Source organism: Monodelphis domestica, chromosome 6, assembly GCF_027887165.1.
Source record: "Monodelphis domestica isolate mMonDom1 chromosome 6, mMonDom1.pri, whole genome shotgun sequence".
Taxonomy (NCBI): domain Eukaryota; kingdom Metazoa; phylum Chordata; class Mammalia; order Didelphimorphia; family Didelphidae; genus Monodelphis; species Monodelphis domestica.
The window spans coordinates 93,312,754-93,456,932 of record NC_077232.1 but is presented as its reverse complement, the minus strand read 5'-3'; the positions used below and the strand labels follow the sequence as shown (position 1 = coordinate 93,456,932).

Sequence of the window (144,179 nt, the reverse complement as noted above, 5' to 3'; positions counted from 1 at the left end):
GATGCTAGTTCAAATTCTCTTACTATCTAGAATTAATCTTAATTTTGTCACTTCTCCAGCATATCCATTTTCTCAATCAATGAGGGCATAAACACATAGATTATTCAGCAAAGGAAACTAGAGGAGGAAATTTCTAGTCATTGGGGCGGGGGGAAGTGGTACACTAGTCATAGATCAACAGGAAAGGGAGCTGTTACCATGACCAATGCCAAAATACACACCAATTAGTGATCTCTTTAGCCATTTCAGACCAAATGTCACAAGCAGTGTCTAGTATGGGGGATATAGTGGTGACTATGATCCTATAAGGCCCTGAGAAACTACCTTCATACTTGAGGTTGCCAATTCCTACCTTATAGAAAATAAAGAAGCTCAAACCTTCACATTTCCACATCAGTGTTGTTCCTGGTATTAATAATAATAATCATGATAAAGAGGGAGAAGAGAAGAAAAGGGAGAAGGAAGATAATTAGCATTTATATAGCATTTTCAATTTTAAAAACTCTTTAAAATATAGGATTTCCCAAAAGGCTTAGTGCAAGTTTAAGCTATTAAACATCAAGCTATTAAAGCTCAAACTTTGCTAGAACTTTGGGAATACAGTATATTAATTTGTTGGTTAACTAATCAAACTAATCATTATGGACACAAGAACATGGTTATACCCTCATAGAAGAACTAGATGGGCCACTCCAGGTGCACCAACTCTGTAATCAGAAAGTCTCATCTTCCTGACTTCAAATTTGACCTCAAACACTAGCTGTGTGATCCTGGACAAGCTATTTAACTCAGTCTGCCTTAGTTTCCTCATCTGTCAAATGTGCTGGAGAAGGAAGTGGCAAATCACACTAGTATTTCAGTCAAGAAAACCCCAAATGGAGTGAAGAATAGTGGGGCAAGTCTGGAACGACTCAACAATGACAACAAAAAACAGATATTCTCAGAGGCCACTTGTTTAATTTATGGGAAATTATAGTAGAAAGAACAGAGGACCCTGGATACAAAACTCAGCTCTACAACTTAATTCCTGAGGAATGGACTGTAAGTACATCATGGTCCTGACTGTTCAGCTGATGTTGGTAAACAGTGGAGCAGAGGCATGGGTCCCAGCTTTGTTAGGTTTGCACCTATCTGATACTAGTATTAATTTAGACTTACAAAGAAAGGTTATGGAGTATCAACGTGTGTAAAAGCAGATAACTCCCAACCATGTGTCTGCTCATCAAGACTGACTACATTTTGTCCTGATAACCTTGTCCCAGAGTAATTTAAATATTCAGAGGACATTGATAACAGAGTCTTAGATCTTGAACTGGTTGAGTTTATTTCTTCAAGATGAATAAAGTGTGCAAAATTTAAATATTCAAGTATTTCAAGTACTGCTTTCAAATATAGAAGCTTTCAAAATGAAAAAATCAGAATTTGAACCCAGATTTTTGTAAAGAATAGAAGACCCATAGATTCAAAGAGATAAGTGGTATAACATGAGCCCTGATCCTCTCCCTCCTATAAAGAGGAATTCTTTATTCCTTTTTTTTTTTAATTTAACAGGGGAACTGGAGATCCTCTTACCATAGAGATGTGTAAGGATTAACCAGCCCATAGTGACAGGAAGTAGGAACAAGGAGTTCCCTGCTGAACCAGGGGCAAGTTGATCTGGGCTGTCAATTGCTGACAGTTGGGGTGTTGTCAGTTGCTGACAGTTGTGGTCTTTGAGTTGCTGACAGTGAGGGCTGGCAGTTGGTAGGGAAATTGGCTGCTAAGCTGGTTGTTGGTAGGATGTTGGTGACTAATTGGTGGCTGGGAGATATAGCTAGATAGCTGTATGGATGGATAGATAGATAGATAGATAGATAGATAGATAGATAGATAGATAGATAGATAGATAGATGGATGGATGGATGGATGGATGGATAGATAGATAGATAGATAGATAGATAGATAGATAGATAGATAGATGGATGGATGGATGGATGGATGGATGGATGGATGGATGGATAGATAGATAGATAGATAGATAGATAGATAGATAGATAGATAGATAGATGGATAGAAGGATAGATAGATAGATAGATAGATAGATAGATAGATAGATAGATAGATAGATAGATAGATGGATGGATAGATGGATGGATGGATAGATGGATGGATAGATAGATAGATAGATAGATAGATAGATAGATAGATAGATAGATAGATAGATAGATAGATAGACAGATATTAATTCTTCATGGTGAGCTGAGCTGAAGGGTGATCAGCTGGACTTTTTTTAAGGTGGGTCTGAGCTTACTGAGAAGGCTTTTTGCTTTAGCCTTTAAAGGGCTTTTTTGTCTTGGTTTTTTGTCTTTTGGTTTGGGCTGTTAGGGTCTTTTTCCTTCTTTGAACTTTTTGGAAGGTGGCTGGTCTTCATTGACAGACCTAATTGTGGTTAGATTAAACACTGATTGGGTTGGTTTCAACTGAGATATATCAGGTTGGAATTTTATAGGGTAGCCGTTATTATAGATAGATATAGACAGTTTTAGATAGTAGTTATAGGTAGTGATAGGATAACTAGTACAGATATTAGGAAAATTTCTTTCTCTACCTCTTTCCTATATTTCCCTCATTTGCTATATTAATTTTACTATATTCATTTACTATCTCTATTTTAATTAAAACTAAATTGCTAATTGTTAAAATCTGCTAGAAGTTTCTTTTCTCTGGCTTAAAGGGATAAAATTAATTTACAACACTACTATATTATCATTAAAACTTATGTTATTAAAAGCTGCTCTCTTATTTTGTTAAAACCTCTATTTTTACCCTTATACCCCAAAACCATGATCTTTTTCACTGTGTAATGCTGTATCTGATGTCCCTCATGGATCAGAGCCTTAGTCTCTGCATAGGAACTGTGAACATGGTAGACATGTGGTAGGTGAAGGTCAGTGGGGAAAGGAACCCCCAAGCATCTTCATAGCCTGAATGCAAGTGAAATAAGCCTATGATTTTGAGTGGGAATATAAACAATGACACCATCCTTATTTCTCTTCTCTGCATCTTAGCTTTTTCATTATTAAAGTGAGTAGGCTGGACTTGATAAAATAGTTTAGCTGTTTATATTCTTATTTGCTATAGGTATAATCATTTATTCAGTTGGAAAATTCTCTGGACTGGCAGGTAAAAGGACTGAATTCCAGCTGAGACCCTCAGTCACCAAATGGAACCAACAAGTGGCTTCATTTGTCTGAACCTTGTTTGATTTTTTTTTTTTTGTAAAGCAGGGATAAAGAGCCTCCAGCTCTAGTACAAGTAGCAATAATGGGAGTTTGTTGGTACTCAATTTGGTGTTAGGAAGAAAAGCCTTGGTGAAATGGACATATCATTTAATGGTAAAATTGTAATTCTGTTACAATTCTGGATCTTGATTTGAACTCACTAAAGTGTTAGAGGGAAAACTATGTGCTATTGTGTCATCTAGCCAAGTTACAAGTGCAAGCAAGCTTCAACAGGCTCATTCTGGAATTATTATGCACATAGCATATTGCCAGCTTGGGGTAAAGGGTGGGGACTTAGGTGTAGCATGAGATTTGCCTACATTTGCTATATTCTCCATTTGGTTTCAGGTAAGACTAAAGGCTTAGAGGAGAACAGAAGGCCAGACTTCTTTTTTGAGGTTGCTAAATGCTCATCAATCCAATATTTCCACACAAGGAAGAACATAAAGCCTGGGGTACTTCCTTGTCTACCCAGCTTCAAATATAATATTGATGGTAGAAGTCTGGGCCTTAAGGTCATGTCTGTATAATATATAGGTAAATATAAGCTTTGCCAAGTACTTGATTAATCTGGTCAATTTTAATGGCTAAACCAGATAACCTGAAGCCCAAAGAAACCAGTTTAGTGAGCTCATGCAGGCTTGGATTCCTGCCTTTGGCTGGTGGAGTTGTTAGTCATGAATGGCAATTTCCTTTTTTGGAAAAAGAGAAAGTTAGGCAAGATCATCCATAAAATTCCTTCTAGCTCTAAATTTTAAAACATTGAACTAGAAGTCATAAAACCTAGATTTCAAGCCTGCCAATACTCTTAATTAGTTGCATTATCTTGGGAATGTCACTCCAAGTCATCAACCTTAGAGATGAAGTCATAGTATCATGAATTTGTCATAGGGTCATAGATCTGGGATCCCAGAAGTCTTATAAGCCAATTGCATAACTTTAATAGATGAGACAACAGGATCAAGATTTAACGTTGAGTCATCAGATCCCAAACCTACTACAATTTCTACTTCCCTAAACCAAATCTCCTCATTTTACAGAGTAAGGGTAAGATAGAAAACAATCATGAACATATACTTGGTCACACAATCACTTTGCTTCTCTGGCAATCAGTGTCCACCTTGTGTTAATTTTGAATGTATTGATTATGTAAACTCCTTGTGGAAAAGGATTAGATTGAATGTAAACCCCTTTGGACAAGGATTATTTCATTTCTTTCTCTTTATTCACAGTTCCTAAAAAGGTAGCTGGCATATAGTAGATATTCAAAATAACATTTGTTGATTGATTGATCATGTGATATTATAACTTCAATATAGTGCTCTCTCACAAAACAATAAATGAAATCAAACAAAAAGAAAAATTCAATATGTCTGAAGGGGTGTAGCATGTCTAATGGACAGAATTCATAATTAGGAGCTTAGAATTAGAACTTAGAATTATGGGAGTTTGAATCCTGGCTCTGCCACTTACTCTGTATGACCTTGGGCAAGACAAGCTCTCTCATTTGTAAAGTAAAGTAGTTAGTTCTGATGCTTCACTTCTTACTCAGCAAATTGGCAAAGATGAGAAAACATAGGATCAGTTAATGCTGTAAAAGGGAGTGGAAAGGTGAGGACATTTATCTATTGTTGATGCTGTGAATAAATACAGCCATTCTGGGAAACAATTTGAAATTATGCAAATAAAAGTGACTAAAATGCCCATAACAATTCTATCCAGAGATTCCTCTGCTAGGGATGCATCCATCCTAAGATCAATAAAAAAATATTACACACATGTCAAAAATATATAGTAGCATTGTATGTGTGTGTGTGTGTGTGTGTGTTAGCAAAGAACTAGAAACAAAGTACCTGCCTATCCTTTGGGAAATGACTAAACACATTATTGCATTTTATTATTACAAATTACTATCATATAGGAAATGGGAAATAGAGTGAATACAGATAAGTATGGAAAGACTTACATGAACTGATGCAAAGTAAATGGTCAGAAAAACACCACTGCAATGTCCATATCAACAAATTGAAAGAACCACCACCACAAAACTATAGCAAGTGAGATTTATAAAAGTGTAAAGAATAAGATTGATCCTAAAGGAGAGATTCAAGAAGATGCCTTCTCTGATTTGCTAAGATTGTGTTAGTGGGAGATTTGACAGGAGTGGAACATTATATAGACATCCAAGTTTTTTTAATGTACTGATGATACTTGATTGTATTTTTTTGAATTAATGTATTTAGTCAATTTAGAACATTATTCCTTGTTTACAAGAATCACATTATTTCCCTCCCTCCGGTCCCCCCACCCTTCCTGTAGCCAACGCTCAATTTCATTGGGTATTACATGTGTCCTTGATCAGAACCTTTTTTTAATTGTATTTTTACCTCTTTTTCATTTTAAAAAATGTTTGTTTTTTTTTATGAAGAATGGCTTTGTGGAAGAAAGATGGAGAAGTAGATATGCAGAAATCCAAGAAACATAAGAATGAAAGATATTAATATAAAACCATTTTAAAAGAAACAAAAGAGCATCTTTTAAAAAATTAAATGAGGGAAACTAAATTAGAAGACTGCTAAGGTCACTTTTAGCTTCCTATCTAGGCTTCTATATTGAGCAGTATCAATTAATAAAATAACTGAGTGCTAACAAATCTTTTTAAAAACATGGCAATTCACATGAAAATTGCAAACTTAAGAAGGCTTTGTTGATGAGATGAAGTTGCCCCCAGCTCATCAGAAAAAAAAAAGAAAGAAAAACCAAGCTTCTCACTCACATGCTTGTTTGGAAATGTGTGCTTTGATTTATTGGGGCTACGAGGATTCCTAAAGTGAAAGGAAAGCATAGTGTGAAAAGAATTGAAGCAGCACCAGCCTGCTCCTTGTGAAAACAGTTCATTGGATTGCAACCATACCCGCCACCTAGTGTTCATTGACAAAGCTACAAGTCAGTGGACTTGGAAGAAATAAATAATGACCAGGTTGAGAAAGGTTGGGATTGGAGATCATCTGTTAATCAGCCTGAAGGCTTTAAATCTCCAGGTGAATTTCATATCCTAATGAAGTAGAGATTACTTAATTGCTTAGAAACTACTTAACAAACTCAACTAACTCAATACATCCTTTAAAATAATTTAATTTTAAGACCTTGAAAAATGTAATGTACTGTTTTCTTTAAGCTCTCCACCTCTAGAGAGACAGCCATGAGTAATAAAAGAAGAATGAAGTTAGCATGAGAAGATTTGGTTTTGTCAAAGTAAATTATTGAAAGAAAAACAAAAAATAAAAACTGAACCACATACAATTAAAATGATCAAACAACCCTGAGGAAGAAATAGGAGAATATATCTTCCTCTATTCTTAGAAGAGTTAGAGGATGTTTAGTGTGGAACATCACATAAATTGTTTTGACTTGTTACCTTTACCAAATTATTTTCCCCCTATTTAAATCTTTGTTGTGAGGGATAGACAGCCTTCTGTGTGGGAAAGAGTAAAGGGATATATTGAGAAATAAAGGTGATAAAAATGTAAAATAGAGCAATATAATTTTAAATATTTTTATTTTACATTTTTATGATACAAAAATTTAACAATTGTTTTTTGAGTACTGAACTCGCTCTCTCCTCCAACTCCTACATCATCTATTGAGAAGCCAAATAATATGATAGCTATTATGCATGTGAAGTTATGTAAAACATAATTCTATATTAGCCATGTTCAGAAAAAAAAAGAAAAATGAAGAAAGTGAAAAAGAATATGCTTCCATCTACACTCAGAATTCATCAGTTCTTTCTCTGGATATGAATAGCATTTTTCATCATGGATCCTTTAGAATTCTCATGGATCATTATCATCAATAACCATTTTAAAAGATGCATATTTGAGACTCCTCTCCATTAATAATTTGCCATGATAAAATCACTACTTCTCTGGGACACAATTTCCTCACTGGTAAAATGAGAGAGGTGGTATTACATGATTCCTCATGTATCCTTTCTACCCCTACTACTCTGGGAGTTTTGCCATTTTCAGGGGATCATAGCTGTAGAGCTGAAAGGGTCCATATATATATACATATGCATATATATATATATATATATATATACATATATACAATTTAAACTAGATTTTATATAATTTAGTTTAAATATTTCATTTTATAAGTGGGGCCACTGAGGCTCGGAGAGTTTCAGTGACTTGGCCTAGGCTATAGAAGTAAAGTAAAAAACCTGTGATTTAAACCCAGATCCTCTGAATTCCAGTTTAGAACACTTTAACTTGTTTAAAATAGAAGACAGCAACTACAATTGTGTTGGACATATAATATGTCCATAGTATAAGGGTTAACATAAGGGTTTTGACAAAATAAGAGAGCAGCTTTTAATAACTTAAGTTTTAATGAGCATATAGTAGAGTTGTAAATTAATATTATCCCTTTAAACCAGAGAAAATAAAACTTCTAAAAGTTTTTAACAATTAACAATTTGGTTTTAATTAAAATTGAGATAGTAAAAGAATATAAGTAAAATGAATATTGTAAAGGAGGGAAATATAGGAAAGCGGTACAGAAAGACATTTTCTTACTGTCTATACTAGTTATCCTATATCTGCCTATAACAACCTAATAACCACCCCAATAACCACCCCACAAAGTTCCAACCTAATCCTACCCAATCAAAACCAATACAATCACCATTTAATCCAGCCTCAATTTGGTCTGTCAATGAAGACCAGCCATCTTCTAAAAAGTTAAAGGAAGGGGAAAAAAAAACCTAACAGTCCAAACCAAAAGCCAAAAACCCCCCAAAACTCTCTAAAAGCTAAAGTCAAAAGCCCTCTCAGTAAGTTCAGGCCTGCCTTTATATTCCAGCAACTAAATGCCACCCATCAACTAATCACCAACCCACACCACTAGTAACCAATCCCCAAAGAACAATTCATGCCATCAGCCAACTTTCCCCAACTGCCAGCCCTAACTCTCATCAATTCACAGACTGGAACTGTCAGCAACTGACACTCCTACCCCTAACTGTGAGCAACTAACAGGCCAAACCAACCTATGCTTGGCCCCTTTTATAAACTTCTCCTATCTCACTTCCTATATATATGGCTCCTTCTTCCTGTCTCTATGGTTTCTCCTTCCTGTCACTGTGGGCTGGTTAATCCCTACACATCTCTATGGCCTCCAGGTCCCCCATTAAATTAGAGAAAAGGAATAAAGAATTCCTTTTTACAATAGTAAATGCAGAATTGAAATCCTACTGTCTCTGATCCCTGTGTATAGATGGCTTTAAGGTTTCCAAAACATTGTTCATACATTTTGTTATTTGATCCCTGCAACAGTCTATGAGATTGGTTCTGCAAGTGTAATTATCTACATTTTATTGAAGAAGAAACAGGTTCAGAGAAATTAAATCCTTTGCTTATGGTTACATAGCTACTAATTGTTAAAGGAAGAATTCAAACCCAGAGTTTTCCATTTTCCAAGTTCTTCCCTTTTATTTCTACTATATCATGCTTCCTCCTATGTTCAAGGTGTTTCTTATTTGTGTGAGAAAAGAGGCAGAATATTCATAAATTAATTGAGTATTCAGGGAAAGAGAATTGGGATAAAGATGTTGATTTAAATTCTGACTCCACCATTAACTGTATGATCTTGGGTAGGTCACTTATCTTTTCTGGGCCTCAGTTTCCTCATCTGCTAACGGATAGAGTTAGATTAAATGACAGCAAAAGTTCCATACCAGGGCAGCTAGTTGGCACAGTGTACTAAGTCATCTGTCAGGGAAGACCTGAGTTCAAATTTGGTCTCAGAAAACTTCCTAACTATGTGATCATGAGAAAATCCCTTAAAACTATTTGCCTAGCCTTGCCCTTCTGTCTTAGAGGTGTTACTAGAAGGGAAAGTAAAGATTTTAAAAAAAAGGAAAAAGAAAGAAAGTTCCATTGATGGTCCAAGGTCCCTTTCTGTTCTGACACTACAGTTCTTTTCAGTTTTTAACTGTGGTCAATAGAATACCATTTTCTTCCCTTCAGATTCCATAAATGACAAGCCTGCTTTTAAAAAGTAATGATAATTAAATAGAACTAAAGCCTTAGTGATAGTAGTGAAACTTGTAAAATCTAGTATAAACTAGCAGAAAGTAATGTTAAAAAAAAAGAATGGAATGTTAAATGTTCCATGAGAGTTGACTAATTTGTTACATTTTAAAGTTTGATATTGCCTTCCTCTATCTGTATTAAGAATAAAAGTTTATGATTTCTTTCTTAAAAATAAGTGACTCTATGTGATCTCTTTTTATGACTTTTTGGAGATAAGCGTTTATTTTCATAGGGAACAAAAGAAATAAAAGATGTTCGCCTAACCACTATTGCCCAGGGAATATAATTCCCATCTTTATTTGCTTTCCTGATGTCTGACTGGGAAAAACAATATCTATATTGTAGCCTTTTTTGTTTGAAAATGATGTTTCTATTATGCTATGAGGAGATATTTGACTTAGAGAACAACATGTACAAATAAGCATATTTACAAATATACTCATCAAAATAAAATTATCATGTCTGACCAAAATTCTTTTCCTGAACAACCTATGCTATAAGAATGTTTGCATATAGAGGTCAATGGAATGTATTTCGATCAGAAAAAGGCCAAAGGAAAGCTTATTATGTATTGGAAATACATTTTCCACTCTTTACTATATACAGAAACATATTTTTTCTAATAATGAGATTCTTTGCTGGTGGTATCCTCTTTAGCTTGGTATTTAAAGTCCTCCACAGCTTAGTTTTGAACAACAAACATTTATTAAGTCCCCAGTATTTGCCATACACAGTGAAAAGTGCTAGGGATAACAAAAAAGAAAAAAAGAGGAAAAGATAGGCCTTGCCCTCAATGAGTTTATAATCCAAAGGATTTCAAACTTAATATGATTATGGTACTCATTCCAGGATACTTCTCTAATTCTTCCTTCTGGATATACTTCAGATGAATAGATGAAAGCTTAGGAGAAAAGATTTGGAGCTGGATGGAATTGAGAAATCATCTAGTCTCACCCCTTGGTTTTTTGGAAACATGAATACAGAGGAAAGAAAACATGAAACAGTGGAAAGAGAAAACAGAAGAGCTAGCTTTGGATGCATCCTGTTACTTAGCAGGGTATAACCTTGGGCAATTAATTTATCTTCTCTAGTCTAGATAACCTCTAAAGACCTTTTCAGCTGAAAATCTATATGTTAAAGGATTTACCCAAGACTCCCTAGGTAGCAAGTGGCAGGGAAAGAATTCAAACAGAATCTGGAGCTTAGTGACTCCAAACATAATCTTATTTTCATTGTGCCAAAATACTTGTTCTAATCCACACAATTCATGTGACTTTGAACAATTCACTTTTCTTCCTTCTAGGACTCAGCTCCTTCATTTATAAAATGGGAGTTGGAAGGGGGAGAATGAAATGGCATTTAGATGATTTTTTTAAAGTGCATCTCTGCCTTGAAACAAAGAAAAATATTGCAGCTGAGGTCCCTATTAATGAGAATAATAATTCTATGAAGCAATCATGTGGATTTGTATTTGTACTATTCAAAGTTCCAGCCCAATGGAAATATGTACTGCAAATTCAAATAATGCTTCCATTTTATGAGACTTAGTTGTAAAGCTCCCTGAAACCATGAAGTGAAGATTTTGCCTTCTGCTGATTTTTTTAATACTTTTTCCCTCAGTAGATTGTGTCTGTTCCCTACCCCTTTTCATACTTTCCATACCCAAGAATAATAAAAAAACAGCTCACATTTTATGGTTAAAATACTTGCCTCTGAACCACCCTATGAGGTAATTCATTAGGTATTGTTAATCTGATTTTGCAAATGAGGAAATGCAGGCTCAAGTCACACAAATAGTGAACAGTCCAGATTCCAGTCTAGGTCTGGACTTTTAGGTTTCATTCCATCACATCCCCCTACTTATTAAAATTTTTATTCACATTTCAGTAAAAATTGCTAAATTATAGCAGGTTAAAAAGCTACTCCTCTGAGAGGACCAGATGTTTTATTAGGAATAAAACAAAGTCTTAAAATCGAAAACAATGAATCTGTAATTGGATGGGATCTAATCATAGAGTTCTTCCATAGAGTGATTTTTGTATAGCAATGAAAGCTTATAAAATGCTTTAAAATACTTTATCTCATTCAGTATTCCTAACTAAATTATTGCCATTTAAAAGCTGAGGAAACTGAGTCTCAGAGAAGACTAATTGAATTGAACACGGTCACACAGAGAAACTAAATTTCAGAAGCATGATTTTATTCCAGGTGGCCTACAGAGTAGGATATTTTCTATGGCATTTCTAAATCTCTGAATGAAGAATTAGAAGGAACATTAGCAACCATATGGTTGGATTTTCAGATTTGTGTGAAATCATATCATATGTATAGTTCCCTATGTATATATTTTACTGAGGGTGAAGCTAGTCATGCCCTATTCATTGTTTATCCCAGGATATATAAGCCTTTTCTCTAAGGAACTCAAAACATTACCCAAATAGATCCTTTTTCTCTCCCAACCTTGACAAACTTGGGAAGTGGAACTCAATTGTACTACTAGCTATTAGAGTTCCATTTATAAATTCGAATAGGAATATTTAATTTACTTCCAAGGCTGGGACTTTGAGTCAGGAATGAAACTGGTCCAGTAGCTAACAAATCAAGAATATGAATATATTTTAGGGGAGAGTTGAACAAAGAGGGGCAGTGATTAGAGCTGAGGTCAGACATTGTCTTTTAATTCATGAGTAAAATAATGATAATATATGACCTATAAACTTTTTAAGTTCATATAGTACAGTTTAACTTGATAGTTAAATGATAATTGATACTAAGTGTAATAGATTCAAAGATTTAACTAACTAATAAAGCTTACTCTACAAAAATCCAGTGCTGGTGATAAAAAGAGAAAATATGTCCTGATATTGTTCCCAAAAGGTACTTGCAATTAAGACATACATGGATGAGTATTGTTGAAGCCAAGGAGTAATGGGGGAAAAGAGAAACTAGATAAAATTCTCTAGGAATATTTGCAGAAGATGCTCAATGTAATCAACACAGTTTCTCCCTTTACCATTGAAAATCATAAGACTTCTACTATTTAGTAGATCATCTCTAGGAGATGAATGAGTTTGAATCCTACCTCAAGCATTTAGCAGCTGTGTGATTCTGAGCAAGTCACTGGGACTCTCTTAGTCTGAGTTTCTTCATCTGTAAAATTGTGATGATCAATCGAGATAATATAGTGTAAAGTGCTTAGCAGAGCTTAAAGCACCAGATAAATGCTAGCTATTATTAGTGAAGTTCACTGAACTGAATGAGGTGCATCCTTAGACAACAAACCACATAGTCTATATCACTCAGCCTTTACTCAAAAGAATTCCAACTTTGTAGAACCTATCTTTGTTTGTTCTTCTCTATATCTTCAATAGTCCAAGATCATTTCCATGATGCTATAAGCTATCAGAGGAGGACAATGAAGCCACAATTATTATCTTAACTTTGTAGACAAAGAAAGTAAATCTGAGATGATCAACATGGCCAAATACTTTATAATACTTCTCATACTTTAGAAGTAGAAAACTTGAAGTTTAGAACCAAATCTTCCTATTCCAGAATCTAATGTTCTCTCTACAACATCAAAGTTCTCTCCCTTAAAATAAGGCATTTAGAGGCTAAGGGAGTTATCCAAGTGGAAGCAGGGAGTTACTTGTGAAACCACGATTCAAGTTAAGCCAAGCAGCCTGAATTTCCAGTTCAGTGCTCTCTCTGCAGCAGATTATGCAGCCTTTCAAATATGAAAATGAATTCTGTGGGTGAAAAGCAATCATTCACCTAGGGGCCAGGTTCTCAGCCTCCTTTGCACACCTGCCTGGAGCAGATCTGAATGTAAAGCCCTTAGTTACTACAAGGAGCCAAATTAAAGTGGAGTTTGGAACAAGCTCAGCTACCCTCAAACCACTTAGCCCTTGGCTAAATTAGGTCCCCCATAGACTTTGAGAATCCCTCCCTGACTCCTTAAGGTTTCCAGTGATCAGATCCTAAAATCTATTTGTAAGGTTTACCCTGGCTTATGATACTTGTATGTCCCCAAAGAATGAATGTTAGTGATACAAGAGTTCAATTAAAATATGTAAATTATTACCCTCTCACTTGCCCTATATGTTTCATGTTATAGCATATTTATATGAAAGGAGACTACAACTAAGAAAAGTAAGCACTAAAGACATGAGATGAACATTTACAAAGAAAGGCAACAGTGGAATTCAAAAGTATTGGCCCTGGAATCAGAACAACTGGATTTCAATCCCACCTATTAATCAGTTATCAGTCAGTAACAGTGTTCTCTACATGCCTTATTAATCTATTGTGTCCCCAAACCCTTTGTGCAGGTTTAAGCTGTTAAATCTTGAGATTGCAATGAGGCTTTTAGAATACCCTGTATAAGTAAGATCGTTATGGTCAGAGCTGGCTTAACAAGTAAAGAAAATTATTTAGCTATTTACATAGAACAAGTCGAGGAGAGGGTCTACTGAATACCTAGTCCTTGGCAAGGAACAAATGTCTATCAGGAAAGCAGCCAACACATTCTTCACACTAAAGGAAATCAATAGTACCCATGGGAAGATCCCTTAATGGGAAAAAATATTTTGTCCAAGTCATGGTCAGTGTGTAAACCAATTGTAAAACCAAGTCAAGCTAAAGCTCCTTGAAATATAAAATCCTGAAGGAAGATGGGGATAGAATTTGTAGCAGCTATCCCAAAACAGTAGGTCACCACAGAATCTTTGAGGCTAACTGCTCTAAAAAAAGAATAGGAGATACTGGCAAGACAACAAATTCTCCTGTGAGACTTCCTTCACCTGACCAAGGTAAGAAGTACAGTTCAGTAGAAAGGAAATTGAGTTTGAAATCAGAACTGAATTCGAAAAATGACTTTTTTTCTTCTGCTATAACTTGGGCAAGTAAGTCACTTTACTTCTCAAAACCAGTCTCTTCAACTGTAAAATGGGGATGATGTTTGAGTAAATTCAAAGATTTATTTCTGTTCTCATTCTTCTAGGACAGCGTGTTTTTATGATAGGAACACTGTTGCCATAAGCCAATGTTCCAATGGTGCCATCGTCCTGCTTCTTTGTATCAGCATTGCTATGAGAATGAATAATGGCTTTTAGTCGCATATGTTCCTTTCTCTCCCACACACCTCTTCTTGGGGTACCTGAAATTTCACCAATTTAGGGTTTCAGAAGCAGTGAAGATAAGTGCATAATTTTTAATCAAGTTATTTTGTTTTTAATATAATAATAATTGCCCAACATATTCCCATAAAATTAATCCTTTATTGTACCAATGAAAACATTCAACACAATTCAATCAAAAATGTAGTCTCATTTTATAATGCATATAGCATTTGACCTCCATGGTCCTCCACTTCTCTACCAAGAAGTGTGAGAAGAGTTCAAATTTATTCCCCTGAAATGAGGAATGTGAAGTAGACAGGAGACAGGATAGCAATGAAATAATAATTAACAGGGGGTCACTTAAAGAAATATTTTGGTGGCAGTATGAATGTTAGTTCATTTAGAAAGACCTAGCATTGTTCTTTAAGCATATGGTAGAATGCAATAAATTTGCAAGAGAATGAGTCTGTGGATGAATGATAGAAACAAATAATCAAAAAATCATTTTTCAAATGCTTACACTGTGCCAAAGACTGTGCCAAGTTAAGTTCCAGGGATATATATATATATATATATATATATATATATATATATATATATATATATATTAATGTCTGGTTTTTAACCTTGAAAAGCTTATATAGTGCCTGGAATGATGTGCGTAGTTTATAAAGGTTGGCTATCATCATCATCATCATTATCATTATCATCATCATCATCATATTCTAATAGCAAAAGATGAAAAATACAAATAATGAAATAGTGGGTAGAGTGATGTTTAGGTCAGGAATGTTTAAGGGTTGGTGAAAGAATTCCTATAGGTAGTGATTGACACATCCTTTTCCAGAATAGTAATATAGATGAGATTACTATTAAAAAAGCAAAGGAAAGTATGTGGAGGAGGAGAGATTAGACAGGGTGAAAGTTCAAGAATGAGGAAGGATTCCTGATGGGTGTGAGTCGGACTAGAAGTCCAGGACCTAGAGAAGAAGACAGTGTCTTACTGAGGTGGATTCTGGTAGAAGCTTGGAATGAAAATGGCTAGAATTATTGAGGAGTGTGAGTGTGCCTGGGTTGAGGTATCCCACAAGAGTGAACCAAGATAGTAACAGTGCTCCTTAGAATCCTGAAGTCCTTTTCTTCTGGGAAAGTTCTGGTGCTTTGCTGTGATGTCGATTATTTCAAGAAGACATATGAATGTTATCCTAATGCATATTTCTCAGGGTATAGCTGTTGGTTGACAGCTTGTCTATCTTGGGCAATGAAAACAGCATTGTGAGTCAGTCAAGGAAGAAAAGAGTCTGAAGACTTAGATATCTACTACTACTTTGGAGATCCTGAATTTGGAGTTGCAGCATTTGAGGTTAGATTCCCAGATCTGATACTAAAGGATCTTGGTTTGCCCTTTTCTCTAGGGCTTAGTATATACTCTCATTAAATAGGCACGTTACACTTTAGAATTCCTTAATCTATGATGCACGAAGTTACTGTTATCTTAATAGATATTAAAATAATATTTCTGTGTGAAAGAAGTTAAGAATTTTGCAAGTAAATGATTTCTAATGTTCTCTCTGACTATGATAACTGTGATTCAATGACCCTTCTCCTTTCCCCCAGAGTATGTGGCCACTTTAGAGTCCTAATCCAATCTTGGTCAGAGGTGCATTCCACTGGTTTGTGAAGATTATTTCCGCTTTTAAAATTCCCTAATAAAATGAAAATTATAGTAACTTAAATCATATTAGCTTCACACTTTAGAAGTAGAATTGAAGTTGACAATTGATTGGAAGATGCATAAGCACAAGGGAACAAAAGGAGAAAGAAATCTGGAAATGGAAAGTGAGGGGGCACAGGAGATATATTTTACATTTTACAGGAATTTTTAGGGCCCACAGGGATGATTCCAAATCCTCTCTATATGCAACAATATCAATCCTCTATGCCCTGAACACTTATAAAAATATAGAAACATAAGCAAAAGTAGAAAAGTCTTAGAAGCCATGTACACCAACTTCTTCATTTTACAATTGAGGAAACTGAGTTATATGAGAATGATCACAAAACTCCCAACTTGATTATGTCAGATGTGCAGAGATATCATATACAGAGATAATAGAATCACACCATTTTATAGATGAGTAAAAATATTAGTGGCTGATATTTATATAAAGATGTAAATATTGCTATGGTGATATATATGTATACACATACATGTATATGTGTGTGCATGCATATATTTATATATGTATATATATTTGTCTGTATATAGATATTGTCTGTAATAAATATTGTTTGTATATAGATATATACACATGCAAATATGTGCATGTACAGGATATCACAAAAATCTTCATGTGGTTTTAAACTTAACTAGCTTTAAAAAATGAGAATTAAATTGTGCACTGGATAGAGAATTTGCCTAAAGTCAGGAGGAAATCTTATCTTCCTGAGTTCAAATCTGGTCTTAGATACTAGGTGTCATTGGGTAAGTCACTAGACCCTATTTACCTCAGTTTCCTCATCCATAAAATGTTCTAGATAAAGAGATGGTCAACCACTCAAGAATATCTTTGCCAAGAAAACCCCAAATTAGGTCAAAAAGAGCAAGACATGATTGAAATGACAAAAACACTAAAATAAATTTTAAAATCTTGAAATGACAGCTTCAGTTAGGAAAGCAGGACATCTATTAACTCAGTTTTACAAATGAGGATGATGAAGTCCAGAGGTACCTATCAATAATAGCTGCTACCTCTCAGAGCTTTTGTGAGGATCAAATGAGATAATATTAGTATAGCTTGACACATTGTCTGGCACAAAGGAGGTTCTTAATAAATGCTTATTCCTTTCTTCTTTATTGCTGCTATTCTTCCCAAATTCTTAGCATCTTATGTGTGCCCCAGTTTCCCAAAGAAATTAAAAGGTCATTGTGATGTAACAGAAAGATCATATAAAAATCAGATGGGGTAAGTCTGAATCTTGGCTCTTCTTCTTCCTAACTGTATGACCTTGAATATCACATTCTAATTCACTGAACCCCATTTTCTTTAGGAATAAAATGACAGGGGGAGAATAGATGAGATCTAAGGTCCCTTCCAGCTCAAATATATTGTGATGCTATGAAAGATAATATTTGATACACATTTGATATGGGAAAGCCAAGAGACCTTTCTAACTTTAGCAAGTCTGCTGTATATAAAAATAGCATGACTGGAACAAATATAAAGTTAGAGACATCAGCTTATCCCTCGAGCCCAGAGTCTAGTCTGTAAACCATCACAAATGACAAGAAAGCTTCAAATGATTTTGATGCCATCATACATCTTTCTAGGGCTGATAAGCAGTGGCTCATGGTCATTAACCAAAGGGCTGACAACATGTGGAGTCAGCAGGAAAGGGATGATCATTTTAAGTTGATATTTTAAGCTATGGTCAACAAGGTTTTCTTTGAATATGAGGGAGCTGATGAGGATCAGGCAGAGAGATGAAAGAAAATATCTCTGTTGGGAAAAAAAAAAAGATCTAAGAGTTCAACATAACCATTGATACCCATAACTAAAGAAATGCTCATCCTTCTTAGATAGTGTTTTGTATAGTACTGAATCGCAGATGAAGAGTCAAGACCAGAGGTCTAGTTCTAGCTTCATAAATAACTAGCTATGTGACCTTAAACACATTACTTTCTTCCTCTATAAAATGGGAAAGTGAGTTACTTAGCCTAGGCCAGTGGTTCTTAACTTTTTTTTTGTTTGTTTGCTTTTTTTTGTTCATGGAGCCCTTTAACAGTCTGGTGAAACAGAATGGAAGTCTTCTCAAAATATTCAGGTTTTTTTTTAATTCATGATTTAAGGAAACAATAAAACTTAATTAGAGGTTAATGACATTAGATATGTATATTTTTCCATCTAAATTCAAGACTTCCCTGATATCTAGTCTTGGGACCTTTGTCCATGGACCACACAGTAAGAATCCCTAAGTGCAATTATTTTTAGGGTCTTTTCCACCTTTAATAGCCCAAGATTCTATGAAAGACTCTCCCTGGGAAGAACTCAGGGTAGGAAAATCCACGGTGGATCTATGAATTAATACAACCCTAAATGAGCTCTGTGTATGTTTATGAGAAGGAGGCATGCATGTGTTTTCTGAGCTTCATGCAGAAATGTATTTCCACGTGCTGAACTCCATGGATTGAGCCCCTAACTTGTGCCAGATCTCAGCACTATTCTGCTTCTCTCCCCTAGGGCTTGCTTGTCTCTAAGAGAACCTTGGCTATAGAATATGTTTTGTCAGATGGCTGATGGCAGCAAGGCCAGTTTTGCTTATAGGCTGAGAAGGCAACTGCTTGCATAATGTGATTTCTGAGTCTAAGAGGACAGCTTCCTCTAAATGTTGTTTTTTTTTTCCACCTAGTCAATCTAATACCTGAAATTTTCAGATAAGTGACGGCAGCATCTTCTTCAAAACCTTCAGGGACCATTAAGCATATTCCCCCTGCCTCACCCCTAACCCCCTTCCCATTCCCATTCCAAGGAAACCCATTAGCTTTGTAGTCAGCTCTAATTGTAAGGAAATATCTTTCTATGTAACTTTCAACAGCAATGGCCAAGCAAAAGGTTTAATCTCTCTTCTATATAAAAGACTTTCAAATATTTAAAGACAGCTTTTAGGACTTTTCTAAGTCTCCTCTTATAAATGACTCATACTAGAACCTATCCTGGGAACTGGCTTTGGAAGATGAACAAGAATAGAAGTCACTGGGCACTCAGAGTTAGATTCCAAGTCTAGGTGTACAGAGAATTGGGTCAGGAAGGAGTGGAGCTAGGTGTAGAGAAAAGTAAATGAAGCCAAGCTAGCTGTTTTAAGCAGGCCCTGAATGCCAGTGAGTCTGGTTGGTTGGTTTTTACACAAATGGAAACAACAATGAAGCTGATAAAAGGAAAGATCAGAGTTGGAAGGATCTCTACTTTGCATCTTCTCACCTGCCTGGCTTCCACTCCACAGAAACAAGACGTCTTGGTGACCCTCTCATTTCTTGCCTCCTTTTATGTGATGTCTCCCCCTTAAGATTATAAGCTCATTGACAGTATAGATGTTCTTTGGTATTAATGGTATCCTAGCAAAGTACAAGTGCTTAATCAGTGTCTTTTAGATTGGATTATTATTGGATCAAATCTCAAGTAATGAGGCTTTAGTGTAAAGAGAGCCAAACAAGGACTCAAGAGATATATCTAGCCTAAATTCTGTAATTATTCTGGATTGGGCCAATTCAGTTAACTTCTCTAAGTTGTTCTTTTTTTCTCCCCCATTTGTTCAAGAAAGGAAGTTTACTAGACTTTTTCAAGGCATAAAAAGGAATCTTCTGTTGGATGATTCCAAAAGTACCCCAAATTCTGAGTTATGCTGCTCTCAGTCTCAACGGAGTCCCTCAGTGTGACATTCAAGTGCTACTATATTTATATCATCATTGCGGAATTTTGAAATGATTTTTGTTATTACAATAAAGTTGTTTTCCCACTGAGGAGACTGAGGTTTTTTCAAATTGGAATTTGCCAAAAAAGGCAATTCTCAAGGCGTCTATACCCTGTGTAGTTGTTATCTGTATTTTGTATTTAGTAATTTTTAGAAAGTGAATTGATACTAGGGGAAAATGTGTCCTCTCCAAAATAAGAAATAAAATATAGTAAAAATTAAAAGAGGAACAATGGGATCAGTGGCATATTTTAGAATAAGTAACTTTTCCAAACCCAATAACTGTCCTTTTACCCTCTAGTCATAGTAAAGTAAGAAGTGTTTTTTTTTTTGTTGTTGTTATTTTTCCTTTAAAATGACTAGGACTCTTTGCTGTCTTTGGTACTCGAGAGAAAGGAGATATTTATTTGTGTGTATATATATATATATGCATATATATATAATCTATTGTCTCTATATGCTAATATAATTACAAAATCAGCTAAATTATATATTAAATGTATATATACATGTATGTATTTATCTTACTGATATTAAGGAAGATTTACAGTTAGAAGCTATTTTTGTGAGGTGCAACATTAGAGATGATAGGAATCAGAGAAAATAGGGAATATCTAAGACCCTGTATAACCATAAAATTGGAAAATTGTATCTCTTCAATGTAATTTAGTTACCTTAAATAGTTTTCTAGTTTTATCCATTTGATTGATTGTTTCTGAAACAGTGTTTTGATGGGAAGTATAACATAGTCAATAATGTAATGAACCTAGAGATAGGAAGATGTAGGTTCAAATCCTACCTCAGACACAATAGCTGTATAAGCCTATGCAAGTCATTGAAATTCTCTGCAAAATGAAGGTGAAGGCTTTAAGATTCTTTCTAGCTATAAGTCTAAGTTCCACCTAAATAGAGCTAGTTCCCTTCTCTTACTGTTTCTCATCTACTAAATTTCATTTGCTTTCCTTGAATGATTCAAGGTGATTTAATTTGTGTATTTTTCCTTAATTTCCCTAGAAATTATTTATATTAATGTTTTAATTCGGCTTTATGAAATAATTTGCAATTAATAAAAACCTTTGCTATGGAAATTCCTTGAGATGGTTTGATTGCTTTGCTTTGGGGTCATTTGTGGTATATGGGAGAGAACACTTGATCAGGAGTGGGGAGATTGGGTTTAACTCTATCTTGTTGTTGCTGTACAAACTTCAACAATTTGGATAATTGACTTACACCTTCTGGGCCTCAGTTGCTTCATATGTAAAATGATGCTTAGCCAGATGAGCTACAACCTCTAAGTTTTATGATTCTACCCAGAATTCATGCTACTAAAGGAATCTAGGTGGTACAGCAGAGATGCACATGTGGAGTCAGAAAGATTGGAATTAAAATTTGTCCTCAGATCCTTACTAGCTGTGTGTCCCTGGGAAAGTCACTTAACTTCTGTCAGTATCAGTTTTGTCAAGTGCAAAATGGGCATAATGAAGAACTAAAAATGCAAATAAATGACAAATTATCCATTTCTGAAAAGATCAAGCATTCTAATGGAAGACACAATACATTACATACATACAGTTATCATCAAAATAGAAGGATTTACTAGTTAGAAAGAACTAATCTCATTCTGAAAGTTGAGTTTAAGCTAAGTCAAGGGAAAACATTATCAGGGGGATGGTCTTTTAATCAAGAACAACCAGGTTAAATCTGCCTCTTGTAAAAATAGAGATTTGAACCCCAGACTTCAATCCCCAGAAGTCCTTGGTACTTCCCAGAATTCCCTATAATCTCACTGGAGTCTCCACCTGGGTGAGATCACAAATTAGTATTTAATGGGCTCTCTGCCTCCCAAGAGATCTCTTCCTCTCTACTCTGTGATTGCAAGGATGTAGTGAGTAAACTAAGTGCGGAGGTTCTGAATTTGGCTAATCAGTCATGGGCACATGGTTTATTATTTTGTATCCTTGATTTCTAATAATCTTTAATAGACCTCATGAAATATAATACTTTTATTACTAGAAACTAAACTTAATTTTTACACTCTGATATATACTGCTAGGGTGAACTTAGGAAAGTTGCTTAGCCTCTTAATGCTCTGGACAATTGTGTAAGACATAGTGCTCTAGACACTTACTATCTGTATCTTCAGCAGGACCCTTTATTTCTTTGAGAATCAAATAATTTAATTACACACTTTCTAAACTTGTTATAAAAGTGACATTTCTTAAACATTAAAGCATTATGGAAATATGTTAGAATGATGATGGTGGTAGTGACAATTATGCTGCTGCTTCAGAAGATCATTTTTAATAGGAAAGATAACTTGTATAGAAATTAGCACAACCAGAAAATCATTAAACATTTAGTAAATACCCCCATATATGCCAGGCACTGTGCCATGCTCTGCAAATGCATTTACCTGTACTCAAAGAGTTAATGATCTAATGGGGCAGAGAACATGTGAACAAATCTATTCAAAGAGAGCTATGTTCAGGACAAATAGGAAATAATTAATGGGGGAAAGGAACTGGGATTAAGAGGGGATGAGAAAAGCTTCATGTAAAAGGTCAGATTTTAGTTAGGAGTTAAAGGAAGCCAGGGAGGTCAGTAATCAGAGAGGAGGAGGAAAAGTGTTCCATGAATGGAGGACAGCCAGAGAAAGTGCCCAGAGTTAAGAGATGAATTGCTCCACATTAAAAAAAAATAAATCTGCCCAATACTGTCCTTATTTTAAGATCTGTGTACACAAGGGGACTATCTGGGTTTTAAATGTAGATTTTTTTCAGAGTGAGCATACATAAAATATTACAATAAATTATATCTATATTTGATTATGTACATATATAATCTCTAATTTTTTGATAATTCAATCAATCTAATGTGCGTCTCAAAAAAATTAAAAAAAAAAATCTATGGAACAGCCATGAAGCCAGTCACTGGATCCCAAGTATGTACTGAGGAGTAAATTGTCAGAAGACGAGAAAGGAGATTAGGTTTTAGAGGAATTGAATGCCAAATGGAGGATTTTATATTTGATTCTGAAGGCAATAGAAATCAATGGAGTTTATTGAATAGGGGATATATATGACATGTTAGAACCTGTGCTTTAGGAAATGTACTTTAGTTGCTGAATGGAGGATGGTTTGACGTTGGAAGAAAATTGAAACAGGCTGACACACTAGCAAGCTAGTACTAGATGAAGACGTGCTTGACATCCAACTCAATATCTCTGAAAGGCAGAGATTGGAGGTCAGCAGAGAGTTTGAGGATGGATAGGTAAATTTTGGAATCATCAGTATAGAGATGGCAGTTAAATCCATGGGAGCTGATGAAACCATCAAGGGAAGCAATATAGAGGGCCCAGGACTAGATCCTGAGGGACAACTATGATCAAAGGAAGTGTTCTGGAGAGGGGTCCAGCAAAGAAGACAGAGAAGGTGAGGCCAGTTAGGGAGACAAGAATCAGGAGAGAGTGATGTCCTGAAAACCTGGACAGAAGAGATTATTATAGAGGAGAAAGTTATCTACAGTGTCAAAGAGATAATGCCAAAGAGAACATGCCAAGAGGATAAAATTACCTCAAGGATCAAATATAACCTTGTTTGTTTGGTATTTAAAGCTTTTCCAGTATTCTTTTGTCATTACTATCTCTCAATGACAGTGGACAAATTTCTCTTCTTCAGACACAATATTATATGTCCAGCCTCTGGGAATTTGTATGGTCTGTTCATTATGCCTAGGATGTTTTCCCTCATTACCGCCACTTACTTTTTTCTTGTTTTCTTTTGCTACTTCAATGAAACTTGACTTTCAAAATAAGACTGATTCCTTCTAGCCAGTAAGACCTTCCACTCTGATGTTAACTGTAAATATGAATTTTATAGGTACCTATTTATGTGCATGTTGTTTCTTCCAACAGAATGACTAATATTTGAAGAAAAAGGATGAATTGTCATTTATTTGTTCATTTATTTGCTTTTTAAAAAAAATTTCTTCATATCCCCAGTGCTTAGCACACAATAAATGTTTGTTGATTGGTTGATTTAATTTCCCAGTAAGAATAATTCTCCCCTAGAGAGATAAAAAAAGTTTCTTGGAGAAAGAAGCCTTTGTACTGATTATTGAAAAGTAAATAAAACTTCCAGAAAGTAAAATGAGCATGTGTCTGTACACATATATTACAAATCAATTTATTTCTCATTTGTGGCAGGAACTTTTGTTTATTCTATTTATTCCTGCTTAAGAAAAGTGTGCTAAGAGGATCATTGATATATTTTTGATATTTCTTTAGAAATCTCCCTATTCTTATTCCTCCAGAAAGCTTTTTTTTTCTTGAAAAGCAATGAGTCAAGAGATATTGAGTATTCATTTTGCATAGATCTTTACCAAGATGCTTGAGAAAGAATTAGCTGTTGCTCTTGAGGAAAGTATAAGTCGAGACCAATAAAAACACACATCATGGCAACATAGAAGAATCCACAAAAAAATATCTATAATTAATTAATAAATAATTGTGTCAGTATGATGAGTAATTAATTTGGGATGTAAAATTTTCAGTTGGAATCTTGTTTTTGTCTACCTGGGGAATATTATGCTTGATAATTTCCCCCTTCCCTAGGCGAGAGTTTCACTATTAATAAAATAAGACTGGACCCCATAATTTATTTTTTTTAAAACCCTCACCTTCCATCTTGGAATCAATATTGTGTATTGGCTCCAAGGCAGAAAAAGTGGTAAGGGCTAGGCAATGGGGGTTAAGTGACTTGCCCATGGTCACACAGCTGGGAAGTGTCTGAGGCCAGATTTGAACCTAGGATCTCCCATCTCTAGGCCTGGCTCTCAATCCATTGAGCTACCCAGATGCCCCCTGGACCCCATAATTTCTAAGGGTACTTCTAATACAAAATCCCAGGATTATCTAGGATTTACATGAATAAATTTTACTTATACTTTAATTTATCCTAGTTTATTAAATACAACTTCCCCTTTGTTTTCCAAATAAGCATTTTCCCCAAAATAGTTATGAATAACCCAAATGTAACATTAATAAGAAAAATGGTGCAGCTAGATGGCTCAGTAGAGACCCAGCCATAGAGATGGGGATCCTGGGTTCAAATCTTGCCTCAGACACTTCGTAGCTATGTGACCTCAGGAGTAATTCCAATTGCCTAGCCCTTATTGTTCTTCTGCCTTGAAAAAAAATACATGATATTGATTCTAAGACTGAAGGTAAGGGTTAAAAAAATAAAAATAAAATAAATAAGATGAATGAAAAATGGAAGAATCAAAGTTTCACATGATGAGAGTATTAAGAGACTTCAACAATCATCAAATAAAATTCATATGTAAAAGAAAACCCAATTACCATATCTGATAATTGGTAGGTCAGCTTCTGCTTAAAGACCTTCATTCAATTCCAATTCTGAACAACTGTATACTTTAGGAATTTTGATTTCCCTCTCCAAAACCAAGCATACATTGCTTTTCAAAATGTATAGTCACTGCTCCTAGTTTAGACTTCTGGGGCTTGAAAGAATAAGTCTAATTCCTTCTTTATATGATAGCCTTTCAAATACAGCTATCATGTTATTCCTGAGTCCTCTCTTTTCTAGGCTCAACATGGCCAGTTTCTTCAAGTAAATTTAATATAATGTGGATTCTTACCTGACTGTCCTCCTTTGAACACCCTCAGACTTATTAATGTACTCCCTAAAACATGATGATGAGAACTGAATATCATATTATAGACAAGGTTTGATTGCCCCAGGATATAGTGGAATAATCACTTCCTTAATTCTTGTAAGATATATGCAGCCCTTACCTTAATACAGCCCAAGATTCAAGAAGAATTATAAAATTAATTAATACAGATGGCAGTGGAGAACATGAAAACAATGTGGAATAAAGCAATGAATAAATTGTTTGGACAGAAATCACAATCACCTTTGATATTCTATGTAGTTGTTTCATTCTGAGCAACAATGGATCCTACTGTGAATGGGTAAATATTAATAGTAACTAAAATTTATAAGTTTCTTTCGGGTTACAATTACATAGTGTATCTTAGTGGCCACAACAGCTGAGAAATAAGTAGTGTGAGTGTTATTACCCCTCCAATTTGCAGATCAGTTAACTAAAGCTTATAAGTGGTTGTGATTTGTCCAAAGACACAGTTGTGTTAAATGGTTATGCCAGAATAAGGAAGAACTTGTTCAAAACTAAGTTTTGAGCCCTTTCCACTACCATATGCCATCTTCTCTTATGTATAAGAATGATAGCTTTGTCCTTTTCTACAATCAAGGAGCCAAGGATTTTGATTCAAAATGTCATTTATATGTCTATACCACTTGTTCCTTCAAGCCTTTCATGATCATACCAATTGGAGATTAGCACTTTACTTTTCTGAATTCTTATGGCATAGCCCATGCTATTCATTTGCATTTGTGTGCTAACATATCATGAGATTTCTTTTCATATACATGTTTAAACATGGTTCCCATAAGATCATATAATTTTATAATTGGGTATGACTTAGAGCTCAACTACTCTAATTCCCTCATTTTACAGCTGTGGAATCGGAGGACCAAAAGGCAAATATATGATTTATTCAAGATCACATAAGTTGCAGAACTAGCATTGAGTTTAGTGAATGACAGAATCATGAAATGTTAGAACATAACAAAAAAAAAAAAAAAGATCTAGTTCATACCCTTTATTTTAAATATGAAGAAACTAAGCTTCAGAAAGCTTTAAGTAAGTTGCTTATGGTCACATAAGTTCTAAGAGTGAGAGGTAGAATTTGAACCTGGGTCCTTCAAATCCAAATTTAGTGTTCTTTCAAACACTATGCTATTGGTACTTATCTTTTATTTTAAATGTTTTAATATTTAAATGAGGACTTCTGGGGGCAGGGCCAAGATGTAGTGAAATACTCATTCAGCTCTTCCAACATTCCTTTCCAAACAAGTCTAAAATAATACCTAAAATCAAATGTAGGAGTGTTAGAGCCAACGAAAGGTCAGAGTGAGACATGCTTCCAATCAAAGACAATATAGGAGGTCACAAAGAAAGATCTGTCACTCAAAAGAGGAGGTTGGCCTGGAGAGCATGTGTTTGAAATATCAGTGGTGGGTCTAGGTGAAGGTTGCAGAAGCAGCAATGGCTTTAGAAATTCTTAAGAAGTAAAGGAACCAGACAACAGTTCAGGAAGAGTTTACAGGGAACTTGGTACCAACTATGGATGCAGTATCAGATGCTGTTTTGCAATTTCATAGTCTATATCCACTTTTGAGTGGTGGAAATAGGTGTACTTTTGGTTAAGAGAGAGTAGGAGTCCCGAGGAGCAACTGTTCAGCAACAACATTACCTATACCAATTTTTGTGTGTCAAATTTCAAGGGCAGAGAAGGTTACTTTCAATTAAGACAGTATGGAAGCCCTGAGAGACAATATCTCTTCTGGCCCCCCAAAATCAAGAACTCTGAAAGGCAGCAGCATTTCTGGTCCCAAGAGACAAGGGGCCCTGAGTAACAAAACTAATTTTAATCCAAAATGATCAGAGGTCCTTTCTATATAAGAACCAGAGTTCAGTCCAAAGTAGCAGTGACCATACCTCTCCCCATATCATATTACCCCAGAAGCACCTAAAACTTCCCAAACCCCAAAAATACTACTGAAAATAGTGGTTCAAAGAAGTCCAAGCTTAAGATAGACTCCCTATTCTCCCCCATGCCAGAAAAAGAGCCCAAAATTACAAAAAAGTTCCAAATCAGAAAATAGGGTGGAAAAATGAGGAAAGAACAAAAAGAACAACAAAGTAACTTGACATTAAATATTTACTAGTGACAGGAGAGATAAAGACACAAACTCAGAAGGCAATGAATTCAAAATAGCTATAAGCAAAGTCTCCAAGAAACTTTGAATTGAACAGAAGACCAACAATAATACCTAAGAGAGCTGAAAAAGTATTTTCAAAATGTGATAGAGGGAAAATCTCTGAAAGAAATGAAAGTAATTGATGAAAATTATGAAAAGATAATAGCTTAGTTCAAGAGGCACAAAATAATACCAAAGAGAATAACATAATTAAAAAACAGAACTGGCCAAATGAAATAAGAGGTAAAAATGTTCATTAAAGAAAATAATTTCTTAGAAAGCAGAATTAGGGCATGCTGACACCTAAGATAGCAGAGTAAGGGGCACTCAGCCTGCCCCAAACCTTCAAACACAGAAAAGAGAAAATAAAGCATCTCAAAACCAAAGAAAACAGGAGGGACATATCTCAGTCACTGGTGTGAGAGGGGATATTAGTCCAGTGATTTCTGCATTGAGGAGAGGAGGTTGAGCTTGCAGAAGACACACTGGCATAGCCCTTCTCACTGAAAAGTAGCCAGTGCTACCTACATCCATGTGACCTGAGATAATGAAAAGGTAGAGTGGAGAATAGCCATAGGAGCTGCCAAATAGCCAGTGAGTTGGCAGGAGAAGCCCAGTGTCAGTTTTTTGTGCTTATATGTGACCTAAGGCAATGAAAGTACAGAATGGGGAACAAGCGAATACAGGAGACAATAAGTAAATTAAAACAAGAGAAAGAGAATCCAGCTAGAAAAAAACAAGGTTGCAAGCTTCCACACAAGAAGTCAGCCATTTCATCCTCTGGAAGTGCACCCAAAGACAGGCAGATAAATCTCAAACACCAGAGAAAGCTGTACTATGAACTTGGAACAGTACTCCCTCCAACCCAAGAGTAGAACACAACTTCAACAAATAGACAAGATAATATGGTTATAAAAATTAGAAAAATGAGCAAAAGACACAGAAAACTAATCTTAGACACCGACTTCAGCAACAGGGAAGTTTAAATTATAAACTCAGAAGAGGACAACTGGGGTCAAAATGAAGATATGAAGCTTCAAAGAAAAGTACGAAAGGAAATCAGGCACCAAAAGACCTTTTAGAAGAACTTGAAAATAATTTTAAATTTCAAATAATAAAAAAAATGATAGATTCAACAATTTGGAAACTAGAAAGGGTCAAAAGAAAATGGAGGCAAAAGTGAAAAAAAAACCACTAAAGAAAACAGCTTACTAAAGACTAGAAGGAGCCAAGTAGAAAAAGAAAAACAAAACAAAACAAAATCTTCAGGAAGAAAATAACTCCTTAAAAATTAGATTTGAGCAAATGGAATCTAATGACTCCATAAGGCATCAGGAAACAATAAGGTAATATTAAATGAATGAAAAGAATAGAAGAAAATCTTACATACCTCACTGGGAAAACAAGTGACCTGGAAAAGAAATCCATGAGAGACATTGGAAGAATCATCAGAATATCTGGAAGGTGTGATAAAGAAAAGACCCTGGACACCATTATTTCAAGAAATCATTAGGGAAAATTGCCCTGATATGCTCAAGCAAGTGAGGAAGGAAGAAATCAAAAGAATACACCTATCACCTCATAAAAGAGATTCTAATATAAAACATCTCAGGACTACTATAACAAATTTCAAAAACTCCCACACCTAGGAAAAAGTATTGCGAGAAGCAAGAAAACAGTTTAAATATCATGGAGCCATAGTCAGGATCACACAAGACCTGGCACCTTCTATATTAAAGGATCAGAAGACAATATGATATTGTGAAAGGCAAGGATTTGTGAAAGGCAAATGAGATCACAAACCCAGCAAAAATGAACATAAACCCCCAGGGAGGAAAATGACATTTAATGAAATAGAGTACTTCCTGGTATTCCTGACCCAAAACCAACAACAACAATAAAAAAGAACAACCCCCCCCCCCCAACTCAGCCAAATAGAAAACATAATTGCACCAAAAGACTAACATTTCAAACTGTATGCCAATAAGTTAAATATGGATTAAAGAATTAGACATAGTGGTATCATAAATAAACTAGGGGAAAATAGAAGAATGTGCCTGTGATATCTATAGATAAGGGAAAATGTTATAACTAAATAAAAGATAAAAGAGATTATAAGAAGTAAAATAAATTATTTTGATTACATGAATTTTAAAAGCTTTTTTGCACAAACAAATACTAATACAGCCAAAATTAAAAGCAAAACAGGAAATTAAGGAAAAATATTTTACAAGAAATTTCTTATAAAGGCCTCATTTATAAAATATGTGGGAAATTGGGCCAAATTATATATATATATATATATATATATATATATATATATATATATATATGCCATTCTCCAGTTAATAAAATGTCAAGGATATGAACAGACAATTTTCAGAAAAAGATATCAGTTATTAATAGTCACATGGGGAATGGCTCTAAATTACTAAAGATTAGAGAACTGAAAATTAAAACAACTTTGGGATACCATCTCATACCTATCAGAATGGCTAACATGATAGAAAAGAAATGATAACAAATGCTGGAGAGTATGTGGAAAAATGGGACATTAATGTACTCTTTGTTGGGTTGTAAACTACTCTAATTGTTCTGGAGAACAATTTGGAACTATGCCCAAAGTATTATCAAACTGTGCATAGTCTTTGATCCAGCAACACAATTGCTAGGTCAATATTGGAAAGAGATCAAAGGAAAGGGTAAAAGAAACTATTTGTACAAAATAAAAATTATAACTGCTCTTTTTTGTGATGGCATGAACTGGAAAGTGAAGGAATGTTCTTTACTTGGGGGATAGCTGAAAAAGTTGTGGTATCTGACCTTGAAATACTATTGTTCTATAAGAAATGACAAGCAGGATGGCTTCAGAGAAACCTGAGAAGACTTGTATGAACTCAGGTAAAGTGAAAGGAGCAGAATTTAGAGAACTTTATATGCAATAACTAATATTGTATTAATGATCTTTGGTAAGAGATTTAGCTACCCTGATCACGACAATAATCCTGAGAATTCCAAAAAAGAAACTCATGATGAAAAACTATCAACTTCCAGAGAGGGAACTAATGAACTTTGAATGCAAAGTAGAATATATTTTTTAAATTCTTTATTTTTATTATTTTGCTTGTATTTTCCTTTTGTGACATGGTTAAGATAGAAATGTTTTTTCATGATCTCACATTTATAAAATAAATAAAAGTACTTGCTTTCTTAAGTAGTGAGGAAGGACAGGAATGAAGGAGAAAATTAGGAGCTCAAAATAAAAAAAAATGATTGCTAAAGTACATATTTTTGGAAAAATATGTAACAAAATCAATAAAAAATTTAAAAATGGTTACATACTTGATTAGTAATTTGAAAATATGTAGACATGATGATTGGGTTTGTCTTCTTACTTAGCTAATCCTTATATTATTCCGTCCTGACAAATGTAACTTATTTGTTATGTAACACCACATTTTAGAATTTGAGGAAGCTTCTTAACATCTTCCCAATTATGTTATTTTCATCCTTTTATACTCTCAGCTGTCTTCCTCCTCTGTGTCTCTCAAAAAGGAATAATGACAAGAAATGGAGGAGTGATGGGAGAGGAGCCAATTGATCATTCTTAAATGTTTTACCTTGAGTGGCATCTCTGCACATAGCACTAAAATGTCACAATCCAGAAGATGGAATGAAACAACATCTTAATTATTCTGGGATAGGTTGTCCAGTTAGTGAATTATCCAGATAGACACTATTCTACTGGACTTATAGTCTTGTGAATTAAATAAAGAAAAATAAATAAAGAGATTTGGAGTCAGGAAAAATTGGGTTACAGTCTTGCCTCTGACACACATCAGTCTTTCGACCATGGACCACTAAATCTCTTAGTATCACCAAACAATTCTTTAAAGACTATTATTTACAAAAGGGTTGCTGAAGAACATCCTTAAACATTAAGTCCCCTACACTGTTGAAGTTATAGATTTGAAGAATTGCCCTAAAATAAATGAAAAGGTCATTAATGTATGTCAGCACCAACAATGCCATGTAATGAGCATTTGGCTATGGTCAATTATTTCTTTGAATCATTTAAATTCAAGGCAAGGCAACAAGGATGTTTTAAGCATTGATTATGTGATAGGCACTGCAATGAGTTTTGGGGATTCAGGCAAAAAGAAAGATATTCTGTCCTCAAGAAGCTTGCATTTTAAAGGGGGGAAATAACATATTTAAAAAGGAGAGTTTAAGAGTGAAAAGGCTATAGGGACATAAGGATCATTCAAAGATGAGGTGGTAGCTGAGACAATGCTGAACTCAGGAATATCAGAAGTGGAACCAGATTCGTAATTTACTAGTCATTCAGGACATGCTAATATGAAAATAGAGATATGTTTCCTTCTTACTTAAAACAAACAACAAAAAACATTCAGGATATATTTAATTTCCTTCCAGTTCTACTACCACCATCATCACCATCATCACCACCGCTACATTAATAATAGGCATTTACACATCACTTTGAAGTTTGCAAAGTGCTTTGTGTATATTATCTGTGTGATCATTTGCAAAAGGACTCACATTTCATAAATTTTCTTTGTTGAGATGAGTCATGATAAAAATGTATTTTAACTCAGTACATAGTAATTATCATTCTCAGCATACCTTCTGGAAAATCAAAGAGTTGTCATTTAAAGATCTTTGGATTAGGAGTATACCTAAACTGACACTTAGTTCTCTTATGGTCCCAGCTTCCAAAATATGTAAAATGATCAGAGTAATATTTGCATATTTTTACCTCCTCAGGCTAGCTGTTGTGAGGATAAAGTAAGATAATAGATGTAAAAGGCCTTTGCCACCTTAAAAGCACTATGCAAAAATATGCTACTATTATCTTGTTCCTAAATACAAACATGACTTTGATTAGGTGGAGGAAGGGAAGAAGAAGGGTTTATTTTGGCAGTCTCATTGTCTTCCTAATCAAACAATCAATCAATCAGCTATTTATGGAGTTCCTACAAAGTCTCTAACTCAGTACTAAAGACTTTGGGGTATAGCCAAGAGCTATAAGACAGCAATTGCCTAAAATGAGCTATCTTCTGATCTAGTTGGGAAGAGATGATATCTGTGCAGGAGAAAGCCTTGTATTTTTCAAAACTGCTGATTAGGAAATGTAGGTAAATGCCACAGGAATTACTAAAGAAGAGAGCAGGAGTGTTAAAGGAAACTTGCAAAGAATTCAAGGAAAAATTACATCTTGAGAAAGGTCTTGAAGTAGGGCTTTTTAACTATTTTTATGTCAAACACTCTTTTGGAAGTTTGGTGAAGTTTACGAATCTCTTCTCAGAATAATTTTAAATAATTGAAGGAAATACTAAATTTCAGTTGGAGATTACAACAATTTATAGACTCCTTCAGATCTATCTATGGGATTCCTTTTTAAAAAACTCACCTTCCTTCTTAGTCTCAATACTAAGTATTGGTTCCAAGGAAGAAGAGTTGAAAGAGTTAGGCTATGGGAGTTAAGTGACTTGCCCTGGGTCACATAGCTACAAAGTGTCTGAGACTAAATTTGAACCCAGGACCCCCTGCCTCTAGGAGTGGCTCTACATACACTGAGCCACTAAGCTGCCTCTTATGTAATGTATTTTAAGAACCCCTTCCCTAATGAATGGACAGAATTTGGATAAGTAGATAAGCCCCAGAAATTTTACAAAATATTGTCCTTCAAATAATACTATGGGGTAGTTAATGCAACTGCTTATCTTTCTCACTTTTTTCTAGATGAGGAAATTAAGGCTTACACAGGCTAAGTCATTTCCCTAAAATTACCTAAATATTAAAGGCCAGACTACTCTCACTGCCTGCTAAATAGCTGACAATGAATCTTCAGTGATAGTTCTAAAACTAAGATCAGTGTGTAAGGGACAGCTTTCAGTTGCAGCCTTCTTTAACTGCTGATTATACACAGAAAGAAGAGGGAAAAATTCACACTCACACATATACATTCTCTGCTTTTAGGCCAAGCATTTTTTTCTGATTAATTGGCTACACTAATTTCAATTTTAAAACTAATGTTGATGTAATGAAAACTAGATTTATACAACTTATGGACATCAAAACTACTAGAAAGTAAATATGATTTCCAGTAATGTATAGTTAAATTTTCTCTTTTTCAATCAAGTTTAGGGCAGAAAAGGACAGCTAAGTAGCACAGCAGATATAGTATCAGGCCTGAAGTAAAGAGGACCTAGAAAAAATGCAGCTTCAAACCCTTCCTAGCTATGTGATTCTAGGCAAGTCTCTTAAACCCAATTGCCTAGCCTTTGCTGTTCTTCTATCTTAGAATTCAGACTAAAGCAGAAGGTAAGGGCTTCTTACAAAATAAAAATAGATAAGAGTTTGGGAGGAAATGGACTTGTGAGTCATAAATTAGTTCTGAATCTGTTTATACTCTATATTAAATGTATCACCTTGTAAAAGGCATTATATCTCAATTTCTTTATCCTTAGAATGAGGATGGCGTAGCTAGCTGGCGCAGTAAATGGAGTACATAGCCTGGACACAACAAGTCCTGAATTCAGTTATTTTTGAATGTATTATTTATTCCTAACTTTCTTTGAATTTTTAAAAGTTTTGATTCCCATTCCCCTAATCTCTCCCACATCCACTGAGAAGTCAAGTAATATATCAAATATACTTGTGAAATCATGGAAAACCTATTTCTATATTAGTTATATTTCAAAAGATAAGCAAGAAAAATAAAGTATTATATGATTTTGAACAAACCACGTATGCATTCTGAGATCAATATCCTCATTGTAAAATGATAGAGTTAAATGAGATCATCTTTAAGTTTACTTTCAGCACTAAATTCTAATATTTTTGGATGAATTGAGGGAAGGGGAAAGGACAGGGCTTCATGAAAGATGTAATAAAGTTCAGGAAATGTGAGCAATGGATTAATAATGATAAAGATACATTGTTTTCAAATGTATATATGCATGGAGTTGGGAGGATTTATTTTTAGTACAAAAAAGGTTCTCTGCTCTATGGTGTCTGTAACAAGTCAATCACTTCCTCTCTAAAAATAAGGCTAACCTTTGTGGTGGCCAAAAATTGGAAAATGAGGGGATGCCCTTTAATTGGGGAATGGCTGAACAAATTGTGGTATATGTTGGTGACAGAATACTATTGTACTCAAAGGAATAATGAACTGGATAAATTCCATGTGAAATGAAACAACCTCCAGGAATTGATGCAGAGTGAAAGGAGAAACAAGAAAACATTGTACACAGAGACTGATACATTGTGGCACAATAAAATGTAATGGACTTCTCTACCAGCAGCAATGCAATGATCCAGGACAATTCTGAGGGACTCATGAGAAAGATGTTATCCACATCTAGAGAAAGAACTGTGGGAGTAGAAACACAGAAGAAAAAATTTGCTTGATCACATGGGTCAATGGGGATATGATTGGGGATGTAGACTCTAAGAGATCACCCTAATGCAAATATTAATAATATGGAAATAGGTCTTGATCAATGACACATGTAAAACCCAGTGGAATTGTGTGTTGGCTATGGGAGGGGTGTGAGGAGGGGAGGGAAAAAATATGAATCATATAACCATCAAAAATTATTATAAGTTAATTAAATGTTTCAAATTTAAAAAAAAGAATTAGTGATGCCATCAAGAAAAAATAAAAAATAAGGCTATCTAGGCAATTAGAAAATAAAAAGACATGAGTGAATTAAAACAATACTTGACCTTTATCCCCATCAAATCAGTAGATTTGTTTGCAGATCGGCTTATGATTTTTAGGTCACAATTATATCCCCTTTAGTTGGTCATATTAATGGAAAACTTTAAAAAAAGGACACAGAATGATGGGCAAGACACTTCACTTATGTGGGCTTCAATGTCATAGATTCATATATAGATCATAAGATTCAGAACTTGGAAGGACTTCAGTCCAACCCCCTAATAAATAATAATAATAATAATTACATATATGTATGTATGTATGTATAGTGCTTTCAAGTTTTTGAAGTGATTTACTTGTTATCCTACTTGACCATCACAACAATCCTATTGGTAATGGAATGTGTTTTATTATCCCCATTTTACAGATGAAAAAACTGAAGTTGAGATAATACACTTAAACAAGGGTTCAAGGCAGACTTCATATGCAAATCTCCATGACTCAAGGTTTGGCTCTATGCATTTTAACAGATGGCATTCTCATTTTACAATTGAGGGTAACTGAGGCACAGAAATTGACTTATTCAGAATTGTAATAGAGAAAAGGTTTGGAGATGGTAAAGGAAACAGGATATAGGAGAGAGACAGCTGATATTTAGGGTTGGCTAGAATCATACAATGAAAACTTGTTTTTATTCTAAAGTCAGTATTCTGACCATTTTGATTTGCTTCCTCTAGTCTGTCAAATCTAAAGACTGGCCTTGGTGATCCACAAGGTCCATTTGATCTCTAAAATTTTATAGCTTATGTGATTGATTCCAAGTGGAATGGAAAATTGCAGACCCACTGTGATCTGTTTTATAAATGAGTTTCTATAATTAGGCAAGATTAGAATGTGTACAATTACATGGGGTCCATAAAGCCTCACACAAAATGAGGGTATTTTAAAAATACATTTGATGTTTAAGGTGATTCAGCAGCAAGAGCTATTAGTGTGCCATGTAAATCAGGACTAGGAAACTTTATTAGAATTGGATTTTTAACCTGATCACAATTTCCCCTGCTTATAAAGAATCCCATTGGACTCTTTCATATTCACATTATTAACCCGAAGGATTCAAATAGCTATTATGAGAGTGTAGGGTACAGTAGCTTAATATACATGGGACACCTATATCCTCTTATCAGTTTTGGGGATATAAAATACTCTTTTATGTGAGGATAGAGTGCCAGTAAAGTTAATCTGGATACTTTATCAATCTTCTAGACAATTTTATTCATACTTTTCTTTTCCCTTATCTATTCTCTGCCTCAGCCCTCAACAAGAAAAAATGATCAACAAAAGTAATACTATTTGGAAGGTAGATGCTATTATTGTCCCCATTGTACAAATTGAAAGACTAAGACAATGCTTATATGACTTGCTCAGCTAGTTCATGTCTGAGACGAGATTTCAATTCATAGCTTCCTGATTCCACATCTAATATTCTGTGAACTATACCACCTAACTGGCTAATTCTGGTATAGAGATGGAAATAACAGTAGAAAAGAAGCAAGGATATAGTAGTTCACACCTTGTCTCTGCTGCTAACCAACTGTGTGACTGGTTAACTCAAGTTAGTTCTTTCAGCCTTGATTTTGCTCATCTTTTAAGTAAGGGCATTGGACAAGGTATCAATTAAAGTGCATTCTAGGAGTTAGATTCCATGATCCAATGAATCAACAACTTGGTTAGTTACATTGACCAAATAACGGCAAAGATGCTATATTTTCTGCTTTAATTCACCCATTAAAATGGGCAATGCAAAGACTCAAGTCACTTTAATTCCTAAACAACTCACAGGATGCCCTTTGCTTTTTACCTGGTGATTATTATCTTTTTGTATTGTTCTTTCATGGTTCCAAGTGTATTCAACCTTGACCTAATTTGAAATGCCCCCTTTAAGACTAAGTAGCTATGGGAATATCACCAATGAAACTAATATTAATATATATATTCATATATATTAAACACTAAAACTATAAGGATAATTTTAGTGTTTTGACTTAAAATCTAATAAGTGGTCACCATGGGAAATTCTCAAATATGAAAATACCCAAGTCACCTGGGGATTTATGGAGATTTTAATTAATAAAGAAAGAAGGAATTAAGGGAAGGAGGGAGGGAAGGAGAGAGAGAGAGAGAGAGAGAGAGAGAGAGAGAGAGAGAGAGAGAGAGAGAGAGAGAGAGAGAGAGAGAATTAATTTAAACTGCTCTGGCTCAGGCTGAGTCAAGCAGTAGTTAAAGGCTTTGGCCAAAATGCCCTTCCTGAGCCTAAGGGAGAGGGAGTCAGTCTTATCACTCACCACAAGACCATCTCCAAGCAAGCTCCAGTCCACTGAATCTCCTGAACTGAGTTCAGAATCCAACTCAATTCAACTCCAAATTCATTTTTTAACTGATGTTTTACCCTTCCTTTTAAAGAAAATTTCCTCTTACGTCACCTCCCGTAAATTTTCACATCTACCAATCATAGTAGATGCTTTTTTCCAGGACTGCCCATTCTTAGTTCTCATCTTCTTTGGTTCTCACCTTCTCTGATTAGATTATATCTTCTAAGTACTTCACACCTCTTTGTTAAACTTGCCTTTTGTAAGTTACTTGACCTTTTTAGGTACTAATTTAACTTTTACAGGTACTTAACACCTTTTTGTATTAGATCTAAAAATAGACCTATCTTAAGGTTCTAGCTTTATTATAAGATATGAGTTAGAGACTTTCATTGTTCAATCAGGAGTTTACAACTTTATCTTCCCCTAGGGCACTGTCTGAGTAGGGTGGAATAATTTCAAAAGTTCTCAATACATTCCTGATTCTTGTTAGACCAAATATCTCCATTGTTACAATAAGGGAATAGCTAAATCAAATCTTTCTAAGGTACAGTCTGAGTAGTTTTTTAAAGTGCTTCTATATTATGATACAAGAACTATTATGGGATCTTCTGGCCCAAAAATTAAAGTGAAATATTCCTTGCCTTCAAAAAGATTACATTCTATCTAGCAGAATATAACTGATTTCTAAACCTCAGTGCTGCCTTCCTTAAAACAGGATAAGCCTACCTCTTAGAGTGGTTATAGGAGAAAATATGTTGTAAATGTTTAATTATAATGAAAATATGAGCTATGACTAAACTCCCTGCCCAAGCATGTGAAGACTTCTCTTGGTGGGGTTGGGAAGTTGAGAACAATTTGTTAAAATGGCCATGGATGTGACTGAAGTGGACACTGTGGAACACTTAGAGGCTGGTCAGTCATCGAAGACACCAAAGCCATCTACTGCATTCAGGTTGCCAGCATTCCTGACTTTTGTCTTTCATTTCATGTAACTGCCTCATTTAAATCCAATTCACTATTTAATCTGATGTCACTGCTCCTCTTCAAAAAAAAGAAGGGCAAACAACAACAGGTGACAATGTCTCTATGGTCAGGGATTCTCAATTCCAAAGTCTGTAAACTTCTCTTTTGAAAATATTTTATGACTATATTTCAATATAATTGTCATTGTATATTTTATACATTTAAAAATATGATTCTGTTGGAAACTAAAGGGATATCACTCAATTGGAGAATGGCTGAACAAATTGTGGTATATGATGGTGATGGCATATTGTTGTGCTATCAGGAATGATGAACAGGATGATTTCACAAAGATCTGAAAAGACCTACCTGAATAGATGCAGAGTGAAATAAGCAGAACCAGGAGAACATTATACACAATAATTGCAATATTGTGGAACAATCAAATGTGATAGGCTTTGCTACTAACAGTAATACAATGATCCAGAATAATTCTGAGGGACTTACAAAAAGAATGCTATTCATCTCCAGAGAAAGAACTATTGGAGTAGAAATGAAGAAGAAAACATATGATTTATCAATTGTTTATTTGGGGTATATTTTGGGGGTTTTAGTTTTATGGGACTATTCACTTACAGGAATGAATAATATGGAGATAACATTTTTAAAAAATATGATTCTGATGAGTTCATTGATTTTACCAAATACTTTAGGGGGGGCCATCACACACACATTAAGGATACCTGACAGAGTTGTTTCTTGAGAGTTATTGTAGTCTAACATTTCCTCTCTACAGTCAATTAATTAATAAGCCTCTTTAATATCAGCTAGGCCTGTCCTCAGAAGACAAAATAGGCTATCACTAGGCCTGGATTCAAAGTCTTTCAAACCTGGTAATATTTGACTGCCAATGCTTATTTTCCATCTATTACCTTCACAATCTAGGATCATCTGCATACTTTTAAGATATTACTGATAGAGGGGTCAGCTGGGTGGCTTAGTGGATTGAGAGTCAGGACTAGAGATGGGAGGTCTTGGGTTCAAATCTGACCTCAGACACTTCCCAACTGTGTGACCCTGGGCAAGTCACTTGACCCCCATTGCATAGCCCTTCCTGCTCTTCTACCTTGGAGCCAATACACAGTATTGACTCCAAGACTGAAGGTAAGGGTTTAAAAAAAAGATATTAGTGATAGAACTCTAGTGGATAATATACCAAATGCAAAATAGTATTATAACTTTTAAATCAGTTGTAGACTCATTGAGGGTAGGGATCAAGCTTTTTATGACTGCAATACTAATTTATATCCTATAGGAATGGGTATCTAGTAAACTCAAAAATACTTAAAATCCTTGACTAATCTGTAAATTGATTTTTCCGGTTTTGCCCAATTCTCTAATTTTATAGTTGTGGAAACCAAAGCCCAGAGTGGTCAAATAACTTATTCTAGATCACAAGGATAATAATATAGCATCCAAAGGGTTGAACTTAGTTCTGGATTCCTAGATCAGTGCTCAGTGTTGGTTGATTTGGGTAACACACATAAAGTTAATATTATTATTATTATTACTCTTTAAAAAAATGTGTGTAGCTTATTGAATAGAACAACAGAAAATTAGGATTGGGTTTGGGGAGGTGCCTAAAACTGTAGAAATGACTAACTAGCATGATGGTAGGCAAGTCACTTAGCTTTGTTATAACACTGTCTATGAATGGAGAGACAATTTTTCTCTTTCCATATTTTATATATTAGTTGTAAAAGATAAGATCACACACATATATGAAATAACTTTGAGCTTTTTAGGACAGTTCCAAAATGCCTAAAGTATTAATGGACTCAGTTCCTCTTAAATTTGTCAAGGATGCCAGTTCAACCTTGCAGGGTGGTTCTAAGACAGGTACCCAGGGGTCACTACCATAATTTAGCTTTATACAACTTGTCTCCCATGTGCCTGAACTCTGAGCTCTTCATGATGGAAGGAATTTTACTTCTTCTTAAAGCTAAAGGAAAGGAAAAGCCAGAAGTTTTCAAAATGAGACTAAAGCAATTTTTAAATTCACATTTTCTATGAAGAATCATCTGCCAACATTTAGCCTAGAGCAAAGATTTAGCTGTGGTCATGGAAATCCCTAATAGCTTATGATGTCAAAGTCCTGAAGCTTCAGTTATAAAAGTATCACATTCTCAGCCTTATCTAGTAACATGGAAACACCTGCCTTTTGTTGATCTGGGAAGAAAATTATTGTGTAGCTATTTGAACTGGTTAAGATTGTAAATTTCTCACTGAAATTTCTTGGCAAATGGAATATCTTTAATGCCCTTAAAAAGGACAAATTAATTATAACTAATTAAGTTTAGATCATAGGAATTACAGTTGGAAGGGACCATGAATCTGATCCCTATTTTTAAATGAGGAAACTGATATCCAGTGAGGTGAAATTGCTTGCCCAAGATATAAAAATGAAGAGCCCTTACAGTCAACTTGTACAGTATAATGAAACCTAGCCCCAAAGATTTCAAGTGATTCATTCAGTCACATTAATTATAATTAACAAAGGGAGAATTTGAACTGAGGTCCTTGGATCCTAAAGTCTAGTGCTATACCATACTGTCAGTTTTACCAATCTACTGGAAGTCTCCTTATACCTATTTACCTGAATGTCTGATAAATCTATATTTATAAGCTGCACATATGGTCTGAGACATATCTAAACATACATGTATAAATCTATACATAGAAATGTGTTGACACATGCATAAGATATGTGTAGGCGTGTATACATATATTTTGAACTGCTCCACTTGTGGACATTGCCTGATCTTCCTGTGAGTGTACTCAAATAATAATAATAGAGTGGCATTCTTCCCAGGGCTCAAACCCAGCGTTTTACTAAAATTTAAGTTTAACAACTTTAGTGGAAATCTGCAGAATTTGTGCACACAAGCACATGTCCATCCTGGAAAAGGAAGAGTTACATACACACACACACACACACACACCACACACACACAGGACTTAGAAGTCCTTAAAGCTGCGATTTGAATTCCCACAAATAAGAATCCAGGCTTAAATAAATCCAGTTTTATAAAGAACAAGGCGGAAGAGAGTTCTTAAATGGCGACAACCGTACAGCGACCAGGGCAGAAGCAGAGGATTCTGGAAAGCCCCCTGGACTGGTGCTTCTTTGCCCGCCCAAAGCGAGTGTTTGCAGCCTTTACGCTTCCTTCCCTTCCCTTGGGCAGGTTCAGGCTCAGGGCTTTGCTCTGGAGACTTTGGAAGGATCTCTCTCTAACGCGCTGGGCCCCAGTTACCTGGAAGGGTTGGAGGAGGGGAAAGGTGAGGACGACCGAGAAGGAATGGGGGAAGGGGGCAGATGGAATCTTGCCCTGGATCTTTTAGGTGGGTCAGCACCAGCAGGAGGCTCTCAGCGTGCGTGCCCAGGCTCCAGCCCCGGCACAAGCTCCGCGGGTGGAGGAGCGCGATCTCCCAGAAAGCCTGACTTACAGCAGCATCTCTCTTGTGAAGGTCTTCCCCTCCTAAGGGAAGCTGGGGAAGGGGAGGTAGAAACTCTCTTTCCCCTCTTTCCCAAGCCCTTACAGATCACAGCGCACTGAGCCAAGGACAGGAGTTCCAGTTCTGCCTTCTCAGAAGTGGAGACACGGAACACTGGTTTTCTTTTCCTGCTAGTAGGTCCCGGGAAGGGTGACGGGTGGGGGTGCCGAAACCAGAGCGCCGGCTTCGAGTGGGCGGGGCGGGCTCGCCCATTGACGTGCGTTGGGGAGGGAGGGAGAGAGGGAAAGAGAGAAGGAGGGCAGAGGAGAGTAGAGAAGAGAAGGCAGTTTGCGGAGCGAACTCCAGCCAGGCTGTGCGGAGAGAGCTTCTCCAGCGTTGACTGGCCGCACCTGAGCTCGGCAGCAGCGGGCGCTCGCGCTCCTTTTCCCTCCAGGGCTCTCGCCCTCTTCCTCCTCCTCCTCCTCCAGTCTCCTTCTCCTCCTCCTCCTCCTCCTCCCCGTGGGACCAGGAGCTGCCAGCCTCCCGCACTCGGTCTCCTACACCGAAGCAGGAGCACCCGCTGCCGCTCCGAGTCTATCTGCCTGCGTCTCTCCGCCGGAGCTGGCAGAAGCGGCGTACCTGTGGTCTCCCCCCACCTCAGCCCCCGGGCATCCCCTTTCCTTCCTCCTCCGACACCTTCCACCTTCCTTTGGCCCCATCTACCGCAGCACCCCCGCCCTCTATTCCACCAACCCAGTCTTCCAATCCCGGAGGGTTCCGCGAAGATCTAGCCTCTGCCTGCCTCCCTTCTTCCGAACACTTCTCTCTTGAGTTACGCCGTGCCCCATGGCCCTGGCAGAGGGACGTCTGCGGGACGCTGACGGACTGCACAGTGCAAGTCAGGTGAGTGACCCGAGTGTGAAAGCGGGAGAGGAGATTGTTTAGGGACCTACTGTCTCAGATGCAGAGTTTTCCGGAGCATGGCAATGAATGGGTGTCGAGTGCACAAGGTCCCTGAGCAGTTGAGAATCGACTTCTTTCTCCCTCTTAGGAAGTAACAGCCCAGGACGACAGGTGCTTTGGGGCTAGGACTAAAGCCCAAACAGGAGGTGGGTGGGAGAATGAAAGGATTGGGGTTCATCTCCAGCTCTCTCATTGCTTCCCTGGCATCTTTATGTCCCCAGGGGTAAAGTCTCAACATTGATTCGCTTCGAGGGCTCGAAGATTTGGCTGCTTTGATTCTGTTTAAAGACTATTGTTGATTTTTCTTCATCTCTAACACCTGTCCCCATGCCTTCATCCCGGAGGACCTAGCATGTTCGCAAGAGAAGCATCTCTCAGTCATTCAGTGGTGCTGAGGGATATGGAAGTGGGGAATATTTTAGAAAGTCAGTTGGTATGGAGAATGTAGAGCAAAGTCTCTCTTTCTAGAATTTGGATCAAGGAGGAAAAGCAGACAGGGCAGATTTTTATTTTAAAGGAGGCTGCAGCGAGGATGGCATCCTAGTGTCCTAAACGCTAAGCAACTCTATCCTTATACCTCCAAATCTCTGATTCTATTTCTGGAAAATATAAATGGTGAAAGTGTGTTTAGCCTTGCTCAGTATGAGCTTGAGGGTGTTAGTAGCTTTAGCTGAGCTGCCTGGTTTCCTTGCCTGTAAACTCAGTTTAAGATATACCAGCATTACCCACCCCCTCCGAAGGTGCGGTCGGTCCCAATTTGGCTGTGCCAAAGGAAGAGGTAGCTTAGGAAACCTCTACTGCTTCCAGGTGGTGGTTTCTGCCTTTGGTACTTTACACAGTCCCACTGCTGTGTGGATTACTTGCCATATAGTCTGTGAAACCCCAGCTGTCACGGAGGTGGTCAGTTGGGATAGAGATGGAGAGCCCAAAGAGAAGGAAACCACCTTCTCCTCAGAGGTGGTCATATCTTCAACTCCTCTCCTATTAATTCTGTCTTATACTATAAATCCTACATATCCTCCCATCTTTCCTGTATGTGTGCATCCCTTCCTGTGGTGGTCGCTGAGTTGTCCCTTCTGTTAGGGATGAGGCTTATTGATCAGTTCATAGTATTTGGTCTCCGGCTCCCCACACTGGACCAGCGTTAACTGCAGGTTATTTTTATCCGCACCTTGTGTACAGACTCATGGATTTGAGGGGGCTCTGGGGAGATAACTGCAAATCCAGTCAATTCAGCTGGTCCTTCCTCCCAGAGAAGGCTTTTTTTCCAGCTGGAAACATTTGAGATAAGCGATTTAGAGAAAGGAGAGGGGGGTTCAGGCAGCATCACCAAAATCTCTCACACTGAGTTGAAGAAATGACTTAGATCACTGCACAGCCCCCAGATGGGATGCTTGTGAGAAATACATTAGATCATTGTGCAGTTGGTGCTGATAGAAGGAAACCTACCTTAGGGAAAAGGCAACTGCAGCTTAATTACCTTGATAGCTTGAGCAAAGGGAAGGAGACTCTATGCAGATGACTGTGTTGTCCAACTTCACTTCTCATGCCTTAAATTTCCTCCTTTATCTAAATTAAGGCCTTTTGTTGTGAAGTGCAAAAGGGAGCTCTATAACAAAGCCTTATTCTATCCTCTTGAGAAAGAAAACTTTTTTTTTTTTTCATATGGCTGGCTTTGCTAAAGCAGACTTTTGGTATATATAGAATATATTCTCCCTGAATAACCTTCTGGGGGAGAGATGAGCTGCTCAGTTAAATTCTAGGGTACAAACTCCTGTGAGTTGTATAAATTGGAACTAACGACCCCTACCCCTTTAAGGTTGGACACCTCTTCAGTGAAGCACTCCCAGAGTATTTCTTCACCCTCCCCCTATGGGGGGGGGTAGTTCAGGATTACATGAATAACTTAAGGAAATAAACTATTATATAAGAATTCTCTAGCATCAGGAAATGAAAGATTGGTCTATGCATTGTATTTCCTAGTGCTTGCTTAGAGGATCTGACAATTTCAACTGGGTTTGACATGGATCAATAAATTCATGACTAAGCACCTTTAGCTGAAGCAGTTAATTACAGCCAGTATTAAGAAGTGACAGTCCTTTAGGAAGATGTACTAGGGAACATTTGGCAGTGAAACATTTCTGTGAAGAGACTGAAACATAGCATGTGGAATTTTTGTTCATGAGGCAAGGAGGTGATACCTTGAGATGGGGGTCTGCTCCGAGGACAGAGAGATACTAGAAAGGCAGATGGCGTGCTTTTTAAATTCTCTCACGTTAGGCAGTTAACCAAAAAAAAAAAAGTAACTTCACTCACTCTTGATAGAAACTGAAACTTTAAAATAGAAGGAGAAGCCTTTCATCAAAAAAATCCCTGGTATTTTTGAACCTACAATGGGAGAGTAAAAGTGGAAGTTTTACTAATTTTTGATTTAAAAAAAAATGTTAATTGGAGGAATTTGGCCATAAGCAAATCCATACAGTTTAATTCTCTTGTGCCAAATACAGAGGAAAAGTAATACATGCTTTCTCACTGTGTTTTCTCTATTCACATCCTAAAAGCATCACTTCACACTGAACAGTCTTTGTTCTAGTGAGATTGGAGTTTGGAATTTAAGAGATTTTATATTTTATCTAATGGAAATGTGTACCAAGGTAACTTTGTTGGGGCACTTTTGATAGGTTATGTTCAAGTGTGGGAAAGTATCCTAGACTACTGAGCAGTAACTCAAGAAGTCAGATGATCAAGGAGAAGATAACTATAGTGGTGCTCCAGCCCTGAATTGGAGATATAAAGGGAGGGGAAGGAGGAAGAGAAGAGGAAGACATATATGATACATATCATATGTGTATATAATATGTATGTGCATATAGTTCTCAATCCTCTTTTACCTTTTTTACTTACTCATCATTTTCACATGACTTCACATGTGAAATTGTATGTATTATTCCATATGGGGAAGTAGGGTCATTTGAGCATAGATGGAGTGCAAAGTAAACCTAGGGATCAGTTAGCAAATGAGGAAGGTGGCAACCAAAAAAAGTAAGCAGTAAATGTAAAATCAGGATTCCATTCTAGATTTTCTAACTTCAAGTATTCCCACTAATGTCACCTTGCATGATTTGTCATTTGAACATAATTCCCTAAAAGATTACTGACTGAAAAATATCAATATAATAATTCATACTTTCCTTTGTCAGAACTATTGATTTATAATTTTAGAACTGGAATGAACCTTAGTACAAAAAAAAGAGAGAAATAGAAGAGACTTTGCAAAACAGAGTATATGAGTAGGAGACCAATGAATAGCAACCTCATTAAAGTTGAAGAGAATGTTAGAAGTGAAGTCAGAGATCCTTAGTCACTGCCATTTATTACACATGTGACCTTGTACAGGTCACTTAACCTCCCTAGGCTTCAGTTTCCTCTTTGAAAAATGAAGGCATTGAAGTAGATGACCTTTAAGGTCCTTTTCCTTCCCCTCTAAATCTATGATCATATGAACATTCCTCATATAGATGAGGATATCATGGTTCAGTTAATGTGCTGAGCACAAGGTCAAGTAGTTAGTAGCAGGGCTGCAAACTTTATATGTAAAATAAACTGGGAGATCCTATTGGTCTTTTCTTGTCTTGAACACTATTATTTTTTCTCTTCTCTGTTATGTTTCTTTCTTTCATATTTCCTTCCTTCTTACAAAGATTGCTTTTATAATATAAATACATAAGAGAATTAAGGATGAAAATGCTATCCTGATAGTTGGAGTAGAGACACATGTTAAAGCCAGAATAGGTTGTTTATTTTCATGGTCTGACTTTAAACATAGTTAATGATGTGATGCTTTCCCTACATCCTTTCTCCCCACCATATCTCTTCTCATTATTTAATTCTTCAAATACTCATAATTTATGTTCCAATTTATTTATGGGTTTGTTAACTTATTCATATATCACTCACTATATGCCAAGGTACTATACCCAACTTCAGAGACATGTTTTCCCTTAAAGTATCATAACCGATATAAGTCTAGCCATGTTAATGCTCTCTCAATGGATTAAAATATGTACTTAATAATGTAGCCATTTATCTATCTAACATGAAGTGAATAGTTTGGGTTTAATGTGTAGAAAACAGATATTGCATTTTTCTACAAAATACCCCTTCTTTATTCTTAGCTCTCTTGTCAAAGGATGAATGCTGGACTATTGGTCCAAAGGTCTGACCTAGTTTTTTCCTTGCATTATTTGTGAATATTTTAATATGAATTTAAGAATGGATTAAAAGGAAGTAGACTAATTATACTATATTGAAAAGGTCACTAGACTGGTATTCATGAGGATTGAGTTTGAGCCTTGATCTCCAACCCAAATAGATGTGTGACCTTGGGCAAATCTGTTAATCATTTGATATTTTGTGAATATCTAGACTGTACAAGGTACTTTTCTAAGTAAGACAAACTTATCTCCCTCCCCATACCTTGGTTTTTCATTTGCAATCTATAGTTCTGTCACTATAAGTCACATATACGAGAAAATAGTCATTTAAATGAAAGAAATTGCCTCAACACTTATTGTATGAATTGTAATCATACTTTGAGGCAAGCTTTAGAAAAGGGCTTACTTCTGACTTTTCTTACTCTATCACTTCCCAGTTCTAATCACATTGTACAAGTCCTATTGATGGTATTTCCACAATCTCTCTGAAATCTTTTCCCTCTTTTCTGCTCACACCATTAGAAAACTAGTTGAGAATCTAATGACCACCTGCCTTGACAATTGTAATGGTTCCCCAAGTCCTCTAACACTACTTTAGCCCCTTCAGTCTTTAAGGCATACCACTACCAAAATCCTTTAGTGCCTTAGAGTCACCCATAAATCAAGCATATTTAAAGTCCAAAAAGAAATTTAATGGATAATTTGGAAACTGTATGCCACAGTAAAATGAAAAGTAGGGTCACAAGAACTAGACGTAAGTCCTTTATGTGGTATAGTGTACCTCTGACATAGGCTATGTTTATGGACTAGAAAATAAGAATAACCGTTAGAAGATAACAACTTTAAAGGCTTGTAGCAATAAAAACTATTATAACTCAAAGTTTCTAAAGAAAAAAATTAACTATTTTTATTGGAGGCAAATGGAGGAGATAAGACATATTCAGGAAACACATCTAACAATTCAAGGAAGAACAGTTGGAACAGAAAATAAAGAGTATAGGAGTTCAAAGGAAGGTGAAATTTCTGCAATGTTCAGGGAAGACTACAAGGAAGAAATAAAACTTTGAGTGGTGCCTTATAAGCTTGGTAGGATTTTGCTATATTGAGAGAAAGAGAAAGTACATTTTAAAAGAGAACAGCATGATCAAAGTCAGGTATTGAGGAAACTGAACTGTATATTCCAGAGACAATCAAGCACTTAACTTCTCTGAGATTAGTGATCAAGCAATCAATATGCTTTTTATTAAGTGCTTGCTATGTGCCAAGCACTGCAGATACAAAGAAAGGCAAAAGATTGCTCTCAAAGAGATCAGTCTCTAATGGGACAGACGACATAAAAAAATATGTAACTATGTACAAACAGCTATAAACAGGATAAATAGGAAATCGTTAAGAGAGGTAGCATTAGCATTAGCAGAGATCAGAAAAGGCTTCTTGTAGAAGATGATATTTTCACTGAGACTAGAAAGAAGCCAGGGAAAACAGGAGGAGGAGTATTCTAGGCTTGGGGAACTACCCTTGAAAATGTTCCAAATCTGAAGATGTAGGGCTTTATTCAAGAAACAGCAAAGAAACCAGTGTCATTATATTGTGGAGTAGTATATGGTGGGATAGGGAGAATAAGGTATAATATAAATGCAAAGGCAGTAAGAAAAGCTGCTTGTGAAGAACTTTTAATGCCAAGAAGAATTTTATATTTGATCCTAGAGGTGATAGGAAGTCACTGTAGTTGATTGCAAAAGGGATGACATGGTCATTAGGAAGAAGAATTTGACAGGTCAATGAAGATTGAACTGGATTAGAGAAAACTTGAGTCAGACAGAAACACTAGCAGGTTATTCCAATAGTCCAGTTAGGAGGTGATAAGGGCCTGCCCTGGGTTGTGTCCTTATAAGAAAAGAGAAGAGGAGAATGTATATGAGAAATTATACCAAGGTAAAATCACAAGATTTTGCAATACTCCTTATTTTTCTAACAAAGCATTTCCTCTGTCAGATACTATAGCATGTCCTGCTGACTTCACAGGAGCTTCAGAGGGATTCCAGACAGATTATGAATTTGAAAACACTATGAGATATAGAAAATGCTATACAAATGTTAGGTATTTTAATTATGCATAAAATAAATGTTTGTCCTTACCTTATATTTCTCCCCTATTCTGCTTTTGTTTATTTGTATCCCTTGCCCTACCCTGTACTTAGTTAAATACTCAGAAAATATTTCTTTTGAATATTGATTAAATTTAGAAGCAGCCTGGTTTTGTGAATACAATGCTGAGTTTGGTGTCAGGAAGTTCTGGGTTCAAACCCATCCTCTTGTTTTTAGTTGCTAGATGACTGTCATTTAGTCCCTTAAACTCTGATCCTTAGGCAACTGGGTAAGATTCCTCTCCTTAGTCATAGATGTGTTGGGAGCCACCTCCACTGAAGAAACCATAGACTTGCATTTTCTTATATTGATTGAAGTAAAGTGCAGAGGCATCTAAAAGGACTTGGTATTCTTTTTGTTGTAATACGATTCTTAAATGATATTTTTAATTTTATTTGAAATGTGTAAAAAACTACACTGATGATATGAATGGCAGTTCATAAGCAGTCAAGTATAGAGCCAGAGAGATATTTTCCCCTTTTCATTCCTTTTAAGTAAATGGATGTGTTGGTTTTACTCTTTTAGGCTGCTTGAAAACTATAGTTGTTCAGGGTGACACTAAAATCTTTTCTTTTCTCTTTTTCCCTTACCTTCCCTTTTCTTCATTTTTAATGGTACATATATTTATTATTTTTTTTAAATCAAGAATAAGTGAAGTATTCCCTTTGCAACAGCCGATATGGAATTTCTAAGATGCTCAGGGCATTGAATAGTTAAGTCAGCCAAGGCCACACAGTCTGTTTGTTTTAGATCAGAGACATAAACTTGTCTTCTTGAATCTGCGGCCAATCTCTATCCACTAGTCCATGCTGCCTTACACAATGTAGGCTAGTAAATGTTCATTGAATTTGGACTTTGACACCAAGCAAGATATGAAACAGAGAGACATATGCTCCCTTTAGGTGTTTACTCATGTAAAGGAATCAATAGGATTCCCTATGGATAATGGTGTCCCTATTCACAAATGGCATTGATGCATAACAAGCTCTGAAACTCTACAAATCTTCCTTTATGAGCTCCACAGAAAGAGGGAAAATAGTCTAAACATTCTCACAGGTAGGAAAATAGTGGATGAAAAATTTGCATCATCCAGACAAGGACTTATACAAGCCGTCCATCTACTTAGACAATCAGAGTATCTGACTTGGACAAAAGCTGCTGATGGACAAAGGGCTAAGCCTAGAACTAAGAACTAGTAGAAGAAGTTTTAAATATGTTGCATTGGCAAGAATGCACTGTGTTTTCAACACTAAAGCTGCTCTGTGCCACAACAGCTCATCTCTTAAACAATTATTTTCCTGTCGATTATATATGACTTCAACTTTCAGAATTTCCAAACTGCAAAATAATCAAAACTTTAAGTAACTTACAGAGCAATAGAAAGTCATGTGGACATAAATAGCCTACAAGAGATAACTGGCAATGATTCACAAGGAGAATTAGCCTAAAAGACATTATCCAGGATATATGCCGAGATTAGGAAGTGAGACTTTCCTGTAAAAAAGTATGAGAGACAATAGATGAATAGCCACATTGGTATCCTTAAATATTAAGAGAGTCCGAGAAAATCTTCCAGTGTAGTGGGAAAATACTTGCTAAAGGTTCTATGGAAAGACAAATATAAGAAGCCATGGAAAAGCTATAATCTGCTTTAGTAGAGGTAGAACTCATAAGATAAAATCAGGAATCTGACAAAATACTAAAGGACATTTTCAGGTCTGCATCTTTGAGAATGGGAGACATTTGCTTAGAATCCGGTTAGAGCAGGAGTAAATGTTAGAGATTATATAGTCCCACTCCTTTAGTTTACAGATTTGAGGCCCAGAGATACTTCAGGACTTTCCGATAGTCAATATAATTCACCAAGTATTTATTAAATGCCTAAGATGTTTCAGGAACTATTCCAAGCACTAAGGATTCAATGACAAAAGTGGGAGAAAAAAATACCTGCTCTCAAGGCACTTACATTCTTCTCATGGAGAAACATGTATATCTCTAAGTAAAGAAAGAAAACTTAAATAGTAGATACAAAATAATTTCTAAGGATACTGAGAACAGAAAAAAGTATCTTCTGAGCTGAACCATCCACAGAGCTGGGAATTTGAAGAAGTAGCAATAGTGCATTCCAGGCATGGGGGGAGTATAAGGAGGAAGATGGAATGTGGTGTTTGGGGAATAAGAAGTAGGCCGGTTCTGCTGACCTGTGAAGTCATAGAAATAGAAGGAAAGTTATTTGAACTAAGTATGAAACAAAAAGTCATCCAGCTAGTCAGTGGCCGAGCTGCAGCTAGAATTTGGAACTCCAGACTTCTGGCCCTGTGTTCTTTCACTGCATGTTAAAGAGTCCCTGATATCAGGACCTCAGTTCAGCAAGGCTGAGTAGACTGATCTGAGCAGTAATTACTCACCTTGGGTTAGGGAAAGAGGTGGACTAGATCCCTTATGCACCTCCTAACTCACCCTTTCCATGACCATGCTTAATGATAGCATGGCACTTTGCAGACCAACATGAATATCTCCAGACTCAAGCTCATGAAGTCAGGTCCGCTAATATCTTTGAAGATACCTTGCCTCTCTGGTACATTGCTCCCATCCAGAAAATGTGGAAAGCACATTAAATAACTATACTGTGTATTGTCTCAACTTAGCCTCTTGAGTTTACAAAATTCAAAGAGTAAAAGTTGTATTCACAGGATGAAGGAAAAAAATAGAGCTAATTACAGAAGTCTAGGAGAATGATGTTATCCATCAATAAGTAGCTCATCCCCAAAGACCTCTCTGATTTCTTACATACAGCCTTGTGGTAGGTAAGTTAGAGTCTGAAGAGACAGTACTTCATATAGTTTTTCCTTTTTAAAATTTTTGTTTTGAGGGTTTTTTTTTGTATCATTAATTTTACTCCCCACATATGTGGTCAGTAAGTCATCCTTTCTAAAGAAGAGAAAAACAGTTAAACAAAACCAACCAACAAACGTAATGACCATACTTAGCAATCTATGAATCATTATATTCATCTAGTTTTCTACTATTTCTAGGGATAAGTCTCTTCTAGTTTACAAAACACTCAACAAATGGTACTAGAGTTGCTTATTGTTGCTCTTTGTGTAGGTTTGGGTAGCTACCAGGAGGTGGCATCAGTGCCACTCCCTGGCATGGTTCCTGGTCATGATTCACCTAGATTTTCTGTATAGTATATAAATAGCTTCCTTAACCTGTACTGATATTCCTTTACCAGGTTTGGAGAGATGGGGAAAAATTATTTTGAAGGTTCCACAAATTAACAGCAAACTTTAATTAGTAGGGAGACTCAAACCAAATTACATCCTTTCTGAGATCTGCTTTCTCCAGTTGAGGGGTCTGTGGTGATCCACTCATTTAAACTCTGTGAACATCAGTTTTCTCACCTGTAACATGCACACAATCTTCCTTACAGAATTTAGGAAAGTGCCCATGAAATACTTTTGTAAACCTTAAAGTGCTTGGCAAACCTTGAAACATTTTAAAAGTAGCCACGGTCATTACCATCAAAATAATTCAACTATTAGCCTGAAATGAAAATCCTTCACATTCTTTAGGCACCCCGACTATCCAGGCTTCCAAGCACTCAACATTCTAGATCATTCAACTTACTGTCTATTTCCCAGAACAGCATGCCATTTCCCTCGTAGTATATCAATGATGATAAAATTATTATTACTGCATTTCCATAGCACATTAAGGCTTCTCAAAATGTTTTCCATATTATACCTTTGCACAGGCTTACCTTCCCGACCTTTTATCTGCTTTGGCTTTCTTTAAGCCTCAGCTTATGCTGCCACCTCTTGTGGATCACAGGTCATCACAGATTTAGAGAGGAAATGATGTTAGAGGTCGTCAGGTCATCAGACACATCCCCCCATTTTACAATGGGAAGTTCTTCCTAATGAGACTGGTTGTACTTGGTCATCCTTTTCTTAAACTACCATATATAGACTACTCAGTTGACATTTTATATGCCTCCAGTAGAATGTAAGCTTCTTGAGGGCAGGGGCTACTTTGGGGCTTATCTATTTCTCTAAGTTTAACACAATGGCTTTCAAACAGTAGGTGCTTAATATTGGGTTGAGCTATATATCCATTTTTCTAGAAATAATCAGGCATAGCTAGACCACTCTGGCAAGAAAAGAGTGTTGAAAGTGGGGATTCATTTAATGGGGAGCAAGCAATAGCTTTGTTCAAGGCTACAGAACTAAGGACCTAGAATTCTCATAAAGAAATAGTTTAAAATCAAAGTCTCCGCTTTCCCTTTGTCCATAGAGAACTTTCATTTCAGCACTTTTTGCGGCACATTTTTATGTCTTGTTGGGCTTCTCCTCAAATTCCTGCCCATTTAAGAGTATGTATATATGCCCCAGTAGGTTTTCCTATGTAAATGCTTTCTCTCTTTAGTTAAAAAAAGGAGCAAATCAAAGCCCTGTATCAGCAGTTCAAATACAGGAGGAGAAATGCAATTGCAGATGTGAGGGAAATGAAAAGCATTTTAGATAGCTGTGCTTAGAAAAATAAATACATGAGTGAAAAGATACCAAAGCCTTCTGAAAGCCGCCTCCAGAAGGCTCCCTTGTACTTCATTCAGCTTAGTTCAGGAGCCCAGTTCTCCCTGGAGCCTAGGGCATGTTTCAAATCTCTGGATATTTCCTGTAGAGTTCTGTGAACCAGAAACCAAAGGAGCTGTCCTAGTGGACAATTTTCAAGGCTATAGATGGTACAAGCTGGAACACATCATCAGGCCATTTACTCCAGGGATTCTCAACCTGAGGGTCTGTGAACTGTTCTTAAATGTTCTATTAACTGAATTTCAATGTAAATTTAGAGTACCAAGCATTTTATTTTAAGAATTTGAAAATATTGTTTTGAGAAGTTCATTGATTTTGCCAGACCAACAGAAGGTTCATGACACTAAAAAAAAAAGAAAGAAAGAAAAACATTGAGAAGCTCTGTTCCTAGTCTAATTTTTTTCACTTTACAGAGAAAGAAACTGAGACCCACTTTGTGACCACTTCTCCATACCCTTCATTCCTGCAAAGGAATGAAGAGGAAGTGGCCAAAAAGGGAATTAATGACTCAATTATTTAAGAAATTAACTGATCTTAAATTCATTCTAGTAGAGAAGAAAAAAAAATGGAAAGAGGGTGCTTTGTATTCCTATGTTTCTTACTAAATAAGAAGTTTGGTGCCCAGAACTAAATCTATATCTATATCTAACAAGTGAGAAATATAGAGAGCATTTATTAAGCACTTGATATATGTCAGGCAGTGTGCTAAATGCTAGAGATGCAAATGCAAATTAGAGAGACAGTTTGTACATTCTGATAGAAGATAACACATAGGAGGAGATTAAAAAGGGGTGTAAATTGGTAGGTCACCTGCTCCTTAGTACTTGAATTAAGTTCTAGACACTTTTGGAAGTTGTTTCAACTGAGGCCACCAAAGCAGATATGAATTTACTGAAGGAGTACCTCTGCCCATACAAGTGGGGTTAGGAAGTCAGGAGTGTTGGGTGATTATCTGGAAAAAGGCACTGTACTCATCATCAAAGGAGTAACACGAATGCTGAAAAGTTATAGTATGAGTTAATTTAGTAACAAAACAATTTTATGACAATAAAATTGTTCCAAAGACTTTCAGAAATGTTACTATGGAGTGGGTAACTTCATGTTCTAAGTTTAGTGGAAAGAATTCCCCTAAGATTGGTTCAATGCTGTTATAAAAAGCAGGTAAAGTAGTTGAATTTTCTTTATGATAATTTTATGGCTAAGCATTCCACTTAATAAGACTGTTGTTCCAAAAAGGTCTTCTAAATTATAATTTTAGAGTTTTCCTAAATACCAGCATTTTCCTTATGCTGATATTACATTCCTATATCCTTATTCTCTCTCTGTCTCTCTGTCTTCCTCTCCACCCCACATATCCATAGATATATTGGTCCAAATATAGAGCTTCTCTATTTGGTTTTAATTTAACCTGTATGGCATATATAATTGTGCAAAATGAGGGAAAAAAGAGAATGGAAATGAAAATGTTGAAGATGAAGATATGAGATGATGAAAATAAATGAAATGTTATTTGAATGACAGGAAATGTAAAAAAAATCTCTGAAATTATTTTACAGGGTATCTCTACATTTCCCTCTTTTCAATGATATCTCATTTTAGGGATGATTATTTCATTGGGAAAAGCCTAAAAGTCAGACAATACAAATATATAATACTATTTCATTTATCTGATGGCTTCATTTATTCAAAATGTAGATGAATACAAAAGGAAGCAAATACATCTGGTTGTTTTATCTGAGTTGCAAAAATAGATTTTTAAATTTCCAATATTAATAATATTAAGAAGCATAATCAACATTTTTATTGAGGGAGCTATTCAGACATGACTTCAAGATGGACTAAATTATTTTCCTCAAATTCTACTTAAAAATAAACAAACAAACAAGCAAGAGTATTTCGTTTCTTAGTGAATAAGAAGAGGAACTTTGAGAAGCACATAGATGGCAGAAGGAATGAAAGCTGATAATAATGTACTAATAAAAGAGAAAAAACCCATGAGAAGCAGACACAAGAACTCCAAAAGACACAGGAACATGAAGTTAGTTAGGAAATAGATGCAAAGCCCACCAATGAAATGAGCAAACATTTATTAAATAGTTGATTCTGATTATTTAATCTTCTAGGGATTGAAGAGACAAAGACAAAAACAAAATAAACCTTAGAGGCCTTATGTATAGTTCATTGGGAAATAACATGTAAACATATAAGAATATGCAAAATATTCAAAGTAAATGCACAATATGAGGTGGGAAGCATTGGTAGCTCATTGATAGTATGGAAGACCTCATGTATGGAGATGACATTTCAGCTAAGCTTTGAAGGAAGCTGGGGATTCTAAAAATGGTGGGCAGGTGGAGATGGTAAAAGGCATCCAAAGGCTCTGAGACAGCAGAGGGAATATTGTGTATCAGAATTGTTGAGCATGAGGAATAACAAGTAGGCTAGATTGCTTGGATCATAGACTGTATAAAGGAATGAGAGTAGTAGGTGATGCCTAGAAAGGAAAACCAGAGCCAAATTCTGAAGGACTTGAAATATCCCATATCTGTCCTTTCTTTTCTATTTATATTACTACTCTGGGTCCTGAACTATTGTAGCATAAACTGATTTTGCTTGCTTCATCTTGCGCCTCTTCACACCTTCCGTCACACATTGGCTAAAATCATCTTCTGAATATTTTGATTTATTAATATCATTTATCTTATATACATATATATAATATAATAATATTACCTGGTCCCATCTGACCTCTCCCATTCATATTTCACATGCACCCTCTAAACACACTCTGGACAAGCAATTTTACCAGTTGTTTTTTGATCTTGTCTTACTCTACCCTAGGAGTGGATATATATAAATAAGTGTGAGTTCTATGAACTGTGTGGCATGGCAAAGAAGTGAGCACCACTCCAGGTTCCATTAATGGAAATCTGTCATGGCCCCATTGGATGTTTTAGGACATCCCCTGTGTCTGAAGTGTATTTTCTCCTCTCTAATTGTTAAAATAGGCCTATTCTTTCAAAGCCAAGCTCCAGGACTGCCTCCTCTATGAAACTCTTTCCTCTGAATAGAATATAAGTCCTCCCTCAAGTTTCCCTTCAACACTGTCTTTATATCTTCAGTTGGTCCTTAAAATATCCTTGTATGTACCACCTTATTTCATCTTCTCCTTAGCCTTCCTCAAGAAAGTTATCAATTCTCCATGGACAGGATTTCTTCTCCATTTTTGACTTCAGGGCTTTATATATAGTTGATATTTATAAATGAATTCGAGACACTTTAATGAACTGGTGAAGAGTAAACTTACTATGTGGAAAGTTCTTTAAGACAGAATAATTAACATTTCAAATATTTGGAAATATGCCCAAAGTGCACTAAAAGACTGTCTACCCTTTGACTGAGCCATAGCACTGCTGGGTTTGTATTCCAAAGAGATAATAAGGAAAAAGACTTGTACAAGAATATTCATAGCTGTGCTATTTGTGGTAGTAAAAAATTGGAAAATGAGGGGATGCCCTTTGATTGGGGAATGTTGGTGATGGAATACTATTATTCTCAAAGGAATAATAAAGTGGAGGAATTCCATGTGAACTGGAACAACCTCCAGGAATTGATGCAGAGCTAAAGGAGGAGAACCAGGAGAGCATTGTATACAAAGACTGATATATTGTGGTACAATCAAATGTGAGAAAGAACACTATCCACATTCAGAGGAAAAACTGTGGGAGCAGAAACAGAAAAAAATGGCTTGATTACATGGATCGAGGGGGATATGATTGGGGATGTAGACTCCAAATGATCATCCTACTCCAACATGGAAATAGGTTTTGATCTTGTAAAACCCAATAGAATTGCATGTCGGCTACAGAAAAGGGTGAGGGGAGAGAGGGAAAATTTTGATTCTTGTAACCAAGGAAAAATGTTCTAAATTGATGAATTAAATAAAATTTTCAAAAAAATCAAATACTCACATATCCAGCTATTCATATATGTGTACACATATACACAGACACACAGACACACAGACACACACACACATACACACACACACACACACACACACACACACACATATATATATATATATATATATATATATATATATATATGAAAGAGAAACTGAAAGAGAATAAGAACCTTAAGGTGTAAGCTCCACTTACAAATAAATAGATATTCCTCATTCTTCAGTAATTCTCATAATGTGAACCATTATTGGATCTAGGCTTACATGAATTTATGATTATCACATTCATTGGTATGTCATTTGGTGAAGGAAGGACAACTTCTATGAGAGGAGAAAGCTGATAGGAGCAGTCAGAAAGTTTGGGAGTTTTAGGTGTGAGTGTGAGAGATCTATTTCATTTTACTTTGCTCTCTTTTTTTCAAGAAATAAAAATCTGTTGTAGAAAGGAAAATATCTCATGTTTGACTACCCCATTTTAAGGTGTTTCAATTAAGCTTCTTCACATTAAGTGCCTTATTTAAGTCTCTATTTTGTACTAGTATTTTCTCTAAATTTAGTTTCATCATCCCTCCCTAACAAATTCCAATTGACATTTGGGGGAGGCTGTTGGGGTATACAGAGAGTAATAAAGTAAACAGCAGCTTTTTACAACTAGGGAAAAGTCCTCTCAACTGCTTTGGTGATAGGGTCCCATTACCTATATTTAGAAGTTATCTAATATGTTAGCTATTGCTTAAAAAGATGCTTACAAAATGATGTCAAATTGCTCAGATAATGTACCAAATTTAGTAAGATTAAATTTATCCATATATGTGTATATACATACACACATACACACATATGCATATATGTGTGTGTGGATATATATAAATAAGTGTGAGTTCTATGAACTGTGTGGCATGGCAAAGAAGTGAGCACCACTCCAGGTTCCATTAATGGAAATCTGTCATGGCCCCATTGGATGTTGATCTAAACAGATCAGATCTGAAGTTTTATACTCAGTCCTGTTTTATTTTTTTATTTTTATTTTTTTTAGTGGGGGAATAATAATATTTAGTGGGGGGATAATAACGACCTAGAATACATCCAAAGAAGGACCACCACCATGGTTAGAGCACTTGCTATCATACCATATAAAAGGCAATTGAAGAAACTGGAATGATTTGCATGGAGAATAAAATACTTATAGAGAGACATGATACTATTCTTTAAGAACTTGTGGTTGCATAGTATAGGGAAAAGAAGGATAAGAATAAATATTTATAGAAGTTTTACTATGTGTCAGGTACTATGCTTAGCACTTTATAAATATTAGCTCATCTGACCCTCACAGCAATCCTATGAGAAAAGTGCTATTACTAATCTAATTTTACAATCAAAGAAAGTGAGGTAAATAAGATGTTAAATGACTTGTTAATAGGACCTTCTTTATACCCCAATTTTTACTGGCTAATTTGTGCCTGGATCTGTACTTTTAAGCCAAATGGAATAACTCCAATATCACTTATCCATGAATAATGTCTAATTTATATATTTTAATTTTATATAAATTTGAACTTAGATCTTCCTGACTCTCAACCCAGTGCTCCTTATCTATGATATTACTACATACTCCTGAGAACTCAGAAATAGTAAAGAAACCCAACACCCAGATTCCAACCCTGAAGTCTAATGCCTTTGATCTCTTGGGCTAATGACTTAGCTTTAGCCTCAGCTTAGTCTGTCTCACTTTCTTCATCTTTAAAAGTGGGATAATAATTCTTGTATAGTTTGTTTTACAGGATTGCTGTTGGTAAAGTGCTTTTCGAATACTGAAAAACCAGACTTTATTATTCACAGATAAGTGGCATTGGATTTGTTCTGTTTGACTTAAGAGCACAGATCCAGGAACAAATTTGTGGAAGATTCTGAAGCATATAGGGGATCAATGTAAAGAGATACTTCTGAACATGTAGAAAAATCTAGTAGTGGAATGGGTCATCACAGAAAGCCATAGGCTTGCATCGTTAGAGGTCTTCAAATGGCTCTTGAGAGACAGTTTGTTGGGAATATTTTTAAGGCAAGTCATATTTAGCTATAAGGTGGACTATAGACTCTCTAAGTGTATCAAAAAAAATCTTATCTTTTGAACTGAATGGAACCTCTGAAGCTATCTAATCTTACCATCTCATTTGATAATTGAAGAAACTGACCTCAGTACATTCAGGCTAAATTACTTATACAAGGTCACCAAGATAGTAAATTGCTTGGCTACAAAAGCACCGCTATATCTTCTAATTTTAATTCTCTATGCAAATGATCTCTTCCATTAAAGTAAGGAAGAAGATAGTGCATTAAAAACAAACCTAGAAACTCAAAGCCACCTTGGCTTTAAGAAATTTATTTAGAGAATATTTATTTTTTGTCATGCTTCCATTAAATGCACACACATTCCCACACACCTATACTTAGAAATGTTATTGAGATGTGTTGTTGAAATTTAAAACATCATTATTGGACAGGAATTAAATATCCCCAAAATTAGAATAAGATAATTTGGGTTTGAATTCTAATTCTACTGTTTGTTACTTCTGTGATAAGTAATCGAATATCTATGGTTATCAGTTTTCTTTACTGTAAGATGAGAGGTATGGAAAAGTTTGTCAGGGGACCTTTCCAGATCTGAATCCTCTGATTCCATTCTAGTTATCATTCAGTAAATATGTATTGAGTATCTAGAATGTACAGGGTACTCAGCCAGATTCAGAGATGAATAAAACATGGCTACTATCCTTAGGGAAGTTATAGCTTTGCAGACTTAGAACAATGAATTCATCTTATATAGATATGAATGTACTTTAATATTTCAAAAGACCTTGTATTTATTTTTGGTTGGGAGAATCCTTCCTCGGATCATTCACCTAACCTTTATGTAAGCACTTACACTGTACAAGACATTATCCTAAACACTGGAAATATACAAACAAAAATGCAAAAAAAGTCCTTGCCTTCAAGAAACTTATGTACTTTACAAAAAAAAAAAACAACCTATTGGTACATATATAAATAGATTCAAAATATATCCATATTATATACAAAATAATTTTGGATAGAATGCAATAACTAGAGCTTGTAGAAAGGAGAGAATCGGGAAAAGACCCAAATCATCTAGTCCCAAGATGAACCATATGACTGAATATCTTTTGGAAACTGGTCTAGCTAAGTTTAGAGAAATCAATCCTGGAAGTTGGCTATCTGATAAGGATTTTCTTTCTACTACAGCAACTCATAAAACCTATCTACTAAATCAGAATAAGGTTGGTATGGGTAAATTGAGGAGATTCATTCATAATTGTTGTGATTGAATTATGAATCATTGAGGAATTAAAGTAAATTGAAGTATATAGAGAGAATTTTAATTCCCAAAGTCATATCTCTGGAAACAAAATGATACAATCAAGAGTAATTTATAGAAATTAATGATAGAAGACCTAATCAATCCCATTGTCCATTTGCAAGTTTATGGAGTGATTGAGTGTTAGTCCTTATTAAAAATGCAAAGTTGTAAGAAGTAAATGTTTTGGTCATGGTTAGAGTACAGAATAATATTTCAATACCTCAAAAGGACATGACTAAGTTATAATTAATAAAGGGGTTTCTTTGGTTGTGTTTGTTCTATTTTGTTCTTCCATCACATCAACACTTTTGGTATGTAGAATTGTCCAAATGTGGAATTTACTATTTCAGGAAGATGTCATTTGAGGTCTAAAGTAGATATTGAACTTGTCAGAGATATTGTAGATGGGATCATGATTCATACATGGGTTGGAATAGATGCCCTTTGCAGTATTTTCCAAGTATAAAATTCTTATATTATAATTCAGAAGAGAGAGAAAACCTTATAGATTAAAGTAGCCTGAAATGTTAAATGAAGAAAGTGGGGATTCTGTTTTAACTTAATTTTCCTGTAAGCAGAAAGAAATGGGGAGGAAAGCTCCCCATTCCAGGGAGGATGTCCTAAGGGAGTGAAGGAATTGACCATAAATTCTGCAGGGACAACAGGTAGTGTAGTCAACCACTGGTTTTACATTGTAACAGTCTAAAAGGACTGAAATTCAAAGAGTACTATATCTTAGAGGACCTTCCATGTCATGTTAAGAACATAGTATTTTACCTTTAAGGCAGAGGAAAGTCATATAAGACTGTTTTTTTTTTTTTGCTTTATTTTGCAAGGAAATGACTTGATCAAAGTGATATTTGGGCTTGATACGATTTTGGTTTGGTAAGATTATATTGACAGTTATGTGAGGGATTGATTAGAAATCCAAAAGGAGAGAAAAGAGCACACTAATTCAGAGGATAGTGCAATAGTCCAGGTGAGACATGGGGACATGAATAGGGAAATGAGAGCAAAGGTAAATTGCTAGTGATATTGCAAAGGAAGAACTGCCAGGACATTGTGTCTGATTAGATGGAAGTACTAAAGAAATCAAGAAATCAGGATTTTTTGAGGCTTCTGTCCTTGTCATCACTGAGAGTAGTGTTACTATTAACACAAATTAGAACTAAGCATTGAGAACAGAGAATGCATTCAGATATACTAGGGATTTAAAACAAAACCAAACAAAACAAAAAGAAGTCATCTGATATTCAGGTCATGAGTTTCAGTCCTGACCCCTCCTTTCTTTTTTGTGTGAACCTAAGGACATCACTTAGCTTTTCTGTGCCTCAGTTTTCCAATCTGTAGATTGAGTTCATTGGACAAGATAATTTATATGGTTTCTTTCTGCTCTGACTTTGTGAAAGACTTGATTATTAATGGAATAGATTTGATTCTGGGGTTTGGAATCTAAGAATTTTTTCTAAGATAAAATAATCTGATTTTTAGGTTGTGTAGATTCTTCCACAATATTACCCACTGCAATGTTCTATTTTCATAGAAATATCCTTTATTCTCCCCACTCTTTTCTCAGATTGCAAATGCTCTTATTATCAGAAATGAAATGTTTTCTCTTTTAAAATTAAAGTGCAAAATGATGTTTGTTCTTCCCCAGTCTTGAAGCACTTTTCTTTCTCTTTATATCTTCCAAAATAATAATAATAATGATAATAATAATAGTTAATGACTTTGTGATAGCATCAGGCAATTCATTAGGAAACCTCTGATGCATGTCACCAGCCTTCCCTGATTTAAACAAATCCATGTTTGAAAAATAATCAGCAACCTCTTCTTTTCTTATTTTAATTGCACTTTAGAGTCTCCCATTAAAGTCAGTGCACAAGCTAATTGTCTCATAATAGTTGTCCTTAAAAAAATAAAGATTGAGTGTTAAAACACACACACACACATACACACAGAGGCATTCAATGGCTCAGTCATTGTTAAGCCTCTTTTCTGTCTTTTCCTATTTAAGATGAGGGGAATATATTTAAGGTTCTTCTCTTGCATGAGATATAACAAAAGAACATTTTCCTCTTTAGTTAAGGAACATTTATTAAGCAAATTCAATGTGCCAGGCAATGTGTGTTAAGTGCTAGGAATACAAAGAAGACATAAACATGGTCCTTTCAAAAAGTTCACGGGTTAGTGAGGAAGACACCAAGCAAAGAGCTACATATATATAAGATATGGAGAGTGAAAAAATGGAGCTAATCTCACAGGAAAGGCATTAATTAGCAGCCAGGAGACTGGAAAAGGCCTGCTTCAGTAGGTGAGAATCCAGCTGAGCCTTGAAGGCATTTTGTTTGTTTGTTTTAAAAGATATACCTTTATTTTTGTCCTGTAAGTCAAAATATAAAATAAATAACAAAAAAACTATAAAATCAGGAACACAATGAACAGGATGAAACTATTTAATTATTTTTTTTTCTATTTCATGACATCACCAAAGTCTTTGCTGATAAGGTGTACATGCTCTTAGCTAGAAATGCAGATAAAGTTAATATACCTTCTTTTGCTTAGTGTAAGCATAGAAACTTGGTCAACTTCTAAATTCAGTTGGTTTATTTAGAAAATGACAATTACATGATTCAGTTTGATCAAAATGCTCTTTAATTAATTAAATTTATTAGAAAGATTTTTTCTCCTTCCTATGTAGTTGTAGAAAAATCATGGGGAAAAATCTAATATTCTTTAAATATCCATTTAACTCATACTTCTCTCTGGAATCAGCCTCTTCATTTATTTTGTGGAGTCTGATGAGAAGGACATCGCTTCCCCAGAATACACTGGTCCTTCTCTGGAACTGGACTCAAGGATCGCGGGCTCATAGGGGAAATGAAGGTGATTTTTAAAGAAGTGAAGCAATTTGGAAGATTGGCTATTATGAGCCTACTTTTACCAAAGCTGCTGCAGTACGTTTTCTTCTTTTGACACCTCTGAGAACTTATTCTCAGGGAAGCCTCATTCTAACTGACAAATTGCAATACCTCATGGTTTGTTTTAGCTTCATTATTTCATTAATGGCCTTGAGAAGGTATAAGAGTAGTAAGTGGCAATGAAAACTTAGCCCATTCTCAGAGTTATAACCCTGAATGTATATGTATTTTTATGTAGCATCTGCCTTTCATGTGTAGCTTATATGTTACATTATGAGCCTGAAAACTACCGTACATTCTACTGTCAAATTTTGGAGGCTTGACACAAGAAATAGTAGGTTAAAAATCCTTTCATGTCAAGGACATTCAATTGCCCCTCATTTGCTTCCAAAATAAAATTCTACCCTTTATTTTTTAACTAAAAATAAGAGAAGAATATAATAATGAGAAAAACATAAATATCTAGATACTCTAATTTTTGAAAATCAATAAAACTTCTTTGGAATGATCAGGAAAAACTCATGCTTTGACAGGTGATGAGCCTTTGTTTACCCCCCTCCTTATAACTCTCTCTTTCAGGAGGTACTGTTGTTTGTTGAATCAAATATATGTACCAATCAGTTTTTTTATAACTCCATATTAGCTGATAATTAGTAACAATAATAAAATAATTTGGAAAGCTGGGTGGTGCAAAAGAGCCTAAGACCTGGAGTCAGGAAGACCTGAATTCAAATTTAGCCTCACACACTTACTGGGTGACCCCATGGCAAGTCCCTTAATCCTGTTTGCCTGATCTGTAACATGAACCAGAGAAGGAAATAGCAAACCACTCCAGCTCTTTGCCAGAAACACACTAATGGGGTCACAAAGTGTTGAACGTAATTGAACAACAAATAGCAACACAGGCACAATATTTAGTGAGTGCTCAGTAAATATTTACTGAATTAGATATCACCAATTTTCTTCAACTACTTTCTGATTGGTTCCTATAATTAATCAGTGGCTACAGAATTCATTAAAAATGTTTTAAAAGTCATTTTGTGTCATTAATAATCAGAAGTAACAAATGAAAGTGAGGATGATCATTAAATCAGCTTTGAGTTCCTGTCAGATGTGATGAGAAATTATTAGAATTCCAATTAAAATGAAAAAGAAGGAGGTAACCCAATTGAAGATAGGAGCAAATGTAAGGACTAAGTCTTGCTCTTCATTCTAGCAGGTTCAGCATTATATGTCATCTTTAGAATTTTAAGCCTGAACAGAATTCAATGTAGTATAATTGTTTTAAATAAATAAATTTATTCAATTTTAAGCTTAATTGATAAACTGAAGCATTATTCATTTTATAGATATAGAAACCTTAAATTTAAGGCAAATAAGATTGCTTCATGATTTATTTGCTGCCATCAGCTAGAAGTAATTGTTATTATAACCTAGCTCTATTGATGATGATGATGATAATGAAGATGATTTTTGAAAAAAAAAACTCTTCCCACTGACTTCTTCTGATGTTGCTATTCATATCTGTTGCATTATCAGTCTCCTATGTCCAAAACCTTAGGGAACCTACTCTACTTCCCAAGGCAATCTATTATACTTTTGGATAATTCTGGTCCTTAAGAAGCATTTTTTAAAAATCCCCTCTCACTTCTATACCTCTACACTGAGCCTACTTATTTTTGCAAAATTCTTCTTACTCCTTTTTCTTCCCTCTGGGAAAGTAAAAAGACTCAACTCATTCTTCTACTGAATAGCTCTCCAGATACTTAAAGATAGTTAACATAATCTCAGTCTTCTATTTTGTTAGTTAAACATTTAGTTCATTAAACTGATCCTTCTATCTTAAGATGCTTCACCATCCCACTTGCCTTCCTCTGGAAACTGTCATTCTTACCCATGTCATTCTTAAAATGTGTTTCTTGCATATGAATATAGTATTCTAGTTGTAGTCTGACTAGGTCAGAAGTCTAGAGTGCTACTACATCCTTATTCCTAGGCACTATACCTCTCAGTACAGTCTACAATATCATTAACTTTCACGGCTAAATTTCACATTGAGTTTGCAGTCCATTAAGACCACCATATCTTTTCCAGACAAATTTGGAAATTACTTACTGCCTTCTACTTGTGAAGTTAAGTTTTGAGCCTAAGTGTGAACTTTTGCTTTTCTCCTTTTATGCGTTTCATGTCTTCTCTTTACCCCAATGTCTTAGATTGTTACATTTAGTTTGGATTCTGATTCTATTATCTTGAATGCTACCTTTCTTTTTCTCTTTTGTTTCATTTGCAATTGAGTGAATACATTGTCTGAATATTGAAATAATTGTTCTCATCTCATTTGTTATATTCCATCATGTACAAAATTCTGTTGTGTCTGCCTCTGTACTTTCTTATGTATGTCTAATTCCTTTCTATTTTTAATGTCATAATTACCAACTAATAGAACATTTCAGCAACTTCCCATTAGTTATCCCATCACTTCTCTTATAAACCTCCCTCTAGGGATTTTTTTCCCCTTCTCCAATCCATGATTCTCAAACTTACATGCCTTTTGTGAAGACCTGGTCATATTAGATCCCTGCTCAAAACCTTTTTAATGGATCTCTGTTGCATCCCAAATAAAATCCAAGCATTAAATCCCAAACAGGAAACCAGGAAATCCCAATCAGGAAAATTTCTTGATAAGATAAGATTGTGTGATTCTTTTTCAGTATGTGTTTACTCACATGTAAACTTGGAGATCACTGGGTTTTATAAATCATCTACTCTAATATTTTTTAATAGATGAAGAAACTGAAGCTAAAAATGTGAAGTGACTCATCCAGAAGTAGTAGAGTGTTGATTCAAAGTCAACTGAGACTATGAATGTAGCATTTTTTTTCCTCCATGCTGTCCTGCCTTATGTGTGTATGTACATATGTTAGTAAAGAGTGATCACATGGAATAGCAGATAGAGAGTTAGCCTTAAACCTAAAAAGACCTGGGTTCAAATTCTCCTTCTGACACCTGTTGACTATGGTACTCTAGGCAAGTCACTTAACCTCTCAGTGCCCTAGCAACTCTTTAGGACTATAAAAGTTGTAGAGATGGGGCCAACTGGCATAGGCAGAGATGGGTTATATGCCAAAATAAATTATGTGAAATTGCATACACATAATTATAACTTTTATTATTATTTCTATCCATGTGCCTAAACTTAAAATCAATATGATGTTTCTATTGTTATTCAGTTATTTTGGTCATGTCCAACCCTTTGTAACTCCATTTGGGGATTTCTTGGCAAAGATACTACAATGGCTTGCCATTTCCTTCTCCAGCTCATTTAACAGTTGAGGAAACTGAGACAAATGGGGCTAAATGACTTGCTTAGGGTCACCAAGCTAGTACTTACTAGAAGAAATCAGATTTGAACTCAGTTCTTCTTGACCCCAGGTCTAGTGTGCTATTTAATGTACCACCTGTTGTCCAAAAACTCAAGAAGACAGATTCAAATTCATCTCTAACCTTACCTAGCTGTCTATTTTGGGACAAATCATTTAAATTTTTTTCAACCCTTCAACCACTCCATCTTAAAAATACTGTGTATTGGTTCCAAGACAGAAGAGTTGTAAGGGCTAGGAAATGGGGGTTAAGTGACTTGCCCAGAGTCACACAGCTGGGAAGTGTCTGAGGCCAAATTTGAACCCAGGACCTCCAGTCTCTGGGCCTGGTTCTCAATCCACTGAGTCATGTAGGTGTCCCCCAAAGAATTTAATTTTGGCTCAAGTACCTCCTTAGAATTTCTCTTCTAAGGCTGATAGGAGGAGGGAATATCTACACAGAGTTCTGCACACTGAAGTAGTCGTACATCTTTTTCAAACTGACTCACATGTGGATCAGTTTACTTTTCAAGGGATTTAAGGGTTCCAGCTTAGATCTAAGGTACCTATCCCTAGATTTAGACTGAAGTAACTAGATAAAAAAGAGAGCAAGAGGCAAAAAGTGTTGTAGGATCCTCAAGAGAGAGGCATCTCCCGACAGCCCCTGTCCATTTTTGCTTTGACTATTTACCACTAAGACACAGGTGTAAAATTCATTGACCTTGCTTCATTTGCAATTAGATATGTTGAAAATGCTCTTATTTATGCAGAAGCCAAACACGATCATTTCAGAAGACTTTCATCTCTGGCAGTTTCCAAATTCAGCCAAGCCTCAAGCATGTTCAGTAGCAGCATAGGCAGAAATCAGTCCTGTCTGGCAGCTGAAGCCTGCCCGCCCACCAGCACATCCCCATTCTGCTAAGCAGTACGAGGTAATGAGAGCCCCAGCCCACCCTATTCTCAGGTAACTGTGTCAGGCCTTGACAATGTCAGCATGTTGGTTTCTCTGATGTAGGATTTATTTAGGTCATCACAACCCAGGTTGCAAAATACCTGAGAATGAAATGGATAATTCGGAGCTTCTCTTTCTGCATTCCTGTGACCTCCCCACAGCAGAGCACCTTTGGTTAAAGCCCCCTAGGAACACATTTTAGAATGGTTCCTGACCTGTCATTAGCTTTAATTCCTTTAGGACCTGGACCGTTGTGGACTGGGAATATTCAATCACTCATTCAGGATTAGAAAGATTATGGCTAAAAGGCTGTTCATATATAAAAAATACCTCAGGGTTCTTATATATATATGTTAATGATTTCATTTTTTTCCTACATCACTTACATTTCCCCAAAGTATCCCCCCTCTCTCCTTCCTAAAGGGCTAACAATTATCATATGGAACATTTTTTAAAGTGCACCAAAACTGAAAAACACATGAATAAATCTGACGTTGTCTGAAATGTTTCTCATTCATTGTCCCCTACTTTTTGCAAAGTGGGTCAGGCTTGCTTATTTTACTTTTGCAGAGTTTTATTTCAAGTACTCTATTCTTTTCATTTCTATTGGCAAAGCCATTATAAATTCTGTTCCCTGGTTCTACTTCTCCTATTCATCACTAATATGAATTCCAAGGTTCACTCTATGAATTATATTCATTTGTTTCCTAGAACAAAGTTATGTTCTGATATATTCAGGTGCTATAGGGATTCTTAACCTGATGTTTATCAATTTGTTAAAAATGGATTAGTTTATTTCAACTTAATTGGTTTCCTATATAATCCCACGTATTTTATGTTATGCATTTAAAAACATAATTCTGAAAATTACATAGGCTTGGCCAGACAAGCAAAGGGGTCCATGGCAAGTGCTTGTTTGCATACACACAAACTCACACATATATATACACAAAAAATAGTTAAGAACCTCTAATATACTTTCTGAAGTTTGTTAGCTTTTTTAATTATGCCCCGATCAATGGGCATCTACTTTGGTTCTTCAACTTGGCTACCAGAAAAAGAAAATAATACCACTATAAATATTTTAGTGTATATGGATCTTTTTTTTAAAAATATTGACTTTTTGGGGAGTATATGCCTAGTAGCAAGAATGGAGAATATGGAGAAAGGGCATAGGCATTTTAAGCCACTTTCTATTCTTAATTTTAAGTAGCCAATGAACAAGTTTCTGTTAAGCATGCACAATATGGGTCCTGTGCTAAATGCTATAAAAAAGGCAAAATGTTCTCTCTGCCTTCAAGGAACTTATATATTAAGAGAGGAGACAACATACATAGTTTAACACATGTGTATATGTGAAGTGTTCTTGAAAAGCATTCTACAGCAAAAATAAAAAATAGCAGCAGGAGGTTTCAGGCAAAAGTTTTTAGAGAAAGTAACTCCAAGCTGATGCATGATGGAAGCTATGAAATCCAAGAGGAAGAGGTGAGAAGGGAGAGAATTCCAGGATGTATAGTCAATGGAAAAGTTCAGTTGGAGATGGAGTATTATGTGTGGAAGGAATAACAAATAAGCCAGGGTAGTTGGATTGTAGAGTAATAATTGTAAATCTTTATATAATACAAATAACTTTACATATATTATCTCACTGTTTCTTTATAACAACCATGGGAAGTCTCATTCCCCTATTTTACAAATGAGGAAACAGGGAGTGTTTAATTGATTTGCCAAGGGCAACATAAAAAGTTAAGGCCTGAGGTAGGATTCAGACTGTCTTGCAGAGTCCAAATCTAACAGTCTATACTATATATATGTCAGCCAGTTGAATTTATTAATAACTAGCACTTATATAATACTTTAAAGTTTTCAAAGCCCTTTACATATCTTAGTTGGTTCTTAGTATTTCCCTGAGATAGAAACTACTATTACCCCATTTTACAGATTAGAAAACTAAGGCTAAATGACTTGGCCATGTTCATACAATAGTGGATGTCTGCGGTGAGATTTAACCTAAGGTCTTTCTAACTCTAAATTTAGTTATTTTTATCCATCAGACCACCTAATTGCTTCTAATATATGTAGAGGAATAAACTTTAAGTAGACTGAGAGAATAGGAAGGGGTCAATTTCTGAAGGGCTTTTTATGTTGTGTTGCAGTTTATATTTTATCTTGGAAAATATTGGAGTTTATTGAAGTTTATTATTGGAGTTTATTGAAATGGTCAGAACTATACTTTAGGAAAATAACTTTGATATCTGAGTGGAGGATGGATTGGAATTGAGAAAGATGAGGCAAGAAGGCTAACTAGAAGGTTATTGTACCCATCCAGGCATGAGGTTATAAAATCCTATAATATGGCGGTGGCTTTGGTAATGTTGACTTCACAGAAGGTAGGTATGAAGAAATAAAAATAGCTTGGATATGTGGGGAGGGACAGCAAGTGAAAGTAAAGACATCTCCTTTTGGGGCAGGTTCTTACCATAGGAAATTTGAGGAGATGGGAACAGAGGTGTGTTTTTTAAGAAACATAATGAATTATTTTTCACATTAAACTTGAAGTGACTATGAGATTTTCAAATTGAGATGTCAAAAGTAACTTGTGATGAGAGATTAGGGTTCCATAGAAATATAGATATGAAAATCATCTGAATAGTAATGATAATCAAAGCAATGAAAGCTAATATAGTCATAAAGCAAGATATTATGGAGGGAGAAAAGAAGACTTAATACAGAGCCTTGGAAAAACCAGCAGTTAGTGATCATGACTTGGATGAATATTCAACAAAATATTTAAACTCAGAAAGGTAGGTGGAAAACCAACAAGGAGCACTTTGTTAAAATCATAGGGACAGGAGAATATTTAGGAGAAGAGGCTCATTAGGAGTTTCAAAAGCAGAGATATCAAGACAAATCAGGAATGAGAAAAGGCCCATCAATTAAGGGACTGAATTTCAGAGAGGACAATTTCAGTTGAATGACATTATCAGAAGCCAGATTTTAGAGAGTTTAGAAGTAAATCAGAAATGGAGGCTTCTAGTATAGATGACTCTCTCAAGGCGATTGGCTGAGAGAGGAAAAAGAAATATAAGATGATAGCTGATGGGGGGATAGCAGGAGGGTTTTTTTTAATGGATAGAATATCCATGGACATGCTTGTAGGCAGCATAGGAGTAGCCTGTGAAAGATAGTGAAAGACTGAAGACTAGAAGGATTATGAATATGATAGAGAAGCCAATTTTCTAAAGATGATAGTAGATGGAAATGTGAAGGAGTTTACCTCTGGAAATATAGGTGCCCCTCCTTGTCTTATTTGGTTGTTGGCCTTTGTGCTTGAAAAGAATCAAAATGACTCAGATGCAGTGGATGACCTTTACTTCCTTTATGTCTAACCAACCTCTAAGCACTCCATATTACCTGCTTTCACCACCTTCTTGGCCACTGGAACAAATTATTTTCATCTGTCCCTTCCACTGGAAGAATTCTTCACATATCTCAGTAGACCACTCTCCCCAATTCATAGGTATCCTCAACCTGGTTGAGCCTGCCTGCACAGCTTTCCTGGGATGTGGTCCCTTATGGATGCTATAGCATCTTATTGCTACAGGTGAGATCTGGGTAGCAAGAAGACCCCAAAGGAGCAAAGTAGCCCTGAAAAGAGCTCAGAAAACCCTTATAGAAGAAATACTACTTTCCCTGGATATCCTATAAGCCCCTTCTATCTCTTCATGTAAGAGCAAAGGAGGACATAGTTAAGGAAGAAGTCTGAGTGATGTCAGATGATGAGAGAAAGTAGTGAGCTTTTGTCTATGTGTCCTTAATTGTTTGTTTTCTGGTGATGTATGAAACAAGATTCTCAGCTACAAAAACAGAGATGGGCATATGATGGGAGGCTTAAGGAGTCTTGTCTAGTCTGTTTCATTGATCTACTGTATATTTTTAAACTAGTGCCAAATTGTTTTGATGAATAGCTTGAGGTCTATATTTTTTTCCCTTTAAATGATGAAGGGTTCTTTCTACAGTGGAATTTAAACATAGTAGGAAACAATACTATGAAATTGTGGTTCTCCCAAATGCAATGAAGTTGACACAGATTGTTTCTAATGATAGAAATGATGATCTCATTGTCCTCAGCCATGGTCAGATTATAGGTAGAGAGTACTGTTTTCAAGTTGGGGCCCACATCTTAGGGACTTGGTAGATGACCAGATAAAGAGGATTGGAACTGTGAGGGGAATATTTCTCATATTGTAAGAGGTTTGGTTGAAACACTAGAAATAGTTACCCTGAAGAAGATAAGATTTAAGGGTGATAACAGTTTTCTTCACTTATTAAAAGAGAAATTTGACATATTCTGTTTAGAGTCAGAAAATAAAAATAGGAATTTTGGTTAGAAGTTTCAAAGAGATGAATTTACGCTTGCTATAAGGACAGACTTCCTACCAATTAGATTTGTTCAAAATCTATATGGACCACTTTAGAATGTAGTCTGTTTCTCTCTCATTATATACATTCAAGCAAAGGATAATGGAAAAGTACTCATCAAGGATATAATAAACAGAATTCATAATTTGGTTGCATGTCAATCTAGTTTCTATTCACTTTAATAAATATTAAGTACCTATTATGTGGTATGATGCAGTGGAAATAATGTTGGATTTGGAATGAGAGAACCAGGATTCAAATCACAGCCCTGACAGGTACTATTTGTATGACCTTAAGAGGTCACAATCTATCAGGCTTTGGTTTATTTTATAGAAAGAGAGTCTTGACTAATATGATTTCTAAAGTCACTTCTACTTCTAAATCCATGATTCTGTGATCCTCTGTTCAAGTCATTGTACCAAGTCCTTGGATTATTAGAAGAACAAATATTCTTAAACTGAAAACACATTCTAAAAATAGCAACAGTGATAGACAAAATCTCAGGACCATGAGCTGATGAGGACTTCAATGAAGAGAAGCAGTGTCTGAGTTTTACTGTTTACCTGCTTCATCCTATAGTCTGCTTACTCATTTGTGCTAGAGTCTACTGCCTTTATTCTAGCTCTTGCTCTCACCACCATCACTTCTTCCTAGGTTGTCTTCAACTCTCAACAGAGTTCCATAGTTGTCCAGGCTCCTGAACCTATAGGCTTTGTCTAGGTACTCATTTAATCATTCCCAGGAGCCACAGTTGATTCCTGTCCTTTATGATTAAACTACCTGGGAGCCTCGTATCTCTTTCCCTCCTATTCACATTCCTTTGGCCTATGATATCATGGAAAGGAGTAGCAGACTCCTTTGGGATCTCCTTGTGTGCAAAAGTAACTACATGATACGTATACTGAAGAATTATGGTAGAACATGGTCAAGGTTATAGGGATTGAAAACAAGGATAGCTTCACAGAGGAGGCTGCATGTCAATTGGGTTTTAAGGGAAGAACAAGAATTCAAGAGAAAAAAGAAAACCTAAGGTCATCTTGAGCATAAGAGCAGCATGAACAAAAGTGCAGAAGCAAGATATCACAGGAGGATGTAGAGATCAGAAATGCCATTTGGGTGGCATGTGGAAGAAGAGAGGAGAGTAGTAGGTAACAACTTTGCAAAGATAGTGGTGCCACTCATTGTGGAGCACTTTAAGCATTTGGACTTCATTTGGAAGTTAATATGGAGCCAAAGAAGGACTGTTGTCTTGCTTGTGTTTAGCATAGGAATGCCAGAAGGAGATCTAGAGACAAGGAAGCTTACTTATGTATAAAGACATAAGAAGAAGACAAAAGTGAGATCCAAATCATGCTAATAAACACTTGGTAAGCACCCAGCCACCCAGTAGGGAATACAAAGAAAAACAAAAATGGCTCCTAGCATCAAGGAGCTCACTGTTCAAAGGAGAAAATGGACTAACAGAGGGAACTTTTATTTAATCCTCTTTGGATTGAAAGGGAAACAACTAAATCTACCTTAGTATTTCGGGTATTGAATATGATGGAAACTGATTAAAACTGTGTGGACTGACTTTTGAGGGTGTATATATCCTGAAGTGAACCTCTTCCTACCCCTAGCAAAATTACCATAAGTAAATCCAAACAAAAAGGAATGTCAACATTTATTGAAGACTGTCATATGTAGGCAATTTTGAGAAAATAAATATTTATGCAGCTCTTGAAATATCAATGTCCTTTCTGAGACTGACAGGCACCAGCTGAGGCTTTTGTTTCCAACTTTCTGGGGTTTTGGAGATGACCTGGCAAATAGATCCATTTGACACCATTACAAGAGTGATCTTAAGCAGTCATGGCAAAGATGGAAAGGGAGATACTTCCACCTCTTCTAAAGATTAATTAGCAGTAGTGTGGATTTGCCCAGAAAGATAACTTTATAGGAAGGCACATTTCTACTTTTACCCTTCCTATACTAGACTTCCAATAAAGAATATGTCCCAGGACTTCAAAAATAATTTTTACTCCTATGTGTTAGAAGACAGGCAAAATTGGAATGATGAAAATAGGAAGAGAAAAATGAGGCTAATCATATCCAAGTGAGGCAGGATGGTAGAAAGGTAAACACACAGAGTGAGTGGTCCATTCATTTTCAAAAGAGGGAGAGGGGAAGGAAGGGGGAGAATGCAAAAAAAAGTCTCCAGTACATTGGGTAAATCTAAAGGCAAACTTATGGGAAGACATGTACATGGACAAGATACAGGATGGGGAGGCATGGGTGGACTGCCATCTTTATGGTTAAAGGGTTCTTCCAAATCAATGACATCACAAATCCATTTGAGTATTTGAATATTAGAGATGATGAACATTTCAAAGATGGCTAGGTACTTGAAGACCTTTTAGTCTAACCCATGCCTTTCTAGGAAAGATGTTATATGTAAGGACTACTGAACCCTGCCAAAATCCTGTTAGGACTGAATAGGGTGGAGATTTATTCCAAGTATCTCCATTGTATCAATTCTAAAATCAATCATGATTCAAAGAAATTCCTGTTCTATGCTTAAGCATAGGTCAAAGTCCTTTCCATTGTTCAGCAAAAGGTTTCTGTCCTAAAGTAATCTGAAGAAGGGTAGAGAAGGAACCTCCCATGCCAATGGGGTTCCCATTCCAATAGACTATCAGTAAGAAATTTTCCAAGTATGAAATATCCCAATGGTGAAATTTCCAACATTTATAAGTCTAAGGAATTTTGAGGTTTACAATGTGACACTAAAATCTACTATAAGCTTATTTTCTCCATATAATGATGTGAGTTCCTTGAGAGCATAGTTCCAGAAACTAGGACAAACCGAGGTTAAGTAACTTGCCCATAGTCACAGAGCAAAATTCTGGGGCCATATTTGAACTTGGTCTTCCAGACTCCATGCCCCGTATTCTATCCACTTTACCACAGGCTGTCTGGTATGGACTCACAATTATATTCTCAGTGCTTAGCATAATTTTTGCATATACTAAAGAATAAATGATCTCTTTTTCTTTCCTTCTCTCCTTTCTGGTCCCAAGCCCTCATTTTGGGATGCCTCATATACTAGAAAAACATAATAATTAATAATTAAAGAATTGTAATAAGTTTAATAATATTTCAGTATTTTTATGGACCCATGATGTCATCAATGTGACTTCACCTTCCAAAATATAGCTTACAATGCTGCTTGTTCTGTATGTCCCTTGCCCATGAGCTCCTGTAGTTCCCCCATAGCTGGTTTACCAAATGCTTTGGAGACTTTTCTCTAAATCTTTATATACCTTCCATCTTAGAATCAATCCTGAGTATTGGTTCCAAAGCAGAAGAGTGGAAAGACTAAGTATTGGGGTTAAATGACTTCCCCTAGAACACATAGCTGGGAAGTATCTGAGATTAGATTTGAACCCAGGACCTCCCTTCTCTAGGCCTGACTTTCAATCCATTAACCCGCCTAGCTGCCCCTTTCTCTATATCTTTTGACATTATATGAGAGAAAACCAGGACAGACTTGACCTTTTCCGAAGACTTTAACATTTGCAAAGCCCTTTCCTCACTACCATCTGTGAGGAAGAAAATTCTCTGAGTTTTCTTATTTCATTGCATTAACAGGGGATCTAAGAGTCAGAAAGGGGAAATGATTTGATCAGTCACCCAACAAGTAAGCTGAAGGATCAGCAACCAAATCTCACTTTCCAGAAATTCGATTTTCTGCTTTTTTCTACTTTATATATAGTATCTTGTAGCTATAATGGAAGATGGGAAAGGTGAAGTCAACTTAAAATTGACCTGAAGATAAGACATGGTGTCCCAAAGGTTAATGCCATTTTAAAATAGTCATACAACTTTTAAAAGCTATATTAATATTTATTTTATGTACTCAAATCTATTTGTTTTGACAATTATAAGCTTAAAGCTGCACTAAGACTCTAGGGACACACTGTATAAGACACTCATTCCATTTCCCCAGCCACCCAGGCCTAAAACAAGTATAATATCTCTTTGGTGACATCCAATAATTTTCTGGTTTTCCTCTTAATAGCACTTCTAGATATTGTTGTTAATCCGGAGACTCCATAGTCTTTGGTTTTATTGGACAAAACCACCTTTCATATTCACATTAAGCACTTTAAAGGAGTTACTGAAATTTAAAAGCAAAAAGGAACCTATATGTCAAGATCGAAAGAGGTTAACTGATTTGTCCAGTGATCCTCAGGGGCAAGTGATTCCAAATTCAGAGCCAGGATCTGAATTCAGGTCTTCAGACTCTAAAGCCATAATTCTGTCGTCCTCATAGGGTAAATCAGGGCCAGGAAGGCTGACAGACAACAACCACAGACACAAAGTACATCAAACTGACCCTTCTTCCCTGTCATACTAGTAAAACATTCATTTTGTTCCAGCACATATTCCAGTGCAAGGCACATAGAAAATTGTAGAAATAATTACATTTGAAACCCAGTTTCAGATTGTGGATTAGATAATAAAAGAGACAGACAAAAAGGTCTCTTTGTTCAGGAGGTTATTTTCTTGCCTTTCTGTAGTAAAATATTCTGCTTTAAAGGAGGTATTTGAAAGTCCTCTTGTTCTTCTTCCCCTTCTTCCCTTTCATATGTATTTGGCACCTAATTAACAGCTTCCCAGGGGTGCTGGACCATGTGATAAATGTAAACCAAGTGCAACTGAAGGCAAGGAATCTTGTCTTTTGAATTATTGAAACCCAACTAGAGGCATCCCTGCAGGTCAAAGAAACTGCCTCCCTCTTTTCTCCCCTGTCCCTGACCTCCAGCTTAAAGGGAGAGACAAAGCCCAATTGTGGAGATTACTCATATTTGAAGCTCTAAACCTAGTTACCAACTTAGATTCACCTTCACTATTAATTATGCCTTTGGTCTTCAAAGAAAATAACAGCAACGATTATAGAGGTGCTAATGATAAACAGGAACTACAGAATCAATGTTATCTAGATCTTCTGTGTTCCCTAAAGTCCATTTCATATAATCTTTATCAAGGGAAACTTGATAAATTCCAGTTTAGAAAGTCTTTGGGTGGAGGGTTGCCTGGGAAGTGGGTAAGTTTTTTGTTTTTCTTTTCCTTTTCCATAGGTGTTGATAGAACCCTCGCTTACATAAGGAGGAGATCTCTTTATTGTGGCTACCTCCTTCAAATTTTAGAGGGTTTGGCAACATGCTCTCCACAACAGCTGTTCCAAAGTACTGTTTTGCTCCTAAAGCCCCCAAATCCTCCTACTTCCCACTCAGTAAATATGAGTAATTATTCTAGAATGATAAGGACAAAAGTCAGATGACCAAACAGTGAAGACTGGTTGCGTGATGAGTAAGTAGAGATAATGAATACAGGTTACTATAAGTTTGACAGTGAGGAGGAAGAGTGAGGCAGGACGATGGATTGAGATTCAACAAACAGAAGGAAGGTTTTTGAGTTTTTCTGGTGATTTAGTGTACTTATTTGCCATTGCTGTTTTTAGTTACAGAAGAACTGGCTATATTTGTAAGCTAAGTGTAAGGAGCCTTCAGAGAAGGAGAATTGCAGACAAATGGAAAGAGGGAATCATCTTTGATGGAACAAGGTTGGGAGGGTATGTAGTGAGTGTGTCCATAAAAAGATTTAGCCTTGCCAAGGAGAACAGCTAACTTAACCTTTGAAACTGGAAGGAAGGATACATGATGAGTTAAAATACTGAACATTTTGAGATTTATGAAAAATCAGGTGGCTTCACTCTTGTGTATAAAGAAAAAAGAAAGAAGGCTAGCAGTTGAGTCAGATGGAAGTGAGAGGAATTGGGGCTTTTAGGACAGCAAAGAAATTTCAGAGAAGATGCTGCCAGAACTTCTAAAATTTCAACATGATAGCCACAATCAACAGATCTCTTCACTATATAATTGAATGACTTAAATGGATTAAATTCATGGAAAGCGCAGGTATTTCCAAGCAGTCTGCATCTGGGGGATGGGAATGGAATGAATCATTAACTCTGAACAAATTGACTTACCAAAATCAGTTCTTCAAGTTTGATTGAAATAAGGATTATATGGAACTGGACTTCTAGGTGATTTGAAAAGACCTGTATAACATTCACATAACAGTTCATCTTGTGATAGTTTGAACCTCTTCCAGCCTTGCTGCCATTTTCATTGAACACCAATGTGTTAGGAAGATTTGAAAGCCAATCCAAGTTGATAGGTTTTTAGGTTCAAATATGAGTGATAATCATAATGGTGTTTTATCTCTTCCCTTGAGTGTAAAGAGGGTAGGAACAGGGAGAAAAGTATTTTCTGTGACTTGTTGAGATATCTGTACTTGGGTTTTGATAATTCAAAAGAAAATCTTACTAGACATTAGTTATTTTGGTTTGCAAAACATTTCTTGAACTTTATCTCACTTGAGTTTTAAAACACCCAAGTGAAGGAGATACTAATACTATCTACCCTTTTACAGAGGAGGAAATAGAGCAGGGAATATGTGTGTGAAACACAAGTCTTTTCATCATCATCAAGTCTGTAACTGAGAAGAAATGCTTCTACAGCAAGCTAAATCTCCTCCCACCTTGATCACAGCTCAGTTGGAGTGGAGATGAGAGAGAGAGGGATGACAAATCATCTTCTTATGCCCTTATGGAAATGAGGGAGGAAGGCAGACAAGTTCCAAAAGAGACAATTCTAACTGGAGTACACTCATGAGGAGACAGGGGAGTGATCTGTAGACCTATTTCCTATCCCTGAAGACATCGTCCTACTGAGGACTATGAGGAATGAATTCTGATTTTTGCGGTCTGGTTTCTTCCTTAAAATGGAAAAGCCATACCCTCTTCACCATCCCCATACTGGGCCTGAGGACAAAACTCTAGTTGGCTTGATTTTCATTTCTTTATCCAGTTTACCAGGTTCTAATCCTTCAGTGCCCAACCTGAGACTTTGCTTTTCATAGACTCATAATACGTGCCAAATTTTAATTAGAACATGATTTAGCCAAATGAGGTACAGAATGGAAACAAAGGAGTTTTAAGTGCCCAAGAAAATTTTGTGACAAGAATTATTATTGTCATCACAATTACAACCGATATTTATAGATCATCTTGATGTGAGCTTTAATAGATTTAATAACAACCATGTGAGTTGTCTATCAAAACTACATAAAGTTAAGCAATTTTCAAATATAGCACAACTAGAATATAAACTCATGCCTCCTAAATAGAGGTCCAGGGCTTTTCATTACTTCATATTAATTTCTAAACAAAAAGATGTTTCCAGCTCTAAAACCTGTGATTTATTCATTCAATGAATATTTGTTAAGCACTGGTTATATGTGATGCACTCTGCTAGGAATTGAGGATCAAAAGAAAAAAAAGCATAGTCCCCACACTCAAGCTGATAGCATTCCATTGGAAAAATGCAACATAAACATGGATGTGATAATGAAGAAAATATACAAAATCTTTTCTGGGGAAGAGGAAATTATCAATTGGGAAAATCAAAGAAAAGAGTCAGAATTTCAGACTAGAGATATCCTTTCCACATTGAAGGGGTAAGAGGTACAAGTACCCCAACAGACTGGAAAATTCACATAAAAAAATTTGGCCCTCCCTTTGTACCAGAGAAGGTCTAAAGTTTTTCTATTAATTTAAATTTAAATTTAATTTAAAGAATTTTTTAAATGAAAGAAATTGTGTATATTTATGGTATCAAAAATAAAACATGTTGCTATTATATAATACTATACACAGATTTTATGCATTTCTGATTTCCAAAACTTTTCTTTGAAATCTGCTGAACTTCATGTGTCATCTGTGACTTCTACAAAACTCCCCCAAAATTCTCATTTAATATCTTATGCTAACCCTTGATATAGCAAAACCGTAGTGGAGAAAGTTGTAATTAGTAAATGATACCTTTGTATCATTGTCAGTAGTCCTATGTCTGATGGAATTATTTCCCTTATTAGCCTGTCTTGTGATCCATAAGCATCATCTCTCATTAATCTTTATTCACCCTTAATGCCTACCATAGTATTTTGCACATAATAGATGCTCAGCAAATATTTGTTGAAGGAGTGATGTAAGTAGTTGATAATAGTTCTCAGGGAATTAGTGGATGATACTGCAAAGGACAAAGTATGTATTTTGTTAAGAGATATTTTTAATTAATTCTTTTTAGTGGACAGCGAGAGTTTAGTCATGCAGACAACATTCAATTATCTTCTCCCTTAGCTAATGGCATCTTCAGAAGTAGGTCTCAATAAAAACATGAAGATGGTTGTACTGATAGGTATTTCGAAGGCCATGCTAGTACAATGCAAAAATAACAGATTCATTTGGCCAATCCAGCTGACCTGAGCTTCATAAAGGAATGGACTTGGACTAAATGGATCAATTGTTTTCCTGTTTGAACTCAGTGGCCAATTCACTTAAAATATTTGCATCCAGAAGGCATGACCTTAGACCTATAGCAACAACATAGACACAGTTTTCTAGAATGACCACCAGCTCAAAAAAAAAAAAGCAGCATGAATTTGCAGATTATGTATTATTTGTCAGACGATAAGACCTTATTCATTTCACCAAATATGGTCATGTTATTTATTCCAAACTTTTATCAACTGTCCTGACATCACCACCATATTATTTTTGTTTTCAATTTTCTAATTAGAGAATTATTCTAGATCATCTCCAAGGTCTCTTCCAGCTCTAAAGGTCTATGATTCTCAAAGGCCAACATTGCTTTAATTACATTACTGCTTAATATACATTCAAAAATCAGCAAACCCAATTTGTATGATAGAATATTAGTCCTGTCGGTTTGATGAGATGGCAGGGTCTCCTAGGTTCCATTTTCCATTTGTGCAGTTTGAAGAATTTTCATCCTAATGAAGAAAACTTCAATCTATCTTGATTAATGATGATAATAACTCATATCTGGGTAGTACTTTACAAAATGATTTCACATATATTATTCCATTGGAATCACACAGGGACTCTGAGTGAGATAGATATAGGAAAAGAAACTAGAATGGGAAATAGACCTATAACTTCATTGATTAAAAGGACTCTGGATGATGAAACCTCTTCTCCCAATGTCTTGCTCAGGGTCACACATACCTTTTGTGTCTGAGGTAGGGTCTGAATCTAGCTCTTCAAGCCAACTCTAATGGCTACCCCTTTGAAGAAGGGGATGAAAATATTAATGAGTGACATTTCTACTTTGGAGTCAGTCTCAGATAAAATGACTTCTTGGTAAGAGACCAGAAATTGAACCCAAGATCTTCTTAATGCAAGGTCAAAATATTTTTTAATACAACACAAACATATATTTTGTTTCTATATCACCTAGATTTACAAATATACTACTCCTTGCTGCCCTACCCAAGGATGTATCTACTGGAACAAATATTGAAAAACAAAGAAGGGAAAAAATTATTCTTTTTTATTACATGCCTACTATGTTTCAGGCAATATGCAAATTTGCAGATATTCTTATCTGGTCCTCACAGCAAGCCTGAGAGGTAGGTTATTATACTGCTGATTTTGTGGTTGAGGAAACTGAGGGGGGAAAATTACATGATTTGCCCAGGGTCACATAGTGTGTCAATATTGGAGACTGGACTTGGATGCCCAATGTTCTATCTAATGTGTGCCTGGCTGCCAATTCAGGAACCCATCATATTGACTCCATTTGACAATATAGTCAGTATTCCACATTCATATGCTCTACTAACACTACCTAACTTCAGTTACTTTTCTGTTGTATTTGACACTTCATGACCCCACTTGGGGTTTTCTTGGCAAAGATATTGGAATGGTTTTTCCATTTTCTTCTCTAGCTCTTTTACAGATGAAGAAACTGAGGCAAACAGGGTTAAGTGACTTTCCAGAATCACATAATTAATGTGTCTGAGTCTAGACTCAAAATCAGGAAGATGAATCTTCCTGCCTCCAGGCCGGATACTCTACTCTATCCACTGGCTGCCCAATTGGGAGGAAGGAAATATATTTTTGGAAAAGATGGTGATATACAACCAAATATATCAATACAATCTAAAAAGTAAAGTTTTTATTGCCTCTATGAAGTTTTCATATGTGTCATTAGTTAAGAAGATATTACATTATGCTATTATATTACTATATCACAATTAACTATTTCCCAATTGATAGGTTTATGCTTTTTTTGAGTTCTTTGCTACCAGAAATATAATGCTTTTTAATTATAAGGAATCCATCCTGCTCATAGTTAAAATTTCTCCCTAGCCTTATCAACAATACATTTGTCCCGCTGTATAAAAAGAATGGTGTCATTCAATATTTATGTTTCTTCCCTAAAAATATTTTATTATTCCTTCATATTATGGAGATGATCCCATTTTCTCAAAGCTATAGCAGTGGAGCACAACTTCTATCAGTATACTATATTGGAAATGTTTCAAATGGGGATCCAATGAGGGATGAACTGTGTGTGTTTTACCTGGGGGATACCCCAGGTAATTTCAGAAAGATGCATCACCTTGGGCTACCAGGTGATTAATTATATTGATCATGGCAACTCATAGAGAATATTAATGTATCAAGGGATCTACAAGGGTAGGAGGCTTATCCATCACATGGATATTTTGTACCCTGAGGAGGGGGTTCAGAGTATTAGCTGGATAAAAATCTCAGATCTTTATTTCATATTAATTTAGCCAGAGTAGGAATATTGCATAAAACTTTCATCCTGGCCTTCACAAAAAGAAGAGAAGGGGGTCACATTGCTTTTTGGTATTTCATATACCACTGAATGTGATCATTGAACTTATAGTAGGAGACTCAAAAATAGGAGTTCCCCTCCTTTTCACTCCTACTCTTAAATAATAATGTTAAATTTAAACAACTATTTGAGGGAGCCACTAATAAAAATGTTTATTAATGAAGACCATTGACAAACAATAAACACATAAGGAATGAATAATAAATAGTGTGTGACATTCATACTTAATTGCATTGAATATTACTGATGGTGTTAGGATTCCCTTGTACAGATGTTGTTGTCAAAAAAGATCTATGTTATGAGTACCAACCCTAAACAGTACAATTACTGATACTATACACAGCTTCTATTAGTTACCAAAGCATGTGTCTGGTGATCTATAAATAAGACTCAACAGATATTGGTGTTCACTCTGGGTCCTCTCAAGAACATTAAAACACTTGGTTTATTAAATATATAACCCATAGAGTGTTCAGGAATGCTGAAGCTGGAAGGACCCAAAGAATATTGAATGTCAGAGCTGGAATACCTTTCAAGATAGATATTTAAGTCCAATTGCTGCATTTTACAGGGGAAAAAATAAACCTGAAGCCAGGAGAAGGGGAAATGACTTATCCTGAAGTTTTAGTTAAGATAAGGCTTTGGCCATATTTCATAGGCTAATCTCTGTCTCTTATTTTCTTTTCCAGTAATATTACTGCTTACCACATATATGTGACGTGAACAAGGAGGAGCTGTGTGAAGGCATTTCTGTACAGCGGTTGCTTCATGACCCCTCATGCAGTCAAGTGAAGCTAGACCAGTGTCCACCATGACAGCACTTGTTCTGGGAGCAGTGCTGCTCATTCTTCAACCGCAGATAGTGCCTTCTCATCCTGTCAGCAGCCCTAAAGTGGAAGTCCCTTCTGAAGCTGGGCAGAAAGAGCTCTTCAGGAAAGGATCTCTCAAGAGTGACTTCCAAGATAGCCCTCCTCTGAATGGATCTAGCCAGCGTCTCCCACAAACCATCATCATTGGTGTGAGGAAAGGTGGAACGCGAGCCCTACTAGAGATGCTTAGCCTGCACCCAGGGATAGCTGCTGCTGAAAGTGAAGTCCATTACTTTGACTGGGAAGATCATTATGGAAATGGTCTTGAGTGGTACCTCAGCCAAATGCCCTTCTCTTTCCCACATCAGCTCACTGTGGAAAAAACCCCTGCATACTTCACATCATCCAAAGTGCCTGAGAGAGTTTATAATATGAACCAGTCCATCAGACTGCTCCTCATCCTGAGAGATCCCAGTGAACGCGTTCTATCTGACTATACTCAAGTATTTTATAACCATGTGCAAAAACACAAACCCTATCCATCCATTGAAGAGTTTCTCATCAAAGATGGTGAACTCAATGTGGAATACAAGGCAATAAACCGGAGCCTTTATTATTTTCACATGCAAAACTGGCTCCGTTATTTTCCACTAAATCATATTCACATTGTGGATGGGGATCAGCTCATTAGAGACCCTTTCCCAGAAATAGAAAAGGTAGAGAGGTTCTTGAAGCTGTCTCCACAAATCAATGCGTCAAACTTCTATTTTAATAAAACAAAAGGTTTTTACTGCCTAAGGGACAGTGGCAGGGACCGATGTTTACATGAGTCAAAAGGAAGAGCACACCCTCAAGTGGATCCCAAATTACTTAATAAACTGCACGAATATTTTCATGAGCCAAATAAGAAATTCTTTGAGCTTGTTGGCAGAACATTTGACTGGCACTAGACTGGCAAGCCAAACTCTGAACCTTTTTACTCTAAGTTCTGGTGTATGTCTAGGAAAGACAAAAATAATAATAGTAATAATAATAATAACAAAGGGCATTGAAGCTATAATTTATTTGTAAAATCCATAAATTACTTATGTACAGTATTAGATTCACAATTGCCATATATACTAGTTATATTTTTCTACTTGTTAAATTGAAAGCATTTTGTATTGTTTTTCATGGTTGTTAACATGGTGTATGATGTCTCTATATGAAGGAACTAAAATATTTCACTGCATAAGATTTGCTAGAGACTGTGTTGTCCTTCTCAGTATAAAATCCATTTGCCCAAACACCTGAGGTAACCAGCAGTTTGAGACTGCAGCGTCCAGACCCCTTTATTACTTTCCAATGGAAAATTGCTTGTGCATTATGTTTTCTCAATCTGCTTTTTTTTTCTGAGTTCTTTTAATTTTTAATGCCTCACTGTGGTCATCAGATTTCTTTGACTTGCCTCATAAAATAATGGATCTTGCCTGACATGCCTTATTATTCGCAGAAGTAGCACTTTTTCCCAGACTGAAGTGAAATTTGGCAAATATCTGGGTGTGGGTCTCTACCCTGAGTAAATGTTGTATGGATTATGGAGCATCTCATAAAAGCCAGATGCTCTAGGTCTGGGCTTCTGAACCTTTTGTGTTTAATGGACCCCTTTGGCAGGCTACTGAAGTCCATGAACTCTTTCTTATGATAATATTTTTAAATATAAAAAATAAAATATATGGGATGTCAAAGGAAGCCAATTATATTGAAATATAGGCTCATACATATGCACATATATGTGTATATATATGTATATACATATATACGTATATGTATATATATATATATATATATATATATATAATTTTAAGTTCATAGACCCTGGGTTAAGAGCCCCTTCTCTAGGTATCTTCTTTCCATTTCTATTATCCCATCTACTTCTACACTTCAAAAACTGGAGAACTCAACAGTGGGAGACAATAAGGGCTCCAGGTTTCAGCATAATTTTTGACTCATGTTGGATGCTCAGTCAGCCCCATTTAAAGGAAGCTTCAGTCAAAGCTTTGGTACACTGGAGAGAACATTGGCTGTGGAGTCAAAGGACATGGGTTTGAATCTCAATTCTGACAATTAATCTCTGATGATGTGCCATAGAAATTAGATACTATTAAGTTAATGAGCCATCACTTCACTTAGATATTTGCTGCAAAGGGCAAAAAAAAAGTGTGATTCTACCTTATGACCACTTCTCTGAGCCTCAGTTTACCTATCTTTAATAAGAGGTGAATTTGAAGTAACTCTCTGAATATAGAATTCTTAGTATCCTATAAGACTCTATCTTTTGACAGCTAGATTATGCTCATCTCAAGCCATTCCTCTTTTCCTAAGATGGAAAAAAGAAACTATATAGAAAAGCAAATTGTGAATTTGGTTTGCTCATAGTAGAATAACCTTCCATCATCTATATTTCAGTGTCATGTGAGGAGTATTACTTTGAGAGACTGGAGAAGAGTGGGATGGTCTAGATTCTACTATTAGAATATCTCTAACCTCAGGCAATCCTCTTCCCACTTTGGCCCTCAGTTTCTTCATCTATACAAAAGAGGATTGGTATTGGGCATCTCTCAGATCCCTTCCCATTTAAAAAATTCCATGATGTGCAACAATTTGGCGAGCTTAACTTTCTGACACCTAATAAACCAAATGTGTTTCCAAGGCCTGAAATCTAGACTATGCCTCTGACTTTCAGGATATAAGCAAGGTATCATGGCCTCTTCTTGTATCTGAAATTAGAGACTTCTGGTAGTAGAGAGATCCTTGACCTGTACCCTGAGTTCATATCAAGTTGGAATCCTAGCAAAGTTAATCAGAATCTTCCAAAGAACTGAGATGGGTGAATCACCATCATGTGCTTTAACAGATCAATTTGGAGGTTGGTCTGACTTCAGTGTGCTCTAAGAGCTGTGCAGGGGTGGAGTGAAAAATTCTCTTTCATAAGGAAACACCCTTCTGATGGCTTGCCCTGGCCCTGGGGTGGTGGAAAGAATTTGTCCTCATATAGCTTTTCAGAGGAAAAAGTAATGGGTTAGGTGTGACAAAGCTCAGTTCTCAGCCCAGATCCTCAACTCTACTACCATTTTACCATTGTGACACTGATAAAACACTCAGTTTCCCTGAGATTCTTTCAGGTTTGTAAATTAAAAGGCTTGGACTAGATAATCTTAAAGGCCTATTAGAGGTCTAATTCCCTTAATTCTCGATATGAAGTTTCTTCCAGCTCTCATATTTTATGTTCTAAGGTTTCTTCTAGTTACTAACATTTAGTTTCTGAAGATGGAGAATCAGAGAAGTTAGAGAAGGCTTATTTCCTCCCTCCCTAAGAACTATCCACCTTATTTGAGACAATAAAGGAGCAGACACTAGCCATAAAATGAATAAGTTGAATGAAATGACCTCTACATTCTTGAAGATTAGTTGTCAATAAATTGCATGGTGGATATTTAATAATTTTTATTGATTTTAATTTAATTATCCCCTAAGATGTGAGAGAGGTGCTAAATTGAGATACTAACCATAAACACAGAAGGAATTCAGAGAAATTAGTGATCAAAGTGGATCAAGGTAGAAGAGGAAGTTTTCCTGAAGGAAGTGGGGAAAAAATTGGAAGGTAAGAATGAATGTAAGGGGAAAGTGTAGAGCATTCAGCTAAAAAGAATAAACTAAGTAGAGGAAAGGAAGTCAGTCTGTATATTGTGTTTGTTGATGGTGGGGGGAGGTAGACTTTAAGGAAACCAATATGACTAGATCCCATTATAGATGTTGGATTGCAATTGATTTCTCTTACAAGATTATTTAGATTCTCAAAAGCTGGGCAAAAGAAGTAGGATTTGACAGTGAATAAAAGCTATTTTTGTTGTCAAAAATAAAAGAAATATATTGCAGATTGGAAATTAAATGGAAATTTTTGAAAGAAAAATTATAAAATGAAAACTATTCAGTTTTCCTTCCTCTTCTCCCCAGCTTTCAAATGTTCTTCTTATGTTCAGAATGCCATTACAAATTTGCCATCAAATATGTGGAAAAAGGTAATTCTTTTAAGGTCTTCTGATTCACCTCCTATGAATTTGATTATTTGGTCCCTCCATGACTCCTCTGCCTCTCTCCTACCCCCATATCTTTTTTTTTTTTCCTAGCAGTGCTTTAAGAAATCATTAAATCATCTCCATTAACACTTTGATTGTTGAGATTCAGCCACATTTCTTGTGTGTTTGCTCACACTGCATTTCATTATAGGCCATCTAACTAGTGTGAGAAAAAAGCTATATTTGAAACAAATTTCCTGGTATGCTTGGATACCCCTGCCTGATATAGATATGTACTTTTATTGCCCTGTCTGTGAGAACTAAACCAAGAGTCAGGAAAATTGAATTCTTGTCCTAGCCCAATTACCCTACTAGATGTAGAACTTTGGGCAAGTCAAATCACCAAGCTCAGCTTTACTTTTGTCATCTGTAAAATTAATGATCTGATTTCTCAGGTCCCTTTCATCCAACAAAGTCTATGATTTTATGACATTAGTATTGATTTAAATAGATGAAAAAAACCCAGAATTAGGTTTGACCCTAAATATAAGAAGACCCTTATAAAATATTATATAGAAAAAGGCAAAGTAAAGTTTTCTGTTTTTCCTTTCTGTAATTCGAAACACAGATTTAGAACTGGAAGAGACTCTAGATGTCATTATTTTTATTTAATTTGAATTTTAAATCTTATATGCATACATATACATATATCTCATATATATTACATAACATTATTTTAAATAAATAGACTGAGACCCAGAGATTAAATGAATTGACCAAAGCCATCCCCATAGTAACTGGAAAAGTGAAAAAAAAAATTTGGTTCCACCTTGCAGCTCTCCATCCCATGTTTGAGAAATTATTTCCATTTTTCACATTATGTAAAATTTCATATAGTTCTATTTTGTTTCATTTCGAACAACCAGTTGACAGAGGATATACATAACTGGTTTCTGCATATCTGCCTCAAGGGAACATTTAAAAAATTGTGTATTACTACATAATTTGAAGAGCCATACTGATAGACTGTTAGTATGTCTGCAAAGGTAAGTTCTGTACTGAGCCTGGAAATATGATGAGAAATGGTCAGTCATAGAAATGTCACATTACCTTTAGCTATTTTCAGAAAATGTATCTCAATTCAGTTGAACATCACCAATGCCCTAAAAATATAATCTTGTATGTACTGATCAAGACAGTTTCTCTATATTGGAAGGTAGACAATGGAGACACTCACCCAGAAAGCTATAATGCCAAAATATTACTTGAAATAGGTAGATATTTAAAGAAAAGGGTATTTTATTAAAAATAATTATTATTTTAATTAATCCACCATTAGGAATTCGAGAACCTGAGAGTTGTAAATGAACTCAAAGGTTAGCCTACTAGGAAGCAATAATTCCCTGTCTAATATCCTCATGTAGCAGTTATTTAATATCACAATAAAAATAACAGTTCATTGTTCATCTGTTTTTTCATAGACTATTTATTTTAGAATTTTGCCTCCCAAACTTCTAAAATATTTTTGAAAGACACAAGACAGCAAAAAAAGGGAGAATTCTGGTTTGGGGCAGCTCAGTATCTCACAAGGTAGTTCTATTCCATTTATTGTAAGATCTAGTTATTCTTCCTAAGGAAAAGTGTTAACATTTTTTTATGCGTGAGGGTTATGGTTGGGGGGAATAGGATTAAGCTTGATCTCCCTTGGATGAAAATGGCCAATTATCCACTCATTTTAGTCAGATAGGTGGGAATAGTTGCTTAGAGTTAGGCAAATGTCTTGGTTCTTATACTGTGTAACCTGGGGCAAGTCCCTTAACCTCTTTGTGTCATAGACAACTCAGGATCTATCTTTGGAATCACAAATCTCTGGAAAGGATTACCAGACCAGGAATTCCCAAAAGGGACAAAAAGGAGGTTGTTCCCGTATTCATTTGTTCGATTATATGGAGGGGAAACTTATTTTTCTTGATTTCACTTCTCCCTTGACTATAGCATTCTCTGCTTTTTTTCCTCCTTGGTGCTTTCCAAAAAATATTATGGAGGTTTGGGAGGCCAAATTCTAAAAGAACATGCTTAGGAAAATCAGATGAATATAACTAAATATTTTAATAAATTGCAGAAAATCTAACTTCCTAAAATGTTCAAACATTGACAGAATGCTCTCCACAATGGGAAAAACAATTCAGGGTAGTAGAAAGAAGGATGCATTTACCACCATAAGACCTGAGTTTGAATCCCAGCTTTTCCATGACCTTACACTTTAACCTTTCTAAGAATCTTTCTCTTAATCTACTGAAAAAAAAAAAAGGTCGACTAGATCGGAAGTTCTTCATTAAAAAAAATATCAATGAATCTCTTTGTCAATCTACTGAAATATATAGATTTCTTTCTCAGAACATTTTTTAACAATCGAAGGAAATAATTTTATTTAGACATCAATGAAAATAAAGATGTTTGTTTTCCTATCTAATATCTTTTACTCCCTGAAATCAACCTATATACCACAGTTTAAGAACCTCTGCACTAAATTAGCTCTCTGAGAGACCTTCCAATGTTAAAACCTTGTTTTAATTGTATTATTTCATGAAATTTTGAGTTTAAGTTGCTAGCTGAGAAGTAACATTTTAATGCACATGATGGTAGTCTTGGAGTGAAGAAATGCTAGGTTTAAATCCTGCCTCAGATTTACCTTTTTATGTGACCCTGGGCAGGTCAATATAATGTGGTGAGCATTATTTTCTTCATTAGTAAAATGGGGGAAATAATTCTAACTCATAAAATTACTGCAAGGAGAAAAGAAATTGATGTAAAGCAATTTGAAATCCTAAATGTTTTATCCAAATGCCACACCTAGTTGTGCCCATGGGTCTTGTCATCTGATGTATTGCTTCTTGCCACCAGGAGCAGTGCACCTCCAGACAAGATACTCCCAGTTCTTTGGAAGAGTTCATCTTTCCCAAGAATTGTGGTCATAGACCTTTGGAATTCCAACTCTAGGTAGGTTCCTGAATTGGACAGTGAGTGCAAAGTCAACCAATCCTACATTTTTAATCAGCTCCAGACAAACTCTGCTTCCCAAACCCTCTAGGTTTGGACACTTGCCATTTGTTCCCTCTCTCTCCCAAAAATAATGTCCCTTTTTCTTTCCACTTCTTGCTCTGGACATAGTAATTGCATCTGTAATATTGTCCTTCTGGAAATGGTATGCCAATTGATTGTCCTATGGAACAATTATGAGCAAACTTTATGATCCCCACACTAAAACTCTTCTTTCTAACTACCACTTCCTTATATAGGCTGTTTTCCCCTATTAAAAAGGAAGTTCTGAGGTCAGGGACTATCTCACTTTTTTTTGTATCCTCAATATATAGGAAGTGTTAGGCACTTAAGTGGTACATAAGTGCCTTTTATCCAATTGTTCCAACTTTATTATTATTAAATTCAATTTGATGCTAACCTGTGTATTCTATGCTGAGGTATAAATTATAAAGATGCTGAGGTAGTTTACTGTTTCCTTCTCTAGGTCATTTTATAGATGAGGAAACTAAGGTAAATGGCATTAAGTGACTTTCCCAGGCTCACATAGCTGGTATGTGTCTGAGGCCAGATTTGAATTGAAGATGATCTTTCTGATTTCTATCCATTGCCATGCCTAGCTCCTTTAAATTCTTACCATCTGGGGGCAGCTGGGTGGCTAAGTGAATTGAGAGTCAGGCCTAGAGAAGGGAGGTCCTGGGTTCAAATCTGGCCTCAGACACTTCCCAGCTGTGTGACCCTGGGCAAGTCACTTGACCCCCATTGCCTAGCCCTTACCACTCTTCTGCCTTGGAACCAATACACAGTATTGACTCCAAGATGGAAGGTAAGGGTTTAAAAAATAAATAAATAAATATATAAATTCTTACCTTCCAATAAGAACTATAACTTTTTAATTGATCTTGCATCAATTACTTGGATGCATTCTCCCAGGATATGAATTTTATTAATGATTGCAACCATTTGTGAAATAATGATGAAGGGAGCCAATGCCCTTCCACAACTACCAAACTTATTCCAGTTCACAAAGGAAAACTAAAGCTCCTGTGGCTTTGGATATAACATTTACTGACGTCAGCATTTCATCATTGTCCTCTGACTGCACACTTCAAGTTGCTTATGGTCCCCGAGTGGTTTCATAATATTTTGCTCAGAAGAATCTCTATGCAACTCCTCATCAAATGCTGAAGCCATAGGTTCTTTCTTCCTTCCCTCAGGGCTTTGCCCATTCACAACAGCCACTTTGGCATCTTTCCACAGTGATTCTCTGGCTAGAAGCCAATTTCTCAGGAAAGGGGAAATTGACCTATATTGCATAAATACTTTAAGTTTTAGGAAATGGAAGCTTTGAATTTTACCAGTCTGATTTCTGGGGGTGAAATATTTATATATTTCCCCTTTCTTTCTGACATTCTCATGAAATAGGAAAGAGAATACTAGACTAGGAGGTAGAAGGACTGGATTGGAGTCTCAGCTGAGACTGCTATTTGAATGTAGAAAAGTCACTCTAGCAATCTGAATGTCAGTTCTTAATCTACAAAATCAAGATAATGGCACTTGTAATATTGTCACTGTTGAAATTTTGGGAGGAACAAATAGCCTAAGATATGAAAACACTTTTGTATTGTCTACATAAAAGGCTACATAATCTGCCAGCATTATCATGATTATATTCTCCCATGGAATAGTGAATGGGAAATCTTTCCTTAGTGTCCATACTTTGGCCTTTGATTTTGTCAAACATAAACCAGACTATGACTTTTTTTATGGCATAAGTAGTGAGGACCAAAAAGTTTTCAGAAAGCCCCTTTCTCATAGTCACATGGGAAGGTGACTGAGCACATGTTTCAACTAAACTCCTTTGTGCAATTTCAAATGCAAGGATTATTCTATTACATCATACTACTTGTCACAGATCAGGCAGCCTCTCACTTTTAGCTCAAACACATGGACCTAAATTAAGCTCCCAAGGTAAAATGGTTGCCACAGGCTTAGGTATTTGTATAAACAGGAAAAAAAAGTACAGAAGACTCTGATGTTTCCTTGGAAATAATGCATTTTTTATGCTGTATATCTAACCGTAGCTAAACTAGAGATAATGTACCATTCTTATTGAAGATGTTTGCATATTCATGCCTTTAAAAAAACTTTCTAGTTGAAATGTTTGAGGGTAGGCTCTACTCCCCAGGAAAAAAACAAAACAAAACAAAAACAAAAAAACAAAAACTTATGCAGCTTTTAAATCTCTGGAGATCTTGGTGTTACCAGAATATGAAGAGTGGGGTATAAAGTAGTGGGGGAGGATGGACTGGCAGAGAAAGGATTTTTAAACTCTGTGAAATTTTCTGTTCTTTGGCAATCTCCTAATTCAAACAACTTCATTTTTTAAAATGTCACACTTGAGATATTCTATACATAGTCATTAATAAACATGAAGGTGTTTCTAAGTTGGGAAAAAATAGTAATGGATAAAGTTATAGATACAGAAAATACCAGAATGAAGAGGCCATTTACTCTCCAAAAATCAACTTGATGACATTTTTAGATTTAAAAACAGCTAAATTTGTGAGGATCCTCCAGGCCAGGGAAGATTTTTTGGCTCCACTGTGAAACTAGGGAAGTTTGTTTTTTGTGCTCTTAGGCATCATGAACGCTAAGATGTTGGAACTAGAAGAGTATTTCAAGATCATCTGGTAATATAATTGTAAAACTGGAGAGTCAGAAGGGATTTCCTTGATCTATTAATCTAATACCTATCCACACAGGAACCCTTTGCACAAGAGTCCCCACAGCAGGTCAACAAGTATTTTTTTAAGAACCTACTAGTATGCTAACCTCATCTAACTTTGGCTCATGATCTCATAAGAGACTTCATTCTACTTTTGACTTAGGGTTTCTTATACTAACTTTGAATATGATTCTCTTTACCTTCTGACTTTAGAACTTAAACCCTCAAGAATTAAGAAGAACATGTCAGCTAGGTAAGCAGATAGAACATTGGCTCTCCACTTAGGAAGACATGAATTCAAATACTACCTCAGATATGTACTCTCCATGTGACACTGAGCAAATCATTTCCTTGCTTTCTACCTCAGTTTCATTTTCTATAAAATAAGGAAAATAATAGCATCTACTTCCCACAGCTGTGAGGTTGAAAATGGATGTAAAATATTTCGCAAACCCAAAAATGCTATATAAATGCTAATGATATTATGCCTCATCTCTCCTCCCTATGATAACTCTTCAGATATTTAAAGAAAGCTCTGAAATGCTCCTGGAACCTTCTCTTCTTCAGGCTAAATGCCTCCAATCCCTTCAACTGATCCTCATGCAGCATGTTCTTAGGAGGTTTCTCCATTCTGTTTGCTTCTCCAACCTTGACAGTATCCTTCAAATGTGATGCCTAGAAGTGAACCCAAAGCTCCAAATGTCCTATGGCCATGCATAAGCCTTCTGTCATCTCAGACAATAAGCTTCGCTCAATGTAGAATTTCTGGCAGTTATATCACATGATTAGCTTATAATGAGGATTTTTTCCACTCAAATTAATTGCTTATTTTCAGACAGATGAATATTTAGACATACTTTTCCCATTCTTGGTCATATGCCACCTGCTCCACATTACAAATTGCATTACCAGAAGCTAGGGGTGTTCTGACATTAGGAGGAGCCAAGACACTTGACTGAGATTTTCCAATCTTTATCATAAATTTTTGTCCTATTGATTGCACTCCATGGGTTCCCTCTTTCTCTTCTCCTTTTCTCCTCTTGCTCTGAGATCTGTAATTAAATCCCCAAGAATGTGACTATACAAAGAGTGTGTTAATGGATTGCCCTATAATTCCATTCACTGTCTTAATGAAATAGCAGAATATAAATCCATTACCATGTCACTACTTCCTATATGTGTTATCTCTCCCCTTAAACTCTAAGCATTTTGAGGGCAGACACTTAATTTTTCTATTTGAATATCCAGTCTTTAGCATAGTGCTCAGAGCTAGTAAGCATTTAATAAATGCTTTAAAATGATTAGTTGATTCATTTATTTACACATTCATTCATTTTATCTTTTGAAAGGTTGTTTTTTTTTAATGGATGTTTGTTGAGAGCTTTTGTTTTTAAATTATTGGCATTTTGTCATTACCTCTGTCCCTTGAAATTCATAATTTCTTTTCAAATCCCAAGTCAAATGCCATCTACAAATCTTTCCTGATACCCTCATTTTTAGCCTAGGGAAATAGTCATTTTGGGTAATCACAAGGACAACTTGAAGTATTCTCTCATGGACCACAAGTGATCTTTTCATCTTTAATTATATAACCAAGGCACGAAATCATTAAAACTCAATTTAACTTCCGTTAAACCATGGGCTTGTGGACCTAAAGTAACTGACATTTGATCCTGGGCCAACAATACAATGTACAGTGAAAAAAATAAAGCTGAAACAATGAGCCCCAAATAATTTGTCAAAGCTAACTGAACCAAATGGCATGATTTGGAAATAACAGTTTTATTTCTAATGTGTAAAAAGACTCCTTTAATCTGGAAAGAAACATAGCATAGACATGAAAAGTGAATATAACAGCAGCCTGAGGTCAAACATAGCCTTTTGACATATATTTTCAACTGAGAACATGATTATTTCAGAAGAATTTGCTTAAACAGAAAAAAATAGTAATTTTTGCAGGCGCTAGAAATTGGCTATCTAAAGCAAGCATCGCATGAAATAAATATAAATATTTTATGAAGATTAAAACAAAAGAAATCATTATGATCAGAATATATAAACATGAACAGAAATATTTTTATGAAGATTCAGAATACTAGTAGACAGAAGAAACACTTTTTCAGTTTAAACAAAATAAATTTAAACCAGTTAAAAGTCCATATTAGTTTTTACAGTGGACAGGAAATTTAGAGGACTCATTATAATATCACTGGTTGATGCTTACATTAATATTTCATATTTACTGATTTCATTACTGTATATGTGGCCAACTAGCACCTGTTGGATGTTTTTTATATCATTTGATAGTCTCCAAAAGAATCTGCCTAATGCACTTGAGGCTTATTGTGCAACACTCAGGCCACCCACCTTTTATCTCTCACTTTCACTATAAGACTTGTCTAAATTCTTTTCTAAATTCACCATCCTTAGCAATGCCTTATTGCACAATCCATCCACAGCTGTATGCAGCAAATTACTTAAACCTATCACTACATATGTTTCCATTGCCTTTGGATCACCTATAATAGAGAGCTTTTTTAGATCATGGTGGTTTCCCTGATTCTCAATCATATAGTATCACTAGGAGAATTATTTTTTTTAATAAATGCACTTTTTAAAAAAATGGAGCAGCTTGGGACCCCTGAAAGTTCCATGTAATTTATTGAATGCAATCCCATTCAATTTCCTGTACATGTTGAATTCTGACTAGAGTTTATTGTCCATCTTCAGTGATTATCTGATATGCATTTAATAATTAACTTAATGAACTTTCCATTAAACTACATATTATAGTTTAAGCAATGTGCTTTCTTCAAATGCTCCTAATTCCATTGGTCTTAAATTTATCCTTCTCCTCACTGTTAACATCATCATCATCACCACCATCATCATCATTCCTGACATCATCTCTGCTACTAACATGATATTGAAGATATTTTCAGTAATCACATAGAAAATATGCTTTTATCTCAAAGTTTTTATTCAATTAAAATAATAATGAACATTTATGTTACAATTTAATTTTGGCAAGTGCTTTATATATTTTTTTTCTGCCACTTATAATAACCCTATAATGTAGACGCTAAAATTCCCACTTTGTAGATGAGAGAATTGAAGTTCAGAAAAGTTGTGACCTGCCCAGAATCAAATAGCAAATATATGTAACATGCAGGATCTAAATCACGGTCTTCTTCCATGTCAAGCACATTCCTATTTCTCATTGCCTTAATTAAGAGACCTTGATTGAATTAGAGGGAACAAATATGTATGTTCTTGTTCTGCTCAGACATGGTGATATAGACTTGCCTGTACACTTGTTTAATTCATGGGAGTGGACTTCATCATCCTTTGCAATAGAGTAATAACCTTCCCTAGCTTTTACACTGGTCACTTGGGAGAGATTTTATAAAGTGATAAAACTAATGGTGTATTAAATTGAGGTGTTGATATTGAACACCAATGAATACATCCTAGAATGAATAAGTAATGAGAGATCTGTGATACTGCTATTACAAAACCAGAGGATAGGAATGGAAAAGAAAAGAATACTATACTATGTCATTCTAGATAACTTTATCTGAACAGAAGCACTCTTCTAATTTCCAGAAGCTGATGTTTCATAGAATGATAGGATCTAATATTATGAAGGGACATTCCTATCCATATTGTCCACTGATAATTTAGGAAACATTTTAGGGTGCACTTATGTTAGAGCAATGTCTTAGATACTAGGGGAGCTACAAAACCTAGATGAGACATAGACTCTGCTCTCAAAGGTTTTATCATCTAATAGGGGAATGTCACAAAAATAACTATGTAGAGAGACAGCTGGTATAGTTCATAGTAATCATTTATACATTAGAGGGGTTCTTTTATGTTCTCCCAACTTGGGAGAGGCTTCTAGTCAGCATACACAGTAGAGCAGCTGGCACTGACATGACTAGATTGCTGAAACCCAGAAAATACAGCAAGAAAGCATGTTAGTGATCATAAGATCAGCAGAGATACACAGCAAAAATGAATAGAGAAGAGCAGAGACCCCAAACTCAGTTCAGGGAAAATACATTCTGTCTACACATCTCCTATAGAGATGATGTTCTCATCAGAGATGATGCACTCTCCAGAGGCAATACATCCAGTGGAGTACAACAGAATATAGTATTTCACCAGAGGATATTATATGACTTAAAGTAGACACATGGTCTCCCCTGTTATTATATATGGACTAGCCAAATTCAGTTATCATATGTATACCCATCATAGTTGTATTCTAGACATAAAACTTCCACATGTGTGCTTCTTACATATATATGTGTCATGTTCACATTCATTCCTGGTGTTTGCTCTTTGAAACATGTGTTTTGGCTACTCATTTCCTACATCTGTGTCCCTGTATGTTCAGTCTTCCACTGTCTGGGGATGAGTATTCATCATATGTGCAGGGGAAGAAGGGAACTTTTAATGTCTCTGTGCTTTGTTTTATATGAATGTGTCTTTGGACCATTGGACAAAGTAAGCACCTTACTGTGAGTTCATGACATAGTTTTAAGTATGCTGATACTCCATCATGCCTCAAATCTGGGATAGTTTTGCTGGAATCTGACGTGCAAGTGGACTCCCCATAGGCTACAAGTAGTAGGGACATCAGAGAAATGCAAGCAAAAAGCTGTTTGAGGTCTATAGTAAGAAAAGGTCAATATTGGACTGAGAGATGAGAGAAGGTTTCCTGGAGATGATATTCAACTTGGTGCTTAAATGATGGATAGGAATTTAGCAGACCATTGAAGGAAAGCTCTCACAGTTAGAGGGATTCTTATTTGCATGGGGTCAGGGCAGTGTGAGTTAGATTTGGAATACAGAGTTGTCGACTTTGGCTGGAATATAGAGTAAAAGGAGCACACTACAACAATATAAGGCTTTACAGTGACTCCTGTGAAGTGCCTCAAGTTGCAAGCAAAGAAGTTTGAACCTTATTAAGCACGCAACCAGGAACTACTGATATTTTCTTTGATATTTTCTTTAGTAGAAGAACTGATAGGAAGAGGTCCACACATAAAAACAGTTATTCTGGAAGTAATGTGAAGGATACTTAGGGAGTTGGGGTGGAGAGGACTTGTGAAAGTGAAGGAAGAAAGGTCTGTAAAGAGGTCATTATCATAGCCAAGCAGATGATTTTCTTAAGTCTTTGCTCTACCATTTACTACTTGGATGGTCTTGGAAAAGTCCTTAAACATTTCTGAAGGCTTGTAACAGACTGGGAACAGTGAAAATACAATGGGAGGAACGTTGCTTAGACCAAATTTACAATATTTGCAACTAATGGCATATATATACAGAAAATAAAAGGGAAGGGTCACAGATAAACCCAAGGTCTATAATATGGGAGACTGGGTTGTTCTCCCCCAACAGTGACATCACTGAAAGAAATAGTCAACTCAGAAAAAGAGTCAGGAAAACTTTGCTAGGTAACAACTTGATTTATTTCACATACACGTACGCTTACCACATTATCCTCATCACAATTTCAGTATATTATGGGTTCACATAAGAAATTAAATGGCGATTTAGGGGGAGTTTTGTGGAAGCTACAGATGACACACAAAGCCCAGGAGAAGAAACAGAAAAAGCACAGAAACTCAGAAATGTATAAAATATATGTACAGTATTATAGTGTACAAACATGCTTCATCTTTTAATACCATAAATATAAACAATTTATTTTTAAAAGTTAAAATATGAATTTAAAGTTTAGGATAAGAACAGGGCTAGAAACTTTAACATTAACCTTTATATAGCCAATGACCAAATACTTAACCCAAATATGACAATAAGATTCTCTAAACAACCAATGAAAGAAAAAAAAAATAAGACTTCTTGTATGAAGAGAGGGTAAAATTATATAGTTTTTACGGATCATGGGGCTGTACCCCTAAATCCCATGATATGAAAGGTATACCTATATTTAGTCAGAAACAGTCCCAATTCTTTGGTTTTCTAAGTTTCTTTTTAAGTTTTTGTTTTGTTTGTTTCTAGATGCAGTCAAAGCCAAAGTTTCCCTAAATTTAATCAGCCTGCATTGTTTTATGCAAATTGGGACTTTCATTGATATATCAAAAACTAGTATCATCTCATATCTTTGTAACCCTCATAGGACCTAGCAAAGTGTCTTGTACAGAGCAGAACCTTTATAAAATGTATTAATAGGTAGAAGGGTATATACAGATAAAATGATGGATAGATAAATAGATATATATTAAACAGAAGAAGATGACAGATAGCAGGAGATAGATAGATAGATAGACAGACACTTAAAACATTATGGGGTAGATAAATAGAAGTTCTAATATATGCTAGACTGACCTTATAATAAAAAATAACAAACTTGAGTTGTACTTTACATTTGAAAAACCATATTCATATATATTATCCAATTTGAACTCACAAGAATCTTGTGAGGTAGGAATTATTACTATTATTTTTATATGAGAAAAGTAAAATTCAAAAAGGTAAAGTGGTTCTTTTGAGATGGCATAACTTGTAAATGGGTCAAGCTTGAACTCACAGTTAGGTCTTTACATTCTATTTCACCATCTTGTTTCACTAATATATCCCACTGCCATTCTATAGCCCTATGTAATAATATACTTAGAAGATGAAAGGCCTTGGATTCGGCCACCTTCCTGCTTGACAATGGATAAATCATTAAATTTCTTTTCTTTCCAATTTTCTTCATTTGAAAAATGGGGATGATAATCTTGTGAGTTCCCATTTCTTTACCTATAGATAAGAGGGTTAGGCTAGGTAAATTCTACAGTCCCTTTCAGCTCAAAGCTATGAATTATGTGCCTTGATACTTGCTGCATCTTACCTACCATCACTGTCTTTCCTTTTACTCTCTTCTAAACATTCTGTAATCTAGTTTCCTCATCATTCAACTGAAATCCAATTCTCTAAGTTACCAACAACCAAATATGATGACTTTTTTCACATTCCAGATCCTTCTGACCTTCTTCAACTTTTGATATCCTTCTGCTGGATATTTTTTCTCCCCTAGTTTTTCATGAAACTGTTCTTTCCTGGTTCTTCCATCTTCCTGCCTATTTCTTTTCTGTCTCCTTCCTGATTTTTAATCTATATTGTATTCATTAACTGTGTGTTCACCACAACTCTATCGAGATCTCTCCTCTTTGCTTTATATTAGCTTACTTGGTTATCCTGTCAAACTTATGGATTTCTATCTATGCGGATAATCCCTAGATCTATATATCTACCCTTTCTTTTCCCCTTAGAAATGAATTACCAAGTGTCTCAAACATACCTCAAACTAGATATCCTACCACCATCTTGCATTCAATATATCTGAGTGTATACTCAATATTCTCCTTTTTCCACACTTCTCTCTTACTGTTGAGGACACCATCATCTTCCTGGTCACCCAGGCCCTAAACCTTTAGGCCATCCTTGAATCCTAAATTTTACTTATTTGACCTATTCAATATATTAACAAATCTTATGATTTTTACCTCTTAAAATCCCCCTTCTCTTCATTCCCATGACTGCAATCTTTATACTTTCCTTTATCACCTCTTGCCTGTATTCTTACCATACATTTCTAATTAGTATCCATGCTTTATTTCTGTCAGTTTTGTAATCTTATTCATCCTCCAATCAGCTGCCACTGTGAACTTGTTAAAACATAAGTCTGAACATGACATTTCTCTGCTCAGTAAACTCCAGATGGCTTCCTCTTAACTTCAGGATCAAATATGAACTCTTCTTTTTTAACACTGAAATCCCTCCATAACCTGGTCCCTTGTTGCCTTTCCTGAATTCTAACATTGTACTTCTTTCCACATCCTCCATGATCCAGAACTTTTGACCTATTTGTAGTTCCTCAAACATGGCTTGTTTCCCATCTCTCTGCCTTTACATTGGCTGTCCTCCATGCTTGAAATGTTCTGATCCCCTCACCTCAATCTTTAGTTCGGTTAATGTAATAGATGATATTAGAAGGTATATTTGATGGATACTAGATAGATAATGGTTCAGGTAGTTATCTTCCTTTGCTTACCCTCCTCCCTCTATATCTCCCCTCCTTCCCTCTTCCAATCTCCCTTCCTCCCCTCTTCTTCCCTTCAGAATTTCCCTTTACCCTTCTTCAGTCTCCTTCTAAGTCACTCAGGGTGAGCTATGATGTTTCAGAGGAAATACTCCTTTCTCTTCTTTATCTCAAGTAAGGGTTTATTGAGGAAAACAGGAAAGATAGAGGATAAGTTAAGAGGGTGGAGGGTTCCCTATTATCTACAGTAAGTCTTAAGTTAGAGGATGTTGAGAGAAATGGTAGCCACTACCATGAAACAGACCTAGTCAGAGAGAGATATATGGACTATTGTCCTTCTTCTTCTGCCTTCAAATCAGCCAGTCCACCTCCAACTTGATTATTCCAAGTCCCAGAGATAAACCCAGCTTCTTCCTTCAAAGTCACCATCAGCCAAAAGCCTTCAAATTCAGTCAGCAGTTGGCTCTTGCCTCCAACTGTTTCCTGGTCACATTCCAAAATGGAATCTTCCTGTGATTGACAGCTGATCAATCTCCAGCTTCTTGTCTTGCTTCTTGTCCTTTTGCATGCCGTATAATTTCCCTCCTCCACATTAGTTACTTTTAAGACTTCACTTAAATCCTTTATTCCATAGTGGACTTATATGTGGTCACCCTCTCTACCTATAAATGCTGAAGTGTTCTCTCAACTTGCCTTCTAATTATTTCTCTATTTATCTTTTGTGCAATTAGTATATCTACATCGTACCTCCCCATTAGAATATATGCTTTTTGGGGGGAATTTTTTATCCTTTCTTGATATCCTCAGTATCTATAACATGGCCTGGTATATAACAAGCTCTCAATAAATCATGGTTGGTTGACTGACACAGGGTCTTTCTGAGGAATAAATATAACTATTTTTAATGTACTAAAAAGTGAGTTATATAGACAATAGGTGTCAAACTCACTGCCTAGCCTACAAATCAGATTAAAATGTAATTAGGAGGGGGTAGCTGGGTGTTTCAGAAGACTGAGAGCCAGACCTAGAGTTGGGAGGTCCTGGGTTCAAATGTGGCCTCATACACTTCCTAGCTGTATGATCCTGGGCAAGTCACTTAACCCCCATTGCCTAGCTCTTACCACTCTTCTGCCTTAGAACCAATACATAGTATTGATTCTAAGACAGAAGGTAAGGTTTTTGTTTAATGTAATTAGGAAATCTTTAACAAAATAAATGAAAAAAAAAAACTATACATACATATATATGTTAATGTGTGGTTTTCTAAGTCAATATGCAGACAACAGGGACTGGTTTATATTTGAACTTGACACTACTATTCTAGACCATCTAGTGTATTTAGTGGTAACCTTTTCTACCATAAGGTACAGATGAGTAGCTAATCTGCATTGGTGGTAGGAGTTTCTATACCAGGATTTCTCTACACTAATGAAATGAGGGGTACTACTTTCCAAAAACATTACTTTACAGTTATTTATTAATCCTGGTTCACCTTTAAACATTTCATATGCTACATAGCACTGATTCAATTTGCATATTTATTGTTCTTGCTTGTACTGTATATTTTGAGGACCCAATAGATTATCTGGCCCCAAGTGATAGTGATAGTAAAGGAAGCAGATGTCATAGCTGCTATGTGGGTAGTCTATCTGTTGAGACAGAAAAGGAGAAAGAACAAGAGAGAAAGTAAATGAAATAAAGTAAATCAACAAGCTTTTACTAAATGCTTTTTTGATGACAAGCATTGCCAAGTAGGAACAGAAGGAAGGAAAAACGGAAGGGGAGTAGGGAAGGAGAGAAGGAGGAGGAAGAAACAGAGATAGAGAGAAAACCCCTTTCTATGGATAAATATTTATAAAGATAATTATAATCATTACAAAATGGATTAATAAACTGACTAAAGCAGTAATTAAAATGTAATCAGTAAATAATAACAACTGAAAGAAGAAAAAAGATTGAAATATCAAAGGAATCAAGGAAAAAGAAAACAGTTGAACGAAGGCAGACTAGAGGAACCAGATTTCAAATTATATTTCAAAGCAGTAAACATAAAAACAATTTTAGTGAATTGTGATTACTGGGACATATTAGGTATAAAACACACAGCAGTAAATTACCATAGTAAGCTGATATTTGATAGTCCAAGCTTTGGGGACAAGAACTCACTATTTGACAAAAAATATATTGGATAAACTGGAAAGTAATTTGGCAGAAACTAGGCATATATCAAAGTTCACATCATTTATCCAAATAAGGTCAAAATGGGTATATCATTTAGCCTCAAAGGGTGATATCATAAGCAAATTAGGGAAGCATAGGAAAATTTTTCTTGTTATATCTATGAACAAGAGAAGAATTTATGAATAAACAAGAGAAAGAAATGATTATAGGAAGTGAAATAAGTAATTTTGTTTAAATTAAATTAAAAAGCTTTTGCTCACACACACACACACAAATATACTGAAGTAAGATTAGAAGGAAAGCAAGAAATATGGGGGGAAACATTTTTACCAAGTTTCTCTGATAAAGGCCATATTCATCAAATGTATATGGAACCATATGGATTTTATTAAAATAAGAACAATTCCTCAGTTGATAAATGGGAAAAGAATATGAATAGCCAGTTTTCAGGAGAAGAAATTAAAGCTATTAATAGTCACATAAAAATGTTCCAAATCACTATTGATTAGAAAAATGCAAATTAAAACAATTCTATATTATCACCTTATATCCATAAGATTAGCTAACCTGATAGGGAAAAAAAAAAAAGATAAATGCTAGAGGTGATGTACAAATGTACATCCAATGTACTTCAATTATGAACTGGTTTAATCATTCTATAGGAAAAGTTGAATTCACATTAGATAGATAGATAGATAGATAGATAGATAGATAGATAGATAGATAGATAGATAGATAGATAGATAGAAAGTATAAGATTTGGAAAATGAATATATGCTCATCATTGGGGAATTTCTGAAAAAGATGTGATAAAAATAATTGTGCTATAAGAAAACAACACTTTCAGAAAAACTTAGGAAGAGTTATATGAACTGATTTGACATGAAGTGAGTAGAATCAGGAGATCATTGTAAGCAGTAATAGCAATATTGTAATGATGGTCAACTCTCAAAATATTAACTTCTCTAATCAAGAAATAATTTGGCAGTCCCAAAGGAACCCTGATAGAAATTACTATCCAACTCCTGAGAGATTGATGAACCCTGACTTCAGATAGAAGCAAAAATTTTTTTCACTTTCTTTTTGTTTCTTGTTTTTTGTAATAGATAGATAGTCTATGCTCTGCAAGAAGAGACTCCCTGGGACTTTTCCAGTTTACAACTTTTTCTGACTCTCCAGAGCAATAGCACATCTAACAAAGCTGCTTAAATATTCAAGATATAAAAATATCAGTAAGAAGCCCAAAGGACAGGAATTTGCTCTGTAGTATATTGCAATACATGCATTCCCTTAATGAATGTACAAAGATTGTGTGGTTTGATGGCCCATTTAACTGTGAAGGAATTAAATACACAAAAACTGAGAATTGATTAAACCAGAGTGCTCTGTGAAATGAGTTAGCATTTTTAACTATGATTTTTTTTCTTTTTAGATTGTGTTAGGATGAGTTTCTTTTCTGTATAAATATATTCCTGGAAACATAACGAAAACAATTTCAGATGTATGATTCTGTATGCAAATATTCACTTTGCATTCTCTTTTCTGTTCTCTATCTTTCAATTCCCTATCAGTTTGTCTGTCTAGGTATCTACCTTTTTCCTTTCTCTTCTACATAACTACCTGCCTATATTGACATTTAAATAGTGTTCACATAATTTGAGAGTAAAATATTTCAGAACAAGTTAACTTTTATAATATATCACTAAAAACAAATTTATTATGATTCAAAGACAGAGATGGAAAAGCCCTTTGTGCCCACATCAAATGTTAATAATAATCCCCTCTAAAATATCTCTGAAAAATGGTCATCCAAAATCTGCTTCAAGGTATGAGTCCCTCCCAAGATGATGAGAAAATCATTATTTCCTGAAATAAATCATCTATCCACTCTTGGATAGCTTCTATATTTAGGGAACTGTTTCTTATATGCATGTGACTAACTACTAGGATTAGCCAGTGTTCCCTATCTGCAAACAATAAATAGATTAATACATATCCAGTTCAATATATCTTCATTGACAGTCATAGACAATATACAATTTCAACTTCCACTGGTCAAGCATAGGAACAGTCAGAAACATGGGTGATAGAACAAAGTTAACAGTAAGAGGCTGGTGGAAGAACTGAAATCCAAACACTTAAGAAGTTTAGGACTTTGTAATTAAGACTCTACCAGTTCTAAAATCTATGAGAAACCAAAAATGATGGGAAGATTATATTTGAAACTATAAAGGAGCATAGAGATCAATCTCATCCTTGACTTTCAAACTCTTTGATTTTAGGACCTCTTTACATATATAAAATTATTGAGGATTACCAAAAGTACTTTTGTTGAAGTGGGTCATATAAATCGATATTCATAATTTTAGAGAGTAAAATATTCTAGTATTATTATGAAAGTTGTTTTGATTAGTTTTGATTTCATAGACCCCTCTATCTCCCTAGACTACTTTGAAAATTGTTGATGTAATCACATCTTTGCAAATTACAAATGGAAAATTGAACCTTAGAAAGGCAAAATTACTGGCTCAAGAATTACAGAGATTAAAAAACTACCAAGCCAGTATCTGAACTTGTGTTTTCTACCTTAAAGTTAATGATTTGAAAGAACTGGATAGCTAAGCATCATGGAATTTGGACAGAGTTTTCATAAAGAAAATGAAGGAAGATATGGGAATACCTTGAATTGTTTTTATTTTTTTTTTCCCTTTTTGGCTTGGAAATTGTTCTCCTGGTACCTTGTGACATGTGATGTGACCATAACTCAAAGTAGTTGGGTTTTGCTTGTCAAATTCATCAGTTGCTCAGGGAGAAAAATAATAGAACTAGGAAATCAAAACATTTTTTCTGGTCACCACCAACACATGGGAAGATGTCAAATATAGAAAATGATTCCAAATAAAAAAATTTCCAGAACTGTGCCTCTGAAATCTCCAAGTAGCCATTGGGCCAATAGAAAAAGCTCCCTTTCCCCCTTGGAATGTGCTGTTCTATTCTAGACACCATGCTTTAAAAGGATATTAACAAGGTTGAGGGCAATGAAAGGAGGGGAAAGCAGGACAGTGGAGGTTTGTTAAAGTTGAAAATTTAAGTAAGGTGTGTCATTAGTTATAGAATTTTCACCCCTCCCTGTTGGGTCACATTTAAAATGATGACTCCCCTGAATAGGGCCATCTGTGTACAGAAAGCTACATCATCAAATTAGTTTTTTTGAGGTCAACACAAATAGCTCAGGGGAAAAAAAAGATTCATCATGCTTTTCACTATTCCTGTTTTATATCTACTCTTGTCCACCAATAAGTCACCAAACAGGGCAAGTGCAAAAGAAATGATCTTTGAAATTTTTTAAGTCTTAGACCAAATCTCACCATGACCTTTGGCAGGTAACTTCTCAGAGTGCCTTTAAAATCTGAGTTTAACATGAAGTCTTATTTTACATTCTTAACATGTTCTATGAAGATCCCTCACCCTTTCCTGGAAGTACTCCCTTCTTATCTCCACCTGATGCAATATATCTGAAGACAAAGGATGTTTGCACAAAATCACCTTGGTTAAATTACTTAATGACCCTTGATCTGAGTTTCTTTTTAAATAAGGAGTTTGTTCTTAGGAATTCTAACATTCCTTCCTTCAGTCTCATCTAAATACTTTCTACAAAAAGCCTTCTCTCATCCTGCTTAATTTTAGGGACATCTTTATGAGACAATCTGTAATTCATCCTGTGTGTATCTTGTTTGTACATAATTTTTTCATGTTACTTTCCTAGTAGTGCTGAGAGATTCTTGAAAACAGGTATCCTATTTTATTTTATTTTTGCCTTTCTTTGTAGACCTATCTCTTAGCACAGCACTTGACACATAATAGGTACTTAATAAATCTTTGTGGATCTGATAACTTGATTCTAGTTTATGATCTCTAGCCTAGGATATTTTTCATGATGTGATTCAGATAATTCCTCTATGAAGTCTTCCATTGTTTTTGACTTGGAAAATAATCTCTCCTCCCACCCCCTAAAATTTTTCCTAGGATACATTGAACATTTTCTTGAGTTCTACTGCATTTTGTCTATCATTATATGTATTTTATGGTTAGTTGTTTTCTTTTGTACTCAAAAAGGTTGAAAATTACATCACTTAAGTGTCAATGTACAGTGCATCTGACTGTGGCTGATAAGATCAATATGAGTTTGAAAGTCTCTACCACAGGTAAAGCACTAATATCCATATGCATAGTAGGATGGAGAAGTCTCTGAATTTGGTCTCCCATTTCTTTTGAGCTACTGAAATTCTAATTTACTTATAGGACACAGCATCGTTGATTCCAGCTTGAAATCCTGGATCATCCAGTGCCAGTATCTCCCATGTCTCACCATTAGTAACAGAGTTCTTCAGATAGATCTTTTAGAGTTTTCTTGTATTAATTCTTCTAACCTCTATGTGAGAGTTTGCCTGTTTAAGTTCTCTGCAAAAAAGTCTGTTGGGCAAATATGTATTTGGCATTTGAACAATGTGGATAGCCCATGACTTTGGTGTCTGCCTTGTCTTAGCAAATGATCTTCAGATCCACCCCAAGACAATTCAAATGGAAGTGATTCAGTTTCCTGGAATGGCCCTAGTAGATTGCCCAGATTCCATAGGTATGAAACAATGAGGTGAGCACAATGGTTCTGTAGACCTTCAGTTTGGTGAATAGCCCATACCTCTTCTCCCCCATAGATTCTTTCAGAGCCTTTCAGACTCTGAGCTAGCTCTGGCAATGTGTGCATCAACTTCATCATTTATGTGTACATGTTTTAAAAGTATTCTGTCAAGGTTAGTGAGATTATACACACCATTCAAAATGTCTCCATGTTCTACAATTAATGACCCCATGCATGGATGGGGTAGTGCTAGCTGACAGAGAAGCTCTGTTTTCTTGGTGTTGTCAGGCCAAATCATCAGAAATAATTAATATTATTGAAGGCATATAAGGGACTCAATGGATAAGAGTTAGGCATAGAGATGGAAGATCCTGGGTTCAAATCTAGCCTCAGATACTTCCTAGATATGTGGCCACGAAGAAGTTATTTAACCCCAACTGCCTTGCCCTTACTGATTTTTTCTCCCTTGGAACTAATACTTAGTATGAATTCTAAGATGGAAGGTGAGTTTTTTTTTTTTAATTTATATTAGTGTATTAGTATATTATCCCTCCTATTGGATTACATGCTCACTGAGGGTGAAAAATATATCAAACTTTTATCTTTCCTCAACAAATTCCCTTATGTAGTATTACTTTTATATAAACTACGTACTTAATAGATATACAAAATTATAACAATGAAAAAGCCAAATGGTAAGAGAGAACACCATATAAAAATAACTGAATTAAAATGGTAATTATGAGGTGGGGAGGAGGTACAAGAAAAGAGCTATCTAGAATCTCAAAAGCCATTCTGCTGAATTGCATATAAGGGACATCTCCAAAATTCACTGTTTTAGAAGGATATTTTTCTAGGTTTGACATTGTTTTCTTCATTTCCCACCAGGCTGCACTAATTTGAAAGACTCCTTCACCCTGACCACAGGAACCTCATCATACTGTAAGATCAAATCAGCTTTGGTGCTCATTTCTCATCAGTATGCTCTATTCCTGTGACTCTTCTAGATAAATGGTGCAAAAATTCTACTTAAGAAGGGCATCGGAGTAATCTTTTTCATTTCCTATCAGTCTGCTCTTTTCAGCTTTCTTATGTGTGTTGTTGTTGTCCCCCTATATTGCAAGCTTCTTGAGAGCAGGAATAGTACTATACTTATTCACATCTTTAGCACTAAGCACAATATCTGGCGATGGTAGGTATTCAATAAATGCTTATCAATTAATTAACTGAACTAGAATTCATTTTTCCCTTTCTGAAATAGAGGGTGGCACATACTATGTAACTCTTTTTTAATAAAAAAAAATTATTGATATTTATATAGCACTAGAAGCTTACCAAGTGCTTTAAAACATCATTTGATATTCAAAAGTACTCTGTGAAGTGGGGGCTTCTTTTAACATCTATTTATAAATAGAGAAATTCAAGTTATCTGACATTATTTGACTTATTCAAGATTGCATAGCTGTTGTTGCTGTTCAGTCATTTCAGTCATGTCTGACTCTTCTTGACCCCATTTGGGGATTTCTTGGCAAAGATACTGCGGTAGTTTGCCATTTATTTGCCAATTTATTTCAAAATAAATTGCCATTTATTTCTAGTTCATTTTACAGAAGAGGAAAATGAGGCAAATAAGGTTAAGTGACTTTCCCGGGTCATAAGACCAGTAAGTGTCTGAGATCCGAATTGAACTTTGGTCATCCTGACTCCAGACCTGGCATTCTATCTACAGCTGTCTGACCACATAGCTAGTCATTTACCAACTCAGTTCATGACTAAACATCATCATCTTGAATTTTCTGATGATGGTATTTAGAGATAGAAGATATCTTGGGGAAAATAATAATTCATTGTAAAATCAGAAACTGAGTCTTGAAAAAATAACTTGCCCAATAACATCTGGTAATAAGTAGTACTAAATAATTCAAAATTCATTTATTCAGATCAGGCTGTAATGAAGTAAAGAGACATAGAAATACATAGTTTTTTAACCTATTCAAAATAGCCCCCAACTCCTGAGTTTTTGTGTTTTTGAATGATTATTTTAATAGACTTTTTCTGATTTTACCTTTACTGTCAGGCTATCAGTTTTCCTTACTTTTACTGACAAAAACTACTTCTATTCACTCTCACTTTTAGTCAATAGTAAATAAGTAGTCAATAAACATCTATTTAATAAGTAACTACTATGTAAGAATATGGTACTAAGGCCTAGGGATACAAATACATAAAAGAAAGTCAATGCCTTCCCTCAAGTTGTTTAAAATCTAAAAGGGGGTATCCAAGTGGCAGAACATCTACTGGAATCAAGCATTCATGTCAGGCATGTCTGTTCAAACTCAAGAAATATATGATTAAATATATTGGTAAAATGATTATTTACCCAACACAAATTGACTCTAGGCTTTAAACAAAAGAAAACTAAAAAGGAAAAAAGGAGTGTCAGAGGTTTCCCAAATGAGTGTATCCCAGGTGGGAAGTGAAGAAATACATGGCAAGATATCTGTCCTGTCCCCTCAATTTTAGTGGAATGATTTATGGCTCTACCTTGCAAACAGAGAATACTATTTTAATATGGTGCTCCCAGATAGAAAACCAAAAGCAAGCTTAGAATTTGGGCATTTAGAGTATGTGTGTTCAGAGTTCTGTTGTAGTTAAAGTTCCTGAGTTCTGATTCATGAATTTTGTGACAGGAGAAGAATAAGAGAAAAAAAATTGTGGGAAGAAAGTACAATAAAACTCAATTATCTGAAATCTGTGGGGATTAAGTTCCTCTGCATAACTGGGTTTTCCAGATAGCTGTAATAAAAACAGTAGTCTACACTGTCAATTCACAGACCTTCTTTGATTCTCAGACACTTTCACATAAATTGAATCAACTAAGCCAACAAATGTAAAGTACTTTATGAACTATAATGTGCTATGGAATGCCAGCAAACAGAATATTAATTTCAACATATGTTATTATTATTAATTTACTGTGTATGAGGAAAAATTTGTAACACCAACCAGGGCCTGAAAAGGAAACTATTGTCCTTGTTAGAATTTAGTTTTCATAGTTCTGACTTTTAATGAGATCAAGGTAAGAACAGGGAAAGATTAGAAGGAGCAACACTTAGAATCCTAATAAGAGATACTCCTTGGGAAGAACCATTGGGTACATAATGGGAAATAGTTCTTCAAAATATCCTGGACCATCAAACTGTTCAAGGTCACTTCCCTCTTGGGGAAAATGGACCAGACTACTTAGTAGGAGTCTAAATCAGAGCATGAGTTTGGTTAAGAACCAGAGGTATTTTTTTCCCATCTTAAAAAATTCTTACTTTCTGCCTTAAAATCAATACTATATATTGATTCTAAAGTAGAAGAACAGTAAAGGCTAAACAAAAGTGTAATTGACTTGCTAGGAAGTGGCTGAGGTCAAATTTGAACCCAAGACCTCCTGTCTCCAGGCCTGGCTCTCTATCTATGGAGTCACCTAGCTATTCCCCTCTCTCCCCACTTTCCTGAATTTCTGAATAATCCAATTGGCTGAAAGTCAAACTGGAATCAGGAATTTACCTCAGGCCGGTCTGTTTCAAAGCCAAAAAATAGATGACTAAATGCTTTGGCAAAATGATTATTTATCTGACATGAATGGACTCCTTGAGCCTTTGGACTTTTATGACAACCAGAAGCTTCAAGGATTGCAGATCTGGATTTGGAAGGTCCTCCAGGCCCATCTCGTCCAGCCCCCTCATTTTACAGGTCAGAAAACTGGGGTGTGTGTATATTGTTAACCCTCCCAACTCCTCCAAACCATTGAGGTGTTGGATATAGATTTTAGGACCCCCAGCTGGTCCCCTGTTTTACACCAATTTAGCAGGAAGAGTGTGTGCTTAGCAGTGACTCCCCAAGGGTTTTGTCACTATTCCTGACAGCCCTTTAGTGTTTTCTAGATTCTGTTAGGGAATTGGAAACCGCCAGGCAGATTAAAGACCAGAAATAAACCCTGAGGCCACAGGCTCAGTTTGGGCCTATAATAATTGACTAGCCAGGGAGTCTGCCTGCCAAAATAACAACAGACAGACAATGGCAATGCTTTTAACTCTGAGATGTGCTATTGTTTGCATGAACATTACTCAGACTGGATAGGAGGGCCTGTCAGCACTCTGCTGGGGAGGTACCCTAGTCCAAAGGGAATAAGGCTCTAGGCCTGAATAATTGTCACAGGGAAGCTATGAACTGTTAGAAGGAAATGACAGACCCTGTAAGACAACAACATCTCTCAGATAACACTCAGGATATGATGGGAGAAATGCTGGATCTTTAGGCAGAAGGCCTAGATGAAAATCAGAGCACAATTATTTCTTCCCTGAGTGGCCTTAAGAAAGTTGTTTAACTGTTCTGGGTCTCTAACTCATGACTGATAGACATAACTCACAACTGATAACTGGAAAAGACCACAGAGATCAGCAAGTACACCCTTATGTCCCTTTATCCCCATTTTAAAGATAATATGAGGCCATTTAAAGACAAAAAAAGGAAGTGCTGATATTAATTGTATTTTCAAAGAAAAGAGGAATTGGTGTAGCCTAGAAGAATCAAGACGGTGTCCAGGAGCAGACAGACCTTGAACTGAATTTTTAAAGTAGAAGGGAGTGAGGATAGGAGAAAGAGCCTTCTCTCCTCTACCATTTAATGACTATGTGACCATGGATGAGTCATTTATCATTCTTGAGAATGGTTTTTCTTTTTTGTTATAGAGAAAGGTAATATTTACACTGTCAACTTCAGAGTCATTTAGCATTTTGAGATTGGTTTTTCTTATATGTTATATGAAGAAGATAATATTTACACTGTCAACTTGAGAAGTTACAAGGATTTAATAAGATAATGTATATAAAGCATATTATAATAGAAAGGAGCTACCTAAAACTATGTCCCTATTCTTCCATCCACTGGAACATAGAAATCAGGAAAAATACTTTAATAGTACAATGTTTTCTGTCTCATATTCTTAATCTTCTGTTAATTCATTTTATATCTTGCTCCAAAAATGGGCACTTTACTTCAGACATCCCTATCAAAATAGTTTCATTCCTAATAGGAGCTGGTCTTTTGCAAAGAGGCAGATTGATGAAATAAAAAGAGAAAGTGATTTCTATTCTTCAGTAAGAGTAAACTATCAATGTTATTTTTCCCAATAATGATGCTAATGTCGCCCCTTTCCTCAACAATGTACAGTCCAGAGGCTCTACAGTGTTATAAAAGAAAATCAGGGAATTATTGGTACAAAATACTTGGGATGGCTAGGTGGCACAGTGGATAGAAAACAGTGATTGAATTTCAGGAAGACTAATCTTCCTGAATTCGATTATGGTCTTAGATACTTATCAGCTATGTGATCCAGGACAAGTAACTTAACTGTGTTTGCCTCAGTTTCTTTATTCATAAATGAGCTGGAGAAAGAAATGGCAAACCACTCCAATTTCCTTTCCAGGAGAATACAAGATAGAGTCATAAACAGTTGGATATGAATGAAAACAACTGAGCACTACCCTCAACAATAACACTAATTAAGGGACATGTGACAATTACAATTAGAGGGACATGTGACTGCAAGTAAAATTCCTTCTTTCTCCTTTATGTATGTTCAGCAAATATACTAGAGATAGATAACCTGACTCCAATGCAGAGTTGATATCGTTTTAGTTATGTGATCAAAAACTACTATCACCAACTTTCTAAGACTCAAATGTCTTCATCCCTGAAAATATGATGTGATAGGTTCTCCCTTACTTCCAGGACCAAATGTGCTTTGTAACTATATATTCTGGTATAAGTGAGTGTAAATTACTTTTTAAAAAGGCACCTCCAATTTTCACAAATGCAGGGATGAGACTGATAGGAACTCATCACAAAATGGAAAAATTCTGAAAAGTTTGGTCAACCCTGGACCAATATTAGCAAATTGGGCATCTGGGCTTGGTAGGAAAGTAAATATTGGGAGAAAATGAGGCATAAAGGAAAATGTTTGAAGATGAGCTTGATGCTGTGGTATTTATAGGATAAAAAGTGAGCTCTTGAATCTGAAAAGTTGGGTTTGTTTCCTGAATCTAACAATTAGTGGTTATGTGACTTTGAGGAAATCAAGGAACATTAGCAGGTCTCTGTTTCCTTATCTGCAAAATGGGGATAATACTTTTACAACTTCACAGGTGTGAAAAAAAAATATTTTATAGACAATGACATGCTGTCCACATTTGAACTTTGTAAATTCACCTTTTAACTTAAGGCAGATCCAATCTCTTTCTAAAGCCCAGTTCATGGACATTTTGGGGAGCCATTCTAAGTGTTAGTGATGGTATCATGATTAAAGCCCAGGATTTATCTTCATACAAACCTCTCTTGGCTAATAGTATCAGACTTCAAGAGAGAAGAGGAGGTAGAATTTTCAGGGTTCCAAGCAAGCCGCACAAGAAGCCCAGCTAACTCATTAGCAACTGTCAAATCTTTTCAAAGAAAATCCCCTTTCACTTCTACACAAAGATGTTTGAGGCCCCACAGTCTCTTGGGGTGAAAGGTGGAATTTATTGAAAATTGAGGGTTTTCAGAATTCAATGGTTTCTGAGTGATTATAGCTCATACATAGAATTTTGAAATGCATAAATCCATTCTTCAAGTAAATCCTAGGTAGTTAGCTCAAATGCTATTCTTCCTATTGTAAAGATGTTAGGACTCAGTGTCAGAAAGATAAAGTAAACCAGAACCACAGTTCTAGCAACTGAGACAAAAAGAATTAGAACCCAAATATTCTGACTCCAAATTCAGAGCTCTTGGTACCACACTATGCTTTAGGTTTGAGTGTAAGAATTATAATTCATGGATTTCCGGTCAAGATGGCAGCTTAGAGAAAGCTAAAGTTCAGATATCCTGAAAACCCTTCCCGACCAATCTCAAACTATAAGCTCCTAAGGTGCCGAAATTCAAAACGATCAACAGCATAGACCCTGGGAACCCTCCTCCTGGACCTGAACCCGGATCAAAAGGTACGGCTCCCCTCAAAAGCCAGAACCCGAGATCACTCGGACCTAAGGGGTAGGAGCGCAGAGTCCAAGGCTCCGGGAAGCCTCAGCCCTGCCCCCCGCAGAGAGCAGGGTCCTCTGAAACAACAGCAACCCTCAGGGTGGGCAAGACAGCCTCACCAGCTGGATCCTGCTATCCAAGTCTCAGTGAAAATCACTGCCCTCCGAACTCTGGGAAGCCCTGGCCCCTCCCCCGCAGAGAGCAGGGTCCTCGGAAACAACAGCAACCCTCAGGGCCGACAAGACAGCCTCACAGCCAGCTATTCTGAAGGCAACTTCCTGAAAGCAACCTGACCCAGTCCAGACGAGGGGGCACCTTAGCAGCAGGGAAACAGAGAGAGCCAGGGGAGAGTGTGGCCCCCTGGTCTGACCCTTCCATTCCAGTTCCAGTGAAAGTCATTGCCTTAAGGCATACTCAATTTAACCCAGGGAAAGCTCATAGAACCGACAATCTGCCCAGGACTAAAGCCTCTGAACACCAGACAGAGATAAGAAAAGCTAATCCTCCCCATTCAGAGATGGCAAACTCCACAAAAGCACAGAAGCCCCAAAATCCCAAGAAAAATAAGAAGAAAGGGGCGACTTTGGACACATTCTACGGAGCCAAAATACAAAATACTGAGGAGATAGAATACAATACACAAGAAAATGCTCCAAAACCTTCCAAAGGAAATAGAAACTCTCCACAAACCCATGAAGAATTTGAATCAGAAATGACCAAAAAGATGGAAGCCTTCTGGGAGGAAAAGTGGGAAATAATGCAAAAGAAATTCACACATCTACAAAACCGGTGTGATGAAACTGAAAAGGAAAACCAGGCTTTAAAGGCCAGAATCAAGCAACTGGAAGACAACGATCTTGTAAAAGAGCAAGAATTAATAAAGCAAAGCCAAAATACCAAGAAATTAGAAGAGAACATAAAATATCTCACCAACAAGGTGACAGATCTGGAAAATAGAGGGAGAAGAGATAATTTAAGAATAATTGGACTTCCAGAAAAGCCAGAAATAAACACCAAACTCGACATCGTGATACAAAATATAATCAAAGAAAATTGCACAGAGATTCTAGAACAAGGGGGTAATACAGCCACCGACAGAGCTCACAGAACACCTTCTACACTAAACCCCCAAAAGATAACTCCAAGGAATGTAATTGCCAAATTCCAAAGCTCTCAAACAAAAGAAAAAATCCTATAGGAAGCCAGAAAAAGACAATTTAGATATAAAGGAATGCCAATCAGGGTCACACAAGACCTTGCAAGTTCTACTCTGAATGATTGTAAAGCATGGAACATGATCTTCAGAAAGGCAAGAGAGCTGGGTCTTCAACCAAGAATCAGCTACCCAGCAAAACTGACTATATACTTCCAAGGGAAAGTATGGGCATTCAACAAAATAGAAGATTTCCAACTTTTTGCAAAGAAAAGACCAGAGCTCTGTGGAAAGTTTGATATCAAAAAACAAAGAGCAAGGAATACCTGAAAAGGTAAATATTAAGGAAAGGTGAAAGGAGAAAAAAGTTATCTTCTTCTTTTATTCAAACTCTCTTCTATAAGGTCTACATTTATATCAATATATGTATACTAACATGTAGGGAAAATATAATGTATAAATAGGGGATAAAGAAAGACGAAATAGAATAATCTTTCTCAAACAAAGATTCACATGGGAAAGGGAGGGGAAGAAAACTCCTATAAGAAGGAGAGGAAGAGAGGGTTTTTTACTTAAACCTTAATCTCAGGGAAATCAACTCTGAGAGGGAAAAACATCCAGATCCATTGGGATATTGAATTCTATCTTACCCAACAAGGGTAGGGAGAAGGGAAAACCAAGGGGGGTAGGGGGAGAGGGAAAACAAAAAGGGAGGGAAAGAGAGGGGGGAGGGGGAGAGAACAAAAGGGAGGGACTAAAAAGGGAAACATCAAGGGAGGGGACAAGGGTTCAAAGTAAATCACTGGACTAAAAGGTAGAGCCAAGAAGAAGAAAAGGTTAGAATTAGGGAAGGATATCAAAATGCCAGGGAGTCCACAAATGACAATCATAACTTTGAACATGAATGGGATGAACTCACCCATAAAATGTAGACAAATAGCAGAATGGATTAGAATCCAAAACCCTACCATATGTTGTCTTCAAGAAACACACATGAGGCAGGTTGACACCCACAAGGTCAGAATTAAAGGATGGAGTAAGACCTTCTGGGCCTCAACTGATAGAAAGAAGGCAGGAGTGCTAATCATGATATCTGATAAAGCCAAAGCAAAAATAGACCTGATCAAAAGGGATAGGGAAGGTAATTATATTTTGTTAAAAGGGAATTTAGACAATGAGGAAATATCATTAATCAACATGTATACACCAAATAATATAGCACCCAAATTTCTAATGGAGAAACTAGGAGAATTGAAGAAAGAAATAGACAGTAAAACCATATTAGTGGGAGACTTGAACCAACCATTATCAAATTTAGATAAATCAAATCAAAAAATAAATAAGAAAGAGGTAAAAGAAGTGAATTAAATCTTAGAAAAATTAGAATTAATAGACATATGGAGAAAAATAAATAGGGATAAAAAGGAATACACCTTCTTCTCAGCACCACATGGCACATTCACAAAAATTTACCATACATTAAGTCACAGAAACATAGCACACAAATGCAGAAAAGCAGAAATAATGAATGCAGCCTTCTCAGATCACAAGGCAATAAAAATAATGATTAGTAATGGTACATGGAAAACCAAATCTAAAACCAATTGGAAATTAAACAATATGATACTCCAAAATTGTTTAGTTAAAGAAGAAATCATAGAAACAATAATTTCATTGAGGAAAATGACAATGGCGAGACATCCTTTCAAACCTTTTGGGATGCAGCCAAAGCGGTAATCAGAGGTAAATTCATATCCCTGAATGCTTATATTAACAAACAAGGGAGAGCAGAGATCAATCAATTGGAAATGCAAATGAAAAAACTCGAAAGCGATCAAATTAAAACCCCCCAGCAGAAAACCAAACTAGAAATCCTAAAAATTAAGGGAGAAATTAATAAAATCGAAAGTGATAGAACTATTGATTTAATAAATAAGACAAGAAGCTGGTACTTTGAAAAAACAAACAAAATAGACAAAGTACTGGTCAATCTAATTAAAAAAAGGAAGGAAGAAAAGCAAATTCACAGCATTAAAGATGAAAAGGGGGACAGCACCTCCGATGAAGAGGAAATTAAGGCAATCATTAGAAATTACTTTGCCCAATTATATGGCAATAAATACACCAATTTAGGGGATATGGATGAATATATACAAAAATTCAAAATGCCTAGACTAACAGAAGAGGAAATAGAATTCTTAAATAATCCCATATCAGAAAATGAAATCCAACAAGCCATCAAAGAACTTCCTAAGAAAAAATCCCCAGGGCCTGATGGATTCACAAATAAATTCTATCAAACATTCAGAGAACAGTTAATCACAATACTATACAAACTACTTCACATAATAAGCAAAGAGGGATTTCTACCAAACTCCTTTTACGACACAAACATGGTACTGATTCCAAAGCCAGGCAGGTCAAAAACAGAGAAAGAAAACTATAGACCAATCTCCCTAATGAATATAGATGCAAAAATCTTAAATAGGATACTAGCAAAAAGATTCCAGCAAGTGATCAGAAGGATCATTCACCATGATCAAATAGGATTTATACCAGGGATGCAGGGCTGGTTCAACATTAGGAAAACCATCCACATAATTGACCACATCAACAAGCAAACCAGCAAGAACCACATGATTATCTCAATAGATGTAGAAAAAGCCTTTGATAAAATACAACATCCATTCCTATTAAAAACACTAGAAAGCATAGGAATAGAAGGGTCATTCCTAAAAATAATAAACAGTATATATTTAAAACCATCAGCTAATATCATCTGCAATGGGGATAAACTAGACGCATTCCCAATAAGATCAGAAGTGAAACAAGGATGCCCATTATCACCTCTACTATTTGACATTGTACTAGAAACACTAGCAGTAGCAATTAGAGAAGAAAAAGAAATTGAAGGCATCAAAATAGGCAAGGAGGAGACCAAGTTATCACTCTTTGCAGATGACATGATGGTCTACTTAAAGAATCCTAGAGATTCAACCAAAAAACTAACTGAAATAATCAACAACTTTAGCAAAGTTGCAGGATACAAAATAAACCCACATAAGTCATCAGCTTTTCTATATATCTCCAACACAGCACAGCAGCAAAAACTAGAAAGAGAAATAACATTCAAAAATCACCTTAGACAAAATAAAATACCTAGGAATCTACCTCTTGAGACAAACACAGGAACTGTATGAACACAACTACAAAACACTCTCCACACAACTAAAACTTGACTTGAGCAATTGGAAAAATATTAACTGCTCATGGATAGGACGAGCCAATATAATAAAAATGACCATCCTACCCAAACTTATTTATCTATTTAGTGCCATATCCATTGAACTACCAAAATACTTCTTCACTGATTTAGAAAAAACCATAACAAAGTTAATTTGGAAGAACAAAAGATCAAGGATATCCAGGGAAATAATGAAAAAAAAACACATATGATGGGGGTCTTGCAGTCCCTGACCTTAAACTATATTACAAAGCAGCAGTCATCAAAACAATTTGGTACTGGCTAAAAAACAGAAAGGTAGATCAGTGGAATAGACTGGGGGAAAGCGACCTCAGCAAGACAGTATACGATAAATCCAAAGATCCCAGCTTTAGGGACAAAAATCCACTACTCGATAAAAACTGTTGGGAAAATTTGAAGACAGTGTGGGAGAGACTAGGAATAGATCAATACCTCACACCCTACACCAAGATAAATTCAAAATGGGTGAGTGACTTAAACATAAAGAAGGAAACCATAAGCAAATTGGGTAAACACAGAATAGTATACATGTCAGACCTTTGGGAGGGGAAAGGCTTTAAAACCAAGCAAGACATAGAAAGAATCACAAAATGTAAAATAAATAATTTCAACTACATCAAATTAAAAAGCTTTTGCACAAACAAAACCAATATAACTAAAATCAGAAGGGAAACAACAAACTGGGAAAAAATCTTCATAGAAAACTCTGACAAATGTCTAATTACTCAAATTTATAAAGAGCTAAATCAACTGTACAAAAAATCAAGCCATTCTCCAATTGATAAATGGGCAAGGGACATGGATTGGCAGTTCTCAGATAAAGAAATCAAAAGTATTAATAAGCACATGAAGAAGTGTTCTAAATCTCTTATAATCAGAGAGATGCAAATCAAAACAACTCTGAGGTATCACCTCACACCTAGCAGATTGGCTAACATAACAGCAAAGGAAAGTAATGAATGCTGGAGGGGATGTGGCAAAGTAGGGACATTAATTCATTGCTGGTGGAGTTGTAAACTGATCCAACCATTCTGGAGGGTAATTTGGAACTATGCCCAAAGGGCAACAAAAGAATATCTACCCTTTGATCCAGCCATAGCACTGCTGGGTCTGTACCCCAAAGAGATAATGGACAAAAAGACTTGTACAAAAATATTCATAGCTGCACTCTTTGTGGTGGCCAAAAACTGGAAAACGAGGGGATGCCCATCAATTGGGGAATGGCTGAACAAATTGTGGTATATGTTGGTGATGGAATACTATTGTGCTAAAAGGAATAATAAAGTGGAGGAGTTCCATGGAGACTGGAACAACCTCCAGGAAGTGATGCAGAGAGAGAGGAGCAGAACCAGGAGAACATTGTACACAGAGACTGATACACTGTGGTATAATCGAACGTAATGGACTTCTCCATTAGTGGCAGTGTAATGTCCCTGAACAATTTGCAGGGATCTAGGAGAAAAAAACACTATTCATAAGCAAAGAATAAACTATGGGAGTAGAAACACTGAGGAAAAGCAACTGCCTGAATACAGCGGTTGAGGGGACATGACAGAGGAGAGACTCTAAATGAACACTCTAATGCAAATATTATCAACATAGCAATGGGTTCAAATCAAGAAAACATGTAATGCCCAGTGGATTTACGTGTTTGCTATGGGAGGTGGGGGGGGAGGAAAAGAAAATGATCTATGTCTTAAATGAATAATGCTTGGAAATGATCAAATAAAATATAAAAAATTTAAATTTAAAAAAAAAAAGAATTATAATTCACACCCAAATCTGACTTTGGTTCTGGCACTTTTTCATCCTTTCCCCAAGAAGCAGATGTCTTTATAGTCCACCCACTGAAATCCAGTTATGCTATGGAAACTCAATTGCTGGGAAATGATTTAAAAGGGAGAAGCAGTAATTCAGAGAGAAGTAGATAATGCACAAATCTGAACAGAAGTACAACTGGAAACAAAAATAAGCTGGATGCAATCAAATCTCATGATCTGTCTCTTGCCTGAAGACTTTGAAAATTCAGCCTATCTTCTTTTGATCTATACTTGTTCAACAACTGGCAAGACTAGTCTGATTGTTTATCTAATATAACCCCAATATTACTAGTTATCCTTTCATCTGTATTTATCTTTTGTCCCCAGGTAGAGTGGCTCCTGGAATGTGGGAGTGGAGAATATAGGACACCTGACTTCTGTTCTGATAACTAGAACTAAGTTCAATTATTTAATTGGTAGGTAACTATCGGCAGATATTTAAGTCTTTTTGAATTTGTCAGAAAAATAAATAAAAGATAGTTGTCTGACATGTCACAGGACAATTATAAGAATCTCACGAGGTAATGAATATGAAAGTAGAGTCTAAAAGTCAACTGTTTTTATTACTTTTTTATCCCCATTCACCCACTGCCCAGCAGTCTTCTTATATGAAACAATACTTAATTCACATCTATACACTCCATGAACCAGCTACACTAATCTACTTTTTCTTCTTTAAACAGGTTACTGCATTTGCCACTTGTGACTGGAGTGATCTCCTCCTTCACCTTTATCCCTTAGTTTTTCCTTGCTTCCTGAGAAATTCAACTTAAATCCCACTTAAAACCCATCTCTGACTACTCTCCTGTCCTCTTCTCCATCTTCTCTCCGAGATTCCCTTTCATAGGTCTTTGCAGATAGTAGGTACTCTGTGGTCAAAAAAAAGGTAGAGCTGCTTCCACCTCCAGTGAAGATTGTTTCTGATGGTAAAGCAAGGGGACTGGTCCTATTTCACTGAGTTGACCCCACTCCCAATCAATAGAAAATAACTATCTGAATGGTTGATTTAGTACTTTCCTGCATCTCCTTTCTATTCTCCTTTCTTTGGCTCCCCTTTTTTCTCTGCTCCCCAAATGATCAGTGTCTTCATCAGGTCCAGACCCTCCCATTCTAAGACCCCCCCAATCCCTAGCCAACAATGCTCCAGCTGTGCATCCTTCTTCCAAGTTATCCTTCACCTGACTCAAAGCTAAATCAGGTTCCTGTCTATGCAGCCTGGCTGGAAAGTATTCTATAATTCAATAGGAGGCTAATGTCACCCAGCTTCTGCTGCATGGAAACCCTGTCACAACATCCCCTGCCTATCTATTGTATTGGGGGTGGGACCAACAGAGAGAAATGGGCCAAGTCCCTTGCCTTATGGTTGTTTTCCATCCCAAATGTTTTCTCAAAACCATCCCTTCTACCAACTTGAAAGCAGCTTCTTGTGAGGTTTCCCCCCTCCCATTCTTGGCAAAGCTGTTTGTGCTGTAGTCACGGCCCACCAATATGCCATTTCTTACAGAATAAATGAAAAGTGAGAGATCTTTTACTTCTGCCAAAAAAACTCAAGGAAATGGGGGTGGGGTGAGGGAACGGGTTATTAACATCTCAATAAGATTAGAGAATCCGAGTTTTAAAATGAGATTGGGTGATAAAAAGCATATTCTTCATAAATATTTAACCTCCTTCAGCATGACAGTAATTAGAGTGTTGAGCTCCACACAGTGCTGCTAGAGGCCTGTCCTAATTTTTGATGTGAACCCCTCCTCTCCTTGGCTTCATAATGTTACTATAAAAAAATAAATTGCTGGAGTCCAGGAAAGTAAAACACTATGTTGGCTTTCTGAGTTTTTCTTGAAATATGTGGGGGATAAAAAAAAAAGATGTTCCTTAAATTGTGGCAGTTAAAGTCAATATTTCCTTTAATTTGTTTTCACTTCTGAAGAGAGACAACTATGCTACGTGAACAGTCAGCTATGGAGGCTGAACACATCTGAGCAGAGACTACTTAGTATTGTCATCAAATGAAACTTTTTCACAGTTAATCCAACATATATTTAATTAAAGGAAGTTTCCCATCTTTTCTGAGCTTCAGTTTCCTCATCTGAAAAATGGAAACAATACTCAAAATTTCTACCTTCACCGGTTTGTAATTAGGCTTATTAGATAATATATGAAACATTTCAAACCTTAAAAATATTATATCAATCAGGCATGATGATAATTATTATTACTATGGCTGATAAGAATTTGATAAGAGGAGTAAATGATATACAAAGTGCTCTAAGAAAGTGCTCTCTTTCTGAGAAAGAGATAAGATCACTGTTATATGGAAAGAGTAATGAACTTTTCTTGGAAGAAGTGACATGAACCCAAGACATGAAGAAATAGAGTGGTTAAAATAGAGATATAAAGATATTCTGCTCCAGTCATGAATGATAATCTTTGGAGAACATGTAAGTAGAATATTGAAAAACAAATTCAGGAAATGATTCATTGTCCAATTTAGGTGGAATGCGTGGATAGCTAGATGGTTCAGTAGAAAGAATAGTGGACCTAGAGCATAAAACATGAGTTCAAATTCAAGTATCAGACATACACTGGCCTGATAAAACCAGGTTCTGACCCTCTGAGGTCTGCCTCAATTTCCCCAACTGAACATGAATATCTAACTCTAATATATAACATCTGAATAATGACATCTAATTGTGAGGTACTTTCTGTTAAACTTTGAAAAATTGGGGGCAGGAAATTAATGTCTTCACTGTCTGTGAAATAATTTCTCTACCACCCTGATTTCCTATTTTATCAATTCTATCCATCTCTAGGTGATAAAGGAGCCAAAAGGGTGCAGGAACTGGTTTTGATTTAGTGCAAAGCAACTAGATTCATGCTACAGTGATTTATATTCTTTATTATGAAGTTTAAATCAGACACAATGATCTCTGGTTAGAAACTAATGACACAGTAAAAAGGATACTCATTGCCTTTGGAATCTGGTCGAGGTACAAACATGTCCTTCTTTAAGAGCTATTTAAACTTGAGCAAATCAATTAATCTCACTAAGCCTGTTGCATCCTGCCCACTTATTTCTTCCTAGGAAAAACTCCTTCCTCAAAAAACTGAAGTCATCCAATTCTTGTTAAGCTCCTAACCTCTGAGGTCCTTTAAAGCTCTAAATCTTTCGATAATATCAAAATAGAACCTACCTTCCCCCAATACATCCACACACCTGTATTATCTTCTGTATCTTGTGGAGGTGAGCAGGGGTGGGCAAGATGAGTTACTGAAGTCCTAGAACAAGAACTTGACATTAATAATCAGGGGATTAGACCTGTTTTCCTCTATCTACAAGTTCTACTATCTGTCCTCATTTAGAAATCTATCACTGTTCCTCATCTGTTTAATGAGCTGGTTTTAAGGGATGGAATAGAGTAAGCAGGAGGAGATTTACTCAAATCTTTATTTTGCTTGGCAGGCAGAAGTCATGTGAGGGATTACTTTAGAGCTTTTGGGGCAATGTGCATGGGTGCCATAGGAAGAATTATGATTTTGTGATCCATGTCATTTTAAGAATCGAATAGAAGAGAAAAGAGTTAGAAAATCTAGTATACTGGTTGGCACAGAATAAGTGTTTATTAGAGTCTAGTTGACTTGAATGGAATAGAATGCTAGAACCAAAACACTTCTTAGGGACCATCTAGTCCAAGCCCTTAATTTCACAGATAATTTGCCAAAAAGTGAAGTGATTTTCTCATAATGACCTAGGTCAAAGTCCAGGAAGAGCTCAAGTTAGCTCATCCATAGAGAAATGCTCCCTCTACTTACCTCATGTTCCCTCTTTCAGAATGGTTATATATTAAAACTAAGACTGCCATTTTAAATCTTTATTTGTTACTATTATTAATTTTAAATTCCTCATAAAAAAAAAAAACTTCTATTTCTTCACCTACAAGTAAACTGATTACCACCAGGAGTTTATAGACTTATTAGACAACAGCATTGCTGAGGATATTGGTATCTTCTGTCACACTTGAAACAGCTGCCCAGTGTTGCTAGGTAAAGGAATTATAATGGTTTAAGATCATCAATCCAGATCCCAAATTAAGTTCTAACAAGACCATAGTGTCACTGGACTGAATTGATTAGATACTGTAAGGTCAAGTACCATGGACTTGGTGAAGAGGAAAGAATCATTCACCTTTTAAGAGACAGAAGCATGTTAGTAAGAAGGTGTCAGCCTTCCTGAGGACATACTGGAATACACTTTGAATACAACAAACCCTCAGTTGATGATTTATTATCAACATTATCTGGTACCCCTTTCTTTTGAATACAGATCCAAGTGTCCCTGCATCTCAAATCCTAGGCTTTAGGGTGTATTTTGTCATCTCCAAATTTTGTGCAGAACCAAAACCATCAGGAATGTGAAAGTCTTTCCATCACTGGAAAATAAGTTTTTGAATGTTTGAAGAGATGTCCAATCTTCTACATCTTGGATGGCTTTGTAGCAATTCTGTCTGGTGAAGGGAATAGAACAGAAGATCTCTGTGACTGCTTCTAGTCCTTGAATCTGTTATGCCTTTGGGAAGTGGGGAATAAATCTGAATTAATTATAATTGGGAATCTACTTTTATATTGTCTCTTCATTATATATAGATGTATATATATATACATGTTTCCATTTATTTGGCTTGACAAACATTTATTAAGTACCTACTGTATGAACAATATTATACTACGTGCTAAGATTCAAAGATAAAAAAATATATAACACATTCTCCTAGGAAACTTACACTCCTTTAGGGGATAGAATAAATTTGCAAATACATATCAGATTGCATAAGATAAGGGGAATGAAGGGAGACAAAGTGCTCTCATAAACTTTGGGGAGGATGAGAATACTTTATGGAAGACTATGGAGAAGATGGTATGTAATTTGCTTCTTGAAAAAAAAAGAGATTTTCAGAGATAAAAATGAAGATGGAGTTTTTTTTTTTTCTTAAGGGTGGCCAGCATGAATGCATGAAGATGAACAAAGATAGGACCCGTTTATCTGGAATAGGTAGTATATAAAATAAGCCACAGTTGGGAGGTTCAGTATGAGAGTGAATCCTACTCATGACTGATCACTCCCTGCACACTATTCAAGAGTGTCAGGGTGTTCCCCTGATAGAAATATTCAGGGGAGAAGACAAAGATTGGAAACCAGCCTATATGTACTTATTTAGCTTAGTAGGTTTTATCTGGAATGTCTATCTAATATGAATACACAAGTGATGGGTCTGTGCTTCAGCATCTTAAATCAGGGCAGGTTCAGGCATGAATCAGTGGGTAGTGTAGGGTATGTATTAGATGTTTAAATGTAGGTCCCTAGAGTGTTTGGAAAGATATAGAGTGAAGATATTGGGGTCTGCTGAAACCTGAAGCACTCTTCTGATACTTAATGGCATGATATTAAATGCTTAAAGCATCCAAATGTTGAGGCCTGTGAACATGATAGTGTAATTTGGGGGATTGTGATGATAGATGTCTTGAAGATTGGCCATATGGTGTATACAGTTCTGGATCCTCAATGGTCTTTTCATAAGAAAAGAAACTTCATGGGGTGGTACAAGTAGATTTAGAACTTAAATATAAGGGCATGTGTATGAGTGGTTCCTTGTTAATAATATGAAATTTAGCTGTAAAGGAAGATTGAAATTTAACTGTAGAAGACCTTAAATTTCAGTCTAAGGAATTTTTACTTTATTCTAGTCATTATAGTCACTAAAATATTATTAATAGAAGAATGACATGGCTTTATTGGTTATTCATTAGAATTATTTTTCTTTTGAAGATCTGTGAAGGATTCATTTTTTATTTAAAGTAAAAAAATAATTAGTTGATTATTACAATTTTATGAGTGAGAAGTGATATAGCTAGGGCAATGGTTATGGGAGTGGAAAGGTATTGTCATTGTAGTAATCACTGTAGTAGAACTGGTCTTGGGAAATAATTTGTCAAATAGGAGACATTTATTTTCTAATTCAAAAAAGCTAGAAAGTCAAAAAGGTCAAGAGTTTTCAAATTCAAGGAATTTACCTTCAGGGAAAGAGTTGATCCCTCTTAGAGCAATATGAACTTCTCCAATATACTTGAGTAAAATTTAAAAAAAATTATTGACACTGAAGTAAGTTTAGCCCTGAATAGCAAATGTAAGGGGAGCTTGGAAACAGAAGTTTCTTGATTCAGTTCTAATAATCACTAAATATTTACTAAAGACTAAGGGGTTTACTGAATTTTGAAGTATAATAGATAAAGAAAGATTTTTCTATATCTATATATGCATTCACATACACATATACATAAATATATACACATTTGTAAATGTAGCTATGAAAATACATGAAATAATACAAAGTAATATCAAGAAAATAGAAGGAATAACATGTGGGTGCATCATGAAAGGCTTCTTGTAATGCATAAGTTAATTCTCTGAAGGAAGATTCAGCTTGAGATGGAGATAAGAAAGAAGTGGATTGCAGTTCTGCAGATAATGCATCGCTTTTTGTAAAGAGATGGTGAGAGAAGAAAGAGTGCATGTGAAGAACATAAGTAAATTTATTCGGATGAACCATAAAGTGAGTGAAGAGGATTACTATAGAATAAGACTGAAAAAGCAGGTTGAAGCTATACTTTTTCATATATTATCAAATATAAGAGTAGTTTTTTGTGGTTGAAAAGAATTGGACATTGGGGTGATGCCCATCAATTGGGAATGGCTAAACTAATTCTGGTTTATGATTATAATGGAATACTATTGTGCTATAAGAACAAACAGGATGATTTCAGGAAAAAACCTGGAAGACACATATACTGATACAAAGTGAAATGAGCAGAACCAGAAGAACATTGTACACAGTAACAGCAATGTTATATGATGAACAACTGTGAAAGACTCAGCTTAGAATTCCAGAGGCTTGGTTGTGGTCACACAGAACAAGATTTGAGCCTAGAGCCCAAGTGTACAACTTCCAGTTCATTTCTTTTTTTACCATATGATTTTTTTCTACAACATTATCAAAAGGTATACTGAAAATATTTTAATTACCAGTTCTCAAAAAATAAAATGTACTATAGGGTACACTTTTAAGTTTAATCTGCATTAACATATCCTCCAGCATATTCTTCATTCTAGGTAATCAAAAATTAAGTCCTTACTTATTCATTTACCCATTTCTAAGATGTACATGTCTGGCCTGATAATTTAAGAATTGCCTCTGGAGAACTGGTTTGAGCTGGTTTAAGCATATCTCTAAGCTACACTTCCCTAATTATATATCTCTATATCTAATTTCTCAGTACTTCATCAGCTATTGAAAGGCTAAATGCTGAAATCAGACCAAAGAAAAACAAAAGTACCTTTAATTTAAAAGAAAAATCCTCAATTTGTTTGACTCACAACTGCTTCTTTTTTTGAATAGTCAGGAGACCTAGGAGCTCTATATGTGTGTACCAAATGGCCAAACTGCTGCTGATTATTCTGAGAAGACATTTGTGAATTGAGTCCCATTATCAGACAGTGCTTTGTTTTCTTCTGGATGTGGTGAGACTTTAATAAGATGGATTGTGTGCAAACTGTCTCCCACCTCCTCCTTTACTTGTAAAGGGAATAGTCAGATTATCTCCCAGGATGAACCTGCTCATGAGGATGCTGTCCATATTACATTCTAGTATTGGCTTTATTTATCTTTTTCAATTTTAAGCTTCTAGCTTCCCATTATTCCCTAACATTCCTAGGAGACCTTCAGAATTACTCCTCAAATACGTTTTTGGGAATAACTTGTCAGCTTTAAAACTCATGATATTTTGAGAAATCTTCATAATCATCAACGCATTTGTCCTCATGCCTACATGATCACTTTGTCTTCCAAATCTATTTTATAAAAATGATTTTTTCAAATGTTTGATGTCTAACAAATTCTTGGGTAGTCTTCACACTTTAGAAGCAGAGACAAGTAAAACCTTAGAAGTGGAATGACACCTGGTCTAGATGCCTGACCAATGGAAGAGGCTCACATGCAAAGGACCATTCTTCTTCTATATGTGTAAGCCTCCAGAGGTTATTGAGCTCTTTGGTCTTCACTTGCCTTATCTTTACAATGAAGGTATTGGAATAGACAATTTCTAAAGCCCACATTAGCTCTAAGTTCATTGATAATAGACTTTTTGACTTTAACATTATGCAAGATTTTAAGGTTTGTAAAGTATTTTGTAATTATCTGCATAAACACACATTCACATAAATATATATATTTGTATAAGGGTGTATGCACATCATTTCCAAAATCTTATTGTATTTCTATCACACATACTTACAAAAATAGTGCTCTCCCTCTCTTTCTCTGTCTCTCTCTGTGTCTCTGTCTCTCCTCTTCTTTTCTCTCATTCCCTTCCCCCTTTGACTCTCTCATTTCTGAACACATGCCTATTCATATGTACACATATGTATGGGTAAATTTCCATTTTGAAAATGATGAGAATTAATTTCAGAAAAGGTATGTTGCTTATGTTTTCACATATCTAATAAAGATCTAAGTTAGGAATCCAACTCAGCTCTTACTGATTAAGAGTCTACTATATTTATACTACTTTATATTGCCACATGATCAATAGAATGCCTGCAAATGATGAGGAGCTCACTGCATCACAAAGTAGCCTGCTCTAAACTTTTTTAGTGGTACTTGTTCAGAAGTCCATCCTAATAATGAGCTGAAATCTGGCTTCAAATTCCTAAATGTAAAATGTTATAAAGGCATTTGGAGGCTGTGTACTTACCTTGAAAAGAAATTTCGTATGAGGTTATCATCCCAAGTTATTCTTTCTGTTCTTGAGATCTCTAAAGTCTACTATCTAAAGCACCTCATCTAGATGCATTACATTCTGATATTACTGGCATTCAAAACCTTTTACCCAAAGAGAATGAATGCCATGGATTAGCATTCATGTTTAGCAATGGTTTATGCCAAACAGAGACACTGCTATTGAAAGGCAAACAATTGAGCAGCGACATTGGGGCATGCCTGAGAGCCATTATGATGAGCTCTGGTTTGTTCATGTTCCCCACTTTCCCAACTGGAGAATCCCATAGTGAGGCTGAGCAGCCATAATGATCCCATATCCATAATGATCATGCATTATGTAGCCAGCATTATTTAGAATAGAATAAGAGAGATTAATGGGTCTCTCAGACCATCAGGTACTTTGTAAGTAATTTCAATAAGTTAACATTTTGGAAACTTTAAAATTGAATGTGTTCTTCAGCAGGTGCACTATCTAGACTCAACAGGAAGTCATTAATATAGCACCTGTGTAAACTAAAAGGCAAATAATGATTTCATGTATATGAATGAAAAGGTTGTCTTAGGGAGGACAAGAAAAAAACTGATAGATGAAAAAATGATAATAGTTTCCAGAATTCCATAAATATGGCATGTGCCTTTATGGCACATTACAAATAACAAATAGTCTCTAATATGCTACAAGAAGAATATATCAGACTGGTATTCAAATTAAATTGAAAAATTATATTTTTCTCCAATAACAGAAAAAAATTCATAAATTACAGCTTAAAAGCCTGGGTTCTAGTTTCAGCTTTGCCTTTAACAATAATGCCAATGAGCTCATACAAATTTAGTTGTTTGAGTTTTATAAATTCTCATTTATTACCATGTCTTGGCTGAGTGACTTATTTAACCCAGGAATATGGAAAAGGATGAAGTCAGACCAAGAAAACCCAAAGATCATAGTCCTTTCAAATTAGAAATTCTATAGTTATTATAGTTATAGGTATCCATTGTGCTACCACCATGTTTTCTCCCATATGATTAGCATCACTAGAGTTGTCGGCTTCAGGATCTAGAGATACCCTCAAATAGTGGAAGGGTTTTTGTTTTTTTTTTGGGGGGGAGATACGCATTGAAATCCTTCCATGCCTTGATAGGACCTGCCTTTGTGAGTTTTGTGGCCAAAATGCATCATCTAGTAGTGAATATGTTCAAATTTAACTACAATAGTCTTTAGACAAAGACATTTTTGGTATCATTCTTCAAGTCCTTCCAGATGACTGGAATTCCTGTAACTTGTTCTCCATTGATATTCTTTGGGAACATAAATCATGCCATGATGAGGCATCAGAGAAAACATTTTTATTACCACATGTACATGTGCAATGAATGTGAGTTTTGTTAGAGAGGGGAAAAACTACTGTGGGAATTCACTGCCATTAATCCAAGTAATGTTTGTTAAATGAATGAGTGACTCAGAGCTGGCAACTGGCAAAAAAAGGACTACTTAAGACAGAGAGTGAGTTTCCTGTTACTGAAAGAGTTCAAGTTGAAGCAACACTTGTCAAGGGTGTCATAGATGACAGGCAATCTTTCATGAGGTAAAAGATTGAATTAAATCACCCAAATCCCTTCTAATACTGAAGAGAAGCTTCCCTTTCCAATTAACCCTTAGAAGGTCAGTTCTTGTGAAATAAGAGGAGCTATAGAGGTAAAAGGGAAATTAGAGATCAGACATCTCTATATTCATTATTCAGATAAGGAAACCAAGAGACAGAGAGATTAAATTACCTGTCAAAGGTTATACCTAGTTGAAGAAATGAGAATGTTAATATAGGAGAATCAGGATGCCATAGATCTATGGATTCAAAATAACTGACTGCCATTTACAAACCAGAATGATATCAGTTGGGCAAGTATATGGTGGAATGGGTAAAAGAATAAGATATTCTCCTCTTAGTTTAAAGTTGCCACAGGAAAAAAAAATCTCCTAGCTGATCTTTTCTATTAAATGAACTTGGACAGACCACCCCTCATTTGTGAACCTCAGTTTTCTTATCTGTGAAATGGGGGTAATACTTGTACTATGTAGAGCTATACTTTTCTTCATGAAGGCATTGTGAAGAAAATGCAAAGTAAACTGTAAATTGCCATAGATAAATAGTAGTTTTTCTATCCTAAAATATAAATCATAGTATCAGAGCATACAGAGTCTCTGCATGCATAAATAGATTTAGATCTATTCTGTGAACATGAAATTAATGCTGCTCTTTTTTTATAGTGCTTTTGATTTTTCAAAAGGATTTCTGTATTATTGGCTTATTGAATCTTTACTATAACCTTGTGGATTATTTACTGTGTAACCATTATTTGGTTGCATTTTAGTGAATATTTCTTCTTTAATGTCACAAATATCTTTAAAATTAATCTGGCCTTTCTACTATTCTTCTTAATTAAGAAAAAATACTTTAAAATTCTGAATATATGTATGTATGTATATCTCAGCAGAAGAAACTCCCACATTAGACATGTCCAGAAATATATGTTGAGTTCAACTTTTAAATCAATCCCCTCTCTGTCAATAAATGGAATGCTTTCTCATTCTTCTCACTCATGGTTTATCATTGTGTTGATTAAATTTCTAAAATCTCCCAAAGTTGCTTTTCTTTATAAGGTTGTTATCATTGTATAAATTGCTCATCTAGTTTTGCTCACTTTGCTCTAAATCAGCTCATAAAAAGACTTCCCAGTTTCCTTTATAAATCTTCATTTGCTTCCTCATTTCTTACAGTGCAATAATATTCTGTAATATCCATATGCTACAATTTGTGAATATCCTAAGACCAATCATGCACACTGGCACATATGTATCTACACGTTTTCTTTCCATTTTTAAATCTCCAAATCACAAAATCATTAGATGTTACAACTACGAAGATCTTCATAATGTAGAATTGAGAAAATCACTTAGGTGGCATTGTGGATAGACTGTTGCAATTGAAAACAGGAGATGGACCCAAATTAAAATTTTGCTTTAGATTATTAGTTGTAATTTTTTGGTAGACTGCTTGTGTCCAACTCTTTATACCCCCATTTGGGGTTTTGTGGCAAAGATACTGAAGTGGTTTGCCATTTCCTTCTCCAGCTCATTTTATAGAAGAGGAAACTGAGGCAAATAGAGTGAAGGGATTTGTCCAGTGGCACATGGCTAGTAGTTGGCCATTTCCTTCTCCAGCTTTTTTTTAACAGATGCGGAAACTGAGACAAATGGGGTTAAGTTAACTTACCCAGATTCACATAGCTATTAAATGTCTGAGGCAGGATTTGAATTCAGGGCCTCCTGACTCCAAGATCAGTATTCTATCCACTGGGCCACCTAGATACCCTAATGAATAGAGTGTCAGGATTGAAAGCAGAAAAATATCTTCCTGAATTCAAATTTGGCCCCAGATATTTACTTGTTGAATGATCTTAAGCAAATCACTTAACCCCATTTGTCTCAATTTCCTCATCTGTAATAGGAGCTGGAGAAGGAAATAGAAAACTACTATAGTATCTTTGCTAAAAAAAGTCCAAATAATGAGTCCAAATAATGTTATGAAAAATTGTACCCAGTTGAAAAAAAATTGAATACCAACTATGAAACACTGGAGTGTTCACTTAATTTTATTCTTAGCATGGTTTATCCTAATCTCTTAAATGGGCATAATTTTAGTACCTTCCTTACAGGGCTGTCATGAGTATCAAATGAGAAAACATGATATAAAGCAATTTCTAAACCTTGGAGTACTATATAAATCCTAGCTATTATTTTAAGATGAATAATTAATACTAATGCTTATTGTTATTAATTATTGTTACTAGAAAGGATCTTAGCACAGAAAATAATCAAGCTGGAAGTGAACAAAAATGCATAGAGTTGTAATGGATCTAAGAACACAAAAAGTCTGGATCGAAACCGTATAACCATAGAATATAAAAAGTCAAAACTTGAAGGGGTCTTTTAGATATTAACCTTTATCTATTACACAAAAGAAGAAAATGAAATACAAAGAGATTGACATATTTATGCCTACTTCACACATCTAGTTAGTAGTAGATCTATTCTTCCTGACTTCCAAATAGTGATATTTCTACTAATTGTTTTATTGATCATTAATTTAATTAACTTTTATTAACTATTACTGACTATTGACTAAGAAGGATATCAGTTCAGTATATAGAGGCAAGGGGGAAGAGTAAGATGTTCTCCTTCCAAAGTAAGAAAAATCTGAGTTATGTGTCTGGGTCATCCCTCCCAATTAATCGACCCTGAGCTAGTCACTCAATCTTTCTTCCAGGCCTGGGGCTGAGATTCTGCCCTCTTTGACAAAGAGTTGAGAGGTTGCAATGGCCCAATTCAACATCACCTTGAAATGCTTCACTAAATGACTCTGTTGGGTGTTCCTTATTAAGTAATTTGCTACTGAAAGTTCTGCTCCTTCCTGGGCCGCCACATTGGAACAATTTCATTATGCTCCAGGGTTTGGTGCTGTATTATGTTAGTGATTTGTCTTCCTGGCAAGGATCCTGCAGTACTTTCCTTGTTGTGCCTTGATAAGTGTCTCTGAACTGAGGGAAAACAATTTGTACAACTCTCTCCGTCAATTGGAGGCTGAACCGTTGGGCTGAACAAAGCCACGGACTCTCCCATGGTGCCAATTTGCTCTTATCAAGTGCAACAGAGAACGTCCTAAGCTGCATTGCTGAGAGAATACGAAACTGCTCATAACAAAAAGAGAAAACAGCTATTCAATCAGCATTATCCACTGTAAGCTAGGCCTGTATTGATTTCAATACAATTATGCCATGTTACATCCACACAACCATATGGTTCTTCATCGACCATTTCTGTTATATTAATTTAGCAAGCGTATGTAGCTTAAATAAATGAATAAAACTTTTCAACTTGCCCTATCTTTCTTTGTCCTAGAGCATGCAGGAATTCCTTTATTAAGATCAGGGAGAGTTTCTGAGTTTACAGTTTCCAAGGTACTCTCCTACATAGTTTCAGATTTGGTTCTCCCAATAAAATTGTAAATTAGACAGCATAAGGATTGATATGCTCTGATTTGCTTTATGCTATTAACAAGTGAGAAAGAGAAAAGTAGAACTCAGATCCTCAACAAACACTCTTTTCACTATACTACATGGGATCCTATGGACGTATGACAAAGTATTAGGATGAACAGAATCAGTGAGCCATTTAAAAAATTAATGGTCAAATGCATTTGCCATGTTATGAAGTCATTGGAGAGTCATGTTTTTGTTTTGTTTTGTTTTGTTTTGTTTTGTTTTTTAGCTTTAATGGTTGGCTGAACTTAGCCCACAGCATCAAGTATCAAAGGAGTTACACTTAGACCTAAAAGTATTTCCTTCCATCTCATCCATATCACTAATAAAGTATCTGATGAGTCCTCTTAATCATTTTTCAGTTATTTAAAGAGTCTCTTCCTTCTAGAGCATGTTGGAAAAAAAAAAAACTAGATAAGATGTACAGGACCTACATAGGAAAATCCTACTGTTCTCCATAATATTCTTGTGACTTATTTTTCTGTTTGGCCAAAATAACAGGAAAGTTTTCAAAATAGTAAAGATAAAAACAAACAAATGCATTTTCCTTTTTGGCAGAGAATTTAGCAATCCGAATTTAAAATTCTTCACAGTCTGGTTTTAGTTTTTCATTTTAGGTAAGGTCTTTGTCTCTCTTCTCTGTCTCTCTTTCTCTGTCTCTCTCCCCCACCCCCAAATCACCCCTCCCCTATCTGTCTGTCTCTCTCCTGTCTGTCTCTGTCTCTTCATCTTCTCAGGTATTACATACCTCTCGTATGATATAATTACTGTGAAGTCAAGGACTATTGTTCTTTTGTGTCCATAGGACCCAGTCTAGTGCCATGCATGTGGTGTGTTGATTATGTCTTTTTCTTTAATTAAGTAGTTTTTTTTTTTAAGTTTTGTTTTGTTTTCTTCTTTATTTATTTGAATAAACACCAAAGTCTTAATCACATCAGGATCAGGTATCCATGGGCTTAAAGTCAAGAGACCTTAGAGTCTGTCTAGTTAAACCCCTTTATTTTACAGAGGAGTTATTTAAGGTCAGAAGAGGCTGAATGCCCTTCCCATGTAACCCAAGTAGTGCCAAGAGAATGACAGGTACCCAGATCTTTCTGCTCCAGAGATAATGTCCCTTTCCAGTGACCTAAAAAGAGGGAGCTCAAATGTAACATGTAGGAAATAGTTACATATACTCATTCCATACCCTAAACATGTTTTAGGGGCTTACCATTTGTTCCTTCTTGAAAAAGGCTAATGAAGCTCTTGACTGTTAATGACTCCTTCCAGTAACCTCAGAAATGACTAATGTAACAGGGGCAATAAAGAATCTGCTTATAGAAAGGCAAAAATAAAAGAACAAGCAACAAAAAACTAAATATGAGCAAACATTATCAACTCAAATATATCAGCAGGAACCTGTGTTCCATGATCTCCTTTGCTCCTTGCATAGAAGCCAGATCCTTCCCCGAGAGAGCCCAGGTACAGCAATTAGAGGGCTGGCCAAAATAGTGGGTATATACAATGCTAGACCACCCACTCATAGAGTTTCAGTATTGACTCTACTTATCACCAGTGTGTCTTTGAACAAGTCAGTTCACATCTCTGAGTCTTAGTGTTTTTCTCAGGAAAAATTAGGGCATTGGATTCTGTTATATCCTGGTCCTTTTTGCCTCCCATCTCCAAACCCTAAAATACATGTGATCATCCTCAAAAAACAATGTTGCTGAGTTTAGAAAGACCTTGTTAAAATACTGAAGTAATGGCTTAATCCTTGAGTGCTAGGGTGAGATATTAATCAATATCTCCTCATTTTAAAGAAAGGGAAACTGAGGTTCAGAAAGATAGAGTTGTCAGCAAGCATTGATTAAGTAACTAGTATGTGCCAATCATAGAAATCATAGAAAAATAAAAACAAAGCAGACAAAAACATTCTGTTTTCAATAAGCTCACAGTCTAATGAGAGAGACATGAAAACAATTATGAATAAACTAAGTACATACAAAATGAAGTGGAGATAATCAACAGAAGGAAACATGAACATCAAGAAGGTCCACAAAGGTACTTAAAAAGGTGAGATTTCTGCTAAGATGTGAAGGAAGTCATGGAAAACTAGAGAGAATAATGAGGAAGGAGAGAATTCTAGGCATATAAGTTAGATAAACTGTTTGAAGTCAGGAGATAGATTATTATACACAAGGAACAGCAAGAAGGTCAATAACACAGGGTCAAAGAGGTTTTAGTGGAAGGATTATGGGTAAGGTGTGTGAAAATTGTAAAGAAAGCAAGAGATAAAAACTATAAACCAACTTAAAATTCAAACAGGATTTTGCATTTGGTTCTAGAGGTAATGAGGCACTGCTAGAATTTCCTAACAAGGGGGAGAGATAGTCTGATTGGGGAAAAGACTTGAGGCTGAAAAACCAACTCATAGACTATTGAAATAGTTCAGTTGAGAGGAGATAAGTTCCTGCACCAGGGTAGTGGCAGTGTCCGAGGAGAGAAAGGAGTATAGAAGAAAGGATGAAATGGTAGAAATTGGCAACTGACTTGAAATAATGCAAGTGTGGGGTAGAGCAGGATAGTGAGTGAAGGACCAAAGATGACATCGAGATTGTGTCTGGGAGAATGGTGATGGTATTGATTGGGTTTTCTTGGCAAAGATACTGGACTGGTTTTCCATTTCCTTCTCTACCTCATTTCACAAATGAGGAAACTGAGGAAAACAGGGTTAAGTGACTTACCTAGTGACACACAGCTATTGCTGCTGTTGTTGTTTGTCCTTTGTTTTCAAAGAAGACCAATGACATCATGGAGTAATGTCTTGACTTGTGTTGTGAATTGGATTTAAGTAAGGGATAGTTTCAGAAAATCATCAACCTCACTCTCTCTTCCAGAACCATTGGAGTCCAGTGGCAAGGCAAAAAGTCAGGAAGATTGGCAATGACTGGGAATACAGTGGATGATTTTGGTATCTTTTATGTCTGTCTAAACTCAAAGCACTCCATGGCAGTTGCTTAAGCTGTCTTCATGAACTTTGGAATAAATTGTTCTCATCTGCCCATTATACTAAAGGAAGTTTTCACATGCTTGAGGTAGACAACTCCTACTTCACTCATGGGTTTAAGGCCTGTCAGTTTATTTTTATTATATACCTTGTTGAGCCTGTCTGTCCAGACTTTTACTGGGCTGTGACCGATGAACATTCTATAGCTTCTCTGGAGCCAGAGGTGAAAGTTGGGTGAGAGACAGACACCAAAAGTATATGAATATTCCTCAACAGGGCTCTGGAAGCCCTCACACCAGATGTGCAAGGCCTTCTGGGATGATCCATACATCCCCAGGACTTGATATGTATTTTATGAATCTAAAAACATTTTTAGAAAGAGTACATGACACACATGAAAGATTAAGACTGCAAATGTCTACCCAGTGAAATTGCTTGTTCAGTCTGGTAGTAGGGAGGGAAAGAAAATGAATCATGTAAACATGGAAAATATTTTAAAATAAATGAATAAAATAAAACAAAGTAAAAAGAATGCAAATGTCTGGGGCCATATTTGAACTCAGGAAGAGGACTCTCCTTGGGATTATTAATTTTACCACCTTGCTGCCTAAAGAGATTAGGAACTGATTATTGAAATTGAAAAAGAATAGATCCCTTTGCAAACTGATTCATCACAGAATTCACTAATAAATAGACTTTGCTAGTATTTATTTAAATGTGAAGCAATTTGGACAGAATTTTTCTGCCAGGCATATATTGCACAAAGCAAAGTAAAATTAGTGATTCTCAAATAGCATGTCTCTTCTGATGATGCTGACATTGAGGGTATAATCATTAAGGACAGCATGACATTTCTCCAATAATAGATGTCTTAGCCATGGAGCCCTAAGCACATTTTCATTTGTGTAGTGACAGTTGACCATCCTCTACTATTATACATTGCCTCCTTTTACCATGTAGTAGATTCTTAGACAGTTTCTTAATCACTTCTTCCTCACCAGCCTTGAATTTGAGATTTTTTAGTGGCAAACTTTAGGGAGGAAATCCTCTCTCTGGTGGAATTCTAGATATAATTTTAATTTAATTGAAAACTTTTGGTTGTATTTTCTACATTTACCTAATACATAAATTTATTTTTTTTCTTTTTAAATTGTTTCCATTAGTTGAAAGAATACATTCCTGTTAGGGAATCCTGCAAGAATAATTCCTTAACTTAGTCCTTTGAATTTTACTTTCAATGTTTTCACACCCATAATTTTAACACAGAGACAGAATTCCTGGTTACTGGAAAGAGCCCTAGTGAAAAAAAAACAACAACAACCTAGAAACATAGTAGGTGTCCAAAGAATAGTGAATGACTAGATGCAGTTTGTCATAAAGATATAATGAAACAGATGTATCATGCATTTAGCAAAGCTAACATATAAAAATTCATTTGGACACAAGAGATTAGGGGTTACTTACTGAATTTGCAAAAGGATAGACCCCTTCACAAAGTGAAGATGAATAGGAGAAATGTAGATATTGGCGGGAAGTATAATCAGATACCAATCAAATGAGCAGAACCAAGATGATAATAAAGAACTAAGATGAGAATGTGGGTAACTATATTAAAATGCATCAGAAGTAAGACCAATGCATTGGCCAGTCTTTTGAAGCTAGTAGGCTAATGAACAAGTATTTTCTTCACCTCTTAGTGAAAAAAAAAAGGTATGAAAGTACAGGTATGGAAAAAAAAATATAAGTGTATCCAGATCTTTTCACTGTCAGTTTGTTTTGTTTACTTATATTTCTTTGTTTCATGGGAGGGTTCTATTTCTTATTACTTTTTGATGGTGAACATATTTTGAGGAGCTAGAAATAAATAATGTAGAGAGGAGAAGAGAGGAGAGGGGGGATGGGAGAGAGAGAAGGAGAGAGAGAAATGTATTTTACACTTCTGCTGATTATTCCCTGTGTGATAATGGGAAAGGCATTCTCAATCTTTTTGTTTCCTTTCTTATAAATAAGCTAACTTTTTCAGGAAGGTTGGAACAAATTATTCCTAAGGTCTCCTCCATCTGTAAATCTCATTATCCTGTGCAATGGATGGATTTTGTCTTATATTTGTTATAGGGAATGAGAGAATACTGATGATTATTAAAAAAAAAGAGATTAATGATAAAAAAGCTACATTAATAGCAATGGCAAACTTAAGTTGTGCCATGATAGAAGTCTTTAAAAATGAGTTACTCTCCCCTGGACAAGGAGCTAGATTTGTTCTATTTTATTCTGGAGGATAATTTATACTTGATGTAAGGAAAACTCCCTAATAATTAGAGATATTAAAAAATAGAATGGACTCTGAAGAAATCATGCATTTCTTCTTATTGAAAATCTCTGAGAAATGATGATCACTAGTCTTTGCTTCTTCACGTTCACAATCTGGGGTGCCACCCTCTTCCCATTATTGAAAGCAACTATTTAGAATTCCTAGCTTACTTCAAAGTTTAGCTCAAGTACCAGTTCCTCCACATATAAGCTATGTTATAGTAGGAATTCCTTCCATGTATAAATTGGGCTATAGGCTATAATTACATGGTACCTTAGAATATAAAATATCAGAGCTGAGAAAGATCTTAAATACCTCTCATTCCAACTCTCATTTTTCACATGGGAAAATGGGGACCCAAGGAAAGAAATGTTTTCAATGTCACAATAAACAGTATTAAGATTAATTTAATTACCTTTGTCAATGAAGCTATAAAATCTTTGACTTAGAAGGTATTTAGAGGTCACCTAATCCAGATATATTTCTTTCTCTCCTAATGCCTTTACTAAAATAGTTCACCAAATTCATTGTGCATAAATGCAAAGTAAAAGGAGAATTGACATATTTGCTTTAGTTAAAAAGCTAAGAGAGCATGGGTTTTATTTTTAAGTTTTATTTTTTAATCTATCTGAATGCTTCAGGAAAACATAGAATTATGTTGATAATTGTCCTAAAACCAAGGCTTCCTTTTATGCAAGTTGATAATTGAATTCAGAATTATCAGGCCTGACTAATAGTGACTGGCAATCATAATCATGATCACCATGATCACCACATAATTATCACACCACCAAAGCTGTGGATTTTCCTTCACTCTGAAAAAGTTGTGTATGATAGGGGCCTATTTTGCTATGAACCTTTCTGTCCCCAACCGAAACTCTCAAGATGAGCTCCTCTAATGAGTTCCAGATTCTGTGGCCTGGAATCTACAACTTTCCACAAGCTGGCTCCAATTTACTTGTTCCTACTTATTCTTAATTCTCTCATTCACTTATGCCATGTCCCAAACAAATATAATTAGTTTTCATTATTCAAATATGCTCTATGCTCTCTTCTACTAGACACAGCAAATGGGGTGAATAGAAAGAGCCTTAGATTTGGAGTAAAAAAAAAAGACTTCAATCTGAATGCTGTTTCAGATACTTATTAGATTTACGACCCGACCCTCCCAAGTCAATTAAAACCTCTCAACTTCAATATCTTGTTTTTGTTATTCACTTGTACTCTTTGTGACCTCATCTGAAGTTTTCTTTGCAAAACTATAGAAATGGTTTGACATTTTCTTCTCTAGCTCATTTTACAAATGAGGTAACTGAGGCAAACAGGGTTAAGTGACTTTCCCAGAGTCACACAGTTAGTAAGTGTCTGAGGTCAGATTTGAACTCAAGAAGATGTCTCGTTCTGACTCTAAGCCTAGCACTCTATCCACAGTGCCACCTAGCTTGCCTTCAACTTCTATATCCTCATTTATAACAGAATGATAAAAATAACACCTCAGAGGGTTATTTTCAGGAAGCAAGTCAATAATATATGTAAAGTGTTTTACAAACTTCAAAGGACTATGCAAATGTCACTATTATTATTATTATTAATTATTACTAGCTATGCTTTTATTTATATTGATTCTCATACATAAAAACCTAATAGAACACCTACTTCTCATCTCTACCTGTCTTCTAATGTTTGGCTTAGAATCACTAGCTACCTTCGAAATTCACCAAGAAGGCTACATTCTACCTAAATCTCTTCCACTAACAAGAACTAGATCTCTTTTTTCTTTCTTCAAACAACCCAGGAACTAAGGCTCCCTACCTACATTACTTTCTCTCTTTTTTTTTGGTATATATTTTGTGTATATTCAAATGTATGTATATGTATTTTCTCACTTGGTAAAATGTAAATTCCTAAAGAACAAGAATGGTTTCATTCTTTGTATTTGTATTCACACACCTTGCATAGTGTTTGGCCCATAGTAGGTGATTAATAAATGCTTGTTATTGGTTTGTTGATTGGTCATTTAATATGTGGTTCAAATACCCGCCTCCTCTATGAAATAATTTCATATTCTCATAGCTGAAAAGAGATCCCTCTCTCATTTGATCTCTAACGACTTTGAA

The 144,179-nt window shown here is 35.7% G+C and overlaps 1 protein-coding gene and 1 long non-coding RNA gene across 2 annotated transcripts; one reads left to right on the top strand and one right to left on the bottom strand.

The window, feature by feature from the left end:
• Window positions 1-39,413: 39,413 nt before the first annotated feature.
• Window positions 39,414-42,480, bottom strand: LOC103092149 (uncharacterized). The gene is made up of 2 exons (XR_001623050.2): window positions 42,351-42,480; window positions 39,414-42,157 (listed from the first exon to the last, which is right to left on the bottom strand). It is a non-coding gene; the product is annotated as an uncharacterized LOC103092149 (long non-coding RNA).
• On the top strand, window positions 42,394-86,072 carry HS3ST1 (heparan sulfate-glucosamine 3-sulfotransferase 1). Its single transcript, XM_007496721.3, has 3 exons — window positions 42,394-42,532; window positions 43,067-43,241; window positions 84,717-86,072. Exon 3 carries the CDS (start codon window positions 84,806-84,808, stop codon window positions 85,784-85,786), a length of 981 nt encoding a protein of 326 aa, XP_007496783.1. The 5' UTR covers window positions 42,394-42,532; window positions 43,067-43,241; window positions 84,717-84,805; the 3' UTR covers window positions 85,787-86,072.
• The last annotated feature ends 58,107 nt before the right edge of the window (window positions 86,073-144,179 follow it).

Excerpts from the sequence above, each read along its gene's own strand:
- HS3ST1 (XM_007496721.3), top strand. The coding sequence starts at position 84,806 with ATGCAGTCAAGTGAAGCTAGACCAGTGTCCACCATGACAGCACTTGTT.